At 41.8% G+C, this 130,473-nt stretch overlaps 1 protein-coding gene, 1 long non-coding RNA gene and 1 pseudogene across 2 annotated transcripts; all 3 read right to left on the bottom strand.

The window, feature by feature from the left end:
• Positions 1-20,881: 20,881 nt before the first annotated feature.
• LOC137641404 (G patch domain-containing protein 1-like) lies at positions 20,882-112,312 on the bottom strand. Its single transcript, XM_068373926.1, has 15 exons — positions 111,936-112,312; positions 95,331-95,400; positions 94,742-94,892; positions 77,401-77,549; positions 74,405-74,541; positions 73,206-73,441; positions 72,868-72,996; positions 62,443-62,573; positions 56,767-56,869; positions 45,974-46,181; positions 33,973-34,090; positions 31,296-31,365; positions 28,492-28,664; positions 28,084-28,285; positions 20,882-21,865 (listed from the first exon to the last, which is right to left on the bottom strand). The coding sequence occupies exons 1-15, from the start codon at positions 111,994-111,996 to the stop codon at positions 20,924-20,926; spliced, it is 2,880 nt and encodes a 959-aa protein (XP_068230027.1). The 5' UTR covers positions 111,997-112,312; the 3' UTR covers positions 20,882-20,923.
• Positions 112,313-112,858: 546 nt separating this feature from the next.
• Positions 112,859-116,491, bottom strand: LOC137640510 (uncharacterized). The gene is made up of 3 exons (XR_011044375.1): positions 116,098-116,491; positions 113,378-113,519; positions 112,859-113,101 (listed from the first exon to the last, which is right to left on the bottom strand). It is a non-coding gene; the product is annotated as an uncharacterized lncRNA (long non-coding RNA).
• Positions 116,492-128,000: 11,509 nt separating this feature from the next.
• LOC137641083 (uncharacterized) overlaps positions 128,001-130,473 on the bottom strand; it is an 11,278-nt pseudogene continuing 8,805 nt past the window's right edge.

The following is a 130,473-nucleotide window of genomic DNA, read 5'->3' as shown; positions in this document are numbered from 1 at the left end:
TTGTGTGTATTTACAGTCAAATCTACAAACAAGACTTACGTGTTTCATGTGTGCTCTATTTTATCACGTGTGTTTTCATAGAGGTAAACAGAGATGCGTGCATGTTTTATGATAGTTGATATGAGGATTGTGATATTTGTATGTACGCATGCGTTTTCTGCATGCATATTATTTATTTATATATATATATATATATATATATATATATATATATATATATATATATATATATATATATATATATATATATATATATATATATATATATATAGAGAGAGAGAGAGAGAGAGAGAGGAGAGAGAGAGAGAGAGAGAGAGAGAGAGAGAGAGGAGAGAGAGAGAGAGAGACGTGTTTTTTATATGCTAATTTGTGTATGATAATGGGCAATTCAAAGATACCCTTATAAATACTTCCATGTATTTATTGTATGTACTCTTTTAAATACACTTGAACTTTTGTTTTTAAATAGCCGCATATTTTTATAAATGCACAGTCAAAAAGAATGAGCTTGTGTACGACATATACAGTAAATGTGTTGTAATGTGTGATTAATGACAATATTTATAAGCAACATGTTGTTTGTACATTCTGGATGCATGCATGATTAGCCTACAATCACAAGCACGTGTATCTTATACGCATGCGCATGACTCAATAACTCATGTTTAAAACTAATTAACGCCTTCGAGCCTAATTCAAGAATAACTAACGTTGAACTGGACACCTCGTTTAATATTATGGAGATATTTAAATATTGAAAATAATCTTTTTAATTAATAATTAGATTTCTAAATATTAAAAATAACTTTTTTAATTAATAATGAAATTACGTTGGGTCTGAAAAATAACTTTTGAAAATAAAATTTTTGATTAATAATGAAATTACGTTGGGTATGAAAAATAATTTTTATAGAGACCTTTTCATCCATACTTCAAAGGTATAACAGTCAGGTTCTCTCTCTCTCTCTCTCTCTCTCTCTCTCTCTCTCTCTCTCTCTCTCTCTCTCTCTCTCTCTCTCTCTCTCTCTCTCTCTCTCTCTCATTTATACCCTACCAAGATGACTGAATAACGGATTTTAAGCGAAGCGAAAAATCTATTTTTGGGTGAGATGGCCATGTCGTCCTGATGGAAGTTCCTAAAGGGTAGCTTTCTTGGGTATATATAACTACGGCGATATTCCCAGAGAATTTATCTTAAGGTACCCAGAATTCTAACTCCTTGAGCGAATATCCCTAATAAAAGAACCAGGGATATCGTGAAATATCAGAGGACGTATTCTTGACACGCTACATAGCAATCTGCACCCCGAACAGAGTTAACACTTCGAAGGGGTCAATTGGCAAGAAAACGAAAAACGAGAAAGAAAGGAGAGCCGCTCGCAAGGTATCTCTCCTCTCCCGTTTCGTAAGTGTGCATTGCGCCTCTCGCGGCGCCATCCGTATTCCTTGTAGCGATACACGAGGTGCTACAGATACTGTATGTAGGGAGGGAACCTACAGCCCTTTTTAGAAGAAAAGGGAAGGGCGGGGGTCCATCAGGACGACATGGCCATCTCACCCAAAAATAGATTTTTCGCTTCGCTCAAAATCCGTTTTATTGGTTATCCTCCTCTTATATATGTATAATTGTTGTTTAACCGGTTTTATTTTATTGATTGTTAATAAACTAGTTCTTGTGAACCTTGCGTCTCCTTCGCCTGTGTCATTTTACTTGAAATGATTTAGCATTACGTTTACTATGTATATTTATCTGGGATAATTCTAATAGATTGTTCCTTTATGCAAGCATTTTTGCATTGGTTTATGCTTTCCCCTAGCGGGAGGACTCCATGCCCTAAGGGGACGGTGGCGGATATGCAAGTTTTCCTCCTACCCGGATATAAACCTTTGTCCAATCCAGTAATGAACGGGGAACTGGTCGATATTTCATATTGACTCAGTGGTTCTTTACAAACTATGCTTTACATGATATAGGGTGAGACCACTATATTGGCTTGTCTGTTATTCATACATAGGTATATGTACTCTTCGAGACTTTTCCAGAGTCTAGTATGACTCTTCCCTGTTGGGGGCAGGAAGCACTAACATGGTCTATGGTTAGATGAAAAGATGTATGACGGTAACATCTTGGGTCTCTAGGTCTAGTTGGCCAGGAAATACCTTCGGGGAGTACGGCATGTTTTGAGAATCCACAGATACAGTAATGCTCTGGTATACTTCCATCAAGACGACATGGCTTGCGCCCAAAAATAAGCATAAGCATGATAGTAAACAGAAAACTTGTTTATCTGAAAGAAAACATTAGCGCCACTTTTAACATACCGAGGTATCAAAATCATAAAAGTCTGTATTACTAATCAGTTACATTAGCGTTGGAAACGCTTGGCACACGTCTGCAATTATGCTAGGTTCACCTTTGAATATGGAACAGTCAATGTGGGCACCCTAGTGCCCTAACACTTAGTTTGTAGAACAGTTCGGAACTACACACTCACCCCGGAATTAATCGTCCCAATTAAATCCACTGTTCCTCACAGAGTTAAACAGTAGGTTTAACGATACTACCCACTGCTACCACGGACCTCTTCAGTTGCTCCACTTGCTTCGCATAGTTACGAAAGAAAACTCTGGAAGACTTCCAGCCAGTGTATGAGCGAAGATGTTCGAAATCCACACTATTAAAGAAATTTAAGGATGAGGCAACTTTCCTCGGATTGTGACCTCTGGGTGTACTGTCTGGATCCGCTCTGCAAATAAAATAGGTGATTTTTGCCCTAAGTTGTTTCAGCGATAAATTTGAGCTTGATGTTTCTCCCCTGAATAGTTGTCCACCCCTGAAGTCTGAAGTTCTACGAAGATAGACCTTTAGGCATTCCACTGGACATAGAGATGCATCTTCTTTCAGAGGGCAGATTCTCCAGGGACCCCACCTGTTGGTGGGTAACTCGTTCTTGGCGAGAAACGTAGGATCCGGAAACAAGTTCAGTTCTCCCCCATCCAAGAACTGAACACGACCTTCCTCTCTCGAGAGGGCTACAATTTCACTAACCCTGGCCCCCGACGCGAGTGCAAACAGGAAAATAACTTTTTGGGTCAAATCCTTTAAAGCACACTCCTCATTGTTCAACAGCGAAGCGAAATGAAGAACTTTATCTAGAGACCATGAAATGGGCTTTGTCTGAGCCTAGCACAGGCTTCCGGAATTTTATTAAAAATATCGTTAGAGAGGTCAACCTGGAAGGCATATAAAATGGGTCTTGTCAAAACAGATTTACACGTTGATATTGTGTTGGCTGCTAACCCTTGACCATGGAGGTGGATGAAGAAAGATAAGCAGAAGTCCGTCGAGATCTTTTGCGGATTCTTCGCCTTAACAAAGGCCACCCATTTTCTCCATGATGACTCATATTGCCTTCTAGTGGATTTGCACTTATATTCCTCTAGGAAGTCTATACTGTCTTTCGAAATCCCGAAACGTTTGCTCACCGCTAGGGAGAGAAAATCATGAGCTGCAGGTTCCGGGTTTTCTGTGATGAAGCGCAGACAGTCGACTTCTGAACTCGCTGGGTCAGAACTGGATCTGGTAACGGTAGACACTTCAGCCGTAGTTCCAATGCCAGAGGGAACCACACGCTGTTAGGCCACTTGTGAGCCACTATTGCCGCTACTCCCTTGAAAGATCTCAGTTTGTTGAGGACCCTCAATAGAAGGTTGTGAGGAGGGAACAGGTAAATCCTGGACCATCTGTTCCAGTCGAGGGACATCGCGTCCACTGCTTCCGCCAAGGGATCCTCGTACGGGGACACGTAAAGGGGTAACTTCTTGTTGTCTTTCGTCGCAGAGGTCTATCTGCAGTTCTGGGACTTGACTCAAGATGAAGGAGAATGATCCTGCATCTAGGGACCATTCCGACTCTATCGGTGTGAACCTGGATAGAGCGTCCGCTGTCACATTGCGGACTCCTTGAAGGTGAACTGCCGACAGGTACCACTTCTTCTTTTCCGCCAGTCAAAAGATGGCCAACATCACCTGGTTGAGTGGTGGTGACCTCGATCCTTGTCGATTCAAGCATCTCACAATCACCTCGCTGTCCATTACCAACCTTATGTGGATCGAGCGACGAGGGGAGACTTTCTTCAAGGTAAGGAGTACTGCCAGAGCTTCCAGAAAGTTTATGTGAAATGTCTTGAATATATTGGACCAAGTTCCTTGGGCCTTCTTCCGATGAGAATGACCTCCCCACCCCTCCTTCGAGGCGTCTGTGTGAATAGTCAACGAGGGGGGAGGTGGCTGAAGAAGCACCGAATTCTTTAGTTGCCTGACTTGGGACCAAGGCCTGAGAAGCGTACGTAGACGAAGCAGTACTGGTCTTATCAGATCTCTTCACGCGTTTTATGCATAACTTCTCCAAACTCCGGTTGCATCCTTTAGCTGTGCTCTTAGCACTGGGTCTGTTACTGAGGCAAACTGGAGAGAACCCAGCACTCTCTCCTGATCGCATCTTGATATTCTTTCGGAATCCAAAAGTCTCTTGACAGAACCAGCTATCTCCTTCCTCTTCTTCGCCGGGATGGAGAGTTGGCGTGACACTAGGTCCCAGTGGATTCCCAACCACTGGAACTTTTGAGATGGAGAAAGTCGAGACTTTTTTCTGTTGATCTTGAAGCCTAGATGCTCTGGGAACTGGATCACCTGTAGGGAAGCTTGCAAACATTGTCTTGGATACTGCCCACACCAGCCAGTCGTCCAGGTAGGCTACCACCTGGATTCCCTTTAGGCGTAATTGTTTGAGAGCTACGCTCGCAAGCTTCGTGAAGATCCTTGGGGCTATGTTTAGCCCGAATGGCATGGCTCTGAAGGCGTAGAGTCTTCGATGTAGCTTGAACCCTAGGTAGGGGGAGAGTTGGCGATTGATTGGAACGTGCCAATAGGCGTCTGACAAATCTATGGAGACGCAATATGCCCTTTTGGGCAGTAAGGTCCTTATGTGTTGTAGTGTTAGCATCTTGAACTTGCAGTTCACTATGAACTTGTTGAGTGGCGACAAGTCCAGAATGACTCTGAGTTTTTCTGAGTCCTTCATGGGAACACAAAACAGCCTCCCTTGGAATTTGATGGACTTTACCCTTCAGATTACTCTTTTCTCCAACAGTTCTTGAATGTACTCCTCCAGAACGGGGGTGGAATGTTGGAAAAATCGAGGGCACGTGGGTGGAGTGCTGTACCAGCTCCAACCCAGTCCATTCTTGAGTAGGCTGTGGGCCCAGGGATCGAAGGTCCACCGATCCCGAAAATTCTGAAGTCTCCCTCCTACCGGTATCATCTCACTTTGGCTGCTGTTGCCCTGAGGTCTTGTCTCCTTAACCGCAACCACCCTTGAATCCCCTCCCCCTTGAGGGGCGTCTAGACGAACCTCTGGCTGCTCCTCTAGGCTTCGCTCAAAAGGTAGTTGACTGCCCCTCGAACGCTGGGTTAAATGCTGGAGACTGCGTCGACACGGCTTGGGGTACCCACTGGTACGTGGTCGGGGTTTGTGCCACCATCTGGGGCACTGTAGGCATAGGAAGTTGTTGCTGCTGCTGTCTGAATGGCTTGGCTGGCCGAGAGGGTAGCCTAGTCTTATTAGTCTTCCTCTTTGGTTGGGGACCCTCATCCGGGGAAGACTTTCTCTTGAGAGATAGGCCCTACTTCTGGAGAAGGTTTCTATTCTCCGTGGCGGCCTTATCTACAACCTCCTTGACCGCTTCACTAGGGAAGAGGTCTTTGCCTCAAATGCTGGAGGAGATTAGCTTCCTTGGCTCGTGCCTCACCGCAGCCGAGGCGAACACGAACTCTCTACAAGCCCTCCTAGCTTTGACAAAGGTATAAAGGTCCTTCGTCACTGTGGCTAGGTGTGTTTTAGCCACTACCATAAACATTTCATGGACCTTGGGGTCACTTACCATTGTCTCCAGAGTCGTTTGATGAGACATTGTGGCAGCAAATCTTTCTTTTGTCTCAAGCTCCCTGCGCAAAAGAAAGTCAGACAGCTTGGGGAGGTTCTCACCGAACTGATGTCCGGCAATATCAGCCTCCAACTTCCCGACTGAGAAGGTAAGATGGACGTCCTTCCAGTCCTTGTGGTCCATGGGTAGGGCCAAAGACAGAGGTTTACACTCCTCCAAGGAGGGGCATGGCTTACCTGCCTCGATTGCTTTCAGCACAGCTGAAAACCCTTTCTGCATAAAGGGGAAGGCTCTAGAAGGAGAGGACACAAAGGAAGGGTGCTTCTTACTCAAGGCAGTTACTTTTGAGTTTATGAAGCCCCTCTCTTTCATCGAGCTTGACAGTAAAGCTTGAGCCTTAGCGTGGTCCAAAACTATGACCTCCTTCGGCTCCATTTCTTCCTTTGAGGCTGGTTCCTTCCTTAGACGGACATAACAGTCCAAATACGACTCCTTGCTGGGCCAGAATTCCACCTCCTCAAGGGGGACTGAGCCCAACTTCTCCGAAGTGACGATTTTTCCCGTCGTCATAGGCATGTGCTCGGCATACCTCCAAGGGTTGGCATCTGAGCACAAGGGAAGGTCTTTCACGCTGAGCTTCTTCTGGGGCCCACGTGATGCTGCAAGTCTCCGTATCTCCAGCTTCATTGCAGCAGCCTTCTCATTATTTTCCCTCTGCATCTGTTGGATCATTCCAACGATGGAGGAAAGGGTCTTTCCCAGCTCATCTGGGAGAGAGGACGATGTTGAGGGAATAGGTTCAGGGGCCTGAACCGGAGTAGCCGACACCTCGTCGAACTCTTCCTCTTCATTGTCTGGAGCCTGCTCTTCTTCCTGGTCTTCTGCCAGAAGGTCTTTTTCCAAACACTCGGACACCTCCGACATCCTATCGTCCAATTGGATGTCCTGCAGGGCATCCGCGACTTCAGCATCCACCGGGATCTGAACCAACGGTATCTCCGCTTGAGGCTGGGGAATCACTGCCTCAGCTGACGCCTTGGGGAAAAGGCAAGCCCTCACCTTCTCACTTGGAAGATAGGGGCCAGAAGTGTTCTTCTGAAAGCCCCTTACCCAGGTACGAAGCTTCTCCCTTGCTGCGTCCCTTGACTCCGCCGTCTTAGGGGAATCAAAAGCCTCAGTAATCAGGTTTGTGCATACGGTACATACCTGCGGGTCCCAATACCAGAGATCACCTTTGGAGACTGCACATGCTGCGTGCCTCCTTCACAAGTCATGTCCGCAGAAGTTCTTGCTGCGGACTTGCAGAAAACGCTTCCACACTTCGGATGGTCCTCCTGTAAAGAGAAGAAAATTCCATGAGTATCAAGTGAACTACGTATCACTGGATATACATAGCTTAGAATAACTAAACTAGAAAGGAAAGACACACACTTGTATTTCCCGCACAGTCAATTGCTGCAACCTTCCAGATAATAAAATCGTATGGTTAATCTATTCTAGAGCGACCAATAAATAATTTCCAGAGGAAACAGGTGTAGCTCACACCCAAATAAGTGATTTTAAAATGCTGGATAGTAGATAAGAAATAACTCACTTTCTTTATCTGTATGGTCACACCAAAGGGCTGTGCAAGACAACACAAAAGTGTTAGAAAAACTTAGTGTTGTAACATATACTATACTATAGTTTTCTCCCTACAGTATATACTATACTGAAAAATACTGACTACAGTATAGAAGGTAATGTGCCGGCCGGCACACACCTTAACTAGTTCCAAAGTATACTACTTATAGACTATAAGGTGGAAGAACTCTGGTTCAAATGCGTGTGCCGGCCGGCAGTCACGCTGGCAGTGACTGCCAGCCGGCAACTACACAAGATAGCACACGGCAGAACCTCGGTGTGTTTCTACTGCCGGCCGGCAGCTAAACAACAACAACACCCGGCTGCCGGCCAGTAATCGTAGCGGCCGGCAGAACAATGGTGTGATATTATAGCCGGCTGGCAAAGGTATACAACCAATGCCGGCTGGCAGCAAAAGAACCAGAGAACTCCGACTGCCCGGACTTAGGCCGGCAGCCGGGCTAGGGTACAACCACTAGAAGAAAAACAGAATGGATGCCGGGATAAGAGACTGTACTGCCTCGTAGCCTGGCAACCCGAAAGAGTGCACATAAGGAAGGGGAGAATATAACTTCAGGCTTCCTGACCAATGCCATCTGGCTCTACAGACAAACATGGATGAGAGACCAAGGGAGGTCCGGGTAGCACTCAAAGCAGAAGTGCGTGCCGGCAAGGGACTTAGTCAACCCCACATCCTAACCTATGCTAGGTACAGATGTAGAATGATGGACAGGGATGCAATGGCTAGGCCATCACCAAGGAAAGAGGGGGAAAGGGGGAAGAGGGTCCTGCCAACCTTGCTCTAATAATGAATCACCCGCAGCCAATAGACTCATCTTAGCCTAGGGGAGATCGGAGGAGGGAGGCCAGCAATACTTGCCAACTCCCTCGGAACCAAAGCAAGGAAGGCGTTGTTATTCACATAAAAAGAGGATCTCATCCTCCACACCGAGAGCAACAACACTGGACTAGTCTGTTAGAACACAAAAAGAAGGAATCATCTCGTACAGAAACCTTCGAAAGTGAACTAAGGAGGCTAAGCCTCCTATGTCTGCTGTCAGTCTAGCCAGGGAATCTCAACCACAAAGCTAGACAGAAACAGACTCAGACTAAGAACTCTGATGTCCTACCCCCTTCCTGAAGCCAGACTTACTGGAAACAGGAAAGAACAGAAACACCCTAATATAGTTGTATCTAAAGTCAATTCAGATAAACCATTAGGGTTAAGCCCAAGGCTAAAGCAGAGGGAAAGGGATTGCACACATTCTCCGAAGAGAAGAAAGCAACCGGGAAGTGTGAGAAAGTATACTATGGCCCCATAGACAACTAGCCTAGGCGCGAAGAGAATCGATTACCTAAATCACCGAAACTCACTCATATACTATCTTGGAAGAAAATCAATATAGTCTTAAATGTATAAAACTGCCTAAAGCTTCAATAAAATTTTAAAACACTCGGAAATATGATTATCATGCAGGAAAGTACTAGGGCCAAACGACTAAGCTACAAGGTCTAGCGTAGGCCAGAATCGGAAAATCCTTCGCCAAAACGGAAATACTAAAAGCATCATATAAAGAAATCCTATGTAACGCTGAATAGCTAAAATTATCAAAGCGAAACAGCTGGGAACGTCGCTCTGGCTAACTAAATAACTCATACATAGCGAGCGACAGCGTCCAGAACGCCTCCGGTAGGCAACAGCTCTTGTAACAACGATATCACTATCAAATTATTTTAAAATTACCAAGAGCTTACATTTATATATAAAAGAAATAATACTCAACTTATCAGAAGCAGAAGAAGTTGGAGAAAGCATTATAAAGTTGAAATAATCCAAGAATTGCGAGATAACACAGGGAAAAACACCAAGTTGTTGAGCTACGCAAAAAGAAATACAATGCACGCTTACGAAACTGGAAAGGAGAGATACCTTGCGAGCGGCTCTCCTTTCTTTCTCGTTTTTCGTTTTCTTGCCAATTGACCCCTTCGAAGTGTTAACTCTGTTCGGGGTGCAGATTGCTATGTGGCGTGTCAAGAATACGTCCTCTGATATTTCGCGATATCCCTGGTTCTTTTATTAGGGATATTCGCTCCAGGAGTTAGAATTCTGGGTACCTTAAGGTAAATTCTCTGGGAATATCGCCGTAGTTATATATACCCAAGGAAGCTACCCTTTAGGAACTTCCATCAGGACGACATGGCTTGAGCCCAAAAAAGTTTTTTCTTTGTGAATTTTCCCTTTTATCATTAATAAAATGCTTTGAAAAGCAATGCATATTTTGACCAGTTCCTTACATGTGTTCAATCATTTAATGATAATCATAATATAAATTCGCTTAACAAAGGAATTTTTTATAGGTTATGTTGTGACGCTTATTTAACTTTTACCTTTTTATAAAAAGTTCTTGAGAATTTCTAGTACTTCTAGAAATAGAATTATATAGAAACTGCAAGTTTTTAATAGAGCATTTGTCTCAAAGCCATTTTGATTTTTTTTTTTCATTTCGAATGACAGGAATTTTTCAACATCTCAGAGTAGCCTAGGCTTGATAATTTGGAGAACGGAATCTAGGGTAAATAAATCTACATAATGATTGTCTATTTTCGAAAGAAGAAAAGATAGATATACATTACAAAATCCAAGAAGAGGATAAACAACATAGGTGACAACACATCGCCTTGGAGTACTCCACTATTCACTTAATTGGTTGAAGGATCTATTGGCATCAATTTTAGCCTTCTGATACTAATATGTAATTTAAAAAATACGAGGTCACCTAGCCTTTTGGCTAGTACAGGAGTAACTTGTTCGCCTAGCATTCACATGGCAGCAGATCGATCCCAGCCCGTGACCGTGAGTTTAAGCTGTTTACTGGGTAGGCCACTGCTGTGGTTGGGCACCACAGTGGGGGTGTTGGGCTTGCCTGGCTGATGTTCTGGTGACTATCAATTCTGTTGAAATGGGAAATGACACCAACCTTTAACCTTTACCCATGACCTGGTGGCCTTTTGCGATCTGTCTCCGTTTTGAGAATCGTTCACGTTTGCGTTAATTTGTTGCGTTTTATTCCAAATATCGAGCTACTATTTATCAGCTACATTAATTTATTAACTGAAAGGTTAATGATAAATGTGTTTTAAAGAGCTTCACAAAGAGCATATACAAATCTATAAACTAAAAAGTAAATTACATCAATCATACTCTAAAAGATTTATGTACACCTAGATATATAAACATTAATTGCTATATTGCAAGGATTTAGTGCATTGGTAAATGTGATAGGTACACACATCGAAAGGTATACTGTATATATTTTCACACTTAAAGAAATATATTTGAATAGTTTTATGTCTTATGAATTTATAAAATCTTGTTTTTCTTCCTTTTATTTTTTTTTTCAAGTTTTTGTGGTTTGTTTATGAAAGGTCTAATTTAGTTATGTTGCTGTTATTAGAGTATTCTGTTTTGGATGTTCATTGCTTCGCTTGTGGTTTATTTGTTTCCTTGTTCCCTTTCCTCACTGGGCTATTTTAAACTGTTGGAGCCCTTGGACTTATAGCATCCCTCTTCCAACTAGGGTTGTAGGTAAGCGTGTAATTATAATAATAATGATGATAATAATTTGATGTATGATTTTGTGTCTACATGTTTTATATCAGTTTAATTTTTTATCAACTTTTAGGTAATTCTTGTTGAAATTTTGTATTCCATAATAGTATTTTACAATGAACAAAACAAAATATGATACCTTTTATAATTCTTAGTACTGCTTTGCCAGGTTTTAATTGTTTACCCCATAGCAACATTCAAATATTGTAGTTTTACAAACAATTTTATATTCGTTCTGAATGTATTCATGCACATACAGTAAGTACATTATATATGTTTACGCATTATATAAATATATTTTTCAATATTAATCTTACCCGATAATCATGTAGCTGTCAACTCCGTTGCCCGACAGAATTCTACGGAAGGGATACGCCAGCGATCGCTATACAAGAGGGGGGTGTACTCACAAGCGCCACCTGTGGCCAGGTACTGCAGTACTTCTTGTTGACACCACCTCAATTTTTCCTCTGTCGTGCTTCCGGCAAGACGTTCATGGATACGCTTATAATTTTGGAGTTTTTTGCTCACGATTTGGTGATGTATTTGCTCTAGAGTTTAGCTTTCGCTATTCAGGAAGTTTTATCATTAGCTTAGCTAGCTTTTGGAATTAATTTGATTAATTATGGTGACGAAGAGAGTATGAACTCTCTTTCACTTTTTAATGGCCGACCCTTCCCTTAGACGGAAGTGTTGGTGTCTAAGAGAGTATAGACTCTCTTTCTTAATTTTGCTTAACAAAAGTTTTAGATTTATTTTATATCTCTCCGCCTTTTATAGGCCTCTTCGATTAACTTCCTTTTATTATAAACTTATTAAAATTAATTTTTATATTTGTTTATATTCGACCTTTCCTAATAGTAGGCGGTCTTTTCTTGGTATCGAAGTTAATTAACATTGAGCCCGTCATTTCGGTTTTACCTGTTAACATATTATGCTATTTTAATGTTTTTGAAAGAATTTCTTTGATAGTCATCTTGCGCTCTATCGTTACGATAGAGAGAGAATTTTCACGGTGTCACGTTGCAGTAAGAGTAACCGTTTCTAGCGTTTTGTTCATTCTTTCTTAGATTAATGGTTTTAATTCTAATAAAGGAACTTTTTATTTGGGAAATTTTTCAGTTTTTTTTTCCTTTAACAATAATATGTTTTAACGATATATATGATTGGGCTCTTCTCTCAGGTTCTAAGTCTAGAGAGAGAGAGAGAGAGAGATAGAGACAGAGGGAGAGAGAGCTGGATAAACGTTTCGTTCAAGCGAGTAACGTGGTTATCGTTTTTGCTCTTCTCCCTAGTCTCTTTAGGGGAAGAAGGTAAACGTTTCTAGAGTTTTATTCTTGTTCTCAAGCTTTATGCGGTGAGAGATTTTAAACGTTGTTTATTTGATCTAATGTTTAGTCTCTTTCCAGCCACTGAATTATTTATCTTTCATTAGATTTTTCTGTTACATTGTAATTCTGTTTTCGCAATTACTAACTTTTAAGGAAGGATAGAATTGCGTGTTTCAGGTACAAACCACTTAAAAGTTTCGAGTTCAGTGAAATAAGTGCAAACAGAAAATCAAAAGTGATAAGTGATTAGCGCAAAGTGTGTCAGTGTTGTGCGTGAGGGTACTTCTGTGCGTGCCAGTCGTCCTCCCAGTCCGGGACCTCTTGCAAGCTCCCAAGCCCAGGGGAGAAGCAATGTCGAAGGGCAAAAGGGTTCGGCAGGCCTTGATCGGCGCACAGAAGTATCCTCGGTGGTTGCGGGCGTGTCTTACAGAGACCGTCACTCCCACCCGCAGACGATTGAGCCCTTATTTTGCTCGTCTGCAGAAGAAATTTCGGGGAGAAAACGCTGGACTCAGGTCTCAAGACCTCTTAAACGTAAAGTCCAGACCTCTAGAGTTCAACAACCCGGATGCAGTCATTGGGTTAGCTCTGACTCTCCGCAGTCATCAGGTGACTGCACACCTCCTAAGAGAGGTAAGGCGATGCCTCAACAGACCTCATCTTCTGTTAAGGCTTTGCCTCAACAGACCTTATCGTCTGTTGATCCCAAGATGACTTTGCTGCAGTCCATGCAGTCGCAGCTTGCGGTCTTAATGCGTGAGTTTCAGGCTGAGAAGGTTACACCTTCTCCTGCGAGCGCTCCGCCTCACCGCAGTCCAGTCTGCCAGGCGTACGAAGTTGAGGTTCCTCAAGCTACCTTACCACGTTCGGAGTTGCCAATTACCAGCGTTGTGCAGCAACCTCAACCTTCCTTAAGGCAACCTCAACAATGGGAGCAGGAGTCTTATGCCTTGAGGTAAGATTTTCTTGCAGTTAGACCATCTTCGAGGCAACAACCTCTTGAGGTACGACAACCTCTACCATCCTTGAGGCAGCCACCTCAGCTCTCGCAGCTGCTACCTCAACTTTCCTCAAGGCGAGAGCCTCAACTCTTAAGGCTAGCTCCTCAGGAACCTCAACTCGTGAGACAGGAACTGCGTTCTGCGCAGCCGCTACCTCAACTCTCGCAGCTCACACCTCAAGAACCTCAACTCGTGAGTCAAGAGCCTCTCTCTGCGCAGCCACCTCAACCCTTGAGGCAAGCGCAACTCTTGAGACAGGAACCTCATGCTATGAGTCAGCCACCTCAACGCATGCATCTGCCACTTTCTCCTCAACTTGAGCCTCTTCCCATTCAACCTTGAAATAACAAATGACAATAATAACACCTCATTACTTTCATAACTTGCATTTGTAATCATATACATGTATGCCTACACAAACATTATGATAATGGAGGTTATTCGTATTACTTAAATAAAAAAATATATATGTTTTCCTTGCAATATATTTTTAACAAAATCGCAAAATATGGCAAAAATATCTTCAAAACAAAAATGAATCATGAGTTATGAATGTAATGTAAATTTTATGTTGATATTAAAACCCCATGCAAGCATGCATGAAGTAATGCAGTGTTGCCAACAGGGCGAGTTTCCCTTTCCTGAGGTGAAGTAGATTATAGTACGTATATTTAGTGCAGCTTAATTCTACGATTAGCCGGCTATCAAATTCATCAACAAAACAGTCTAAATCAATTCCCTCGGCACGTGCACTTTCAATAGACAGTAACGCGATATTACTCAATCTAGCACTGGTCATGGAATTTCTGAGAAATGTTACACGCCATGCAACATGCTCTGCTTACCTTACATCATGCTCTACATACAGCATGCTCTGCATACAGCATGCTCTGCATACAGCATGCTCTGCATACAGCATGCTCTGCATACCTTACCGCATGCTTCTCAGTCACACATCTTTGGTTGTTGCCAACTCACTAGACTGTCAAGCAGTTTCATAACGTTGCCTTCTAGTCTGCTGCTTTTGCACCAGTGAAACCCTCACTGAGAGAACTTAGCTTTTCTCGGATATGGTCCCTGTAGATGAGAAAGTGCTTTTCTCCCTCCTTCTGATATTCCCTTGAGGACTCTGTCATTTGGAGAGGAGCCTTTAGCTGCGTAGCCCCCTATGGACTTTTATTTAAGCATAACATGCTTCCAGGGAAGGTAATGGTTCCACTTCAGTCGCTAACCCCGTCTGTTACCACACCTGCTCCCATAGACCTTGATCTGTGTTGCAAGACATGCAGTCCAAGCTTAGTCCTTGTTAGAGGATTTTTTGTTTACGGAGTCAGTGTGTCACTGGGAAGACGTTCAACAACCAGCAGAAGTGACTTGTTGTGACGCAGTGCGACAACCTCAGCAACCCGATAAGGAGTTGTCTGTACGACCCAGACAGTCTAGACAGCTTCGGGTTGTCACTGTACTTCCTCGCTTCCCCATGGTTGACAGTTCACAGACTGCGCAGCAGTACCATGATCTTGTGTCCGGCTCCGTCAGACGACTGGCTTTTAAGAGCTCCCACAAGTCGTCTCTGTCTGGAGATTCTCAGATGGACTATGGATCTGACCAAGGAACTGGGCCTCCTGGTCAATTTTGAGGAGTCTCAGCTCGTCCCATCCCAGACCATTGTCTACCTGGGTATGGATCTTCAGAGTCGAGCTTTTCGGGCTTTTCCGTCGGCCCCAAGGATCTTCCAAGCCCTAGAATGCATCCAGAGCATGCTGAGAAGGAACCGATGCTCAGTCAGGTAGTGGATGAGTCCAACAGGGACACTTTCATCGCTGGCCCTGTTCATCGTGTTAGGGAGACTCCACCTCCCCCCCCTTCAGTATCATCTAGCTGCTCACTGGATAAAGGACATGACGCTAGAGACGGTCTCAGTTCCTGTTTCCGAAGAGAGGAGGTCTTCTCTCGCGTGGTGTAAGAACAGCTTTCTTCTCAAGGAAGTCTACCTCTGGCTGTTCAGAAACCCGACCGCCGTCTCCTCTCGGACGCATCAGACACGGGCTGGGGTGCGACTTTGGACGGACAGGAATGCTCGGGAACATGGAATCAGGAGCAAAGGACACTTCACATCAATTGCAAGGAGTTGTTGGCGGTTCTTCTGGCCTTGATAAACTTCAAGTCCCTCCAGCTTAACAAGGTGGTGGAGGTGGACGCTGACAACACCACAGCCCTGGCTTACATCTTCAAGCAGGAAGGGATTCTTTCGTGGAAGTTGTTCTAGATCGCAAGGGACCTCATCTGGTCAAAAGATCGAAAGCTCACGCTGGTAACAAGGTTCATTCAGGGCGGTATGAATGTCATGGCAGATCACCTCAGCCGGAAGGGTCAGGTCATCCCCACAGAGTGGACCCTTCACAAGAATGTTTGCAGCAGACTTTGGGCCCTGTGGGGTCAGCCAACCATAGATCTGTTCGCTACCTCGATAACCTAGAGACTCCTGTTGTATTGTTCTCCGATTCCAGACCCAGCAGCAGTTCACGTGGATGCTTTTCTGCTGGATTGGTCCCATCTCGACCTGTATGCATTCCCGCCGTTCAAGATTGTCAACAGGGTACTTCAGAAGTTCTCCTCTCGCAAAGGGACACGGCTGACGTTGGTTGGCTCCGCTCTGGCCCGCGAGAGAATGGTTCATAGAGGTACTGCAATGGCTGGTCGACATTCCCAGGACTCTTCCTCTAGGAGTGAACCTTCTACGTCAACCTCACGTAAAGAAGGTACACCCAAACCTCCACGCTCTTCGTCTGACTGCCTTCAGACTTTCGAAAGACTCTCAAGAGCTAGGGGCTTTTCGAAGGAGGCAGCCAGAGCGATTGCCAGAGCAAGGAGAACATCCACTCTCAGAATCTATCAGTCTCAAGGGGAAGTCTTCCGTAGCTGGTACAAGACCAATGCAGTTTCCTCAACCAGTACCACTGTAACCCAGATTGCTGACTTCCTGTTACATCTAAGGAAAGTAAGATCCCTTTCAGCTCCTACTCTCAAGGGTTACAGAAGTATGTTGGCAGCGGTTTTCCGCCACAGAGGCTTGGATCTTTCCACCAACAAAGATCTACAGGACCTCCCTAGGTCTTTTGAGACCTCAAAGGAACGTCGGTTGTCCACTCCAAGCTGGAATCTAGACGTGGTCCTAAGGTTCCTTATGTCATCAAGATTTGAACCTCTCCAATCAGCCTCTTTTTAGGACCTCACATTAAAAACTCTTTTCCTCGTGTGCTTGACAACAGCTAAAAGAGTAAGTGAGATCCACGCCTTCAGCAGGATCATTGTTTTCACATCTGAAACGGCTACATGTTCCTTGCAGCTCGGTTTTTGCTAAACGAGCTTCCTTCACGTCCTTGGCCTAAGTCGTTCGAGATCCCAAGCCTGTCCAACTTGGTGGGGAATGAACTGGAGAGAGTACTTTGCCCAGTTAGAGCTCTTAGGTACTATCTTAAAAGGTCTTAACCTTTACGAGGACAATCAGAAGCCTTATGGTGTGCTTTCAAGAAACCTTCTTTTCCAAGGTCTAAGAACTCAGTTTCTTACTATTCAGGCTTCTGATTAGGGAAGCACATTCTCATCTGAAGGAAGAAGACCTTGCTTTGCTGAAGGTAAGGACACATGAAGTGGGAGCTGTGGCTACTTCAGTGGCCTTCAAACAGAACCGTTCTCTGCAGAGTGTTATGGATGCAACCTATTGGAGAAGCAAGTCAGTGTTCGCATCATTCTATCTCAAAGATGTCCAGTCTCTTTACGAGTACTGCTACACCCTGGGACCATTCGTAGCAACGAATGCAGTAGTAGGCGAGGGCTCAGCCACTACATTCCCATAATCCCATAACCTTTTAACCTTTCTCTTGAATACTTTTTATGGGTTGTACGGTCGGCTAAGAAGCCTTCCACATCCTTGTTGATTTGGCGGGTGGTCAATTCTTTCTTGAGAAGTGCCGAGGTTAAAGGTTGTGATGAGGTCCTTTAGTATGGGTTGCAGCCCTTGATACTTCAGCACCTTAGAGTTGTTCAGCCTCCTAAGAGGAATGCTGCGCTCAGTAAGGAAGACGAACTTATTTAAGGCAGAGTAATGGCTCAAGTCGACTTCCTTACCAGGTACTTATAATTTCATTGTTATTTTGAATAACTGATAATATGAAATACGGGATACTTAGCTTCTTGATATACATGTACACTGGTTTTCACCCACCTCCCTGGGTGTGAATCAGCTACATGATTATCGGGTAAGATTAATATTGAAAAATGTTATTTTCATTAGTAAAATAAATTTTTGAATATACTTACCCGATAATCATGATTTAATTGACCCACCCTTCCTCCCCATAGAACCAGTGGACCGAGGAAAAATTGAGGTGGTGTCAACAAGAAGTACTGCAGTACCTGGCCACAGGTGGCGCTTGTGAGTACACCCCCCTCTTGTATAGCGATCGCTGGCGTATCCCTTCCGTAGAATTCTGTCGGGCAATGGAGTTGACAGCTACATGATTATCGGGTAAGTATATTCAAAAATTTATTTTACTAATGAAAATAACATTTCAAGGCGTTTCGTTATTTCTATTGGCAAAGTTATATAGTATATCACTATTGTATAGCTTGCAATAGAAATCCTTTACAATTTTTATCACTCCATCTCTTTTGTTGATGATATTTCCATTTTCAGCCTTTAAGAGAAACATCTGTTGGCACCCTGTCCCAATTCTGTAATAGCTCACCAAAATGTGCTCAACATATAGATGGCTATCTCAGTAGGCTTACTCTGGTGTACTGTCTCCTTCCAAATTTAAACATTAACAAATAGCTTGATGCCACAAGGTGAGAACTAAAGGGTGTAGGTTTTATCTCACGATATCGCGCAAGAATCGTGTGATAAGTGGTAGGGTGTTAAGATAAATATTTTATGGTGCTGCTTTAGCGTGAGGTCTACTGCCATATGTAGCCTACCCACGTGAAACCTGAGGTCTACCGCGTGACCTGTCGCTCCCGCTCTCCCCGCTCATATAAAAGAATACCGCTAGGTTAAGATTAAACAGCGGTAGCCATCATCGTTAGTGCTCACGTGAGGTAGACCTCACACTAAAGTGCGATAGACCTCACGCTAAAGTAGCACCTATTTTATTGGTCCTTGTAAGGTTAAGAAACTCATACTTTATAGTGTTCCAAAAAAAGGAAATTTTTTGGATCAAACTGTTCCTCTGTACCATGGTCTTCCACTGTCTTGGGTTAGTGATCTCTTTCTTGAGGGCACACTCAGGCACACTATTCTATCTTGTTTATCTTCTTGTTATTTTAATGTTCTTATTGTTCTTAAACTTCTTTTCTAGTTTTTCCTTATTTCCTTTCCTCACTGGGCTATTTTCCCTGTTGGAGCCCTTAGGCTTATAGCATCCTGCTTTTCCAACTAGGTTTGTAGCTTAGCAAATAATAATAATAATAATATAATGTTTCAGAGCTATTTACGATGCAATATATTAGTTCATGATAATGTTTCTGCTGTCAACTGTCTTACCAACCTGTTTCTGGAAGATATTTTGATTAGTGTAGTAACGTGACCTACGGGTAAGTCATCAGAGTAATGGACTAATTTAGTATGCCAATCCTATAATTCACAAATTCAAACCTTCTCTTCAGGTTATAGACAAATTCCTAGAATCCTATGTATCCTAGAATATTCTTATATATTTCCTTATAGATGTTAATGTGATGACCATCTCTGTTGCTATCTTTTTGGTATTAGGTTTTATTCCCCTTCCCAGGTCAGAGAATGAGACATTTTTCAATTTCAGGTTTGCACCTTAGGCCTTCCTGTTAACGAGACCATTTCCATGTATTTCTGTATAGGTAGGAGTTAAAAATTAGAAAATTGCTCTTGACAGAGATGAAAAAAGTCACCCACTGGGCTTTTTGATAAGAGGAGGTAAAGTTTTAAACTTCTTCAATGATTCTGAGAAACTTCTCAAGTCACTATAAATAACAGTAGATTTAATTAATTTCTTTTGTACAGGTTTCAGAGCAACTTATGTCACCCCATCACATGATACAGTACTAGACATCCAACTACATATTGTGATTTTGATTCATTAGTCAACATTTTCTTTTCACTATCCTTTATATTGTTTTACAGAAATCTATTTTAGTTCTTCCTCTGGCTGTTTTTATTGCATATGCTTACCTTTTAAATAAACCATGGAGGTATAATTGATTGACCTACATCAAGGATTTTCTGTTTTTATAATTGAATGGTTTGTCTGATTTGGTAAGGTTTAGATTTATGAATTTTGTCCATAAGACCAGGTACTGGGGCCTTAGAGACTATTCAGCACCCATGAGAAACTGGGGGAAGAACCCTGCATGTGTACTGTGAGATGAAAGTTAAAAGGTTGTACAGCATGATGAAAGAAAGGAACCATGAATGGAATTTAGTAGAAGACTGAAAAGGAAGTGCAACTAAAGAGATGCTTGCAATCGCCCCAAAGTAATGTCTACAGTACACAGTGCACTGATGGCGCCACCGCCCCCACAAGGCATGGAAAGGTTCAGAGACCTTGCTCTAAAGCTTTTTTAATTATATTTTTGGCTTTCTAATTCTTGGTGTATCATAAGTTGCATCATGTGGTGCCCAGCCACACCAATAGTGGTTTCCTTTTTCCAATGGTTAATTAGGATTTAGACCAGCTTTGGATGGTGTCCTGTTAGGTCATCTTGCACATCTTTTTCAACAGGGACTTCTGTGCCTTTAATATCAGTGCTTAACATTGACTCCAATGAGCATTAGCATCCACATACTGTTGAGTTGCCTTTCCACCTTTGAGAATATCTCCTCTTCACAACTATCCTTTAATGGTACCCCAGGTGTGAGTTTTAATCCATTTAGAATGGCCTACTTCCTCTACTGGCAGCTGCTAAAAATTGTCATAATTAGCAGGGGTTTTATGTTGTGCAAGAGAATATTCCCCTTAGAGCTTTCCTTGTGTAAAGGTAATGTTATCCTCTACATGGCTAATTTGAAAAGTGTTTTCTTTTAATTCCAATTATTAAAAAACACAAATCCTACCAGTGAGATACCAGCCTGACATGCAAAATGTTTAGCACCCCTCGGCCAAAATAACCAGTTTCATTCTATGTATCAAAGGGCTGAAAGTGGTACTCTAATTCTTCATGAGCAAGAGCCGAACAAAATCAGAAGACTATGTCCTGTTAAGCTGAAAGGTACCAATAAGTCAAGCATGATATTAGGCTTGAACATAAGAACAACACTGTACTGATTATTCAAGAAATTAGTTACTCTACATATACCAAACCTTTCTTCATTTGGTAATGTAAATGAAAGACAGATTAAAAAGTAGATTTATAATCGATAACAATATTTACAATATCTCAATTATCAGATGAATCCGAAGAACTACTGCTGGTCTTTCTTCTGTGTTTTTTTGATGACTTCCTTTTATGCTTTTGTTCTTTATGCTTTTTCTTTTTCTTTTCTTTTCTCCTCTTGTGCTTATCTTCATGTCGATGCTTCTTGTGGTTCTTTTTATCTTTCTTTACAACCCAACGAGATTCTTTCTCAGAGGAAGAATCCTGACTTGTCTTTAGTTTACTTACTGAATACGGAGTGGACCTGATCACTTGTTGTCTATTCTTGAGATGTACAGGTATAGCTGGTCCATACTCGTCTTCGGAATCAACAGAAGAATCGCTACTGTGCTTCTGGTTATCGTCACCCTTTTCATCATTTTGTGTTTTTATTTCAAAACTCTTATTGGGATTTTCACTACTCTTCTCACTAGGAACTGAATTTCTATAACTATTAAGCATGTCAAAATCTATATTGGCAAATATACCTTTAGCAGGTACTTCCGATGACGGTTGGGTGTTTTTTCTAGGCATAAAAACTGGTTTGGGAATGTTTTCTATTATGCTTCTGGACTCTTCTCTCTCTGGCTCAAATCTACTGACCCTCTTTTTCTCTTGAGTTCTACCAGACAATGGCTCTGTATTGCTTATTTTACCCCTCCTCATATCGGATAAGAAATTATCTAAAGAATTTTTAATGCTAATCTGATCATCTTCACTGGACACAGGAGATTTTCCATTATCTCTTGATAAGACTTCCTCATTCTTAAGGGATGAGCTTGCCTTAGATCTTCCATTATCTTTTGATATGACTTCTTCATTCTTAAGGGATGAGCTTGCCAAGGGAGGGTTTTCCTTTTCTTTTTCTTTGTCTTCAGAGTTCTCTTCTTCACTTTCTGAATCTGTATCTGAATCCTGGAATATTGCTTTGAAGAGGTCCATCGTTGGTGGTCCATCTACAGGAACCTGCAAAGTAAAAAAAAAAAAAAAAAAAAAAAAAAAAAAAAAAAAAAAAACAATGTAAATTATATTTTTCCTAATTATACAGACATGAGTTCTTTAATAGAAGGATGATTTCAGAGAAGCTGAAACTTGGCTATTGAAATTTATAACATGATGGTGGTAGTTACTGTTGTGGCATGTAAGCCCCAGCCCTCTGACAGTCCACTAAGAAGCAACTTTGACCCTAACCTAGAACTTAGAGGAAATACTACAGCGGGTCTTTGTTTTTTTTTGTTTTTTGTTTTTTTTTAATGATTTTCTTTTAAGGACTACGGTTTGTGATGTTAAGAAAAATACAAGTTACTTTAATTTGTGATTTGTTCCCACACGAATACAAACCATCATTCTTTGATAGGAGACTTATCCTTAAGAAGAAAATAAGTTCTTATAACCAAAGTGGCTGGTTTAAATTCCAGGATGTCAAAGCACTTGGAGCTGTGATATGCCAAAGTAATGATTCCTGTCTACCCCATAACAACATTGGTAAAGGATGTCCCAGTGATAGGCTAGGATTTTGCATAATCTTGAAAGACATTGAATAACCTATAATCAACAAAGGATATGGTGCCTGAAATGTATATTAATTAAAAGCATTGGTTTTGTATACGTCTTTAAACATCCTCCCCATCGTCAGGAGAATGGGAGAGGTACTTCTATACTTAGAATGTACCAAAAAGTAGTTCGGTTCGTATTCTTTCCTACATCAAATATCAATTCCAGAAAATAATGGCAAGACTGCTACACCCCAAGAAAAGCAAAAGGGCCAGACCTCTCATCCTAGACTTACATTGCAACCGCTTTCTTTGACGGTGTGCTTTTTGACTTGCTTCACAGTCTGAGTGACTAGTAAAAGTATCCAGAGACTTATGGGTACACTCAATGGCAGTGGGCTATGAAGATTGTCAAGTGTTCCCAGACTCAAGCCTTCAAGAATTGCTAAAATGACAGGTTCTTCCAATGATGACAGATATACTTATCTGAAAATTTCCCAAAGCCAGGAGATGGTACTCCAGATTTTCATTTTCACCCTTCCTGTGCTAAGGAAATCCCTCATATTCAGGTGGCAACGTAGAACTCTTACAGGACCGAGAAGCAAATCATCCTAATCACTGCTCGCTTCTTTTAAGAAGGAAAAAGTTCTGAAACTTCAAGTCACAGACTGAGGGGTTCTTAGTCTTGGCTACATCCTCGGGAATGAAGGTAAAGGAGACTTTCTTCCATCCCTTGGTATAACTAGTAACATACAAAATGCCATGTAGTTCGCCTACTCACTTTTCCAATACCAAGGCTTTCTTGACGGTCAGATCTCTGTCCAAACTTAGGTGATGTCCCACACTGGCAGTTTGTTCCCTTGGAGGACAAGACTGCTGGAAACTCTTCATAAGCATCGACAATTCCCACAAAGAGGAATGGTCTAACTTCAGTCTCTAGACTTGGCTTAAGGTCAAGCGATAATCTTTCACCACCGAGACTGAGAGGAGTTTCTGACGAAGGTAGATGAGAAAATCAGCTATTAGTTGGTCCAGAAAAGTATTCCTTCTATGACACCAATTACAAAAGATGGCCCCCTTTCACTGGTAAACACCTGCAGAGGATCTTCGCAAATATCCAGACATTTAACGTGTAGTGCCTTACAAAATGCCTTCTGCTCAGAGGAGATGCTGGATAGTTTTCACCCCTGCATTGACAAGGTGATACTCCTACCTTTCCTAAAAGGGGTTTCCTCTCTTCTTCTGTTTTCATCTGGAGGACCTAGTACTAGAGGAAGCCGAAGAAAGCACAGTGGTTCGAGTACCAGAGGGCGAAAAGGGGCTGAAGAGCTTCTTTGGGATCATACTCAGACAACTGAAAAGGAGGCCACAATCTACATTTATTACATGAGGATGACTGCGAGCAGTCATGACCCCTACCCAAAAAACAACAGATGGGGATCCACAGCAGTAACAGCAAACACTTTTGAAATGATGAAGCAGGAAAAAATTAAATCCGCCCTAAAGTCAACATGGCTGTTCATTGGACCATGACCATCAGGGAGGGACGAAGCTTACAGTAACTACCATCACCTCATTATAAATTTTAATAGCCGAGTTCCAGCTTTGCTGAAATCATACTCTTATTAAAGGACAATAGATTGTATTCATGTGGGGGAACAAATTCTTTTTTTAAATACTAATTTAAAAGATACAAATAGGTAATCAAAATTAGAGCTATAAGGTTACCGTGAACACCTCTTTTCATGGAAAAAATTATTCATGTATAGGTCTAGTGTTGATTGACAAATGTAAAACCTTGACATATTCAAAAAGTATTTACTGAAAGAAGAGATAACAGATGGCAATACTATAAAGGTAAACTGATGGCATTTGGCATTTCTGATCTTCATGTGCAAGATATGTGTTGGTGAGACGATGCATGTATTTATATGCTAAGTTAGTTATTGAGACTACGTAGTAATCATTACTAAAACTTATATAAAAATGAAGACTTATTAAACTAATCCAGAGCATTTGAAGAAGTAAAAGTTTTCATATTGACTTTTATAACACTAACCAATCAGTCACACACAGTAATTCATTTGCATTTTATTCAGTTCATGAATCAGTTTAATTTCAATTAAAAGCTTTTTTTCTAATAATCATTTTAGCTCTCATACCAAGAAATAAGTCTTATTTCCAAAATAATTTAGACCTAAAACCTATTAACATTATACTCGTATTTTGTTTTCAGGATTTTAGAGCCTATGGACAAAGATGCTCCACAAGGCAAATGCCATTGGTAAGAAACAAAGCATTTAATTTGCTTTATTTGTACCTATTAGGCTATGGCAAGTTAAAAAATAGTTGCTGTGCTGTTTACTGATAGATAAAAAAGTTACAATAATGAAAACTTCACTCTTTGGCTATGAGCAGTTGTCATATCTATTTTGCCCTTCAGTTTTACATTAAAAAATAGTACATTTTCTTTAACAATTCAATTGGTAATTTTTTAATTCTATATTCAATATTCTGTTCTTACTTAAAAGGTATAAATGGAAATAGAACTTGCTCATATATTTTTTCTACTTTACCAATCAAAACTGCTACAGTAGGGTCCCGAATTACACGTGTTCTAATTACGCGATTCCTCAATTACGCGATCGATAGTTTTTAAAAATTAAATTTCCTGTATCTGCGAGGAGCATTCTAAATCCGTGAGTCAAGCACCGCGAAGCCTAGGAAATCTATTGTTTTCTTAATTGTATTGGGGGGGGATGGTTTCCCGATGTCTGAGAAGGGGGGGGGGATGTGAGAGAAAGATTTCTGTTCAAACATTTTAAGACTAGTTTTGGATGAAAAAATGTTAAGGTTTGCCCATCTGTTGTGTGAACTTGTCGCTAGGCTAGCCTAACTGTCCAACACCTATATGTATAATATTCCATATTTATACTAATTAATTTTTATACTTCCGTTGTGATTATGGTGAAAAATCCTTATTCATTAAACTTTAAATTAAAAACCATCAAAATCAACAGTGCCATTTGAAATATTGAAAAGTTTCCAAAAAAAAAATCAACAGAACAGCATCGTCATGGGAACACCTTTGTTGCTTTCGTGTGCAAGACTACCGCTATCGCAGTAGTAGTGCGTTGTGCTCCGTTTCATCTAAATTGTTTTAAATTCTTTTATATAGTACTTTTGAAACCAAAAATTAAATTAAATAAAGACTATTTTATATCATGCTACTGCCAAACATGTCACTACAACCAAACCCATTACTTTGTTTAGTACGTTCCATCGGCGATCATAACGAACTCGCTAAACAATTTTAACATCTGTCTATAGGTTAACTTTTGCGGCAAAAGATATCTTACCAGGTACTATGTAATAATAATGTTATAATTAATGTTGTTTTATTTATCCTTAGAAAATCAAAATAAATTAAATATGAGCAATTTTGTTTCGTGTTTTTTTTTCCTAAAAAAAACGCCTCCTTAAAAGGAAAACGTTTTTTTTACGTTTCATCGTCGATCATAAACGCATTTACTTCTGAAAGTGATATTGAAGAGCTTTTACTAAAGATGTTATTATAAATAAAGATTATAAATAGGTGGTAAAATATCTACTGTATAATTAAAGTGTAGCAGCATCAAGAAATGTTGGGGTTCGCCCTTTACATAAGAATGTACTGTACATTGGATTAGACAGAACATAGAAAAAATCAATTAGGGAAAAATCAGTATTTGATATCCTCTTCATCAGCATCGTCAATCGGGCTTTTTATTTTTTTTATTCTCAGTCGCTAACTAGTTATCGCACTGTCAAGATCTGCACACATTCCGATAATTCACATTTGAAGGTTTTCTGGGAGAGGATGGATAGAGAAAATACCGAACTATATAAAATGTTTTTTTAACCTGTTAAGCGTCATCCACGTGATAAACCGTTCACCACGATCTACTCGGTACCGCCTTCAACTGTATTCCGTTCATGACTTTAATTGCCTTTTACAAGCCGTCAGTCTCGTGATATTACGTTTACTCGTATAGTAAGTATAGGATCATCACTTGGCAACACTCTCAGCATATGGGGACTGTGAATAGAAACTTATATGATATCTGGCAACTATTTTTCTGAAGGTAGCTTGATGTTAGAAACTGGTTTCCTATCAGTGCGCTCGGGCATTCATGCATAAGTGGTTATTTGTTGTTCCTTTTGTAATGAACGGTCTAAAGAGGAAGGTTATTTCTTTAGATGAAATAAATGATATTCTTGTTGAGGAATTTGATAATGATAACCTGTTTGATAATGAGAGCCCAAGTTCTGAATCCTCCAGTGATGTGTATATTGAAGAAACAAAGTTTTCTTTCGATGCCGAAAGCGAAAATGACTTCTCATTACCGAATGACTGGACAACGAAATTTCACAAAACTATAAAGGGAAAGGAAACGCCGAGAGAGAGAGAGAGAGAGAGAGAGAGAGAGAGAGAGAGAGAGAGAGAGAGAGAGAGAGAGAGATAAAGTGGATAAATAATGTACAAATGTATGACGAACATATTTGAAAACTATACAGGAAACGATATGAAGAGAGAGAGAGAGAGAGAGACTTATCCCTTTCCTTTTGTTGCTTATCCAGGCGTAAGATTTACGATTGAAGATAAAAAGAACCCATTAGAATATGCAGTATTATGTAGCCATTTGAAATGAAATTATAGTAGTATTAATTGTTTTTTTACTCAACCATTTAATTAATATCCCTACTTTTAACTATAATTACGAATTATAAGCATAAAGAAATGATATTAACTTTTGAAAAATTATCATTAGTGAAATGACCGCTCAGGGCAAAAAAAGCGTGACGGTACGTTAGCAGAAACCTGGTTCAGGGGGGACGCTTAGATGTTTTCTGGCAGAAAATTACGGTAGATTATCGTACAGCAGCCTAGTGCACACTTGCGCCTAGTGGCCGTGTTTACGTGTGGGAGTGTCATCATGGATATACAGTACTATACTGTAATTTTTAACTATTGCTAGATACTGTATCAAACCTTGAAAACCCTTTTTTGTTTTTTTATCTATAGGAAATAATTCTACATTATTCTTAAAATACTGAAAACAGTAAGCTATGCATAGTACAGTAGTAAATACTAGTCATAGAAAATTATCAAAACCTTAACAACTTTTTATTGTTTTATTTCTCCATAAAAGAAATTTTGTACAGTATTTTATAAAAAAATCTATAAGAAGGATTTCTTACAGTATTGTTAAGTTAAAAACTACAGTATATATATATATATATATATATATATATATATATATATATATATATATATATATATATATATATATATATATATATATATATATACATACACACACACAGAGTATATACAGTATATATATAGCTAGAAAGCTAGAAATGGAGTGAAAAAAAAATTGACGGGTAGGTTGCTGTTTGCCACCATGATGTGTTTCGAAATACACGAATTTCCAATTACACGAGGCCTTTCATCGACCAAATTCTCGCATAATTCGGGACCCTACTGTACTTTGTACAGTATAGCAAAATCTCATTAATCGATATTTTAAAATATTACTATACCATGTAAACAATTCTCTCAATTGTCAAGTATTCACTAATAATTACCGAATAACTAAAACTAGTAAAGATATAAAAGAACGACTATGAAAGTTGCACAAGAAATACCTTTAGTCCGTATGTTTCAGGAGTTTCCTCAAGGTTTTCATCCGAAAGACTTTTCTCCGTAGACTCTTCTCGTTTTGGCGAATCCGGTGGTGGTTGAGAAGATTTATTCTGCCGATTCCAGGCACTCTCCGAAGGTGCCTCCATAAAGGAAAAAAGGGAGAACTTGTCTCTCTTGGTTTTCCTCACACCAACAAAATTGGAACTGAAACCATTACAACAAAAGTTAAATCACAAATCTGTTGATGGGATGAGTTGTTTCCAATTTTGAATTAAAGTACATTATTAGAAGACTTAAATAGTTTTGAATTACTTAATTAGAAGACTTGAACATAATAAACTAAAGTACTTCAGAAATGGCTAATACATTACTTCAAAGCAAGCAAATTGAAAGAATGGTACACAACTTACTCTGGATAAGGCGATGGAACATTAAACCTCCTGCACAAAAGACGATCTGGATGCCAGTCGACAACAGTTTGTGTAAGTTTGCCAAACATACTCATTCGGGCAGCTTTGACACGATCATCCGCCACATCATGACCAAATGCATCCGTTCCTGATATCGAAGATTCCTCCGGAAGCTACACAATACAAAAATGCATAAAAATGGGTAACCTAATATCACGATATTTGTGCTTGACACACTTATCTTAAGTAATAAAACAAATTTTAAAAGTAATTTGTATTTTTCCCAGCTATTCATACCAGAGTCCTTTAAAATAAGGAATGTCTTTAGTCGAACTGGAACAGCTTTTGAAATCATTTAACGATGGGGTTAACGGCAGGTGATGAGCTCAGGCGAGTAGTCCCATACATTCTCCTATTAAAGACTTCACTTTTGACCTTTGGCTCACAACCGAGAGGAGTGGTTGAGGTGCTGAATTTAACTTTAAAGAACTCAGTTTTATATAGCTAGAAAAAGTACAAATTACAGTTCACTACTGTACTATAAATATTTTTTATTTGCTCCTACGTGTACACAAACCCGTCTTTTAAAATGGGGGAACTTATTTATTGATGAATAGGAAGTCCCTGTAGAACTGAACTAGTTACAGATGTCTGGTTTTAGTTCCAGTATCATCGGGAGATAGGAGGATAGATGTGAGAGAGGCATGAGAGCGTGCTAGAAATAGGAATGAATGGCGAGCGATTGTGACGCAGTTCCGGTAGGCCCTGCTGTTTCCTCCTGTTGCCTTGGATGACTGCGGAGGTAGCAGCAGTAGGGGATTCAGTGTTATGAAGCTTCATCTGTGGTGGATAATGGGGAAGGGTGAGCTTTGGTACCCTAGCAGTACCAGCCAAACTCAGTTGAGTCCCTCGTCGGGCTGGAACGTACAGAGGAAAGGTCCCCTTTTTTCATTTGTTTGATATCAGCTACCCCCCAAAATTGGGGGAAGTTCCTTGGTATATGTATGTAATCATCAGAAGAGACACACACCAATATGTCAGCTGGGCAAGCACCCTCTGTGGTGCCCAACCACAGCAATAACCAGCTCAATAAACAGCTTAAACTTACTATCCCAAGCTGAGAGCAATCTGCTACCAAGCAAATGCAAGACAAAAGTGTTACCACTGTACTAGCCTGGAGGCTAGTAAGATGGTCAACCTAACCCAGTAAAGCAGAAAGAGAGATGACTCAAGCAACCTATCAGCCCATCATAGGGATAAGTAGGCTGACAGCACCTGGTTAGCACTTATGTACCTGGTATTCAAGTCAATAAAGGAATCTTTCTCCCTCTGAAGGGGAGAGAGAGTCTGGAATTAAGTACCTTGCACATGATCGCCTATGGATTGGTATTCATTCCACAATCCTACTCCTCATTAAGGGAGAAAGGGGGAGAAATAGTACTTGCAAATCTAGTTTAATAAAAATGGTGCTCAGAAATGTAGCATATCAATATCAGATCTAGTGTATATCATAACTGCTTCATCCCCAAGTAAGGGAAAGAAAAGAATGAGCAGAAGAGCCAGTCATTCTACCTTTTATGCACACTTATATGGAACATATTACCATAGGCAAGATGCCTTCTGTCCTGTGTTGTAGCTGAGCTAGCTACACAAATAATTGTGCACCACAGAGCTGAATATGTTGAAGGACTTGTGGTTATACTCCCTTGAATAGAAGGCTGAGAAGGTTGTTTGGTACTTTTAAAATCCTTCATCACTTGTTTGATGACAAGATTCTTTAGAAGACTGAAATAGGCACAACACCCTGAGTTTGTGAGCTCTAGTTCAAGCTATTACCTCAGTGGTGGAAGCAAATGCTCTTTGATTACCTTACGTAACTAGAAAGAGCTGTTCTCGATTTGGTCAGTGCTAAGGAAGAGTCACTGACACTCAAATCTGAGATGTCAAGTCCTCTTCTCAAAGCACTCCAGAGCTCTCACAGGATATCAAAAGTACCTTCTCTCAATTACCACCTCACACTTCATGAAGCGAGAGGATGGAGAAGGTCTTGAACATGGATCATGTGCTGATGATTTCTTGGTTTTGGCCATGAATTCAGGCACAAAACTAAATAGGCCTCCTTCCAACCTTCTTTGTGGGTTAATACCAGTGTGACTGCAACTTGCCAGCTCTCTTCACTGATGCTACAGCTAGAAAAAAGACAGATACTTCAATTCCTGCTTAGAAGTGACATTCAACTTCTAATTTATCACGATCCCCAAAAATAATAAAAGGTAAGAAAGCATTATCAATTCTGTAGCAACTTCCTCTGAGGAAGCTAGGATCAACCCAATGTCGAGATGTACCAAAAACGTATTTGGTAAGAGTGGGACCAAAGTTCAATAGTTCAAAACGGGATTTTTAATTGGTACAACACTCCGTTGAGGATGTATTTCCTAGAGGACTAATGAATGGGTACTTATTAGCACTCATCTTTCATATTCAGTGGAAGCACAACATCTCCTATGATGGAATTCAATAAAGTTTGTACCATTTTCATCCTGAACATGATTGCTGTACTAACTGGTTCAGGGGAGAGATGTCGATGACTGGTCTAATTACTGTTCCAGTTCTGCTGAAGACACTACCTATTTTAAAGGATGGAAGGTTTATACAGCATACACGTAGGAACTATTGATTTTCAACATACTTGTAACACTGGACGTATTTATACTAGTATATAATATGATTCTGTTAGCATAGTATTTCAAAACCATTTTATAAAGTTTGACATAATGTTTAGTATAATAAATGCTAAATTTTACCTTGGGAATCTCTTCATTTAGCCCATCTTTAAGCACTGGCCCTTTTTCTTCTACTACAGCTGATATAAACCTGAATTACAAAGTACATTTTACATTAGTAGAAAGAAACAACAACACTGAAATTCCTACGTTAATATGACAGCCTAATTCATGAAGCAAATTTTGAGGTTGAATTATACAGTACTTGTAAAAACCAAAAAACATTTAAAAATCAGTAAATCATATAACAATAAACTTCTACTAACATAAGAAACGGCAAGTCTTCAAGGATGATTAAATTAAAAGCAACGAGAAATTTTTCGGTAATATCTTGCATATTCTAGGTTATTTTGATCTCAGACTAAACTGCAATATCTCACTACATTTTCTCTTCCTCCCCTCAACCAAATCTTTAGTTGAACATGTTCAGATGTTCCTCTTTTTATGAACTTTCAATTTAAAGTTTGTCAAGTTTATGATACGAATTCGGTACTGGTATCTTATAAAAGTGTATAAATTCCCAATTCTTAATTTGATATGCAATCCAGTTTTCCTTGCCTTTAAAATCAGGAGTCTTGCAGTGGGGGTGGAGGAGGGGACTTTTCTTTGGCTCAGGGAGACTGGATAATAATACTAATCTCGAGAAATCTGTTTCTTTCTTTAATATTGCTAACTTTATTTTTTACCAACCATTTTTGGAGAGGGACCATGTAATGAATGAGTGAATTTCTTATTATAATTTTCTAAACTGGTACCAAACAGTATACTGTACCAAGTATATGCAAATCTGCGTATAAGGAGGTAGGACTGCATAAGGAAATAATGTTATATCAAAATGAAACATTTCATAGTGAAGCACAAAGAATCAAACACTGAGAAAGTTACAAAGTACTATTTTCTCTCACTACAAAGTGGAAAAACCTATAAGCAGAATAAATATGCTACACACAGTGAGACTGACATAAAAAAATGATGAAAATTGAATAAAGTCCAAAACTATTTGTAACTGGATAGAACTGTAAGCTGTAGTAAAAAGAAGAATCTTGAAATGAGATAATTTTTCATGTGAGCTTGTCTTCTAAATTCTCAGTGTCTTATCTCTGCACAGATGCCTTTATAATGTAAAATTAAAGTAATTAATTTGTTATGAAACTGCAATTAAGTACAGTAGCATGAAAATTCAACAACTTGAACTGCAAATATACTGCCCGGGGAAGACAATGAAAAAAAGTCACTGAACAAACAGCAGACTCCCTGCGAGCATAGGAATGCTCTGAAACCAGCTTGGAGCTCTGGTGACGATCTGTTATCTCAAGTGCAATCTTGAATATTTCATTTAGTGTATAACATACTGATAACAATGTTGAAGTACAAGTACAGTGCTTGATGGTTAAAAATAGTAGTTTGTGAACAACAATCTTAGCAAAATGTAAACTTGATCTAAAGCTAATTTTCAAACTGGTGAAAACTTTAAAAATAGTCGTCATATTCTTAAACATTGCCCTTTATTTTAGTACCTACATTGTAGACATAAAGACCCTAAGACACCTAATTCACACTTCTCTCTTTCCAGGTACATCCAGTAGGGATACTGAATGAAACATTACGTCATCTGAATTTTCCATGATTTATCTTTAAAAAACATCCAGACCTAAAGAGATGTCCACCAATAATAGACTCCTTTGTACTGCGTGAACATTAACAGATTTCCCTTTGCTTTTGTTCATGTTTATGTATCTACACAATTTGTTGGGTTGTGCTGTTAGCTTCTTTGCAAATAAATCAATATAATGTAGGGCAGACATATTGGGATAAAACACAACCATGGAACATACTCCTCCAAGTATCTAGATGGTACAGTTGACCTCATTAGTTCTGATACACGTTACGGGAAGCTTGGGAGACATCTGATATCCGTATATTGTAGCAGGTAACGTTATGTTTAACCAAAGAGAAACTGTTGGCACGACTTCCTATAAAGGAGTCGCTGAGCTTGTCAACACTGGATTAAAAACATTTATATTATGTTTAAGAAATGTGCAAACAGTAATATTTCTTATTACATCACTTTGCAAAATAATTAAAGATGTTTTTGATTACGTATTCTAAGCTCAGCAACTTTGTTTTACAGGCAGCGACGCCAACAGTTTCTCTTTTGCTAATCAGCGTTACCTACTACCAAGTTCAGATATCAGACTTCTCCTAAGCTTCCCATTAAAGTGTACCAGAATTAATGAAGCCAACTGTACCATAATAGTGTAATCAATCAACCTCATAACCTTCAATGATTCCATCAGATCTACTGGTGATTATTTGTATATTCAGAAATGATAGCAAGCAAACTACAGTAGTACTTCCTTTGCTCAAAATCTGATAAAACTGTTACTAATACTTTCTCCAAGCAAAACTGCAAATAATTAACTCGCCCATAATCAAATAAAGATATCAAAAGTATAATTCATTTTATATTCCTCAACTCGGGTAATTTTTTTGACTACACTCACATGAATATAATAGATTTATATGTTGGATTGCTTTCCAATTATGGGAATTTTCCTTTTAATAATAACAATTCAATACAACAATAGGAGTAACATTTAATTTTGTGGCTACAGAAATGATTCCCTAAACTTGAAAGAAAAACAAAGTATTGTAAGAAAAGATGACAGTATACAAATGAATGCAAATGACACCTTACCTAGAAGCCATTACTGAAGTTAAAGGCTGAAAAAGTTTTGCTGCTCTATCAAATTCTTGTAATTCTCTAGCTTTCTCCCATTCAGTCATGGTTTTTGGCTGGGCTAAATAATAACGGTCTGAAATAGATAACTTAATTAGCATAAACAATTCATTTGAAAAAAAAAAAAAATTTGAATGATTCAATCAAACAACTCTTGAATAAAATTTTGATAACATTTGAAAAGTATGTTGAATATGCTTCGGTTTCTGTATTCATCTTTCCTCTACCTGGATTTTCAGCTAAAAGTCATAAAACCAAGAACTGTAATAGAATGGTAACTGATTAAATGGACCTAATTCTTCACTGTTTAGGAGTCTACCATGGTCCTTGCATTTAGTAAGCTGGAAAGAACAGAATTTGGATAAAAATATATATATATTATTCAAATATTTACAGTACTGTACAATACCTGGTAGTCATCGTACTTTAACAATCAAAGACAATGGCTATCTGACCTCTAACAAAATAGTTATTACCCCACTCCCCTATCTCCCCCTTCCCTGTGATGTGTAGATCAGACAGGTGGCACCAAGGGGGAACACAGCCACAGGTTGATTAATATCTAGAACTTTATATGATCGGAGTCATTATAAAACTGTATGTATCTGAAAATCTCTCGACATCACTAAAATTAGGGAGGGAATTAGATGACTCCCAGATATGTATTTAAATAATAGATATTATTGAAATTCCATTCACTTAAACTAATAAAACCATTTAAATTCAAAAGATTATTAAACCGGAACTGTAAAGCACAATTCTACCAAACCAACCACTTGAATCCATTATCATATTATACCCCAGTAACCTCTATAGGGTCCAAAAGCAAAAACATCGTCCCACGTAAACCAGGACTCCTTTAGATGATGTTTAGAAAAGGGATTTTGACGAAGGAAAAATCTATTTCTGGGGAGAGACCTGTGGCGCCCGGCGAAAAGTCCTTCTTGTATACCTTTTCTGATAAAAACCTTCCAATTATACCAGAGAAAGATAAAAGCATGGAATGCTGAGGTTACAACCCTCGCGCGAGCACCTTTTGGGTGTCGTGTATAAAGCAAAGGCGCGTGAAATCCACTATTCACAGGTTGTCTTCCATTTAGTTAATTCCTTCGCCAAAGGGATGGGCCGATACAGAGGCCCTAGACACATCCCCATCGCCGCACCACCCACGCCACGACGCGAGCGCCATCTGAACAACATCCTTCTGTATTGACCATGATGGCTTGGAAAGGAAAGGGTGGGATCGTGTAAAATAAGGGGAAGGGTTTCGCCGGGCGCCACAGGTCTCTCCCCAGAAATAGATTTTTCCTTCGTCAAAATCCCTTTTCTGGGTCGAACCTGTGGCGCCGGGCGAAAATGTACCAGAGAATGCCTTCCAAGCCCAACAATAACTACTAATTTAATAAGGGGAGAGAAACAACACCATGTAAAGAAAATCATATATAATTCAGGTAAGTAGGCATAAAATATAAACTAGCCACAGGGCATAATGAGAGTAAGGATAAACAAACATTATAACAAGGAAACCTCTGAGTATCAGAGGAAAACATGCAACAAAACTGACATGGCTAAGAATATCCCAACTTAATAACAAGGGAAAACAATAATAGTTACAATCATATTAACCTAATATGTAATACACTTAGGGCTAACGAACCACCAAGGAAGCGGCGTCGTGGTGCGAGTGGCGGGTAGGAGGGAGAAGAGAAGAGATGGATGAAAGGAAGAACAAAAGATCAATGGGGAGAGATAAGGCTCCCAGCTGCAACCGTTGGATATTTAAGAGCCTGTAAGTTCTTTAGATAGTGGCGTTTGAAGACCATAGGAGATTTCCAACCCGTGTACTTCTTAAGGTTATCAAAGTCCATATTCTGGAAATAGTTGATGGAGGTAGCTATCGATCGGATATCATGAGCATGGGGAAATGATCCCGGATTGGCTTGTTTAATGAAGTATAGGATCTGTTGCCTAATGCCACGTATGGAAATGGTACCTCCTTGTTCTCTGATAAACAAGGGGCCAGACGATCGGGTAGCAGTCCTGGCTAAAAAGGCCCTGAGAGTGGTGACCGGACATAGAGAAGTATCTTGGAGAAGAGGAATAATCTTCCAAGGGGACCACCTATTTTGGGGGTCCTCGTTCTTAGCTAGGAACGCCCTGTCTGGTGAAAGAAGTACCTCACCTGAAGGGAGGAAATCCATGTTCTCTGAGTTTCGTGAGAGAGCTGCTAGTTCTGAGATTCTGGAACCCGAGGCCAAAGCTGTTAGAAATAAAGCCTTCCTAAGAAGAGTGATATAAGAGCAGGATTCGTTGTCCGTGTCGGAGGCCAGTTTGAGGACATCATTTAGAGACCAAGAGACCTTTTGAGGACGGACCGAAGGTCGAAGCCTAGCACATGCTTTTGGAATAGATGAGAAATAAGACTCCGCCAGGTTAATGTTAAACCCAACCAGGAAGACTTTCCTCAGAGCTGACTTAATGGTGGTTATAGTGCTAGCTGCTAGGCCTTTGTCAAAAATGGACCTAAAGAAGGAGATGGCTAAATTAGGAGTCATAACCGAATGGTCTGAAGTCCTTAAGAAATCCGCTAGTTTCTTAACCGCCGAATCATATTGGCGAATCGTTGAGTCCCTTTTGTCTGATTCTATAAAGAGGACATTATCTGGGTCGATGTTTGCGTCCCTACGTGCCGCAAACTTCATGAAATCCACAAAGTTAGGGTTTTGGCTATCCTTGAGGAATCTGACACAGTCCGTGTTTGGACCACCTGGGTCAGTTTGGGGAATGGGATCCGGAAGGGACGGAGTTTCAACTCGAGGAGGAGAGGAAACCAACTGCTCTTTGGCCAGTGAGGTGCCACTAAAGCTACTACCCCGTTGAAGGAGCGGAGTTTGTGCAAGACTTTCAGTAGAAGATTCACTGGAGGGAATAAGAAGATCTTCTGCCAATGGTTCCAATCCAGGGTTAATGCGTCCATGGCATAAGCCTGAGGGTCCAGGTTCGGTGTCACATAACACGGGAGTTTGTGATTGAGTCAGGTCGCGAATAGATCTACCTGGAGACCTGGAACCAGCCTGAGTATCCACCGGAAGGAGTGCATGTCCAGGGACCATTCCGATTCCAGTGGGCTCGTCCTGGATAATGCGTCTGCTATCACATTCTGGACTCCTGCTAGGTGAGTTGCTGACAGGAACCAGTCTTTGTCGGCTGCCAAGGTGAAGATAGTGACCAGGATCTGATTCAGGTTGGGTGATTTGGACCCCCCTCTGTTGAGGCAGTGGACTACGGCCGTGCTGTCTGAGACTACTCTGATGTGGGTCGACCTCGGAGGGGAGATTCTCTTCAGGGTCAAGAACATCGCCATGGCTTCGAGAACATTGATATGGAACTGTCTCATGGCGGGTGACCAAGAGCCCTGACACATCTGATGTTGGGAGTAACCTCCCCAACCACTCAGAGACGCGTCGGTATGAATTGTCACTTGTGGAGAGGGGAACTGTAGAGGAACCGACTTGGAGAGGTTCCTCCGATCGGACCATGGTTGTAGTCTCATTTTCAAGACAGAGGGGATCTTCGAGGTCTTGTCTCTTAAAGGTATTGACGCCCTCTTTCTCCAAACTCGATTGATGTCTTTGAGTTTGGCTTTTAATAGGAGATCGGTCAGTGAGGCAAACTGGAGTAGGCCGAGGACTCGTTCTAAAGCTCTTCTGGACACCTGTTTGTGTTTGAGAAAGTTCCTGACCTTGGAAGCTATCTCCCTCACCTTCTTGGGAGGAAGGGAGAGCTTGTGCTTTGAGAGGTCCCAACGGATGCCTAACCATTCGAAGAGGCTTGATGGTTGTAGGCGGGACTTCCGGAGGTTGACTTGGAAGCCCAGTTTGGCGAGAAAATGGAGTACCTTCGACGTAGCTCTTTTGCATTCCTGGTGCGACTGGGCCCAAATGAGCCAATCGTCCAGATAGGCGACGATTTGTATCCCTTGGTGTCTGAGTTGCTCGAGCACCGTCTCCCCCAGTTTCGTGAATACCCTGGGGGCAATGCTGAGACCGAAGGGCATGACTTTGAATGCGAAGGCTCTCTTGCCGAGACGGAAGCCTAGATAAGGAGAGAAGTTTCGAGCTACTGGGACATGATAATAGGCGTCGGTAAGATCGATAGAGGTGGTGACGGCCCCACGGGGAAGTAAGGTCCGTACCTGAGAGATAGTCAGCATACGGAACTTGTCGCAAAGGATGTAAGAGTTGAGCTTCGACAAGTCCAGAACTACCCTCAACGCCGACGAGTCTTTCTTCGGGACTGTAAACAGGCGGCCTTGGAACTTCAGGGATCGAACCCGCTTGATTGCTCTCTTCTTGAGTAACTCCGCAGTGTACTCTTCCAGGATGGGAGTGGGTCTCTGGAAGAAGGTCACCGGTGGAGGAGGGGATCCCTGTGACCATTTCCAACCCAAGCCCCTTGATATTATGCTGTGAGCCCATGGACTGAAGGTCCAATGATCCCGGAAGTGATAAAGTCTCCCTCCTACCGGCATCACATCATTGGGAGGGAGTGAACTTAGGGCCCCTCCCTCCACGGGAACCCCTTGCTCTGGGCCCGCCGCGTTGGCGGAACTGTCCTCTACCTCTGGAACTCCCTCTTTGGTATCCACGAAAGGAACCGGAGGGTTCGTAGGCAGGGTTGTATGCAGGTGAGGGCATCCAAGAGGGGTTGGGCTGTGTACCAGGGGGAGCAGCGAGGTAGACTACCTGCTGAGGAGGCGCCTGTTGTCGAGAAGTCGAGGCCGCGGAAGGCTGTGGGGACGAGGTACCCCGGGCCGCTTTGTAAGGACTAAACCTCAGCTTCTTCTTGAAGAATGTGTGTCTCTGGGGTTCGAACCTCTTTTTGGCTGAGAGACCCCACCTTACCTGCAAATTCTGGTTTGCCCTCGCTGCGTCCTGAAGAACCTTATCCACCTCGGTCTGAGGGAAGAGGGTCTTACCCCAGCAGGAGGAAGCTATCAGTCTGTTCGGTTCATGCCTGATGGTGGCCTCCGACAGAACGAACTTCCTGCAACTAACCCGTGCTGACCAGAAGTCATGGAGATCTATTTGGTAGGATAGCAGCTGGTTCTTTGTGGCGACTCTGAACAGCGTTTCCTCTGGGTAAAGAGATGCAAGGGACTCCATGGAGGTGATGGATCGGAGGGACCTAGCAAGTCTAGTACGGGTCTCGAACTCAGTTTTGAGAAGACTCTCTATTAATCTGGGAAGCTTCTCAGAGAAAAGAGTAGAGGCACAGTCCGGGTCTAGTTTCCCCACCGTGAAGGTAGAGGCCGCAGCATCCCAGGCTGCCGAGGAACCCGGAATAAGCAAAGAGGTGGGGTCCGTCTCCTTGAGAGCCGGCATGGAAGAGCCTTCTTTGATGGCCTGTATAGTCAGCTCTGTGACTTTGTCTATGAGCGGCAAAGAGATGGAGGCCGCTGTCGTAAAAATAGTGTAGGAACCCTTGTGAGGGGTGAGCTTAGAGTTAATACACCCCCACTCTGATAGTGTTCTGGCCCAGATAGCCTGGGCCTGCTCTTTTGGAAATATGACCGTTTCCTTCGGTACCTTGTCCATACGGACCAATGCATGTTCCTTTAACCGTACAAAACCATTGAACGGGAATGCTAGGCCCGGGGGATAGAACTCCAGGTCCTCTAGAGGGCGGGTGCCCATGCCCTCCAGAGTTAGGGAGCCATCTACGAATGGAGCATGCAAAGCAAACCGCCAAGGATTGTTTTTATCGAAGGGCGGCAGCTTCGATGCGTCTGGGGCAGAAGGAGGAGGGAACTGAGTTCCGGCGCGGATCAGAGTAGCCATCATATCCTTAATCTCTGTTATTGCACCAGAGTGATGTTGAACTTGATCCCTGACCAATCCTTTGATCAGTTGGATGGGGAGGAGATCAGCCCAGGGTACCTGAAAGTCACCCGTTGGTTTTTTCTTGGATTTGGTAGACTTAGACTTCTTAGGAGTAGTGGTTTTACGAGGAGCAATATGAATATCAGGAGCTGTCGAGGGTCCGGGGACCGGTGACGTTGATACTGGCAAAGCTGAAGTCTTATAAGTTCGAAGTGGCTTCACCTTGGGTCGTACGGAGGCAGAGGGATCCCGAGGAGAAGCCTTAGAGTTATCAAAACCTAGAAAGGAAGAGGTAGAAGAGGGAGTAGGAGAGAAAAGGGTTTCCACCAACTCGGCACCACTTACCTGCTCGTCCCTGGGTTCTACGTCTATATCCAGACCAGCCATGTCCATCGGTACGAGGGTTTCGTCCTCCACGGAAATGGTAGCCCTGACTTCTTCAATTAAAGGGGCAGCAAGGTCAGGAGAGACTGCAGCAGTAGTCGAGCCTGGGAAGAGACGGGAGGCCATATCCCCATCGAGGAGATAGGGTGCGCCAGACGGGGCATTCCTGCCAAAGCCCGACACCCACGGCCGAAGAGTAGCCCTTGCTGACCGAAGAGAGACATCATCGGCCTGTAAGATTTGCAGTGATTAGTGATGGAGGAGGGGGTTTGCCCTCCTAAATATACTGTGTATATCATATTCATGTCTATATTAGTGTCTGCCAACGAGAAATAAGGAACAAAGGGAAAACCCACTTACATCATCATTCAGCAGAACTGACGACAACTCGTAACAGAACGAGCACAAATCCGGGAACCACACTGGGTATTGGGCCTGTCCCAGTTCCTGGATAAAGGGAATGGAGCAGTGAGCATGAGACCGGCAGAGGTCATGCCCAACGGGGTCGCTGAACGAGGCAGAGCATCCTTCAGCAGTACAACGGGCCTTCTGTAAAAGAAAGGAGACATGAGTCTGGTGATGCTTGAAACTCTGATAAGGGATAAAAACCTATTATTTTAGAGTTCTGGCACTCACTGAATTACCTAAGCACCCATATTGCATTGACCAAACAACTAACTATTAACTTTAAGTTGATACTGCCCTATACCATTGTTGGCACTTTAAAATTCAATTGTCTGTATATTTGTAATGCACCCAATGTCTGTTAATGACATAAGGATAATAAGCTTAAAGTAATCCGCCGACCTCCAAGGGTCGGGGAAGCAGTGACATGCCCTTAAAATAAATACAAACACCAGCCTTAGCTAAAGGCAAGGCAAATATAAGTGTGAAGTGTATGGGCGACCTCCGGTGAAGCCGGAGCTCCGGTGAGGCCGGACCGTAATGAAATGTCCTGAATAAAGGAGCCTTAGCTAATTAGCTAAGGCAACTTTAAGTGTTAAGTGTTTGGGCGACCTCCGGTGACGCCGGAGGATAATGAGATGCCCTGAATAATTCAATTGTGGCTAATAATTCAATTGTGAAAGATAAAAAGCTAAGTCGTAGCTAAAGACTAAAGCTTAGATTATAGTAAAGCGTATTTACGATCTCCGGTGAGGCCGGAGGGAGAAGAAAGGTCCTGAATAATTATTGTGAATAACAACACAGTTGTAATAACAAAGGCTATTGTGGATATGGCCGTGGCCTGAGACCGAAGTAAGGGCCACCGGAGGGTCGTATCTAAACAATATGAAGCCCGTCCCATGTAGTAAACAATATCAATATAACAATAGAACGAAAGTTATTGAGAATCCCTCGTGTCGGAGTATAACTCAAGGCGGAGTGGAAAACGTTCATAACTACTCCCGAGCCGTAACGGGGAGAGGACGAAACACGGACCAAAATAACGCTAACAATTGAAAAGTCACGAAAAATAAATAACTCGTAAGTTATCATCCACCCAGAGGGGGAGAGGTGAGGGAGGGAGAACCCGCTGAACGCACAAAACGGAAAACGGGAAATCCGCTCCCCCACTGGAGCTAAGAAAGAAAACGAGAGAAAGGGGTAACTCGTGACTGCGAACAGAAAACGGGGACCCCAATCTCTCGCTCTCTTGGACACAAAAACAGGACTAAAAATCACAAAACACTATTATAAACGTATAAAATAAAAATGTACATCCATATAACACTACGATCGAAGAATAGCATCCGTTAAAACTTAAAATAAATAGCACAGTCGAGTGACGAACGCCTCGGGCGGTTACTAAACAAAAACAAAGCTAAATCGCTATCTCGATCGTAGGCTGGACTTACTAGCAAAAAGTACCATGAGCATAAATACACAAAAAAAAAAAAATAAAAATAATAACGGTTCTAAAGGCATAAGGCCAGGGACTTAACCAAGAACCTAAGTGACAGAGTACTAAACGGGCAGATAAAGATGAATTCCCAAACAAGTGAACAAACAATGGCCGCCATGAAAGGCCAGACGGGAAATAATAAAACAGACTATACTGGATATAAAACACAAGCCCGGTACAATAAAATACTGTCAAAACAAACTATGGTACTTAACATTGGAATGTGTGAAGATGGAGCTTCGGACATGACAAAATAAATCCACGATAGATAAAAAAGACCGAGAGCACAACGAAACAATTCAACACATTGAATTCCAAAAAGAAGGATGTTGTTCAGATGGCGCTCGCGTCGTGGCGTGGGTGGTGCGGCGATGGGGATGTGTCTAGGGCCTCTGTATCGGCCCATCCCTTTGGCGAAGGAATTAACTAAATGGAAGACAACCTGTGAATAGTGGATTTCACGCGCCTTTGCTTTATACACGACACCCAAAAGGTGCTCGCGCGAGGGTTGTAACCTCAGCATTCCATGCTTTTATCTTTCTCTGGTATAATTGGAAGGTTTTTATCAGAAAAGGTATACAAGAAGGACTTTTCGCCCGGCGCCACAGGTTCGACCCAGAAAATGTAGATTTGGAAGGGCATTGAGGTGTTGCCAAACCTCTTTCTAAACAAAAGATTTTCGTAAAAGTTTTGGATATAACTAATTCTCATATCATGAACCCTAATTTTCAAATCTTTCAAATCTGGATCCAATTCTTTTTGAGTTTTGTGACCATATAATATTACTTAATGACATTGCAATGTTGGACAGAGGTCGTGTTCAAAATCTAATAACACAAAATAACTTAGGCACATTATTTCTGTACATGGAATTGTCCAAATAATACTGAATGGCTACTGTATTGTCAATCTAGGAAAACTATCTCCTGAATAAACGACCACCTCTAATATCTGTAGAATCATCCAAATAGAATTGAACGGCTCTTACCAGTTCAGGAAAAACTATTGCCTGAAAAGACAATAACAAATTTTAATAAAGAAGGTTATGAAATTTTTATTTCTATAAATATTTAGCCTCAAATTTAATTTAGCTCCAAAATCATATAAACAGATAAAATCATCTTATGATTACCAAAGACTACCTTAAAAGAAATTTCTTGCACCTTTCCGATTCTTTTTCTGATGCTATCGTTACTTACGATGAATTCACGATAGTAAAGACCAGTAAACAGTCATTTATCTTTTATTTTGTAAGGGAAATATTATGAACATTATGCAATGTGAGATGCGTAGAAAATTATAATTGTAGTATTGAATTATTTTGTAATATAATATTTCTTTTTGTCGAAAGTTCTGTAAGGCAAAATATATCAAATAGTTGCTTGACTCTAAGCAATCGTTAACGAGTTGTTAGTGTTTGTTTTGACGAATACGGGTCGCGCCTGCGTAGATGCTCAGTCGTCTTCGAATAATATAACTCAGAAGGAGTTAGTACCAGCTCACGTACGTGACAGTGAGGGTTATAGTTACTTTACGGTATCTCAACGGGGGAGGGAAGGAATTAACACACCCACGAGAGGAGTTCTTATCATCATGGATTAAAAGCTAAGTCAAGGTTTTATAAGTGTTTTGTTATGTTAGTGATATTGAAGGGCATGCATGCACGTTAGATATCGTTACTGACAGACATTTGTAAAATAGGACTGTACTTCGGGTTGCCGGATAAGAAATGTTACAATGAATAGTTAAGGTTAGTAATAAATGTGAATATTTTTATTCCTGGTCAAATAATGATTTAAACACAACGCAATGTCTCAATTTATTGAATGATAGGAACAGAAAAGAATCCTTGAAAATCTGTTAAAGAACCTGGTAATATGCAAACCAAATTAGGGTAAGTTTAGGTTTCCATATTTATTGAAGATTCTATGTTTACTATTTTGGATTCTTTAGAGTAAATATAGATGCCTGGGTCAACAAAAATCAATTTTAATGAGAAATCTTAAGCAAAAGTTTTTCAAAGGATCAAAACATGAACTCTAATACTGTAACATTATGTCTAAAGTCCAAAAAATATACATGACTGCTGGAAGGCTTTTCCCATATTGAAAGATCTGAAAACATTCACTAGCTTGCCTTATACAAATAAATCTAATCTTGTTATAAAAAGAAATAAGCATATATTTATACTTCAATAGCTGAAATTGTAAAGAAGCACAAGTTAAAATTGTTATTGTACTGTAACTAACCGGTTGTTCTCGTAACTGATAAACTGGTAATAAGGGTCTTTCAATAAGGTTGCTTTAGAACGAAGGGAAATGGCAGACTCAACTCTTAGGTTCTACAAACAGAAACACGGAAATACTTTCAAGGTTCCGATTTGAAATACTGCCAAGAGCAGAAAGATCTCATCTGTATAATCTGACATGAAAGGTTCCCCACTCAACACACTTGTAGGAGGTGAGGGAGATCTAAACATAGCAGGGTAATCAGGGACTGATGGTGCAATAGTGATATTGGATCTAGCTCTGAGAGCACAGCAGCCGTAGCCAAAGGATCCGCTAAAGTACTGATTCAACCTCATACTGTTCATTATCAATGCTGGGTGATAAAACATCAACAAAATATTGATGGCTGTGTCATTCGTGACTGGAGCCTCAGTAGGTTCCTGACACTAAGGACCTGGTTGGGGATAACATTCATCGCAGAGACGAACTTTCATTTCTTGCCACTGCTAGCAAAAGACGAAGAAGGAAAACGATCTTGCTTAGATCGTTTCTTGCGACGAGAACAATATCTATCCCATATGGAGGACAGCCACTCCCTACAATACTCCCATGGTGATTCCACAGAACACCTCTTATCAAGGAAAGTGGGACAAACCGGGTGCAGATCAACTTTAACCCGACTCACAAAGGTACTGCAGGGACGTTCATAACAGCCGAGGCATGAACTAAGCACTATAAGGGTATTCGAGAGCGAATGCGGAAGTCTGATCACAAAGAGGGAGTGAGGTACTTCCTCTTAACTTTACGATCAGGAGTGTTGCGGATACCGTAATGTGCAGGCATCTTACGCCACATGCGCATTGGTTGCTTAACAACTATAAAAATGATGCAATCAACCTTTTTACTTTGATCATCTTGTCGTATAGAAAACGAGACTAGGAGTAACCCATATAAATGACTCGGAAGTTTGTATCAGCGCAGGAATAAACTACAATTGGAACACAGCTCCCTACTGTATGCAGCTAATGAGCAAAATTAACATGATTTTGAATAATTCAACCTAGTGTCTATAAAAAATTTAAAACACTTTAAAGTACTGTACAGTGTTTTAACAAGACTAGTCACAATTCTATTCTCTTATAGGATGTAACAAGTTAAAAACATCTAGAATATGTAGTGGGAAGACATAAAACAACAAATGTAAAATAAAGACAGAGAACAATGCAGCCAGGGCAGAAACTGCACGGCACAAAAACCTCTGTACAAACTTCAGCTGTGTTCTATCAGGAGGTATCTCAAGAAATTTACTTATACCCAAAAGTTTTCTCATTATAGGATCACCTTAACTCTTGATTTTCTGCCTATAACCAGCCAATTTAAGTTACTACTGTACTTGATAAGATAAACAGTTTCACATTTCCTTTCCTTCTACTGTGTTACTGACAGTATAACAGTACACTGTACCTTGAATATCTATACCTTATAATAGTTAATGTATTTGACCTCCATGCTTTATTTATAGATATATGTTTCCATCCTTCTACAATATTCAACATCCATACCTTTCTGCCCTCTGTCTTTCATCTTAAGAAAAAGCTCATATCTTCGCTGCTTCTCATCATTCTTGGCAAAAGGTTTGAAATCGGATCTGAGGCTTCCACCAGAATTCTTAAACTCTTCAAATAACTGATCAACTTCTGAATTATCCTCAGTCTTCGTCTTAGATTTCTTAGGCGTGTCCCAAGAATGCCCTTTTACGCCAGATCTGATCTAAAATCAAACAAAGTATAATCAAAACTATATACATTCAAGAAAAAATTCATTAAAGTGAAAATTCTGTAACCATTTCATGATTATAATGCAAACTAAGTAATGAAAATATAACAAATTTTGAAAGTAATTTTTATTTTTCAAAGCTATACAAACCTGCATCCTCTAAAATAGGCGGAGTCATCAACGGAGCTGGAGCAGCCGTTAAAATCATTAAGAAGGTAGTTAAAAAGAAGTGGTGAGCAAGGAAAAGTAGCCACGCCCACCTACCTATCAAAAGATTTTTAACTTTGACCTGTGGCTCAGGACTGGGAGAGGTGGTTAAGGTGAAAAGTTTAACTTTGATGGGCTCTGGTTTGTATAGCTAGTAAAAATACAAATTGCTTCTCAAATTTGTTATATGTTCCTACATGTAAATAAACCTTGTCCTTTTAAATTAAGGAGACACTTATTGTTGGGAAGAAATTCCCCATAGCACAAAATTAATTGTTCTTTTTCTTCCCTGAAAAATTCCATTCTCCCTGATCTCATACACCAGCAAAAGAGATGACTCCATTAACTTCCTATCAGCCCATCATAGGGATGAGTAAGCTGATAGGGCCTGGCCAGTACTTGGTTGATGAAGGACTCTTTCTCCCCCAGAGAGGAGAATGAGTCTGGAAATAAATGCCTATTGCAGGATGGCCAAGGGGTAGGTATTCATTCCTCTATTCTCACCCTCGTAAAGAGAGGATGGGAAAGAACTACGTGCAGATACAGTTTAATAATAGTAGTACTCAGAAATGAAGCTTGCCAGCATCTTCAAATACAGCATGTAATTGATTGATTAATTTGGACTTTTCTGGCATCCTGACATCTCAGGATATTGATGCCGATATTATTTGTTATAGATAAAGAAAAAAAGGAAATTGCAGCATGTAACAGCATAAAAGCTTCATCCCTAATTAAGGAGAAGTAAAGACAATGCCAAAAAACCAGTTATTCTACTTTACTTCCAGACTTAAATAGAATACATTACCATAGACAAGAGGCTTCCTCTCCCATAAGGGAGCGGGGCTGGCTACATAACTACTAGAGCCACCACCACATGACCAAGAACAAGTGTTGAAGGGCATATGAGTATACTCCCTTAGGAAGGTTGAAGGTTGTTTGGCACATCCAAACTCCATCACCTGTCTGACTGCAGATTCTTTGGAATCTAAGTGGGAATAATACCTATCTTGAAGAATTCTACATCAAGCTGATACCTCGACCCCCTAAAAGGTCACAGCATATGCTCTTAAAAGTCTCACAAAGTTAGAAAGAAACCGTGTTCTGCAACACCTTTTCTTGGATGTACCAGTGCTAAGGAAAAGACATTAACACTAGAGTATGAGATGTCAGGTCCTCTTCCGAAGCTTTGACCAGAAAAGTGCCACATCTACGATAGACAACTACCGAAGAACAAAGTAATCCAGAAATCTCCTTTGCAGATGTTGCAAAAGCTTTTTCTTTGGAGGAGAAACTGCATAATCTCCAACCGGGACTTGCAAGAAACATCAAGGAATGGTGATAACTCTGTAAGTGTGGATGACAGGGAATAGAGGTACTATACTGTACCTCTTAAGGTATGGATGGCAGGGGAGGGTGATTCAAGGGTAGTTCTCTAGAAGTGCTAACAGATCAGGAACTATTCAGCATGTGGCCATCTGGGAGCAACCAGGGTTATCCTGAGGCATGGCATGATCAACACTCAGTTGATAAGCTGGCAAAAGAGACTGAAATGAGGAAATGTGGGCATCCAAGTGATTCCATGGATGTCAGAAGATGACTTCAAACACTGCCCATTGGTGTGGATGGAAGAAAAAACACTGAGAACTTGCTTAGCCATGTACCAAACAGGATGGCTCCCAGATATAGGCCAAGAAGCCTCTATGCTACACAAGGATGTAAGAACCACTCAAACTTGAGGAAGAGCAAGCCTTCCCTTCGTCAAACTCGTCGTTAACAGTCTGTATAGACAAAGCAGAAGATCCTTCAACCTCTGCAGGAGGCCAGTGAACACTCGTAGTTCCCAGTGCACCACCACGCCCCTCACACCTGGCGCCACTAGAGCCACAGGATCACAAACCTGCACAGGGATACTGGGAGATAGGTAGCCTTGACTACCACCTCCCTCAACACAGTCATGGAGGGCCTACCTGAAAGACCTAAGAATCTAACGAAACCCAAGCCTTCCTTAGGTCAAACTCATCGTTAATAGCCTGCACGGACAAAGCGAAAGAACCCTCAACCTTTGCACAGGAGGCTGGCAAATGCTTGGAGTTCCCAGTGCACCAGTAAAGCCTGTAAAGGAAGCCTGAACCCTATGAGATACTCCCTGGGGACCAATCCTGGGGTGTAAGTATAGGGGCGACAGTTGCAGACACACCTCCCAAGGAGACAGCTGCGACAGCAGCCATCGCCAGTGTCTTCTTGGATGTTGCCTAGTCCTACTTCAACGAACACCCTCGTGCACTTCTTCGCCTTCAGGGCACAAGCCTACCACGACACCAGAGGCTAGGATCGACACTTGGCACAAGGGAATACCTGCAAACAGACATGCCCCCAACATGAAGCACAGAAGTGCTGATTTACAAGCATTTTCGCCATGGAGCAATTGCAGCATCTGCCCTTCCCCCGGAATACACAAATTTCCTGATTCCATTCCATCACAACCAACCACTGTAGGAAATAGAATCCACAGATAGGAGACCACTGTCAGTATGTCTGCAAAGCACAGCAGTCTGAGTAAAATTAATAGAGAACTGGCTGAGAGGGAAGCGGGCCTTTTCGCTGCACCCTTTCCAGCCAGATAACTGCTCGTTATCCACTGCAACGGCCAATTCTAGCTTTTACCAAAGTAATCTCCTTAAAACAAACAGCAAAAAAAACTCCAGTGTTTAGATACTTTATATAAAATACTGATGCAAACTTAAATTAATGAAAGAAATTTCATATAAAATTCTAAAATTTCAATACCACCAAAGAGATTAATTATATCTTTTATCATCATCAACATCATCAACCGTGAGGTTACCTTCTAGGCTAAGATGTTATCAATCATCATCAACAAAATTATCTTCTCGGGTACAATTTCAATTTGTTTAATATTTGTATCCAAAAGCAATACTTTATTTTTATGTTTTCTACTTCCTACTTCAACATGATCACGAGACTATATTAAAAAGAATATGATAAATGAAATTTATCTTTATGTTTTCTCGTGTGACTTGCCTTTAATAACACTGTATTGAACTTGACCATTCAATGAGTCAGTAGTTGTACCAGATGAATTTTATGTATGATTCATTATTGTACTAGATGAATTTTATGTCCACTATTGTACCAGATGAATTTTATGTATGATTCACCAAATATGAGACCGAATTGTTAGTTACATTTTGGTTTCATTTCACTTGGAAAATTTGTAAGCTATTTCCAACAGGGTAATTTTCAGAAAAGTTATTTTGTTTAGTGAATGGTTTCCTTGTGTCCTTCTGAGTTACAGTATAAACTTTTATTCCTAGTGGCCTACTCATCTGCCTACATTATAATAACAAGCTTTAATATTATTTCAATTAAGCCTAAAATTTTATCAAATCCTGTGTAATTTCGGTCTCAACAGTTTTTCAACTTTAAAAAAAAATGATATTTTAATTATAAAATAAATTTTTGAATATACTTACCCGGTGAATATATAATAGCTGCAACTCTGCGGCTCGACAGAAAACACACTTAAAAACTCGCGAGCGATCGCTATGAAGGTTGCGGGTGTGCCCACCAGCGCCACTATCGGCCAGATACCACTCTTGCATGTAAACAAACCCTTCAATTCTTCTCGTCCCGCTGCGTCTCTATTGGAGAGGAAGGGAGGGCCTTTAATTTATATATTCACCGGGTAAGTATATTCAAAAATTTATTTTATAATTAAAATATCATTTTTAAATATTTAACTTAGCCGGTGAATATATAATAGCTGATTCACACCCAAGGAGGTGGGTAGAGACCAGAGTTAATTAAGTTTACAGCGTATAAGCTAAGAGTTTTTGACAGTTATCAATATAACAAAACCAAAATATATAGGTACCTGGTAAGGAAGTTGACTTAGACGATTACTCTGCCTTATAAGTCTGTCTTCCTCACGAAGCCCAGCGATCCTCTTAGGATGCTGAAAGACTCCCAGGAGCTGAAGTATTAAGGGCTGCAACCCATACAACAGGACCTCATCAAACCCTTAATCTGGGCGCTCTCAAGAAATGACTTTAACCACCCGCCAAATCAATCAGGATGCGAAAGGCTTTTTAGCCTTCCGTACAACCCAAAAAAACAATATTAAAAACATTTCAAGAGACAGATTAAAAAGGATATTGGAATTAGGGTAATGTAGTGGTAGAACCCTCACCCACTACTGCACTCGCTGCAACGAATGGACCCAGTGTGTAGCAGTCCTCGTAAAGAGTCTGGACATCTTTTAAATAAAATGACGCGAACACTGACTTGCTTCTCCAAAAAGTCGCGTCCATAATACTTTGCAGAGATTTATTTTGCTTGAAGGCCACGGAGGTTGCTATATCTCTAACTTCGTGCGTCTTAACCTTAAGCAAACATCGGTCTTTCTCATTCAAGTGAGAATGAGCTTCTCGTATTAAAAAAATCTGATAAAATATGACAAAGCATTCTTTGACATAGGCAATGAAGGTTTCTTAACTGAGCACCATAATGCCTCAGATTTACCTCGTAATGACTTAGTACGAGCTAAATCGAACTTAAGAGCTCTAACAGGACATAATACTCTTTCCAGTTCGTTGCCTACGATCTCTGATAAGCAAGGAATATCAAAAGATTTAGGCCAAGGACGAGAAGGCAGTTCATTTTTGGCCAGGAAACCAAGTTGAAGTGAACAAGTGGCTTTTTTCTGTAGAAAAGCCAATGTTCTTACTGAAGGCATGAAGTTCACTGACCCTTTTAGCCAAAGCCAAGCACACTAGGAAAAGTGTCTTGAGGGTGAGATCCTTCAGGGAGGCTGAATGTAATGGCTCAAACCTGTCTGACATGAGGAACCTTAAGACCACGTCTAAGTTCCATCCAGGAGTTGCCAAACGACGTTCCTTAGAGGTCTCGAAAGACTTGAGGAGATCTTGGAGATCTTTATTGTTGGAAAGATCTAAGCCTCTATGTCGAAAGACCGAAGCCAACATGCTCCTGTAGCCCTTAATCGTGGGAGCTGAAAGGGAGTGAACCTTTCTCAGATGTAAAAGAAAATCTGCGATTTGGGCTACAGAGGTACTGGACGAGGACACAGATGCTGACTTGCACCAGTCTCAAAAGACTTCCCACTTCGACTGGTATATTCTAATGGTAGAAGCTCTCCTAGCTCTTGCAATCGCACTGGCTGCCTCCTTCGAAAAGCCTCTAGCTCTTGAGAGTCTTTCGATAGTCTGAAGGAAGTCAGACGAAGAGCGGGGAGGCTTTGATGGACATTCTTTACGTGGGGCTGACGTAACAGATCTACCGTTAGAGGAAGACTTCTTGGAAAGTCTACCAGCCATTGAAGTACCTCGGTGCACCACTCTCTCGCTGGCCAGAGGGTAGCAACCAACGTCAACCTTGTCCCTTCGTGAGAGGCAAACTTCTGCAGTACCTTGTTGACTATCTTGAATGGTGGGAATGCATATAAGTCCAGAAAAGACCAATCCAGTAGAAACGCGTCTATGTAGATTGCTTCTGTATCTAGGACTGGAGAGCAATAGATTGGTAACCTTTTGGTCAACGAGGAGGCAAAGAGGTCTATGGTGGGTTGACCCCAAGTAGCCCAAAGACTCTTGCCCACGTCCTTGTGGAGGGTCCATTCCGTGGGTATCACCTGACCCCTCCGACTGAGACAGTCTGCCAAGACGTTCAAGTCCCCCTGGATGAATCTCGTCAACAGGGAGATGCCTCGAATTCTTGACCATAAGAGAAGGTCCCTTGCGATCTCGAGCAGCGTGAAGGAGTGTGTGCCTCCTTGCTTGGAGATGTACGCCAAAGTTGTGGTGTTGTCTGAGTTGACCTCTACCACTTTGTTTCGAAGAAGCTTTCTAATATCATCAAGGCCAAGTGGACTGCTAATAGCTCCTTGCCGTTGATGTGCATGCTCTTCTGACTTGAGGTCCACAGACCCGAGCATTCCCGACCGTCCAGGGTCGCACCCCAACCCAAATCCGACGCGTCTGAGGACAACACGTGGTTTGGGTTCTTGACTGCTAGGGATAGTCCCTCTCTCAGACTGATATTGCTGTCCCACCATTTCAGGCATGCCTTTACTGGTTCGGAGACTGGGAATGATACCGTCTCTAATGTCTTGTCCTAGTTCCAGTGAGAGGCTAGATGGAACCGGAGAGGCAGAAGGTGTAGTCTCCCTAGTGAGACAAACTGCTCCAGGGATGAGAGAGTCCCTACGAGACTGTTCCAACTCCTGACTGAATAAACGTTTCGTTTCAGCATTAGTTGGACTTCGAGCAGGGCTTGACTGCGAATCTCCATCCCCAAATATAGAATAATCTGGGATGGGATCAGTTGGGACTTTTAGGTTGACCAAAAGTCCCAACTCCCTGGCCAGACTCAACGTCCAATGTAGATCCTGCAGACAGCGTAGACTGGACGATGCTCTGAGAAGCCAGTCGTCCAAGTACAGGGAGGCTCGGATCCCCGATAGATGGAGGGATTTTGCCACATTCCTCATGAGTCTCGTAAACACGAGAGGCGCAGGACTGAGGCCAAAGCACAGGGCTCGAAACTGGTACCCCACATTCCTGTAAACAAACCTCAGAAACGGTTGGGAATCCGGGTGTATAGGAATGTGGAAGTATGCCTCCTGAAGGTCGTGAGAGACCATCCAGTCGCCTTCCATAAATGCTATCAAGACAGCCTGGTAGACTTCATCGTGAAGTTTGTCTTGATAATGAACACATTGAGCGCACTTGCCTCTTACGTACTCCTGCAGTGAACATGGCTGCCAAATCATTGGAGCCATCCCTGAGGGACTTGTTCCTGCAGAGAACGTGGCTGTCAGATCATTGGAGCCATCCCTGAAAGCCTTGTTTATGCATGACATAATTGTACAGCAAAACTTCAAAGGCTCGACAATAGCTCTGAAGTCGACCTGTAAAATCTTGGAGCGTCTCATGGCCAGGCGCCAGGGAGAGTCTATGAGGTTTGAGATGTCTATCTGGGCAGAGGCAGGAACTCCCAAGCCGAGAACTTCTCTCGTGTCATATCAGACTCTCGCTCTATAAGCCAGCTTAAAAGAAGGGAAAGCAAAGGCTGTCTCCCCCAAACTCCTCCTGGTGATAAACCAGTCGCCTAGCAAACGTAAAGCTTTCTTAGAAGAGCGACAGAGCACTAGCTTATAAAACAACGGCTTCGAAGTAGCTAGGCCTAGTGTAAGCTCTGACGTTTAGGCGAACGAGGAGCAGCAGTTACAAAAAGATCCGGACAAAGATCCTTAAAAATCAGCATGATTTATTTAAAGTCCATAGAGGGCTAAGCAGCTTTAGGCTCCTCTCCGTCTGACAGAGTCCTCAAGGGAATATCAGTAGGAGGGGGAACAGCAACTTCCTCATCTGAAGGAACCTTGTCCGACAATAGCCGAGTCTCAAGCAAGGGAGAGACCTACCGTGGTGGCAATGCTTTACAAGCAGAGTCCACATGCACTGGTGCATTAGTAGCGGACCAGGACGCAACGTCATGTAACTGCTTGACAGTCTGTGAACTGTCAACAACAACAGGTGCGTGAGGACGCACAGCGTCCATTCGAGACTGCTTTGACTGCCTAGACTGAGCAGTCAAAACAACTCTAGAATGCGGAGGTTGACGCTCAGCGTCAAAACAAGTCAACTCCGATTGTTGGCGAACGTCCTGAACGTCAACAGGAGCATCAGCAAGTGGCCTAACGTCCAAATGTGGCTGAAAATCCACACGAGACCGCATCGAGTGTGGTTCTAAACAACCTGACTGACGTGACTTGGCTACGCCAACGTCAACAGGACGCACAAAGGAACGTTAGGGTGGCTGAAGGCCAGGATCTCGATGAGATAAACGGCTAGACTCAACGGACTTATCGGCAGAATAGTCTTCCATAAGGGAGGCAAGCTTATTCTGCATGTCTTGCCGAACAACCCATTTAGGATCAACGGGAATGGTTGCGGTAAGAGACGAGGGTAACGTCTGTGACTGCAAAACCTTGCCTACAAAAAGACTTTCGGAGTCTGTGTTACGCTTTTGTTTAGGCGGCGAGCAGTCTTCCGATGACTGCATAGGGTCAGAGCTGTCCTAATAGTTAAAACCAGGACGCTGGACCTGTCCTGAAAGGACTGACTTTCGCTCAAAGGGCCTCGAAACCTTGTTCCACGGTTTCATATGCGAAAAGCCTTCGGATGACGAGGAGAAAATCGTCTCTCTCGCCTTATGGTAGGGGTGATCTTGGTAAGATACACCTGATACCATAGAGGGAACGTCTGTTCGCTGATCAAGGCCTCTCGAACCCATAAGTCGTACGACATTACTTCTCCCCTGGGCTTGGGAGCTTGCAAGAGGTCCCGGACTAGGCAAACGACAGGCACGAACAGACGAACCCTCGGTCGCAACACTGATAACACTTTGCTCAATATCACTTTATCACTACGATTTTCTGTTTTGCACTTATTTCACTGAAATCGAATTTTTTAATAATTCACATTAGGTATGAATAAAACTGATTTCTACCTGAAGCACGTAATTCTACCCTCATCAAAAGGTTGTAATTGCGAAATCAGTCGTATAATGTAAGCACATTAATACCAGCAAAAAACAGTAAACATATTTTAAGATAAAAAAATCAGTGGCTGGGGAAGAGACTAAACACTAGTTCATTCAAAACTACGTTTTCAATCTCTCACCGTACAGTGCCTTGGGACGAGAATAAAAACTAAAAACGTTTTATCCTTTCTCCCCGTACAGAGACTAGGGACGAGAGTAACTCGAGAACGTTACTCGCTTTGGACGAGATAAAGATCGGAACGTTCTCTCTCCTCTCTCTCTCTCCGTCTCTATCTCTCTCTCTCTCTCTCTCTCTCTCTCTCTCTCTCTCTCTCTCTCTCTCTCTCTTGATTTCGCACCGAAGAGAAGAGCCCACTTACCTTTCGTCAATAAACATATTATTTGACCAAAGGAAAAAAACTGAAAGGTTTTTCAATTAAAAGTTCCTTTAAAATACTCTTTAAAACATTTAAGCTTTGAAAGAAAAAAAAAAAGAACAAAACGTCAGAATCGATTTACTCTTTCTGCAAAGTGAAACCGTGATACTCTCTCTCTCTATCGTAACGATAGAGCGCAAACTGCGTAGAATAAATAAACTAAACGTTGGTTCATCTTTGAAACAGTACGAAGACTATTCAAAGAAAAAAACTATCATAAAATATTTACTAAAAATATTTCATTTAATAAGTTTTAAATCATTAGCTCTGTAAAAGTTATTTACGATTGAAAAGGGCTCAACGTTGTTTAACTTCGGTTTCCAAGTTAGGACCGCCAACTCTCAGGAAAGGTCGCATATAAACAAATCATTAAAATTTATTTTGATGTTTATTATAAATGGAAAGCTAATCGAAGAGGCCTAATAAAGGCGGTTGAGATATAAAATATATAGAGGAAAATCTATAATTAATTTATAACGTGATAAGATAATTGCTAAAAGCCTAAAACACACTTCCGTCTAAGGGAAGGGTCGGCCATTTAAAAGTCAAAGAAAGTCCATACTCTCTCTCTTGTCATCAAAAATTAAATCTATCCAAAAACGAGTTCAAGATTTAAGATGAAGATAAAACACCTGCACTGCGAAAGCTCAAACCAAAATGAAGTACAGTACTGTACTTCACCAAATATGTTGAGAAAACTCCAGGTTCTACAGCGAGTATTGATACGTCTTGTCGTCAACGTCGACAGAGAAGAATTGAAGGGTTTGTTTACATGCAAGAGTGGTATCTGGCCGATAGTGGCGCTGGTGGGCACACCCGCAACCTTCATAGCGATCGCTCGCGAGTTTTTGAGTGTGTTTTCTGTCGAGCCGCAGAGTTGCAGCTATTATATATTCACCGGCTAAGTTAAATATTTAAAAATCTGCCTATTCAAAGCATAATTTTGTGGAAACAGGAAAGTGTTCTTGAGAAAAACAAGCAGTTTTAAAAGTTTACCAATTCTGCAACCACATTCACACATGCAACATAATATTACACATAATTATTCAGTAAAAACAGTATATAAAAAAAGAGCAAATATAGTTTTCAAGATAATACAGCATTCTTTATCTTTTTTTTCTGCCATATATTGTTCATAAAAAAATTCACAATGCTACTTATTTAGATACAGTAGCTGTTTCAAGTCATCACAGCTACTTTCAAAAGTACTTTAACTGCTTATATCTTTCTAAAAAAATTTCAAGTTACCGTTATTACTTTCAAAAGTACTGTAACTGCTTATATGTTCTAAAAAGACAAAGTAATAGTTTTTATCAATTTAAAAAAAAAAATACGGACACATTTTAGAATACCTCAACAGTAGTTTGAGATGTTTCACCAATAATTCTACCTCGCTGCTCTGCAGACAATTCGTGCCTTCCAAGTCCTTGTTTTTCACTGTCTTTAAGCTCAAATCTGTTGCAAGAAAAATATAGTAAGAACAAATAGAAAATATAATGCACATAGGCTGTAAGTGCCAAGTACTATAAATAGGTTACAGGTAGGTAAATATCACATATTTACAAAGAAATTTTTATTGCTCTTAGCAAACAAACCTGAGTCTTTGAAATAGGAATAAGATTTTAGAGCAAGTTGAAATTGTCATTGAATGGTTAACAAGGTAGTTATAATTACTAATGGGTAATGCAGAGGTATAATTCTAATTGCCTCTACAATGGCTGAAATGCAGGAAATGCTTAGTAAGCTATTGCTGGAGTGAAGAAAGGCTGGATTGGTGATCAACCAGAAAAAGACTAAGGTTATGCAGATTCAGAGTGGTGATCAAATGAACTGCTTTATCAGAGAAGTAATATTACCCAACTCAAACTCTTTCAAATATTTAGGAACCATCATTATCAGCAATGGATCACTAGTTGAAGAATTCAAGCAGAGAATAGGGAGGGCAGAACAAGCAATGGGCATGCTAAAAACAATTTGAGGGTTAAATCAAATATTAGTTCACAGAAAAATCAAAATACTGTACTGTATGCATTTTACTAGTAAGATCGAAAATTTACGGGCACCAGTCCTGGTGTAGCACTGTAATAACTGATGCAAAATTTCTTGCCTTTGAGAATAAAACATTGAGAAGGATTTTAGGAGTCAACTGACAGCAACATACAGTATAACAAGTGCGGCAATTCACAGCGTGCCCAATGTGAACAATATAGATTATTAAAATGGAGATGGATGATGCATATTTCAAGAAGGGAAAATGAGTCAGTCCAGGATGTACCTGAATGAAAGCTGCTGGGCAGGAGAGGACGCGGTATATCAAGGGAAACGTGGCTGATGACAATACAAAGGAAGTTAGGATCTGAGAATTGGGTTCAGCTCACACAGATGGCACAGGAAAGAGACATATGGCATGAATTTATTGAGACCAGTTGTAAGTTAACAATTGCAAGCCGCAATCTCCTCAGGTAGTATAGTCACTGCCGTCATCAATCTGCATTGCTACAGGCAATCTTTCAACAAGAGGAAAAAGTGACACTGCCACTCCTCCCAATGAACACTGCGAGTGAGAGCCGATGTCTCTTCTCCAACATGAGTATTTCCCAATGACCAGGCCAAGGAAGAATCCGCACCAGACAAAGAGCTAGGTTCTTCCAGGAAATATAAAGAGCTATAGAGCTTTTTCTGGCATCAACTTTGGAGTTTTGAAAGCTGACTGCTAAGAATCATTATTCACTATTAACCCTTTTCTTCTTATTAAGCGTTTCCCAACCAAGAAGAGGTAATAAATAGCACTCGCTGTAGGGAGACAACCACTGCAAAACGAGCACAAATGATGAGGATCAATGGCTTGCTTTGACATAAACTTTCCATATCACATCTCTCCCTTGTCATGGCACAATCTCCTGTTGCAAGTTTCCATTGATGACACGTACACACGTTGAAAAATGAAAAACATTAATAAAGCCCGAATTTGAGAGGCAGCTAGGGTGCATGCGTACTGCTTGTGAACGTAGTCAAAAGTGACATGTCTAGCTGACTAACAGGTGTGCGGAACTTTCACACACCACCTGTCAGTGGTTATAACTACCTTCACCAGCCGCCCGTTGAAATACTACCGCCAGAGAGTTATGGGGTCCTTTGACTGGCCAGACAGTACTACGTTGGATCCTTCTCTTTGGTTACGGTTCTTTCTCTTTGCCTACACATACGCCGAATAGTCTGGCCTATTCTTAACAGATTCTCCTCTGTCCTCACACACCTGACAACACTGAGGTTACTAAACAATTCTTCTTTGCTCAAGGGGTTAACTACTGCACTGTATTTGTTCTGTGGCTACTTTCCTCTTAGTAAGGGTAGAAGAGACTCTTTAGCTATGGTAAGCAGCTCTTCTAGGAGAAGGACACTCCAAAATCAAACCATTGTTCTCTAGTCTTGGGTAGTGCCATAGCCTCTGTACCATGGTCTTCCACTGTCTTGGGTTAGAGTTCTCTTGCTTGAGGGTACAATCAGGCACACTATTCTATTTAATTTCTCTTCCTCTTGTTTTGTTAAAGTTTTCATAGTTTATATAGGAAATATTTATTTTAATGTTACTCTTCTTAAAATATTTTATTTTTCCTTCTTTCCTTTCCTTACTGGGCTATTTTCCCTGTTGGGGCCCCTGGGCTTATAGCATTTTGCTTTTCCAGCTAGGGTTGTAGCTTAGCAAATAATAATAATAATAATAATAATAATGATTCAATCGCCGTTCAAAGCTTGCTCTGAAGTTGTATTCCTATTTATAGGATTTAAAAGCTTGTAATTGCATAACCATAACAACAATTAATCACTTTTATTATTACTATAAATTACTTTAATACATACATACATACATATACCAAGGCACTTCCCCCAATTTTGGGGGTAGCCAACATCAAACAAATGAAACAAAAAAGGGGAAGTCTCCTCTTTATGTTCCTCCCAGCCTGATAAGGGACTCAACCGAGTTCGGCTGGTACTGCTAGGGTGCCACAGCCCACCCTCCCACATTATCCACCACAGCCTAAACTTTTTAAATCTTGAAGGAGAGGTGCAGATTAAAGCAAGGTATAGTAATATAGACTAAATAGTTAATTATAAGAACAAATGACAAGTGAACAACAGAAAGTATTACAACTGGAGGCCAATGACAGATCACAGAAAACTTTCAGTACAGTATTTTTTACAGTGTAAAACATAAAGCACACTTCAGATGATAATCAGTAGAATATTCAATTTATTAAATAAATGAGTCCCATTTAATGATGCACAAATAATACTAAGGGATCAATACATCTTGCTAATTATGTAACTGCTAATTATGTAACTAGAAAAAAATGGAAATTTTAAACCACAATATGACTTGATCATCACCCATATAAGGTAATACATTTGGTATTATGAACTTGGGCTTCCTGACCCAACACTGGAGGAAAACCTAGCAGTCTCAGAATGAAGAAAAGGTTAGAGGTTTGGACAGTATGATAAAAGAATGAAGAGGTACAGATAACATTGTATTTTACAGACAACCTTTAAAGACAATGAGCTTGCCGAGGGGGAAAAAAATGCTTAAGGAACCTTCTTAGTGTCATTGAAAACAACAGATCACAAAAGTACTGAAAGATACTGTCAAGCTTTGCAAAAAGAAACATTAAGTTAGGTAAAGATAAAACCTAGTTCCATCATTTGAATTATAATTTCTCAATATCTCAATTGAAGAGTATGTTTTCTTTATTCAAACTCTGCTGCCTAATGTATTTTCCATAACTAAAAAGTATAACGGGGGAGGGTGGGCTGTGACACCCAAGCAATACCAGCCGAACTTGGTTGAGTCCCTTGTCAGGCTGGGAGGAACGTAGGGAGGAAAGGTCCCATTTTTTCATTTGTTTTGATGTCGGATACCCACCAAAATTGGGGGAAGTGCCTTGGTATATGTATGTATGTAAAAAGTATGAAACCGTAATTGTGAGGAAAAAGAAAGATTAGAACATTCTAATTTTATTAGAAATTCATTAAATTATGTGCACTAGAGGATAATGTGAGCATTATAATTCTTGACAAAGCCACTGCATCATTACGATAACAATAAAATTGTATAAGAAAAAATAAGCTGCTGAAAACTTGAGAGCAATGAGCTGTATCAAAATGAAAAGTAAAGCACAAGAAAATATCAATATAAAGAAATACCCATCCATATACCAAAGGCACTTCCCCCAATTTTGGGGGGTAGCCGACATCAACAAGAAACAAAACAAAAAAGGGGACCTCTACTCTCTACATTCCTCCAGCCTAACCAGGGACCCAGCCGAGTTCAGCTGGTACTGCTAAGGTGCCACAGCCCAACCTCCCACATTTCCACCACAGATGAAGCTTCATACTGCTGAGTCCCCTACTGCTGCTACCTCCGCGGTCATCTAAGGCACGGGAGGAAGCAGCAGGGCCTACCGGAACTGCGTCACAATTGCTCGCCATTCATTCCTATTTCTAGCACGCTCTCTTGCCTCTCTCACATCTATCCTCCTATCACCCAGAGCTTTCTTCACACCATCCATCCACCCAAACCTTGGCCTTCCTCTTGTACTTCTCCCATCAACTCTTGCATTCATCACCTTCTTTAGCAGACAGCCATTTTCCATTCTCTCAACATGGCCAAACCACCTCAACACATTCATATCCACTCTAGCCGCTAACTCATTTCTTACACCCGTTCTCACCCTCACCACTTCGTTCCTAACCCTATCTACTCGAGATACACCAGCCATACTCCTCAGACACTTCATCTCAAACACATTCAATTTCTGTCTCTCCATCACTTTCATTCCCCACAACTCCGATCCATACATCACAGTTGGTACAATCACTTTCTCATACAGAACTCTCTTTACATTCATGCCCAACCCTCTATTTTTTACTACTCCATTAACTGCCCCCAACACTTTGCAACCTTCATTCACTCTCTGACGTACATCTGCTTCCACTCCACCATTTGCTGCAACAACAGACCCCAAGTACTTAAACTGATCCACCTTCTCAAGTAACTCTCCATTCAACATGACATTCAACCTTGCACCACCTTCCCTTCTCGTACATCTCATAACCTTACTCTTACCCACATTAACTCTCAACTTCCTTCTCTCACACACCCTTCCAAATTCTGTCACTAGTTGGTCAAGCTTCTCTTCTGTGTCTGCTACCAGTACAGTATCATCCGCAAACAACAACTGATTCACCTCCCATTCATGATCATTCTCGCCTACCAGTTTTAATCCTCGTCCAAGCACTCGAGCATTCACCTTTCTCACCACTCTATCAACATACAAGTTAAACAACCACGGCAACATCACACATCCCTGTCTCAGCCCCACTCTCACCGGAAACCAATCGCTCACTTCATTTCCTATTCTAACACATGCTTTACTACCTTTGTAGAAACTTTTCACTGCTTGCAACAACCTTCCACCAACTCCATATAACCTCATCACATTCCACATTGCTTCCCTATCAACTCTATCATATGCTTTCTCCAGATCCATAAACGCAACATACACCTCCTTACCTTTTGCTAAATATTTCTCGCATATCTGCCTAACTGTAAAAATCTGATTCATACAACCCCTTGACAAATATTTCATCAGTAAGATAATCGCAAATACAAAAAGTCAACAAAGCCTAAAATCCATCAAACAAGAGTAAGAGAGACAAAGGAGACAAGGGGAAGATAAAGGAAACCAGAAGAGCCTCAAAAGGAATCTTTAGAGGTAAAGTGACTATCCCGGATAACTTTTTTCTTCTTAGTTTTCTACTGACCTAAGTAGATATTATTATATACATCAACTGCAGTATCATATGATACTGTAGTAGTCTAGTACTACGAAAAATTATTAGAAGCATAAATCTAACACAATCAAAAGTTACATTAAAATTTTTCTTTCAATTGCTTACAGGATTTCACTTAACAGTAATAAAAAGAATAAATTTTTATGTTAACTGTTTGAACTTCTTTAAATCCTTACCTTCGTCTCCTGGATTTATGTTGTGGTACAAAATCCTTGGGTAAAGTGGGTTTCGGATAAATCTTTGGATTGTGTTGACGACTGCTACACAGAGAAAACCCATCAAGCATATCCTCCAGTCCCATCAGACTCTTATGATATAAAAGAAAAAAGAAAGAATGCAATACAAAATATGACTTTCAAAGATTAACAGCTTCCAATAACAATTTTACCCTGTCTTAATTTTAGTTCTTCAATACCAATTTTACACTATGTGCCTTGATTTTAGTTTTGCCTAATCATCACCATCATCATAATAATAACAACAAAACAACAACAACAACAATAATAATAATAATAATAATAATAATAATAATAATAATAATAATAATAATAACAATAATAATAATAATATTCAATGAGACACCCAAGTCACACTTTTAGATTCTCAATGAGCTCACTAAAGGAAATGATGTTCATGGGAAGGCACTCCCAAGAACCTTGAGAACCATCTAGTGTGTGCTGCACCAATCATATTATAGATGGTAACCAAGGCAACCCCTTGCAGGGTGCCTTAGGTCATGCACAGTTCATACTACTGTATTTAGCAGAGCCCTCTTGGCCCAAAGATGCATTGCATTACATTTTATTTTTCATCCAATCTTTCCTTTTCACCCATCTGACTATGCAATTTCTTCTATTTTTTTTGTCCTAATTTCATCTCATATCCTTAACTAACAAATGCAACTAAATAAATTACCTCAATAGACTAACCTCAATTCAAAAATTTGCTTTACATAGGAAATAAAATGTGATTTAATCATGCCTTTTAAATCTAAAATATATATCTGGCATAAAAGACCAATGAAAACTATAAAATTTACATAGGAAAAGTGGAAAAATTAAATTTTTTAAAAATAATTTGTATTTTTCCTAGCTTTACAAAACTGAATAATTTAAAAGGGGGTATATTCTGGTGCAAGCTACTACAGACCGCCAATGAAGAACTATCAAGGATCTGGCAGCCAATATGGCAACCTATTTCCACCATTGCATTGGGTGGACAGATCTGACTCACACTGGGCAAGCCATTCTATCTCCAGCTGGGACTTGTGGGGTGGATGCAGCAAGAAGTAGAATTTACATGACTCAGATTTGTATAGCTAGGAAAAATACAAATTATTCCTAACACTTGTGATTTGTTTCTACACGAAAAAACCTTTATCATTTAAAAGGGGAGTCTTCCTTAGGTGGGAGAGAGTCGCATTGGCCATCTAGCTGGCAACAACACACGACAAAGATGCATAGTCCGTTAAGAGGAGGAACAGTGCATCTAGTCCTAGCATCCCGTGACCCAAATTGATAAGGTATAATGGGTCAAGGCCTACATGTTAAATGTCACTATCATGATATCAGAGTCTATGAAAGACCATGCAAAGGCTAGTGTATGATTTTAGGATTTGCATCAAAATACATGTCCCCCTTGAAAGAAATGTGAGGATTACACTTCTAAGTTCAGTAAAAAAAACTGTGGCGTTCTTTCCCAGCATAGTTTGATCCTCATCTTGTAAAAGGTCTTTGCCAGACCCTATTGAGCACAATGATCTGTTCGTCGAAGAACGAGTGAGAGGAGGGTGGCAGTTCGTGAATGGAACATTATACCTGGAGGTAAGGATCTCTACCATCCAAGGATCTACCCCATAACACTGTCCCCTTAGCCAACGACTTGCCAGGCACCCCTCCACACGTAGTTTCATGAGGAGATTGCCTCCTCTAACATGGACCTCACTGACCTTGGGTTGTCCACAGCAATGAAACAAATGGGACAAGTTGCCTTATCTCTTATAATAAAGATGGTCGACCTCCAGAAGAAGCCTGCTATGTTGCTGAGACTGTTTAGGAGGGGAGAACTTGGATTTGGTGTATGCTGGAGGAGCTAGTTTAGAGGAAGCAGCCCGTCAGAAAAAGGTGGCTTTGCTCGCCTTCTCCCACTATTCTACTATTGCTGTGACTTCTTCAGGAGGGAACTAGGTTGGGCATTGCATCAACGGGGTGTTGCATAAAGCCAATGCATCCCGAGATAGCATCTCACAAACGACTTGTTTATTACTGCATCCCGACACTTGAGGATGCAATTACTCCACAGGAAGGAACACTGGTGAAAAAAAAATTTCAAGCACCTTAGCCCCTGAAGATACAAGTTCTTCATACTATTTCTATTTCTTGGAATCTGAGGGGTTCTACAAAACAGCAAAGAAGCATGCTATGCCCAACCAGTGGTCAAACCATGAACAAGCTTGCAATGCAGACATAACCGCAGTTTCAAAGTTTAAAGTCTCAGCTGCAGAGAATATGATTGACTGCTGAGCCAACTTCTCATTGAACACACCCAGGGTGAAGGTAGCCACGTCCAGATCAAGAAGCAACAGGTTGGGATGAGCTTCTTTTGTGACAAAGTTTGCAGTGTTTTGAGAGGGCTAGAGGAATCAATTTGGATAATATGATATTTTGATTATAAAATAAATTTTTGAATATACTTACCCGGTGAATATATAATAGCTGACGTCTCGGACGGCTCGACAGAAACACAAAAACTCGCGAGCGATCGCCATGAAGGTTGCGGGTGTGCCCACCAGCGCCGACTATCGGCCAGATACCGCATATACATGTAAACAGCTCCAGTTCTTCTCATTCCGCTGGGTCTCTATCGGGGAGGAAGGGAGGGCCTTTAATTTATATATTCACCGGGTAAGTATATTCAAAAATTTATTTTATAATCAAAATATCATTTTTAAATATTAAACTTAGCCGGTGAATATATAATAGCTGATTCACACCCATGGTGGTGGGTAGAGACCAGTATTAATACAGTTTACGGCGTATATGCTTAGAGTTTTTGACAGTTATATCATAACAAAACCCAAATAAATATAGGTACCTGGTAAGGAAGCTGACTCTGACGATTACTCTGCCTTGTTAGTCAGCTTTCCTCACGAAGCCCAGCCATCCTCTCAGGATGCTGAAAGACTCCCAGGAGCTGAAGTATCCAGGGTGACAACCCATACAACAGGACCTCATCAAAACCCTTAATCTCGGCGCTCTCAAGAAATGACATTTGACCACCCGCCAAATCAACCAGGATGCGAAAGGCTTCTTAGCCTTCCGTACAACCCAAAACAAGATTAAAAACATTTCAAGAGACAGATTAAAAGGATATTGGAATTAAGGGAATGTAGTGGTAGAACCCTCACCCACTACTGCACTCGCTGCAACGAATGGAACCAGTGTGTAGCAGTCCTCATAAAGAGTCTGGACATCTTTTAAGTAAAATGACGCAAATACCGACTTGCTTCTCCAAAAGGTCGTGTCCATAATACTTCGCAGAGATCTGTTTTGCTTAAAGGCCACGGAAGTTGCTATGGCTCTTACTTCGTGCGTCTTAACCTTAAGCAAGCAACGGTCTTTTTCACTCAAGTGAGAATGAGCCTCTCGGATTAAAAATCTAATAAAATACGACAAAGCATTCTTTGACATAGGCAATGATGGCTTCTTAAATTAGCACCACAGGGCTTCAGATCCACCTCGTAAGGATTTGGTACGAGCTAAATAAAACTTAAGAGATCTAACTGGACACAGTACTCTTTCAAGCTCGTTGCCTACGATCTCTGACAGACAAGGTATATCAAATGACTTAGGCCAAGGACGAGAAGGCAGTTCATTTTTGGCCAAGAAACCAAGCTGAAGTGAACATGTGGCTTTATTTGTGGAAAAGCCGATGTTCCTACTGAAGGCATGGATCTCACTGACCCTTTTAGCCGAAGCCAAGCACACTAAGAAAATTGTCTTGAGGGTGAGATCCTTCAGGGAGGCTGAATGTAATGGCTCAAACCTGTCGGACATTAGGAACCTTAGGACCACGTCTAAGTTCCATCCAGGAGTTACCATACGACGCTCCTTAGAGGTCTTGAAAGACTTAAGGAGATCTTGGAGATCTTTATTATTGGAAAGATCTAAGCCTCTATGTCTGAATACAGATGCCAACATGCTCCTGTAGCCCTTAATAGTGGGTGCTGAGAGGGAGCGAACATTTCTCAGATGTAGGAGAAAGTCTGCGATTTGGGCTACAGAGGTACTGGAAGAGGAAATAGATGCTGACTTGCACCAGTCTCTAAAGACTTCCCACTTCGACTGGTATACTTTGATGGTAGAAGCTCTCCTAGCTCTCGCAATCGCTCTGGCTGCCTCCTTCGAAAAGCCTCGAGCTCTTGAGAGTCTTTCGATAGTCTGAAGGCAGTCAGATGAAGCGCGGGGAGGCTTTGATGAAGATCCCTTACGTGGGGCTGCCGTAAGAGATCCATCCTTAGAGGAAGACTCCTTGGAACGTCTACCAGCCATTGAAGTACCTCTGTGAACCACTCTCTCGCGGGCCAGAGGGGAGCAACCAACGTCAACCTTGTCCCTTCGTGAGAGGCGAACTTCTGCAGTACCTTGTTGACGATCTTGAACGGTGGGAATGCGTACACGTCCAGGTGAGACCAGTCCAGTAGAAAAGCCTCTACGTGGGTCGCCTCTGGATCTGGGACTGGTGAGCAATAGGTCGGGAGCCTTTTGGTCAACGAGGTGGCAAAGAGGTCTATGGAGGGTTGACCCCAAGTCACCCAAAGACTCTTGCACACGTCCTTGTGGAGGGTCCATTCCGTGGGGATCACCTGACCTCTCCAACTGAGACAGTCTGCCAAGACGTTCAAGTCCCCCTGGATGAATCTTGTCAACAGGGAGATGCCTCGATTTTTTTACCAGAAGAGGAGGTCCCTTGCGATGACGAACAGTGTGTGGGAGTGAGCGCCTCCTTGCTTGGAGATGTACGCCACTGCTGTGGTGTTGTCTGAATTGACCTCTACCACTTTGTTTCGAAGAATGCTCTCGAAACTCATCAAGGCCAAGTGAACCGCTAATAGCTCCTTGCCGTTGATGTGCATGCTCTTCTGAACCGAAGTCCAAAGACCCGAACATTCCCGACCGTCCAGAGTCGCTCCCCAACCCAAATCCGACGCGTCTGAGAACAACACATGGTTTGGGTTCTTGACTGCCAGGGACAGACCCTCTCTCAGACTTATGTTGCTGTCCCACCAGTTCAGGCATGCTTTTACTGGCTCGGAGACCAGGATTGATACAGCTTCTAAAGTCTTGCTCTTGTTCCAGTGTGAATCTAGATGGAACTGGAGAGGGCGAAGGTGAAGTCTCCCTAGCGAGACAAACTGCTCCAGGGATGACAGAGTCCCTAGGAGGCTCATCCAACTTCTTACTGAACAACGGTCTTTTTTCAGCATGATTCGGACTTTGAGCAGGGCTTGCTCTATCCTGGTGGCAGACGGAAAAGCCCGAAAAACTAGACTGCGAATCTCCATCCCCAAATAGAGAATCGTCTGGGATGGAATCAGTTGAGACTTTTCTAAGTTTACCAACAGTCCCAACTCCTTTGCCAGACCCAACGTCCTGCAGACAGCGATGACGGGACGATGCTCTGAGAAGCCAGTCGTCCAAGTACAGGGAGGCTCGAATTCCCGATAAAGGAAGGAACTTTGCCACATTCCTCATGAGCCTCGTAAACACGAGAGGAGCAGGGCTGAGGCCGAAGCACAGTGCTCGAAACTGGTACACCACATTCCTGTAAACAAACCTCAGATACAGTTGAGAATCCGGGTGTATAGGAATGTGGAAGTACGCATCCTGCAGGTCGAGAGAGACCATCCAGTCTCCCTCTCTGACCGCTGCTAGGACGGACTTCGTGGTCTCCATCGTAAATTTTGTTTTCGTAACAAAAACGTTGAGCGCACTGACGTCCAGCATTGGCCTCCAACCTCCCGTATGCTTTGGGACTAGGAAAAGACGGTTGTAAAATCCCGGTGATTGAAGGTCCGAGACTTTCACCACCGCTCCCTTCTCTAGCAACAGAGACACCTGGTGATGTAGAGCTTGTCTCCTTGATTCCTCTCGATACCTGGGAGAGAGGTCTAGAGGAACTGTTACTAGAGGAGGTCTGCGTACAAAAGGTATTTTGTACCCCTCCTTGAGCAACAACACAGACTCTTGGTCTGCACCCCTCTTCTCCCAGGCCTGCCAGAAGTTGTTCAGTCTGGCCCCTACCGCTGTCTGAGGACGTGGGCAGTCAGACTCTGCCACGGGAGGACTTGGATCCTCTCCACTTGCCTCTCTTTCCGTCGGCAAGAGCGCCTCCCCTGCTGGGAGCTCTGCCACGAAAGGGCGGGATAAACCTAGACGCAGGAGTATCGATTCTGGGTCTCACAACAAAGGATGAAGAAGGAGCTCCCTTGCGAGCAGAAGAAGCCATCAGGTCATGTGTATCCTTCTGTACAAGCGAAGCAGCAATGTCCTTAATCAGCTGTTGAGGAAACAAGGCAGCCGATAAGGGAGCAAAGAGAAGCTCCGATCTTTGACAGGGAGTAACTCCTGCTGAAAGGAAAGAGCAAAGGGTTTCCCTCTTCTTCAGGACACCAGACGTAAAGGTGGAGGCAAGCTCATTGGAGCCATCGCGGATGGCTTTGTCCATACAAGACATAATAAGCAAGGAAACATCCTGGTCGGCAGACGAGACCTTCCTGCTTAATGCTCCTAGAGACTAATCTAAAAAGTTAAAAACTTCGAAGGCCCTGTAAACCCCTTTAAGGAGATGGTCAAGGTCCGAGGAGGACCATCAAATTTTAGAGCGTCTCATGGCCAGGCGACGGGGAGAGTCTACGAGGCTTGAGAAGTCACCATGGGCAGAGGCAGGGACTCCCAAGCCGAGAACTTCTCCCGTGTCATACCAGACGCTCGCTTTAGAAGCTAGTTTAAAAGGAGGGAAAGCAAAGGCCGTCTTCCCCAAACTCCTCCTGGTAACCAACCAGTCGCCTAGTAGACGTAAAGCCCTCTTAGAAGAGCGAGAGAGCACTAGCTTAGTAAAGGAAGGCTTGGCAGCAGCTAAGCCTAGAGCAAACTCAGACGGCGGCGAACGAGGAGCAGCAGTCACAAAATGATCTGGGAAAAGATCCTTAAAAACCATCATGATTTTCTTAAAATCCATAGAAGGTTGCGCAGCCTTAGGCTCTTCCACGTCTGATAAAACATCCAAAGGATTATCAGTAGGCGGAGGATCAGCAACATCCTCATCTGAAGGAACCTCATCCGACAATTGATGAGTCTCAAGCAAGGGAGAGACCTGCCGTGGTGGCAATGCTTGACAAGCAAAGTCCACACGCAAAGGAGCATCAGTAGCAGTCAAGGACGCTACGTCATGTAACTGCTTAAAGGACTGACCAGCAACAACAACAGGAGCGTGAGGACACTCGACGTCAAGTCGAGACTGCCTTGACTGCCTAGATTGAGCAGTCAAAACAACCCTTGACTGCGGTGCTTGACGCTCAACGTCAAAACAAGGCAACTGAGCTGGTTGGCGAACGTCCTGAACGTCAACACGAGCATGCGGCAGCGGCTGAACGTCAACACGAGACTGCGGCAGCGGCTGAAAGTCAACACGGGACTGCATCGAGTGAGGCTCCAAGTCACGTGACTGACGTGACTTTGTAACGTCAACAGGACGAGTAAAGGCTCGTTTGGGCGGCTGAAGGCCAGAATCTCGATCAGCGTAACGGCGAGGATCATCGTGAACCTGCTCAATGGTATACTCCTCCATAAGGGAGGCAAGCTTATTCTGCATATCCTGCAGGACAACCCATTTAGGATCAACGGGAGTCGGTACGGGCCGAGACGATGGTAACGTCTGTGACGGCAAAACATTGCCTTTACTGAGACTCTCGGAGCCCGTGTTACGCTTTCGTTTGAGCGGCGAGCAGTCTTCTGATGACTGCACAGGGTCAGAGCTGTCCCAATGGCTACAGCCAGGACGCTGGACCTGTCCTGAAGGGACTGACTTCCGCTTTAAGGGTCTAGAAACTTTGCTCCAAGGTTTCTTTCGCGAGAAGCCTTCGGAAGACGAGGAGAAAACCGCCTCGCTCGTCTTATGGTAGGGGCGGTCTTGACGAGACACGCCCGAAACCATAGGGGGAACGTCTGTTTGTTGGTTAGAGCCTCTCGTCCCCATAAGTCCTACGACATTACTTCTCCCTGGTGCATGGGAGCTTGAAAGAGGTCTCGGACTAGGAGAACGACAAGCACGAACAGACGAACCCTCGGTCGCAACACTAAAAACACTTTGCGCACTAATCACTTTATCCCCACGATTTTCTAATGTGGCACTCTGACACTTTAACACATTCACATCCGCCATGAGTTGGTTACGGTCCGCTGCCAAAGACTCAACTCTCTCGCCCCACGCTTGAATGGCAAGCAACATATCCCGCATGGATGGTTCATGAGTGCTAGTAGAAGGTTCAGGAACAACTACTACAGGGGAAGGATTAGGTTCAGGGGCATGGGAGGAGGAAAAATCTAATGATCTAGAGGAGCTTCTCCTCACCCTATCTCTCTCAAGCTTACGAGAATACTTATCAAACTCTAGCCAGTCGAATTCCGAAAGTACCACGCACTCATCACACCGATCTCCTAATTGGCAGGCTTTACCCCGGCAATTAGAACACACGGTATGTGGGTCGAGAGAGGCCTTTGGAAGACGTTTGTTACAATCCCTAGCATTACATTTACGAAATTTAGGAATCGGAGAAGGGTCAGCCATTTTGAAAAGTCAAAGAAAATCCAAAAACAATCCAAAGTCATCAACAATAAACGCTATCAAAAAAAGGGTTCAAGAGTTTTAATTGAAGAGAAAAACACCTGCACTGCGAAAGCTCAAAACCAAAAAGAAGTACTTCACCAAGAATGACGAAAAACTCCAGGTCAACAGCGAGTAACGGAATCAACTTGTCGACAAGACCGACAGAGAAGAACTGGAGCTGTTTACATGTATATGCGGTATCTGGCCGATAGTCGGCGCTGGTGGGCACACCCGCAACCTTCATGGCGATCGCTCGCGAGTTATTGTGTTTCTGTCGAGCCGTCCGAGACGTCAGCTATTATATATTCACCGGCTAAGTTTAATATTTAAAACTTGCAGCTTTAAGAGAGTCCTCAGGTGCTGACACTTGCTGCTCTATCATCTGGATAGTATCCACAGTCTTTTGAGACCACCCCAGTTACATCTCATGCCTAGAGATATGAGGCTGCAGAAAGAAAGCATCAATCGATGTCTTTCTCCCTACAAACGGAGCTCTAGGCCTATCACCCAAGTTATTCAATTTCCGAATGACCCCCAAAACTCTCGGGAAAGACAACTCTCCGGATTTCAAAGCCGAGGCCTCTAAGGGATGTATTCCCATTGAATCTAACGAATCACATCCAGTGGGCTGCTCAATGGGAGTTGTCAGGAGATGCTACTCAAGTGCATTTACTTGTTGACGGAGCAGCAATGCCTTATAACTTCACTAAAGGTCGACGATTCTAGCACGTTCTGGGACGATTTCCTCTCTCTCCGGACCTTTGGAACAGGAACAAGAGGAGGATGCTGAGACATGGGGTCATCCTGCAGAGCTAGGTCATCAGAGGAGGTCTGATCAGGATATTGGGATGTGGATCTATGGAATGACTTCATATCCTCCACAGCCAAGCTGTTGTCCAAATTAATGGAAACAAGCCAATATCCCTGCCTGACGCAAAAACTATGTTGAACTAAAGTACCAAAATGGACCTTTCATCAGCAGATAAGAAGGGGAAACATTTGTGCTTCTAACTGAACTTGGGGACTAGGATGCTTATTAGGCTTGCTGCTAAACTCTGAGGTTGGGGAACTACCTTTGGAAATGGAGGAAAGGCACTGTTTCAGGACAACAACTTTCAAGTCCGGAGGGACAACTACATCCACAGACTAGGATCAAAATGGTGAAGTCCAGTCACGAACAGGTAACACATCATCAACCTCCACAAATCTACAAGAGGAGAAGTGTCCTGATGGAAAGAAGAATGCTCTTCTGGAACAGGGAGAGACACGCAAGCGTGATTCTCGGGCACAAACCTTAACGGAAAGCAGCGCAATCACACTCTAAACTGAGGATTGGCAGACGCACTTCTTAATCCTCTGAACTACAGATTGGCAGATGTACTTTTTGTTGCTTATACATTCATAAATTTAATGTAATTTTGTTCTTGTAGAGACAAAAATCATTAATTTTCAAATTAAGCGTACTGTACTAAAATTAAGCTGAAAACTGAAAACATTCTTAAGAAGAAACATTTCTTTAGAATTAAATTCCCACAGACACTTCTTGGAGACTCAAGGCTTCAAAAGTCTAACTATTAACCTGTCTTTCATACTCAAACTAAACTGTAGAACTTTTTCCCTTCTTGAATTTTTTTAGCCTTATAAATGGCTTACGAGTCTTATAATGTCAAGGTAGTATTATTCCAGTTTACCCAACAAATAAAAGAGTCCCTTACCATGTGTGACTGTGCTTGTTGCTGTTTAATTTTGTCTCCTGTTTTTTCTTCACCAAAATCATAATTACTCATATCATCTGTTGCATAAATATCCTCATCTTCATCTTCAAAAGCACCAACACCAAATGCCTGGAAATTCAGTAATTTATGTTATTATATATAAGTCTAACAAGATTTCTTCATCATACATTATACTGTACATCAAACAGTAATTGTTCATCTACACAGCCTCTTGTGGAATAAATTCAACACTAAATACATGATTAAAAACATGTTACTTCCATTTACAATTCAATTACAAAACTTCATAATTACAAACAATGTGTTCTTTACTGTACCTGACCCTTAATGAGGAGCTTTTTCTTTTTTTCTTTCATAGAAAGAGGCGAGGGATCAAACAAGTTTATATGGCCACCGAGTACAGGCGTTCTATCCAAGGGTTTGTACCCAAGACCAAACTGATTTGACTTTGGATTTGTAAGATAAGTTGTCACGACATCATCAGGAGCAAATGTTACATCTGGGTTACAATCTTCTTCGTCCATTTCTTCATCATCACTTTTCCCTGTCATATCTTAAAAAAAGATAGATATTGTAAACATATGAATATTATACAGAATTTTAGAGGTAGTAGTTATAAATATAACGAATTTTGAAAACATGATAAAGCTGAATTTTAATAGTAAAATTCATTATTTTGATACTTACTTCCATGTCCCAGTGCTTCCATCTAAGAAGGAAAATGAGCTTTCACTGTTTAAAAAGATGAAAAATTCTTTATATACCCTCTCCTCCAGGGTCACCCATTAAAGAACCCCAACAGAAAAGAGTACAGTATCCCCTGAATGGAGCTGCCACAATCCCACCCCCATCTCTTGGTCCTCATAATTTAAAGTCAGAGGGGAACTATATTATCACATAAAAAAATTGAAGTGGGGAGGAGGAAGGGTAATGACATAACTTGGAATATATTTATCATACCCTTAAAATTTAAACCCATCCCATCACCGATGATATATATTTACAAAAATTTATTTTCAGATCTAACACTACGCATTTCATTACCTAGGACTTAATTGATGTAAAAATTAGACTAAAGCAGAACAAAACATTATTTCACTTGATGCACATCTCATATTATGATTAATGCAGCTTTATAGAATGTCTATAACACCAATAACTACAAAAAAATCTTAAGACATTGTAATGGGTCAATATACAAAACCTTGTACATAAATTCAGAATTATGAAGAAATATGAAGTACAGTACTTTACATACATTTGAAACCACCTAATATATGGTGTTACAACAGTCTAGTTTTTAATGACTTAGCAATACATATTGTACAGCTACCATTCAATAATTGAATATAATCGTAAAACATGGAATGCAAAATCATATGATACTGTTTAGATGAAAATCAATACTCAATCCATCCCTAGAAATTAAGGTGCTGAAATAATCTTGAAAATTACTGTACAGAGCAACAAAAATCACCAGATTCTGATAGCCACTGACATAAATAAAGTTCCTTACCTTGGGGAAGCTGGCAACCATAAATTCTCTTCGTCTCTTCCAGTGCTAATTTCTTCTGAGTAAGTTTAACTCTTGGGCCAATGCCTTGACCTGGCTTCCAACCAAGTTTACGCAGCAACTTCATACCCATCGTTTCTCTAAAAGAAATTTTTTTGTAACATTGAGAACCATGTATGGTATACCTTACACAATGACAGCTATATGGATAAAAACATAAGTACAAAGAGACAAGTTAATACCAGTCTGGTCAGGTATTCATGTACTCTGCACCCTTTTCTTGAATGCCGGGCCTCTTTGTCCTACCACTTCCACATTTAATATATTTCTGGCTAATTCTCTAACTAACTGTTCGTCATTGCTTCTCATTATATGCTTAAACCATTTCAATCTTTATTAAGATTTCAGACTACTGCAATTCGCAACCACTGCACATCACACCTACAATTTTCTCACCAGTTATTACTAACTTCCAACTGCATTTTGACCATGAATCTTAGAAATCAACAGACATCTCAAAATCATTTCTTTGCTAGTGGTCTGTCTCTGCTCCATAGAGTAGTACAATATATGCTTCATATATGGCCAAAAGAGGAAAGGTCTAAGACGCTCAGCCTGAAGACTTGGCTAAAGGCTGAGTGATAGCCTTATACTCATAGAGCTGAGACTGAGAACAGCTTCTCTCAGCTATTTAAGATAAAAGGATCAGCAAGTACTTGCAGAGAGGCTCCGATCAGAGAATAATCCTTTCTACAATACCAACAGAGGATGACCCACTTCACATGGTAGAAAGCTGCAGAGGACCTTTGTAGGTATTCAGACATCTCCTGTGCTAATGCCAAGTAAAAAGCCTTCCGCTTGGAGGTAATGCTGGATAGTCTCCATTCGTGAAGTGCAAGACTCCACCAAGAAGAGTGGGCCATCAGGGTAGTTCTCTCGGCACTTCGATAAGCAGCATCAACAGATCTGGATATCATTTAGCATGCAACCACCTGGGATTCACCAGGGTCACTCTCAGACTTATGTCCTCAACATTCTGTTGATGACAACTGTAAATCAAGCATAAGAAAGGAAAGGCATTACCAAGGGTATTAAAATGTATCCTTAAATGACATCCAAAGATCTAGGATAGGAGAGTAGAACACCAGGAGTTTCCTTTTTAGCTACAGTATATGGCAAACAAATCTATGTGGCAAAGAATCCTTTCCTCAAAGGGAAGATGTAGAGACCACTCCGACCCTACAACCAGCCCCTAGCGATTAAGCATCTCTGGAATTTGGAATTGAGTGAAACTCTCCTGGTGAAGCTTATGTTGTTCAGCCGTCAGGAAAGATCATCCCATACCTCCTGCTCCACTGGAACAAAATAAGATGGGAGATCATTGGATGCTGAAGAGACACACTTGGAACACCAATGAAGTAATTGCTGGTGGAGATACCCATGTGCAAGGAGTTTCTCTGAGGAAAGATCTTCCAGAAGACATCGTCCCAGCCAAGCCAGGAGTTCTCGCTTAAACAAGAACAGTAGTGATGGTCTCAAGGAAAGACACTCCCTGATGCTATGTCTATAAGCATACCCAGGTACTTCATCCTTTGCTTGAGCATGAGACTTGACTTTTGCAAATTTATCAATCCCCAGATTGTGACTAGAGAAGAGTAGTCCATCTCAATCCTGAAGCAACTGCCACTCGAAAGAGGCCAGGAGCAGTCCATCATCAAAACACATCATGAGACATATCCCATTCAAGTTAGCCCAAGTTGAGACCAGTGAACACTTGGGGAATGGTGGACAGTCTAAAGCATAAGGCTTTGAACTGGTACACTACTCTATAGAGAACTAGGCAAAGGTACTTTCTGTTGGACTGATGGACGTGTATCTGAAGTTATGCATCTTTCAGATCCAACAAAAGCCTGAAGTCTTTCTCTCTGATGGCAGCATACGTTATTTGCCGTCTCCATGCTGAAAGAAGTTTGAGGTAAACGACTGGTCTCCAGTCACCAGTCGAATTCTCCACCAAGAAGAGCCAACTGTAGAACAACGGAGAACCAACTCAAATGACTTTGAGCACATTCTTTTCCTCTGAGCTGATACAGAAGTATCACACTACCTTTTACATGTTCTATTTGCATGTAGTCACCCATAAGCATTTTGATGTGTTTTAATTAGGTCACTTGCTGTGAAGGGACATATGCTGTCTACAGAAAGGGAGACTTAGTTCTCTTCCTGTGTCATCATCATGATCACCTTCCCTCATCTTATTTGTACATTTAACGCATGGCTGTGTATATCGTTTTATGCCTCATGTTACGAGCGGGTGTTTACCCTTCTTTCTTCATCCTTCCAAGGAGTACAAATTGCTATTTTACATTCTAAGGAATACAAAATTCTATTTACCAATAGGATTTTGCTCTTTTTATGGAGAGCTAACTTCTAATTCTATTGTCTTCTTTCCCTTTTGATCTTATGAAATCAATGCTTTGCCTTTTACCATCAGCCTTCCTAAATATTAATTCTGATAATAACAGATTAATGGGATTCCAATGAACAACCAATGTTGTTATAACCTAAAACATTTTTTTCATACACACATTATATTAATAGTCTGAGTATACTCTATCCTTCTTCCTATTCTTTTCAGTCACCAGGTGAATTGAATTAAATTGAATATATAATTTAGGCCTTAATCCAAGCACTGGGGTATCAAAGACCATTCATTGTTGTATAAAGCAAATTAATCAACCATACCCACTCTCTCACATTTTGTATCTTTTTAACTTCTAAAACTAATCACACAACATTCATACAATAATATCTAAATACAAAATAAAGAGGGATTAAAAGTATTAAAAAAAATAAATTAATAAAATTATTTAAATCTCAATATAAACCAATACTCTGTAGCAAAGAAAATGATAGCTGTTGGATTTACATGAATACCATGTCTGTATTATAAAAGCATTGTTTTTTTAGAAAACAATTTCTTACTAGATTGTACGTACTTATTAGGTCTCAAGATTTCTTCTAAAACCGGTATGCCTGGAATTGGTCCATACGGGTCAACAACTCTCTTTCTCTTCCTCTGTTCACTGTCATCAAAACTAGATGTTGCTTGGATCCCTTCAGGTGCTATACCATGAGAAGCTAAATCCTGAAAAAATGGAAAGTTTAAAATATGTAAATCTGTCTACATTAAAATCAGTGAGAAATTTATAATGATCTAAAAGATATACATTACAATAAAAGTATTTGTTCTTTGTTCAATTTTTAATAATCCCTTTTCTATCATAATTTATAAGTGCATATAATTTTTTTTTTACATTACCCGCATCTAAAGAATGATAAAGAATATCAATAGAGTACTATAATCTAATAAACTACAACTAATGTATTAAGTTTTAAAATGCCACTAAAATCAGCTCTGTACTATTTTAAGAAAATTAAATCAAGCAACTGAAGAAAAATATCTAAGAGACCATAATTTGTGAGAAAGCAGGTGATCCGGGAGGGGGGGATATGATTTGACAGGGGTACAAAGTCTCATAGGGTTAAGAAGCTTCATTGTTAAACTGGTAGACATAGTGGTGATTTAACAAAGGGATGATAAGAAGAACTAGTATACTTTTGTTGGGTATTTCACATAGATGAACCTAACAATATAAAGACCAAGTTTAACATATGAAAAGACAACTGCTCCCAGATCAATTATTAGAAATTTGTTGAGACTTGCTGAGAAATAATAAAGTAATTATGTTGGAAAAAAAATTAATTTTACCTCCCTCTAGCAAAGTCTGGATTTCAAAAGATACCACAGATTTGTCTGTATTGTTCAGATAAAATAGGAGGGGAAACATAAAGAATCAAAGAGGAGGAAGTGATAATTGAGGCAGCTGATATCCCTCAAAAATGACAGTGAGAACCCAAGGTACCACATACAGAAGTTCCCAACTTTTTACAAACCAAGTAAACTTGCCTCCAAATAAAAATGAATGATTGATAATTATCTGGCATCATATCTTCAATGCCACTGATGCATATTTCAGTAAAACTGATGGAAAACTATCAACTAAAAAAAAATAATAAATAAACAAACTATAAATAAATATCTGATATATGAAATTCTTAAAATGTTCCGCTTCTGATATAAACCTAAAAATGCAATTACATGTAGTATCAAATAAAACATCTCCAAGATTCTGGCGAGAATGTACCTGCCATCCCCACCACAAGCATCAGAGAGGAATCAATTTTCAGAGATCCCCAAGACTGGGATATTCAATCAAAATCTAACAGTCAAAGGGACTACACAATTGTTACAGGATGGATGTTATCCGCCTTTCATTAAGAACTTGTGTGTTAAACAAGTGAGCTCAATACACAGTTGACCACCATTGAAAGAAAAGTGGTGTCACAGGGAGCTCTATCCCTGTACTATTGCTGGCCTTACTGGACTTCTTTGACATCTTTCTCTTATTCTTTTTCATCTTAGAAGGAGAATCAGAATAAGAATTGGAGGACAAAGAGAAGGAGAAATAATAGCCTGCATGCTTCTTCCTCTTCCTGGCTGTCGCTCCTGGTTCTGCAAGCAGAGCAGTAAAGGTCTGAGTGACTATCAATGACAATGGGCCTAGCAGGGGAAGAAACCACAAAGGTTGCTCCAAAAGGAGCTACAAAACTGAGGCATAATGTCACAGGGGAAGGGGTAGGCACACTCGCAAAGCTCAGCAACCCCGACACTAGCGGGACCAGAGGCACAACCACAGCCACAGAGGCTGAAGCAGCCTCGGACATTCTGGCAAAAGGGTAAAAGTGAAGAACACAGGGGAAGGGGTGGGAATAACTGGGGCTAGATTAGGGATTAGGGTATCCCTGGACACAGGGGTAACACTTACCTCATCTTTAGGTTCAGGTTTAAAATATGACAGGTTATTTCAGAATTGCTGCCTTAATTTGAAGACTCCTTGGCCTTCTGAGATTTCACACAAAAAAGCTAAATGAATTAGGAGCTTTGAAACTCATCCATATTAAAGCTTAATTCATTAAGTGCTTAGTCTTCTCTGGATTTACCCTTGATCTAAAAGCAAGTTCCTTTGTGCCTCAAACTTTAATTTGGCAGCAACAACAGAAACATAGTCTTCCATGAGAAGAAAAGTGAGGCCTTCACACTCCTCACAATGGTTATTTAAATCACAATATTGTCCCTGACATGAGACAAAGGGAATGGAGATCATGTTTGTCCATATATAAATCCATATACCAATATACATAGTAGTTACTTACAAATTCAGATGTATGCATCTCTAAATGCAATAAAAACCATAAATCAAAATAATCTGGAGGTATAAGGTGTCAACAAAGTCAAAACAAGACTAAAACGACAAAGGATCTGTGGCTTAGTAAGCCCTTGGTCATTGCCATTAACTGTTAGATTGTCTCATTACTTTAATAGAAGCATATTGTAATTCAACAGTATTATAAAGAAAGAAAATAGGAAACTTTTGGTTTTACGGATGAATGTTAATAAAACCAAGCTTCCAGAGAGAAGCAATACGAACAACAGGAGAGATTCAAAGAAATGATACACTGTGTATCAATATAACAACCTTGAAAAAATGACAAATTCGAAGATAATTTGTATTTTTCCTAACCATACAAACCTTAGCTATTTACAGAGGGTTACCTTTTAGCGCAGCTGAAATGGCAAGCCATTAGAATTTAACGAGGGTGTATTACCCCCGCGCTAGTTAGCGGGGGGGTAGGGGAGTGGTAGCTAGCTACCCCTCCCCCCCCTCACACAGAGATGAATGCTCACTTTCACTTAGAAGTAGGACTTGTCTTGGGGGACAGGGCTGGCGGGCACATATGTGTAAATAGCTAAGGTTTGTATGGTTAGGAAAAATACAAATGATCTTCGAATTTGTCATTTGTTCCGTAACCGAAATACAAACCATGCTATTTACAGAGGGTGACTTACCCCTTAGGTAGGGTGGAAAGTCCCCAGCCATACTGGCTTTGGCTTTACCCGGGGACTCAGAATCCGAGTGAGTCGCACTCGAGAAAAGGAGTCCCTGCACCTCACAAGTTCCTTGCTCCGCAAGGAACCATGTGGCCTACGTAAGCTTGTGTGTGAAGGAAGAAGTGTGACCCGTCCTAGCCAGTTGACCTGGAGTTCCAGAAGGAACTCTGGGTTAGGACGTTCCCAATACCACCTCGTCAGGGTATGGGGGACGCGACAGTATTGACTCAATACTCGGAACACAAGGAAGCATGGTTTACCTGCAGAGGTTCGAGGTCAGCTATGCAGAGACCAGGATGCTGCTTCCACGTAGAGGGGATAATGAAGAAAGAAGTAAGGGCCAGACATACTTCTTTCGTTCATGCAGACTAAACCCTGATAACAATGCCCTCAACCTTCTGCTACCTGTCCAAAAAGGAGCCTGAGGTTAGACCAGCTGTTGTGTAGCCACCACAGAGCGATAGAAAACGTATCGAGACTCCTGTGGGTCATGCCCTGCAGGAAGCGGGCTGCGAAGGTCATTAGACGCTTCCAGACTCCAGCTTGTAGCACCTGCGTCACAGAGTAGTATTACTCGAAGGCGAGGGACGTTGCGATGTATCCAACATCGTGCTGTAGGGCGACGTGACGGGGGAGGGTCTGGAGACAGGTCGAGATGAATGTCCTTGAGTCCGGGCTGAAGAGGTATACTGGTGACTCTCCCCCATGTCCTCCTTGTGCTCCCAAATCGGCTGCAACTGAGGACAAACTGCAGCTGTTCCCAGCGCTAACCTCTCGATTCCTTTACTGGCAAGAAAGAGAAGGTCTTGGGACATCAGATACAGAATGGAGACTCGAAATCTTGAATGAATCGGACCGAAGGGCCGGGACCCCAGATTCTGAGTCTAGCCAACAACTCAGGAGCGAGCCTGAATGTTGCCTTCCCCTCTTCCTTAGAAAGGGGGGAGTCGTAAGAGACCAAGAAGATTGCTTACACACTGGCCATGGCCAGAGTGAGCAGGAGACCCAAGGCGGAATACAATCCGAGGCCTGTCGTAAAGGGTCTTGAGAAGATCTCTTAAAGGACTAAAAGTCCGAGCCATGCTCCAAGTTGGAGGTCTTCCTCCGACTAGGGCAGAGACGATCGTAGCTTCGCATGAGCGAGGATAGATCCAGCGGGCAGGAAAAAGTTATTCCTTTAAGCCTGAAGGTCAGGGAAAGGCTGAGCGACAGGCTTCATTGCCGAGAGCGGAAAGGAGTTTCCTCCCGCCGAAAGGCAATAAGACCATTATTGCTGGAGAAGAGGCCTCAAGGGAAGAGGTATATCTCCCACGGCACCAACCACCTTAGACTCTTCACTTTGCCTGGGAGACCCCTGGGGATGACTATCGCAGATGACGCGACCTCCGTACCGCGACTGTAGCGGGTTGTCTCTTCTTGAGGAGGAGGCGTAGTGTGTCCAGGCATGAAGCCGAAGCGACGCCCCGGTTCGGGAGAGATGTCGTAGTGTGGTTGCTTGAGTAGTCTGCGCCGTGGGAGAAGCTCTCCCAAGAGTTCCGTCAGGGGAAGCAGAGGGTCCAGAAACCGTTCTGCGCATAGTCCCAGTGGAGCTCTCCCATTGAAAGGTTGACAGACAACCTGGTCTTGTTGAGACCCATTGTCCACAGACAAAAAGGAGGGAAGACGCAGGCGTCGAAGTTGTCCCACCATCACCGGAATGCATCTTGCCAGAGTCTCGGGGTCTGAGACTGGGGGGAAGAATAGCGGAAGCTTGAGGTTCCAAGCTGTCGCGATCAGGTCCCCCACACCAGTACTTGCTGGTTACCCAAGGTCAAAGACCCCCAGGTATACTCTCTCTACGAGGCTCTGCTCGGATAGTCTGAGAGAACATTCCCCTGCCTGGAATGAGAGAGCCGATGGTGGTATTGAGAGAATCTCAATCATCCCGGTATCTCTACTGCAAGATGTGAAGGTGTGAAAATGCGTCCCCTGCTGGTTAGAATACGCCAGAATCATGAAGTCGACGCGCACGGGGCGACTCGGCAGGAGCTGTAGGATCTGTAGACGGGCCAGACTAAGGCCCCTAAGCCTGCCTGAATGATGGAGAGGTATCCTTCAGGTCTTGACCATAGGACTGGACCGGAACATGCCCCCCCCCCCCCCCCCCTTTCCTTTGACGAGTCCGAGAACAGCATCAAGAATGTGGGGAAAGGACGAGAATATCCACTACCATCAAGAGGCTCCATAGGTCACCACCCATTGCAGGTCTAATAGTTCCGCTGGTCCCATAGGGGCCAGGAAGTCCGGTTAAACATTGCCTGAATCCACCAGAACTTGGATCGCCCCACATGGAACTTATCCTGAGGCGACCGTTCGGACTATAGACGGGTCAATGAGGAAAGGAGAACTAGGAAACGTTCCAAGGTAGGCTGAAAGCTCTGCTTGACTGAGAACAGGTACTGCGACTCTCCTCAGTCTTGCCACAGTCAACCGAAAGGAAGGCTCGGAGGATGTGGTAACAGAATCTGGCGTCCCCAGGTGGTCACCCATCCAAGTACCGACGTTGCTTAACCTCGCTGGACGGACGAGAAGCGGGGTTTCCAGCGTGGTAAGGCCGTTGACTCAATATCATGGCCAGATACTCCAGATGTTGAGGCAGAGGAAGAGAAGGCTCCAAGCAAAATACCATGAGCCCACACTCATGGTAAGCATCCGGAAGCTTGTCCCGGCGCTGAAGAAGGTCGAACCCGAGCCTACCGGAGTTGACCAGCCCTCCAAACAGCAGAGGAGGCGGAAGCCTGCACCTGAGCGGCCAAGAGGAAGGCAGGGAGAGTTCTCTGGGGAAAACGAACCTGCTATGCAACGGCGGGATAGCCACACTGCATCATAAGCAGGAATACTTGCAGTCTAGGCTGAATTCGACGAGCACCCTGGAAGATGGATGGAATGGAAACTGAAAGTACACGTCCTTCCGATCCAGGGTTTAAGGAGTCCTGTCGCTTCGTTACCAGTCTGATCGATTCTGCTGGTCTACGCTGGCCGAAGTTTGTTCAACAAACTTGACCAGGGTTGAGAGGTCGACTACGGACATCCCCTCTCAGATCCTTCCTTACAAGAAAGGATCGACTGAGGAGGCCGGGGGTGAAGCCGTCGATGATCCTAAGGAAGACCTTCGCCTAAGGTATGGATCATTCTGCCCAACCGGGCAACTCTGCTGACGCTATGGCATAGAGGGTCAGAGACACTGAATTCGCTGACAGAGACGGCAGGCGCGATATCCTTGGCTGATCACAGAGATTGTGCGGGAATGGGCATCGGGAAGCTGTCATTCGGATGAGTAACCTTAACCATCCTCCCAGCGAAAAACCTGCAATCCTAGAGTTCGTGAACTCCTTTTAGGACTGTGCCCCCCCGGGGGAGTCTCCCGTGCCATCTGTTCCTGACAGGAGGAAACTGCAATTGGACACCTTGTCCCAGTTGTCGTAGCCGATAACTTAGGCCGACATGGTTGAAAGAAAAGGGCGCTGGAGCCCTGCAGAGTCTGGAAGAAAGCGCCTTGGAGGAGTGAAAACGAAAGTCGATTTCCTCCGCACAGCCGCTGTCTAAGTCTCTGTCCTTGGGCACAAACAAACTCTTCTCAAGGATGGAAGGGTGTCTGAGGTCGTCGACCTCCACAGATGAGACACCCGAAGGAAGCCCTCAGTCAGCGCGTCCAGATGGTACAACATCGAGCTTGTCCGCAAGTTAGATACTTAACGACGAAAGGCCAAGGTGCCTGAGCTCGAGAGGAGGAAAGTACCCATGATCTTCCTGTAGCTTCCTTGAACCAAACCTCGGGCCGTAACCGAGGAGGGAAAGAACCTGGTAAGCTCCCAGAGGAAGGGGTAAGCAGTCACCCCTTGTCCGATGGAGAAATCTCGAACGGAAAGCCCCCCCGCCAAAAATCCTTCCAGGGAATGACGGGGAAGGGCTAACCCAGGTTCAGGAAAGAGGAGTGTTGCTCAGATCTCCCTTAAGTTTCTCCTATTCTTGCAAGTGCCATGCTCTGCGTTTACGGGGTGAGGCCGTGTTCTGGAAATACGCTCCAGAACAACTCGCCAGGCTGGCCATGCTGCGAAAACCCCATTGGGAATCGTGGTCGCAATCGCCCTGGAGCTCGCGCGACGGTAATTCAAAGATTTTCGCGTGGGCGAACGTGGAAGCGCCCATGCGCGGTAACGCAAACGAAGGTGAGCGAAGGAGCGCAAAAGGAGGGCGAGCGTGGTAGGAAGGGCGAGAGCTGGTGGTCGGCGAGCGATAACCCATAGACGAGCAATGGATACTGCAAGAAATAAGCCGACGTTTGTGCGAAGAAACACTGTAGGTTCGCGCGACGGAACACCATCCGTCCGCGCGATGGAAAACCGTTGGTTCGCGCGTTGGCGAACATTGGAGAGCATGGGCGCGGACGCGCATGAGCGTAGACGTGCAGGCACGTGGGCGTGTGGGCGCGCAGGCGCACAGGCAAGCGGTCGAGCAGGCGAGCGGTAGTGCGGGCGAACGGTCGTGCGGGCGCGCAGGCGAGCGGTCGTGAGGGTGGGCAGGTGGATGAGCGCGAGTCCGAGGCGGCGAACGCAAGCGTTAGCGCAATGGCGAGGAAACGCGCTGCCGCGTGGGCGAGGAAGACCGCTGGCGATATGGATCAACAAGCGATCGGTGGTGAGCTGGTGAGCGCTAATGCGCAGGTTGGCAATGGAGCGTTGTGTTATGCCGACGCGATGGTCGAGCAGCATGCGCAGGTGAGCGATCGTAACTTGGCGAGCAGTATGCGAAGGTGAGCGATCGCGAGCAGCATGTGCAGGAGGGCGATCGCGCGATGGTGATCAGCATGCGCAGGGTCGCGCGATGGTGATCAGTATGCGCAGGGTCGCGCGATGGTGATCAGCATGCCAGGGTCGCGCGATGGTGATCAGCATGCCAGGGTCGCGCGATGGCGATCAGCATGTGCAGGTGGGCGGTCGCGCGATGGCGAGCAGCCTCTGCAGGTGGGCGATCGCGCGATGGCGAGCAGCATCCGCAGGGTAGACGATACCGCAATGGTGATCAGCATGCGCAGGGTTGCGCGATGGTGATCAGCATCCGCAGGTGTGCAGTCGCGCGATGGCGATCAGCATCCGCAGTTGAGGGTCGCGCGATGGCGATCAGCATCCGCAGTTGAGGGTGCGCGATGGCGATCAGCATCCGCAGCTGAGGGTCGCGCGATGGCGATCAGCATCCGCAGTTTAGGGTCGCGCGATGGCGATCAGCATCCGCAGTTGAGGGTCGCGCGATGGCGATCAGCATCCGCAGTTGAGGGTCGCGCGATGGCGATCAGCATGCGCAGGTGAGCTAGTAGCTGGCGAACCATGTTCCTTCAGAAGTGTTGGAGAACGTTGGCGTGCCGGCTGTAACACACGCGGGCGATCTGGAGATCGCCGAGAGACAGGTGATCACTGGCGAGCTGATGATCGCTGACGAGCAGAAGGCTACGCGTGGAAGCCTGCGTATAGAAGAAGAGTCCTTGACCCCGACCTGAACCGAAGTTCTAGATCGCGAGGGCGAACGTGGGCGCACAGGGCACGTAACAGGAACCAACAGGAACAGCAGGGATGATCATCCTGAAAGCGCTGACGAACAGGAGAGCGCTGATGAGCAGAAGAGCACCTGTGCGCTAACACTGAGCAGGAGCAGGAGAGAACACAGCAGAAGGGCGCGCAGGGAAACCCTGACACGCAAGGGATGAACCCCCGTGGGAGGCAACCCTTTGCCCCGAAGGGATCGTTGTCCGCCGGGAGACTGATGTCCGTCGGAAGACCGCTGTCCGTCGGGAAGACCGTTGCCCGTCGGAAGACGAGATCAGACTGCTGTCCATCTGCACTAAGGCGGAAGATCGAGAAAAAGGAGTTGTAGGCTGCAAACGGAGATTCAAAAAGGCGCCTCAAGCACCCTTATAGGGAGATGAGAGGCCCTTACGACGAGGCGGACGGTGGGCCTTGAGGCGAGGGAGGCCAACAGCAACAGAAGAAACCTCCGAAGAGGAGTCTCTATGAGTGTACTCTCTCGCGAACGAAAGAGAAACACTTCGTAGAAGAGACTGGTCAGCCAGTGACCTAAAAGGAGCAATCCTCCGAAGAGGAGCTCCTGCAGTTGCCCAGCCCCTTGAGCGAAACTGCAGGTGTGACCGCTCAGCACCAAGAGCATAGTCGCACGAAAAAAAGGCAAGAGAAGAACCCCCCAAAAGGAGAAAAACTCAAGCCTGGACAGGAAAAACTTCCCTCGGAAGGAAAGTTACCCGCCCAAGGAGGCAAGCCTCCTGAGAGTTCTAAAATGAACTGGAGAGCTGTCCGTCGTCACGGGAGTACTTCCAGTAGAAGGAGACATGCCCCTGACGAAAATACAAGGGGGGAGGCAGCAACAGCCGAATCCCCAGAACTCAACAAGACAGCTCACACCGTTGCCATATTACAGAAACGAACTAGATCGGTAACTGTAAAAAAATAAAACAAATAATATTAGTACACATTCATTCCCCCGGGAAGGCTCCGAAGAGGAATCCCGAGAGAAAGGAAACAAGAATTACACAACAGGCACGTGCCCTCACAACCACTTACACTCACGGAAGGAGAGCTGTAACCAAAACAGAATTATAACAATTATAATTATGTAACTATGTAATTATGTAATCTAAAAATGAATGAACACTAAAGAAAGAACGAAAACCCCGAAAGGAAACGTTCTACAAGCTGAAAAACAAAAAACAACTACAATTAGATTCATAACTAATTGAGACAAACGTACGGCGTAGTAACCCCCCCCCCACATGGAAAGGAAGCTACAAGGGCGTAGTAACACGTAGTAAAAGGGTGAACCACCTCAAGAGAGAGAGAGAAAAAGACATAAGTCAAACTCGATCGCCACCCATAAAATTACGCCGTGGTGGACTAACTGCCGAGGACTCCACGTAGATATCATACACTGAAAAGGAAACATGTTATTTTCATTAGTAAAATAAATTTTTGAATATACTTACCCGATAATCATGTAGCTGTCAACTCCGTTGCCCGACAGAATTCTACGGAAGGGATACGCCAGCGATCGCTATACAAGAGGGGGGTGTACTCACAAGCGCCACCTGTGGCCAGGTACTGCAGTACTTCTTGTTGACACCACCTCAATTTTTCCTCGGTCCACTGGTTCTATGGGGAGGAAGGGTGGGTCAATTAAATCATGATTATCGGGTAAGTATATTCAAAAATTTATTTTACTAATGAAAATAACATTTTTCAATATTAATCTTACCCGATAATCATGTAGCTGATTCACACCCAGGGAGGTGGGTGAAAACCAGTGTACATGTATATCAAGAAGCTAAGTATCCCGTATTTCATATTATCAGTTATTCAAAATAACAATGAAATTATAAGTACCTGGTAAGGAAGTCGACTTGAGCCATTACTCTGCCTTAAATAAGTTCGTCTTCCTTACTGAGCGCAGCGTTCCTCTTAGGAGGCTGAACAACTCTAAGGTGCTGAAGTATCAAGGGCTGCAACCCATACTTAAGGACCTCATCACAACCTTTAACCTCGGCGCTTCTCAAGAAAGAATTGACCACCCGCCAAATCAACAAGGATGTGGAAGGCTTCTTAGCCGACCGTACAACCCATAAAAAGTATTCAAGAGAAAGGTTAAAAGGTTATGGGATTATGGGAATGTAGTGGCTGAGCCCCCGCCTACTACTGCATTCGTTGCTACGAATGGTCCCAGGGTGTAGCAGTACTCGTAAAGAGACTGGACATCTTTGAGATAGAATGATGCGAACACTGACTTGCTTCTCCAATAGGTTGCATCCATAACACTCTGCAGAGAACGGTTCTGTTTGAAGGCCACTGAAGTAGCCACAGCTCTCACTTCATGTGTCCTTACCTTCAGCAAAGCAAGGTCTTCTTCCTTCAGATGAGAATGTGCTTCCCTAATCAGAAGCCTGAATAGTAAGAAACTGAGTTCTTAGACCTTGGAAAAGAAGGCTTCTTGATAGCACACCATAAGGCTTCTGATTGTCCTCGTAAAGGTTAAGACCTTTTTAGATAGTACCTAAGAGCTCTAACTGGGCAAAGTACTCTCTCCAGTTCATTCCCCACCAAGTTGGACAGGCTTGGGATCTCGAACGACTTAGGCCAAGGACGTGAAGGAAGCTCGTTTAGCAAAAACCGAGCTGCAAGGAACATGTAGCCGTTTCAGATGTGAAAACTATGATCCTGCTGAAGGCGTGGATCTCACTTACTCTTTTAGCTGTTGTCAAGCACACGAGGGAAAGAGTTTTTAATGTGAGGTCCTAAAAAGAGGCTGATTGGAGAGGTTCAAATCTTGATGACATAAGGAACCTTAGGACCACGTCTAGATTCCAGCCTGGAGTGGACAACCGACGTTCCTTTGAGGTCTCACAAAGACCTAGGGAGGTCCTGTAGATCTTTGTTGGTGGAAAGATCCAAGCCTCTGTGGTGGAAAACCGCTGCCAACATACTTCTGTAACCCTTGATCGTAGGAGCTGAAAGGGATCTTACTTTCCTTAGATGTAACAGGAAGTCAGCAATCTGGGTTACAGTGGTACTGGTTGAGGAAACTGCATCGGTCTTGTACCAGCTTCGGAAGACTTCCCCTTGAGACTGATAGACTCTGAGAGTGGATGTTCTCCTTGCTCTGGCAATCGCTCTGGCTGCCTCCTTCGAAAAGCCCCTAGCTCTTGAGAGTCTTTCGAAAGTCTGAAGGCAGTCAGACGAAGAGCGTGGAGGTTTGGGTGTACCTACTTTACGTGAGGTTGACGTAGAAGGTTCACTCCTAGAGGAAGAGTCCTGGGAATGTCGACCAGCCATTGCAGTACCTCTATGAACCATTCTCTCGCGGGCCAAAGCGGAGCCAACCAACGTCAGCCGTGTCCCTTTGCGAGAGGAGAACTTCTGAAGTACCCTGTTGACAATCTTGAACGGCGGGAATGCATACAGGTCGGGATGGGACCAGTCCAGCAGAAAAGCATCCACGTGAACTGCTGCTGGGTCTGGAATCGGAGAACAATACAACAGGAGTCTCTAGGTTATCGAGGTAGCGAACAGATCTATGGTTGGCTGACCCCACAGGGCCCAAAGTCTGCTGCAAACATTCTTGTGAAGGGTCCACTCTGTGGGGATGACCTGACCCTTCCGGCTGAGGCGATCTGCCATGACATTCATACCGCCCTGAATGAACCTCGTTACCAGCGTGAGCTTTCGATCTTTTGACCAGATGAGGAGGTCCCTTGCGATCTAGAACAACTTCCACGAAAGAGTCCCTCCCTGCTTGGAGATGTAAGCCAGGGCTGTGGTGTTGTCAGAGTCCACCTCCACCACCTTGTTAAGCTGGAGGGACTTGAAGTTTATCAAGGCCAGAAGAACCGCCAACAACTCCTTGCAATTGATGTGAAGTGTCCTTTGCTCCTGATTCCATGTTCCCGAGCATTCCTGTCCGTCCAAAGTCGCACCCCAGCCCGTGTCTGATGCGTCCGAGAGGAGACGGCGGTCGGGTTTCTGAACAGCCAAAGGTAGACTTCCTTGAGAAGAAAGCTGTTCTTACACCACGCGAGAGTAGACCTCCTCTCTTCGGAAACAGGAACTGAGACCGTCTCTAGCGTCATGTCCTTTATCCAGTGAGCAGCTAGATGATACTGAAGGGGGCGGAGGTGGAGTCTCCCTAACACGATGAACAGGGCCAGCGATGAAAGTGTCCCTGTTAGACTCATCCACTACCTGACTGAGCATCGGTTCCTTCTCAGCATGCTCTGGATGCATTCTAGGGCTTGGAAGATCCTTGGGGCCGACGGAAAAGCCCGAAAAGCTCGACTCTGAAGATCCATACCCAGGTAGACAATGGTCTGGGATGGGACGAGCTGGGACTCCTCAAAATTGACCAGGAGGCCCAGTTCCTTGGTCAGATCCATAGTCCATCTGAGAATCTCCAGACAGCGACGACTTGTGGGAGCTCTTAAAAGCCAGTCGTCTGACGGAGCCGGACACAAGATCATGGTACTGCTGCACAGTCTGTGAACTGTCAACCATGGGGAAGCGAGGAAGTACAGTGACAACCCGAAGCTGTCTAGACTGTCTGGGTCGTACAGACAACTCCTTATCGGGTTGCTGAGGTTGCCGCACTGCGTCACAACAAGTCACTTCTGCTGGTTGTTGAACGTCTTCCCAGTGACACACTGACTCCGTAAACAAAAAATCCTCTAACAAGGACTAAGCTTGGACCATGTCTTGCAACACAGCTCAAGGTCTATGGGAGCAGGTGTGGTAACAGACGGGGTTAGCGACTGAAGTGGAACCATTACCTTCCCTGGAAGCATGTTATGCTTAAATAAAAGTCCATAGGAGGCTACGCAGCTAAAGGCTCCTCTCCAAATGACAGAGTCCTCAAGGGAATATCAGAAGGAGGGAGAAAAGCACTTTCTCATCTACAGGGACCATATCCGAGAAAAGCTAAGTTCTCTCAGTGAGGGTTTCACTGGTGCAAAAGCAGCAGACTAGAAGGCAACGTTATGAAACTGCTTGACAGTCTAGTGAGTTGGCAACAACCAAAGATGTGTGACTGAGAAGCATGCGGAAAGGTATGCAGAGCATGCTGTATGCAGAGCATGCTGTATGCAGAGCATGCTGTATGCAGAGCATGCTGTATGCAGAGCATGCTGTATGCAGAGCATGCTGTAAGGTAAGCAGAGCAAGTTGCATGGCGGGTAACATTTCTCAGAAATTCCATGACCAGTGCTAGATTGAGTAATATCGCATTACTGTCCATTGAAAGTGCACGAGCCGAGGGAATTGATTTAGACTGTTTTGTTGATGAATTTGATAGCCGGCATGATAATCGTAGAATTAAGCTGCACTAAATATACGTACTATAATCTACTTCACCTCAGGAAAGGGAAACTCGCCCTGTTGGCAACACTGCATTACTTCATGCATGCTTGCATGGGGTTTTAATATCAACATAATATTTACATTATATTCATAACTCATGATTCATTTTTGTTTTGAAGATATTTTTGCCATATTTTGCGATTTTGTTAAAAATATATTGCAAGGAATACATATATATATATATATATATATATATATATATATATATATATATTTTTTTTTTTTTTTTTTTTTTTTTTTTTTTTTTTTTTTTTTTTAAGTAATACGAATAACCTCCATTATCATAATGTTTATGTAGGCATACATGTATATGTTTTACAAATGCAAGTTATGAAAGTAATGAGGTGTTATTATTGTCATTTGTTATTTCAAAGTTGAATGGGAAGAGGCTCAAGCTGAGGAGAAAGTGGCAGATGCATGCGTTGAGGTGGCTGACTCATAGCATGAGGTTCCTGCCTCAAGAGTTGCGCTTGCCTCAAGGGTTGAGGTGGATGCGCAGTAGCAGGTTCCTGTCTCACGAGTTGAGGTTCTTGAGGTGTGAGCTGCGAGAGTTGAGGTAGCGGCTGCGCAGAACGCAGTTCCTGTCTCACGAGTTGAGGTTCTTGAGGTGCTAGCCTCAAGAGTTGAGGCTCTCGCCTTGAGGAAAGTTGAGGTAGCAGCTGCGAGAGCTGAGGTGGCTGCCTCAAGGATGGTAGAGGTTGTCGTACCTCAAGAGGTTGTTGCCTCGAAGATGGTCTAACTGCAAGAAACTCTTGCCTCAAAGGAAGAGGAGGATGTAAGGCATAAGACTCCTGTTCCCATTGTTGAGGTTGCCTTAAGGAAGGTGGAGGTTGCTGCACAACGCTGGTAACTGGCAACTCCCAACGCGGCAGCTCACGCATGGAGGAAGCCTGAGGAACCTCAACCTCATACGTCTGGCAGATTGTACTGCGCAGAGGAGGAGGAGCGTTCGCAGGAGGAGGTGTATTAACCACCTCTGCCTGAAACTCCTGCATCAACACCGCAAGCTGAGACTGCATTGACTGCAGCAAAGACCACTAGAGTTTAAGAAAGACAACAACAAATGGAGCTACTGTCCGTTGAGACTGAGGGTCTAAAACAGCTGGTGCGGCAACAGACGGAGCTATTGCCTGTTGCGAAACCACCTTGCCTCTCTGGGAGGTGTGCAGTTGTCGTACTGCAGCAAGTCCGAACTGACCCAGTGCTAATGGCTACACCTAGGAGTTGGACTTGTGCGGAAGGGACCGACTTGCACTTAAAAGCTGCAAGATTGGTCCATGGTTTCTGCGAGAAACCTCTACCGCAGACGAGGAAAGAAAGGGCTCTCTCGTCTTTGTGTGGGTGGGGTGATCACGTCGGCAACGTGTGTAGATACACCCGAAACCACGGAGGGAAAAACGTCTGTTCGTCGATCAAGGCCTGCTGAACCCATAAGTCCTTCGACATTACTTCTCCCCTGGGCTTGGGAGCTTGTAAGAGGTCCCAGACTAGGCGAACAACTGGCACGAACAGACGAACCCTCGAACGCAACACTGTAACACTTTGCGCTTATCACTTATCACTTTTGATTTTCTGTTTGCACTTATTTCACTGAACTCGAAACTTTAAGTGGTTTGTACCTGAAACACGCAATTCTATCCTTCCTTAAAAGTTAATAATTGCGAAAACAGAATTACAATGTAACAGAAAAATCTAATGAAAGATAAATAATTCAGTGGCTGGAAAGAGACTAAACAATAGATCAAATAAACTACGTTTAAAATCTCTCACCGCTTAAAGCTTGAGAACAAGAATAAAACTCTAGAAACGTTTACCTTCTTCCCCTAAAGAGACTAGGGAAAAGAGCAAAAACGATAACAACGTTACTCGCTTGAACGAAACGTTTATCCTCCTCTCTCTCCCTCCGTCTCTATCTCTCTCTCTCTCTCTCTCTTGACTTAGAACCTGAGAGAAGAGCCCAATCATATATATCGTTAAAACATATTATTGTTAAAGGAAAAAAACTGAAAGATTTCCCAAATAAAAAGTTCCTTTATTAGAATTAAAACCATTAAGCTAAGAAAGAATGAACAAAACGCTAGAAACGGTTTACTCTTACTGCAACGTGACACCGTGAAAATTCTCTCTCTATCGTAACGATAGAGCGCAAGTTGAACGTTCTGAACGTCAACAACTGCAGAGACAAAACAAAACGTTAGTTCCACTTTGAAACAGTACGAGACTATCAAAGAAATTCTTTCAAAAACATTAAAATAGCATAATATGTTAACAGGTAAAACCGAAATGACGGGCTCAATGTTAATTAACTTCGGTACAAGAAAAGACCGCCTACTATTAGGAAAGGTCGAATATAAACAAATATAAAAATTAATTTTAATAAGTTTATAAAAAAGGAAGTTAATCGAAGAGGCCTATAAAAGGCGGAGAGATATAAAATAAATCTATAACTTTTGTTAAGCAAAATTAAGAAAGAGAGTCTATACTCTCTTAGACACCAACACTTCCGTCTAAGGGAAGGGTCGGCCATTTAAAGGTGAAAGAGAGTTCATACTCTCTTCGTCACCATAATTAATCAAATTAATTCCAAAAGCTAGCTAAGCTAATAATAAAACTTCCTGAATAGCGAAAGCTAAAATCTAGAGCAAATACATCACCAAATCGTGAGCAAAAACTCCAGAATCAACAGCGTATCCATGTAGGTCTAGCCGGAGGCACGACAGAGGAAAAATTGAGGTGGTGTCAACAAGAAGTAGTGCAGTACCTGGCCACAGGTGGCGCTTGTGAGTACACCCCCCTCTTGTATAGCGATCGCTGGCGTATCCCTTCCGTAGAATTCTGTCGGGCAACGGAGTTGACAGCTACATGATTATCGGGTAAGATTAATATTGAAAATTACTTATTTCTATACTCAAATATATATACAAACATGAAAACATGTTTACATATATATTGAGTAAATGAAAAGTAAGCGATTAACTAAAGACAAAACAAACAATGGCTGCCAAGAGAGGACCAAGACAGAGACGTCTGTCACAGTCCGAGCCAAAAGTGAAAGTGAGCATTCATCTGTGTGTGAAGAGGGGGAGGGGTAGCTAGCTACCACTCCCTTACACCCCCCCCCCCCCCGCTAACTAGCGCGGGGGTAATACACCCTCGTTAAATTCTAATGGCTCGCCATTTCAGCTGCGCTAAAAGGTAACCCTCTGTAAATAGCGTGGTTTGTATTTCGGTTACGGAACAAACAGCCTTTTTAATCATTTGAAGACTTAATTTTATAAACAAAAAGATTCATAGAGTATCAAAATTTTCACAAACCTGCAGATATTTTTTTCTTTTTATGAACATACAGTAGTAACAACTAGAGATATAAAAAAAACAAATATTAACCTCATCATCCATGAAATCTTGAGGTCGTGAGTTTTTTGCTTCTGCTCGCTGCACCCTGGAGGATACAAATGTTGAGGGAGCCCATCCTTCTTTGGTTCCAACTGAGTTGAAGTACCCAGCTGAAAAGCCACCAGTAAAAGCTCCATGGAACCTGGATTATGGGAAAGAAAGTTTAGATTTAAAAAATCACAAAAAGCTATTCAAGTACCGTATTCAAACCATTCTCCTGTATTCATTGAAGTATTATAAGTGACCTTAAATTCATTAACCCAGTCAACATTTTCTACAGAAATTATCTGAAGTTTATTACAAAGGCTTAAAAAAATCAAAAGCCTTTCAAGAAATTCTAACATTTGTACCCCATAATTTTGAATTGCAAATAATGTAATACAGTATAAGATATAGGAAGAAGAATAACTCTTCAAACTTATACTGTTGTATAATGAAAACATAGAAGGGATCTATTATATCCAAATACAGTACTCTATTTTCTGAGGTAAGCTTACTGACTAGTTCTGAAACTGTGATGAAATTATACATGACATCTTCATTGAATCCTAAAATCTATGCTAAACATAAAATAACCTACCTCCTTCTTCCTTGTTGGTCACAAACAACCTGATCTTCAATTCGAGGAGCTTTTGCCTGACGAACATTATCTGCAAATTAACAATCAAATATATCATTGTTTGTACATATGAAGCTTTGAATGAATATCAATATTCTGTAACATGTACTTCATCAAAATAACACATTTATAACAATTTTAAACTAATTTGAAATATATAACATATTCATTTGTGTAATTCCAATGATTACTGTACAATACAGATGTCAACATGCACGTGACGCATGTTTTAAACTATTTTCTCTTATTGAGTGATGTATTACCCAAAACGAGTGACCCAGTTGCCTCAATGACTGATAAGAGGTTGCTATTCTTTTGTACAATTGTTGTCTAAACCCAATCATCAAATTCTAATGCTTTACAGTTTGATGCCATTTCCAAAGTGGCAGACAGAATCTATCATTCATCAGATGCCTTCCACCTTCAAACATCTGAGTTACAGTCTTAAAAATCTTTCAGTATGTCATCAGTAGACTATTTGGATTACCATCAGTCTAAAAGGAAACAAGACAATTCTAAAACGGAGAATTTGTGCAATGATAATCTCGACAGGTAAATATCATCCTTAGATTGACAATCCCATGCGAATGGCAAACTGTCATTAGCTATGACCTTCTGCTAATATACACAGCTTTAAAAAGCGATCTGCATAATATGAAAGAACCTGAGGTCACTACATGTATTCCATGACTTGCTGGTTGGTAATAAAGGAGTAGTTTTACCAAAAAACCATGTCCTAAGTTCACTTCCCATCATCAAATATGGGACTATTATCAACGATAACCTTCGAGACTTGGGGCAATCGGCATCTGGATTTTAGGGTGCAATTTGGTTCGCTTAAAGAATGCTTGAAGGAGCCGAAGCTCTACTGAAAGAAAACCATGCTATTGACGGTCTCCAATTAGTTACCATTGATAGAATCCAAGGGACCCCTAGCGTCAGCTAAGAAGCCGAGGATATTTGACCAAAGATCAACCGTAGTCTGTCAAAAAGAATCGATCGTCATGATCCCATGTTCAAGTTATCTTCAGAGAGTAATGGATTGAGAACACGATCCTAGTCTATGCCTGAGTATTTATCGTGCATAAAGCCTCCTATGGTTCACTGACCAGGGAATACGCAACGATATTGTCTACGGTCACAGTCTGAATCATCATTCGTGTTGCCAGCGCAATTCCTCTAGAAAACCGTTCCTTGTTAGTGCCGAGAGGGGGGGTAAAAAGTTGAAATGCCTTTCACACTATTCCCTGAAGAGGAAAGAGTTATCATTGAATACTCTGAAGGGCCACCGCAAATTCCATCGACTTCAAAGCCTCAAGAAGGGCACCTAGGAGAAGACTCTCCCTTCAAAGCCTCCAAAGTAGACTAATAATTACACAGCTTCTCCAAGGACACCAGAGGCATCTGTAAGAAGGACTTAAAGTTCCACCACAATCTACATGAGAGATGCCTACCCCCTCTGAAAAGGAAGAATCTGATAAGGTTGTAGTAACCATGTGACCACACTCCAAAGACCTAATGCTTTGAAGGAAACCTCCAAAAGGGCAAGGCCTTGGAACCAAAGCTGAAGAAGACATACGCAGTTGCCAGTAGCTTCTCGCAAGGGAGAGATCCTCTGAAGAGGAGACAAGTTTCCCCTGAAGGTCCCTGGACAATACAAGGGAGGAAGAGGATAGCCTCGAAGCATAAATGGCTTATCTAGAAAGGACTGCTCCTGCGAAGGGGGGCTCCATGGAAACATCTGCCTCGAAGTCCTAGGGGCTCCAAAATCAATCTGAAATAAAGAACCCCCTCAGGAGGATGACTCTCCCATTTTCTAAGGAAAAGTGGAAGGTCCCCCTACCTCGAGAATTGTCAAGGTAAAGGTATCCATCCCTCTTGGCCAAACAGTCCAACGAGAGAGGAAAGAAGGGATATATCAGTGTTGAAGTGAGAGGTCAAAGCTTAAGCAACCTCAAGAATGACCCCAAAAAGCAAAGCGAATTTGTCTGTCACTGAAGACTGCTTCCCCAAGGATGACCAACCAAACTTGAGAAGGGACTTGAGGTCCAGTCCCCCCAATCACCAGGAAGGGACGAAACCAAATGGTTAAGAACACACACTTATCAAAAGAACCCCTTGGTTGCAGTTGAATCCTTTACAGGAGAGACAAAGGGGAAGAAATGCATCTCACACTTGAAAAGGCACTGAACATTCATCAAAAAATCCCTTCAAAATACAGTCGGCTGATATCATAATAGTTTTTCTGTTTGCCAGCAGGGACAAGGTTGCCTCCCCACTACCAGTAGGTAACTATTGGTTAGTTGACACCTCATCATAAATTTTAAGTGATGTATTCCAGCTTCGCTGTTATCTATCTTATATATAAAGGACGATGATTTGTATTTGTATTTGTGTAGGATCAAAACATGTTTGAATGGGTACATACATGAGCATACAAGTAAACGAATAAGATTTTAGGTGTGCGTTTAGGAAGAGTTACTTGCCTTTCTTTATTGTAGTGTATGCATCTGGGATTGTATCACACTTGAGATTAAATTAATCATTCATCATTTCTTGGTAATACACATCATCTATGATATTCTTACACTATTTTTATTATCTACATAGCACCAATTGGGATTAAGCTTTAAATTAATAAAATTTTCATATAGGCATGATCATGCATAAAATCATACCCACAACTAGTACACTATGCACTCACACAAACTTATATGGCAGCACATATATCTAAGTACAGCAGGCATACACACTTGCATATTGTAAGCAGATACTCACACAAATACTGCACACAAAGGAACTTATACAATATACACTCATACAATTACTTACTATGCTTGCCTACAAACAAGCATGAAGAAAAGTCAAGACCATTCAAGGAAAATTCATAAGGAGTTCAGGTCAGTAACAAAAGTCAATGAATTTACCAATAGAAAATTTTTGCATCTTCATACTGTAATGCCTCTGCATACCTTACAACATTACTTCCTTTGGAAGTTCCTATATCTGCCACTATATTATTATTTTTCATTGCTATTTAGTTGTATTTACCTTGCATCTAGTTATCTTATCACAATGGCTTACAAAGATCACATGTTTTTAATAATAGTAAGGATATTTTACAAACAACGGTGACTCATAGATAAAAATTAGTGGGTGTGCTGCTACAGAAAATTTTTAGACTTTGTTTTAATAGTGTAAAAGGAAAAAAAAGAGGTGTAAGAAAATTTATTCTGTAAAATAAAAGAACTTGAAAAAATGAATCAAATAGAATAGCTGGAAGTAGGAAAATAATCTAATTTTACACTTCATCAAATTCAAGAACATGATATGAGGTTTTCAAGCACAACACAAGAAGAATAAAATAAAAACACTACCTTTCACCAGCACGCCAAGGGCGGCACTGTGGAAACAAGTGCTCTCTTTCCCTTACAGCTACTGTGAAAAGCAAAGTACCATATTTTTTCATAAACTGAGGGATGGCTACTGACATTAACCTTAAGGATTATATATTGTACAAGCATAAAGAAAGAAGTAAATAAAATATCATTATACAGAATGTTATTGATATCAAGTGAAAATAGGTGCTGCAGTTCCAGTATCTATACGTAAGCCATCACTGCTTACAAATGCTTTAGAGAGGAACAGAATATTAAGTAGGTTTGGCAACACGGGAAAAAACATGTCATTTCTTAGATTTTATGAACAAAATTTAGGGGACTAAAGTGTATCGCTACTGTATTTTAAATATACAGTACAGTACTCTAAATGATTGTTAGCTATGGTAAGCAGCTTTTCTAGGAGAAGGACCCTCCAAAATCAAACCATTCTTCTCTAGTTTTGGGTAGTGCCAAAGTCTCTAAACCATGTGCTTTCACTGTCTTCAGGGTACACTTTGGCATGCTATTCTATACATTCCTTATTTTCGTTCCTCACTGTGCTATTTTCCCTGTCGGAGCCCTTGGGCTTATATGCACCCTGCTCTTCCAATTAGGGTGGTAGCTTAGCTAGTAATAATGGTACAATACTGTACTTTAATAATTACACTGTACGACCTTTTCACTTTGAATAACCTAAATGCAGCCCATGCATTCAATAGAACAAGGATATGTTTCGCAAAATATGAATTCCTTAATCCATCAGCAGATATATCAAAATTGTTAATGGAGTATAGACTAGCAAGCACTGATGAACCACTGAGAACCATAGTGTTAGACTTCCCAAGCTTAACCCTTTTACCCCCAGGCTCTTTGGAAATTTCCAACCCTTAACCCCCAAGGGGTTATTTTTTCCCCAGCACATTTTGCAGTATATTTTTATTTAAATTGCTCTAACAGCCTTAATTTTTGTCATAGAGAGGTCAGGTTGGTCTCATTCTCTTGGAAAATGCCTGAATTTTCTAAAAAAAAAAAAAAATTATCAAAAATATGAAAAGTTACAAATTCGAAGATAATTTGTATTTTTCCTAACCATACAAACCTTAGCTATTTACACAGGGTTTACCTTTTAGCGCAGCTGAAATGGCGAGCCATTAGAATTTAACGAGGGTGTATTACTCCCGCGCTAGTTAGCGAGGGGGGGTAGGGGAGTGGTAGCTAGCTACCCCTCCCCCCTCACACACCGGTGAACTGCTTCACTTTCACTTAGAGGTCGGACTTGTCTTGGGGGACAGGGCTGGTGGGCAAATGTGTGTAAATAGCTAAGGTTTGTATGGTTAGGAAAAATACAAATTATCTTCGAATTTGTCATTTGTTCCGTAACCGAAATACAAACCACGCTATTTACACAGGGTGACTTACCCCTTAGGTAGGGTGGAAAGTCCCCAGCCATACTGGCTTTGGCTTTACCCGGGGACTCAGAATCCGAGTGAGTAGCACTCGATAAAAGGAGTCCCTGCACCTCACAAGTTCCTTGCTTCGCAAGAAACCATGTGGCCTACGTAAGCTTGTGTGTGAAGGAAGAAGTGTGACCCGTCCTAGGCAGTTGACCTGGAGTTCCAGAAGGAACTCTGGGTTAGGACGTTCCCAATACCACCTCGTCAGGGAATGGGGGACGCGACAGTATTGACTCAATACTCGGAACACAAGGAAGCATGGTTTACCTGCAGAGGTTCGAGGTCAGCTATGCAGAGACCAGGATGCTGCTTCCCCGTAGAGGGGATGATGAAGAAAGAAGTAAGGGCCAGACATACTTCTTTCATTCATGCAGACTAAAACCTGATAACAATGCCCTCAACCTTCTGCTACCTGTCCAAAAAGGAGCCTGAGGTAAGACCAGCTGTTGTGTAGCCACCACAGAGCGATAGAAAACGTATCGAGACTCCTGTGGGTCACGCCCTGCAGGAAGCGGGCTGCGAAGGTCATTAGACGCTTCCAGACTCCAGCTTGTAGCACCTGCGTCACAGAGTAGTATTACTCGAAGGCGAGGGACGTTGCGATGTATCCAACATCGTGCTGTAGGGCGACGTGACGGGGGAGGGTCTGAAGACAGATCGAGATGAATGTCCTTGAGTCCGGGCTGAAGAGGTATACTGGTGACTCTCCCCCCATGTCCTCCTTGTGCTCCCAAATCGGCTGCAACTGAGGACAAACTGCAGCTGTTCCCAGCGCTAACCTCTCGATTCCTTTACTGGCAAGAAAGAGAAGGTCTTGGGACATCAGATACAGATTGGAGACTCGAAATCTTGAAAGAATCGGACCGAAGGGCCGGGACCCCCAGATTCTGAGTCTAGCCAGCAACTCAGGAGCGAGCCTGAATGTTGCCTTCCCCTCTTCCTTAGAAAGGGGGGAGTCGTAAGAGACCAAGAAGATTGCTTACACACTGGCCATGGCCAGAGTGAGCAGAAGACCCAAGGCGGAATACAATCCGAGGCCTGTCGTAAAGGGTCTTGAGAAGATCTCTTAAAGGACTAAAAGTCCGAGCCATACTCCAAGTTGGAGGTCTTCCACCGACTAGGGCAGGGACGATCGTAGCTTCGCATGAGCGAGGATAGATCCAGCGGTCAGGAAAAAGTTATTCCTTTAAGCCTGAAGGTCAGTGAAAGGCTGAGCGACAGGCTTCATTGCCGAGAGCGGAAAGGAGTTTCCTCCCGCCGAAAGGCAATAAGACCGTTATTGCTGGAGAAGAGGCCTCAAGGGAAGAGGTATATCTCCCACGGCACCAACCACCTAGACTCTTCACTTTGCCTGGAAGACCCCTGTGGATGACTATTGCAGATGACACGACCTCCGTACCGCGACTGTAGCGGGTTGTCTCTTCTTGAGTAGGAGGCGTAGTGTCTCCAGGCATGAAGCCGAAGCGATGCTCCGGTTCGGGAGAGATGTCGCAGTGTGGTTGCTTGAGTAGTCTGCGCCGTGGGAGAAGCTCTCCCGGGAGTTCCGTCAGGGGAAGCAGAGGGTCCAGAAACCGTTCTGCGCATAGTCCCAGTGGAGCTCTCCCATTGAAAGGTTGACAGACAACCTGGTCTTGTTGAGACCCATTGTCCACAGACAAAAGGGAGGGAAGACGCTGGCGTCGAAGTTGTCCCACCATCACCGGAATGCATCTTGCCAGAGTCTCGGGGTCTGAGACTGGGGGGAAGAATAGCAGAAGCTTGAGGTTCCAAGCTGTCGCGATCAGGTCCCCCAGACCAGTACTTGCTGGTTACCCAAGGTCAAAGACCCCTAGGTACACTCTCTCTACGAGGCTCTGCTCGGATAGTCTGAGAGAACATTCCCCTGCCTGGAATGAGAGAGCCGATGGTGGTATTGAGAGAATCTCAATCATCCCGGTATCTCTACTGCAAGATGTGAAGGTGTGAAAATGCGTCCCCTGCTGGTAGAATACGCCAGAATCATGAAGTCGACGCGCACGGGGCGACTCGGCAGGAGCTGTAGGATCTGGAGAGGGGCCAGACTAAGGCCCCTAAGCCTGCCTGAATGATGGAGAGGTATCTTTCAGGTCTTGACCATAGGACTGGACCGGAACATGCCCCCCCCCCCCCCCTTTCCTTTGACGAGTCCGAGAACAGCATCCAGAATGTGGGGAAAGGACGAGAATATCCACTACCATCAAGAGGCTCCATAGGTCAACACCCATTGCAGGTCTAATAGTTCCGCTGGTCCCATAGGGGCCAGGAAGTCCGGTTAAACATTGCCTGAAGCCACCGGAACTTGGATCGCCCCACATGGAACTTATCCTGAGGCGACCGTTCGGACTATAGACGGGTCAATGAGGAAAGGAGAACTAGGAAACGTTCCAAGGTAGGGCTGAAAGCTCTGCTTGACTGAGAACAGGTACTGCGACTCTCCTCAGTCTTGCCACAGCCAACCGAAAGGAAGGCTCGGAGGATGTGGTAACAGAATCTGGCGTCCCCAGGTGGTCACCCATCCAAGTACCGACGTTGCTTAACCTCGCTGGACGGACGAGAAGCGGGGTTTCCAACGTGGTAAGGCCGTTGACTCAATATCATGGCCAGATACTCCAGATGTTGAGGCAGAGGAAGAGAAGGCTCCAAGCAAAATACCATGAGCCCACACTCATGGTAAGCATCCGGAAGCTTGTCCCGGCACTGAAGAAGGTCGAACCCGAGCCTACCGGAGTTGACCAGCCCTCCAAACAGCAGAGGAGGCGGAAGCCTGCACCTGAGCGGCCAAGAGGAAGGCAGGGAGAGTTCTCTGGGGAAACAAACCTGCTATGCCACGGCGGGATAGCCACACTGCATCATAAGCAGGAATACTTGCAGTCTAGGCTGAATTCGACGAGCACCCTGGAAGATGGATGGAATGGAAACTGAAAGTACCCGTCCTTCCGATCCAGGGTTTAAGGAGTCCTGTCGCCTCGTTACCAGTCTGGTCGATTCTGCTGGTCTACGCTGGCCGAAGTTTGTTCGACAAACTTGATCAGGGCTGAGAGGTCGACCAAGGACATCCCCTCTCAGATCCTTTCTTACAAGAAAGGATCGACTGAGGAGGCCGGGGTGAAGCCGTCGATGATCCTAAGGAAGACCTTCGCCTAAGGTATGGATCATTCTGCCCAACCGGGCAACTCTGCTGATGCTATGGCATAGAGGTTCAGAGACACTGAATTCGCTGACAGAGACGGCAGGCGCGATATCCTTGGCTGATCACAGAGATTGTGCGGGAATGGGCATCGGGAAGCTGTCATTCGGATGAGTAACCTTAAGCATCCTCCCAGAGAAAACCTGCAATCCTAGAGTTCGTGAACTCCTTTTAGGACTATGCCCCCCCGGGGGAGTCTCCCGTGCCATCTGTTCCTGACAGGAGGAAACTGCAATTGGACACCTTGTCCCAGTTGTCGTAGCCGATAACTTAGGCCGACGTGATTGAAAGAAAAGGGCACTGGAGCCCTGCAGAGTCTGGAAGAAAGCGCCTTGGATGAGTGAAAACGGAAGTCGATTTCCTCCGCACAGCCGCTGTCTAAGTCTCTGTCCTTGGGCACAAACAAACTCTTCTCAAGGATGGAAGGGTGTCTAAGGTCGTCGACCTCCACAGATGAGACACCCGAAGGAAGCCCTCAGTCAGCGCGACCAGATGGTACAACATCGAGCTTGTCCGCAAGTTAGATACTTAACGACGAAAGGCCAAGGTGCCTGAGCTCGAGAGGAGGAAAGTACCCATGCTCTTCCTGTAGCTTCCTTGAACCCAACCTCGAGCCGTAACTGAGGAGGGAAAGAACCTGGTAAGCTCCCAAAGGAAGGGGTAAGCAGTCACCCCTTGTCCGATGGAGAAATCTCGAACGGAAAGCCCCCCCGCCAAAAATCCTTCCAGGGAATGACGGGGAAGGGCTAACCAGGTTCAGGAAAGAGGAGTGTTGCTCAGATCTCCCTTAAGTTTCTGCTATTCTTGCAAGTGCCATGCTCTGCATTTACGGGGTGAGGCCGTGTTCTGGAAATACGCTCCAGAACAACTCGCCAGGCTGGCCATGCTGCGAAAACCCCATTGGGAATCGTGGTCGCAATCGCCCTGGAGCTCGCGCGACGGTAATTCAAAGATTTTCGCGTGGGCGAACGCGGAAGCGCCCATGCGCGGTAACGCAAACGAAGGTGAGCGAAGGAGCGCAGAAGGATGGCGAGCATGGTAGGAAGGGCGAGAGCTGGTGGTCGGCGAGCGATAACCCATAGACGAGCAATGGATACTACAAGAAATAAGCCGACGTTTGTGTGAAGAAACACTGTAGGTTCGCGCGACGGAACACCAACCGTCCGCGTGATGGAAAACCGTTGGTTCGCGCGTGGGCGTACATTGGAGAGCATGGGCGCGGACGCGCATGAGCATAGACGTGCAGGCACGTGGGCGTGCGGGCGCGCAGGCGAATGGTCGCGCGGGCGCACAGGAGAGCGGTCGCGCGGGCGAGCGGTCGCGCGGGCGAGCGGTCGCGCAGGCGAGCAGGCGAGCGGGCGAGCAGGCGAGCGGGCGAGCAGGCGAGCGGGCGAGCAGGCGAGCGGGCGAGCAGGCGAGCGGGCGAGCGGTCGCGCGGGCGCGCAGGCGAGCGGTCGCGCGGGCGCGCAGGCGAGCGGTCGCACGGGCGCGCAGGCGAGCGGTCGCACGGGCGCGCAGGCGAGCGGTCGCACGGGCGCGCAGGCGAGCGGTCGCACGGGCGCGCAGGCGAGCGGTCGCACGGGCGCGCAGGCGAGCGGTCGCACGGGGCGCGCAGGCGAGCGGTCGCACGGGCGCGCAGGCGAGCGGTCGCACGGGCGCGCAGGCGAGCGGTCGCACGGGCGCGCAGGCGAGCGGTCGCACGGGCGCGCAGGCGAGCGGTCGCACGGGCGCGCAGGCGAGCGGTCGTGAGGGTGGGCAGGTGGATGAGCGCGAGTCCGAGGCGGCGAACGCAAGCGTTAGCGCGATGGCGAGGAAACGCGCTGCCGCGTGGGTGAGGAAGACCGCTGGCGATATGGATCAACAAGCGATCGGTGGTGAGCTGGTGAGAGCTAACGCGCAGGATGGCGATGGCGCGTTGTGTTATGCCGACGCGATGGTCCAGCAGCATGCGCAGGTGAGCGATCGTGCGTTGGCGAGCAATATGCGAAAGTGAGCGATCGCGAGCAGCATGTGCAGGAGGGCGATCGCGCGATGGTGATCAGCATGCGCAGATGGGCGGTCGCGCGATGGCGAGCAGCCTCTGCAGGTGGGCGATCGCAAGATGGCTATCAGCATGCGCAGGGTCGCGCGATGGCGATCAGCATCCGCAGGTGTGCGGTCGCGCGATGGCGATCAGCATCCGCAGTTGAGGGTCGCGCGATGGCGATCAGCATCCGCAGTTGAGGGTCGCGCGATGGCGATCAGCATCCGCAGTTGAGGGTCGCGCGATGGCGATCAGCATCCGCAGTTGAGGGTGCGCGATGGCGATCAGCATCCGCAGTTGAGGGTCGCGCGATGGCGATCAGCATCCGCAGTTGAGGGTCGCGCGATGGCGATCAGCATCCGCAGTTGAGGGTCGCACGATGGCGATCAGCATCCGCAGTTGAGGGTCGCGCGATGGCGATCAGCATGCGCAGGTGAGCTAGTAGCTGGCGAACCATGTTCCTTCAGAGGAGTTGGAGAACGTTGGCGTGCCGGCTGTAACACACGCGGGCGATCCGGAGATCGCCGAGAGACAGGTGATCGCTCGCGAGCTGATGATCGCTGATGAGCAGAAGGCTACGCGTGGAAGCCTGCGTAGAAGAAGAGTCCTTGACCCCGACCTGAACCGAAGTTCTAGATCGCGAGGGCGAACGTGGGCGCACAGGGCGCGTAACAGGAACCAACAGGAACAGCAGGGATGATCATCATGAAAGCGCTGACGAACAGGAGAGCGCTGATGAGGAGAAGAGCGCCTGTGCGTTAACACTGAGCAGGAGCAGGAGAGAACACAGCAGAAGGGCGCGCAGGGAAAACCTGACACGCAAGGGAAGAACCCCCGTGGGAGGCAACCCTTTGCCCCGAAGGGATCGTTGTCCGCCGGGAGACTGATGTCCGTCGGAAGACCGCTGTCCGTCGGGAAGACCGTTGTCCGTCGGGAAGACCGTTGCCCGTCGGAAGACGAGATCAGACTGCTGTCCATTTGCACCAAGGCGGAAGATCGAGAAAAAGGAGTTGTAGGCTGCAAACGGAGATTCAAAAAGGCGCCTCAAGCACCCTTATAGGGAGATGAGAGGCCCTTACGACGAGGCGGACGTTGGGCCTTACGGCGAGGGAGGCCAACAGCAACAGCAACAGAAGAAACCTCCGAAGAGGAGTCTCTATGAGTGTACTCTCTCGCGAACGAAAGAGAAACACTTCGTAGAAGAGACAGGTCAGCAGTGACCTAAAAGGAGCAATCCTCCAAAGAGGAGCTCCTGCAGTAGCCCAGCCCCTTGAGCGAAACTGCAGGTGTGACCGCTCAGCACCAAGAGCATAGTCGCACGAAAAAAAGGCAAGAGGAGAACCCTCCATAAGGGGAAAAACTCAAGCCTGGACAGGAAAAACTTCCCTCGGAAGGAAAGTTACCTGGCCAAGGAGGCAACCCTCCTGAGAGTTCTAAAATGAACTGGAGAGCTGTCCGTCGTCACGGGAGTACTTCCAGTAGAAGGAGACACGCCCCTGACGAAAACACAAGGGGGGAGGCAGCAACAGCCGAATCCCCAGGACTCAACAAGACAGCTCACACTGTTGCCATATTACAGAAACGAACTAGATCAGTAACTGTAAAAAAATAAAAAAAAAAAATAAAAACATTAGTACACATTCATTCCCCCGGGAAGGCTCCGAAGACGAATCCCGAGGGAAAGGAAACAAGAATTACACAACAGGCATGTGCCCTCACAACCACTTACACTCACGGAAGGAGAGCTGTAACCAAAACAGAATTATAACAATTATAATTATGTAACTATATAATTATGTAACTATGAAATTATGTAATTTAAAAATGAATGAACACTAAAGAAAGAACGAAAACCCCGAAAGGAATCGTTCACAAAGCTGAAAAATCAACAAATACAATTAGGTTCATAAACTAATTGAGACAAACGTACGGCGTAGCAACCCCCCCACACGGAAAGGAAGCTACAAGGGCGTAGTAACACGTAGTAAAAGGGTGAACGACCTCAAGAGAGAGAGAGAGAGAGAGAGAGAAAGACATAAGTCAAACTCGATCGCCACCCATAACGCCGTGGCGGCCAACTGCCGAGAACACCACGTAGATAAGTACACTACACACACAAATCTGAAAAGGAAACTTACTGATTTCTATACTCAAAATATGTATACAAACATGAAAACATGTTTACATATATATTGAGTAAATGAAAAGTAAGCGATTAAGTAAAGACACAACAAACAATGGCTGCCAAGAGAGGACCAAGACAGAGACGTCTGTCACAGTCCGAGCCAAAAGTGAAAGTGAAGCAGTTCACCGGTGTGTGAGGGGGGAGGGGTAGCTAGCTACCACTCCCCTACCCCCCCGCTAACTAGCGCGGGGGTAAGACACCCTCGTTAAATTCTAATGGCTCGCCATTTCAGCTGCGCTAAAAGGTAAACCCTGTGTAAATAGCGTGGTTTGTATTTCGGTTACGGAACAAAAATATTTTTATAGCATGTTTTTGCAAGGACGTACCGGTACGTCCATGGGGGTAAAGGGATGAGTTTTGTGAAACGTACCAGTACGTCCTTTGGGGGTAAAAGGGTTAAGTTACACTATAAAGTAAAAGTTAGAAGAAGTTGGACAGCATGATGGATGAGGAAGTGGGAACAGTGGTAAAGAATAGAACAAGGATATACAGCAAGCAAAGTTAGGACCTGAAGGAAGGCTGCACTTACCCTTAAGTACTGCCTACAAGACACCATATGAGGTGTACTGATGACTCTAGCCCTCAACAGGATAAGTGTATACAAAGTACCGAGTAGTCTTAGCGGACAAAACCTTTTTGTTCAGGTAAGATGCTACACCCTAGTCTAGGTTAGGTTAGGATGGAAGGTAAGTATCCAATAACTGGCATGGTTACATTAGGGATCCATGCTGAAATCATTTTACCATGATTTTTTTTTTCTCTGTCAATTTCATCTGCTTCTCTTGTTTACACAAAACTGTATAAGCTATTTTATTATGTTTTTTTTTTCTTTTTATGACAAGCACTATTTCAGATTATAAACTAAAAAAATTTAATTTTCAACTAGTCACCCCAATCAAGTCATTGCTTTTAAAATTTTACTGCAATTTGACATCAGAATTCAGCATGGCTGTATCAGAATTCACCAATAGACATGACTCCCCAACAGAATTACAATAGAAGAAAAAAATTTAACTGCCACTGGTACAAGAAAAATGCTGTTTCTTAGCAAGGTTCCTCTTAATTTGATGGATATATGATTATGAAATATTATTAGTTATTAGACATCCAAAAGACCGAAGACATTAACGCTTTCAAGAAGAAACTGAGCACTTTCTTGTTTTCCGAGTGCTTCGATAATGTGGATTTGACAATTAACACGGAATATGCTGTGTGATACCGATACAGGTACTCTAAATACCTAAGAATGTATACTAAATACAGATCTTATGGGTTTTGTAGGGCACAGGATTCTTATGTGTGATAGGATCAGGAAAACAGCCCCTAAAGTAAAGTATTTGAAACTTGAGCAGACTGAAAAAGTTAAAACCTCAAAGTAAGGAGGCACTAGTTTCATAATCAAAACCAGGCCACGCCCCATATATAACTGTTGAGCGTAAGCTAGTGTTTCCAGTCGAAAACACAAAAAACAAATGGGGTATATGTATGATAGCAGCCACCTGTATGTATGTTACGGGCGATTAAGAATACGGCAATGTAAGGGGGGGGGTCGCAGGGGGATATTAACCCCCATGCTAATTAAGTAGGTAAGAATATGTCTTTTAGGTTAGGTTAGGGGGAAAGTTTAGATTAGATGGTGTTCTTGTGTGAATAACTGGTCGCTGATATACAAAGGCTCCAAAATGAATAATTTGCCAACAAATGAAACTACCAATGAAAGTAGTAAATGCATCGTATACAAGAAGAGAAGTTGGATAGAAATATAATCCGCAGCTATTTATGGAAATTCGCTACCATTAAGGCTACTATTGGCATTGATTCTCAACCTGTCAACAGCAGCCTTCATAATAAATTACAAATTTAGGTAAATTTTTAGTTTCAGCCAAATTTGGAAAAATGCAATAAAAATATATTTGTTGCATCAGAAATAGTGTGGTTTCAATGAATTTAACGTTTATTTTGACTGCAAACCAACCGATTTAGAGATTTACTATGTATACCCCTAGTTCATCCCACCAATTATGGGGGACACCCTTTGGGAACCGGGGTTTTGGGTGGGGGAAGGGGGGGGAGGGTGTTGGGGCATTGAATGATATTTGCAATAAATGAATAATTAATGTTCCAGCACCCCTCCCCCATACCCCTAACTAGGCCTACCGGGGGGAGGGGGGTAGGGCCCCCCAGCGACCCCCCCTTAAAGCCACAGTAATTTTCAGGGCACCACAGAACCTAACAAACCCACCTAACCTAACCTAGGGGCCCTGTACCCCTACCGGGGGGGGGCTTCGCCCCCCCTGCGACCCCCCCTTATGGCCAAAGTAATTTTCAAGGCACCACAGAACCTAACAAACCCACCTAACCTAACCTAGGGGCCCTGTACCCCTACCAGGGGGGGGGCTTCGCCCCCCCCTGCGACCCCCCCCTTAAGGCCACAGTAATTTTCAGGGCACCACAGAACCTAACAAACCCACCTAACCTAACCTAGGGGCCCTGTACCCCTACCGGGGGGGGGGCTTCGCCCCCCCTGCGACCCCCCCCTTATGGCCACAGTAATTTTCAAGGCACCACAGAACCTAACAAACCCACCTAACCTAACCTAGGGGCCCTGTACCCCTACCGGGGGGGGCTTCGCCCCCCCCTGCGACCCCCCCTTAAGGCCACAGTAATTTTCAGGGCACCACAGAACCTAACAAACCCACCTAACCTAACCTAGGGGCCCTGTACCCCTACCGGGGGGGGGGGGGGGGGGGGGGGGGGGGGGCTACGCCCCCCCTGCGACCCCCCCCTTTAACCAGGGGTAAATTTGAATATATATATTTTGTTAAATCACTTCTTACCTTAAACGGAAGATGACGATGAAGATGTGGAAGGTTGTGGTTGACCCTCTTCTGAATCATCAAGTACTGGAATACGTTCAGATTTGGTACAATACCACACATGTCTATCCTCACGAAAATGTAAAGGCGAATCACATTTACCACACTGGACACTTAAAGGTAATCTGGAATGCTCCCTTAGAAAACGATTCACTACTTCAGGAGTTCCATTATAATTCCCATGAAATCGGCCGATCACATCAAAATAGGAATAACGACATATTTCACACAACCGTACCGGAGGATCCATGACAGTAAAATGACGTGTGATGAAAATATAGAAACCGGAACTTTTGAAAACCGAAAACAAACGACAATCACGGGTTTCTCCCATAATGAAATAGGGAAAAAAACAAAAGAGTATCGTTTACAATGTTATATTGCACGAAAAACAGATAATTGAAACAAGACTGAGAGACCAATGAATCGTCCAATAATAACCCTTGAAAAGAACCCAGTAGTATTTTGATTGGAGGAGCGACATTAGTGGGAGGAGCAAATGCGCCTTCAAGTAAATATTGTCACATTACGCAATGGGGCGGAGCCAAGTAAGATGAAAACAGACATACAAACGAACAAGAGCTACCTTGCGTGCCCATGGAAAGATAAACACTAAACTTAGAAAAAGTCAAGACCTTCAATTCCTGAAATATTTTTTTTCTCTGTAAGTATGCATTAGCGACAATAATGTATTGAGAAGAAGTGTTTTGTTATCACGTGCTTTACTAGGAAAATATATTAATATAATACATTTCCCAATTTGGTTGAATCCAAAACTTTACCCAAATTTATTTTGCCTAAGGCTGTTCAGTCTATATCGGAATGGATTGACGGTTGTATGACACTTGAACCCAAATCCCTGGCGGAGGCTTTGTATATCAGGGGCCAGTTCCTTTTGCATGCATGGTAAATGAACACCACCTAAAATAAACTTCCCTGAGCCTGTGTATATTAGCGGCCAGTTCCTCTTTCAGTGTGCATAAAATATGGACACCAACTAACCTAAACTCTCCTACCTAACCTGACCTACAAGCCATGTCTTTGCCTACTAACCTAAAGGGGTGGCTAACGGGCCCATGCGACCCCTTTACGTTGGCGTATTCTTTGTCAGCCATCGTCATACATACAGATAGCCAACTTTCCAACCCTAACCTAACCTGTAAGCCGTGATATTACCTAATTGCCTAATGGGGGGTAACGGCCCCTACCACCCCCCTAAACTGCCGTATTCTTAGTCAACCGTCATTGTATATCCAAGCGGCCGCTATCATACATACACCCCTACCTGGCACTGTGACCTAGATGGCCATTCATTGCCATATGCCCAAAATATATTGAACTATTCAAAAATCAGGAACTAAACCTGAACCTTAATTGTTCAGCCTTTACTAATTTAGCCTTATTCTATAGGGACAAGCTGTATTTAAAGTCTCAATATATCACCTTCATCTAGTTCTTCCAGGGGCGTTCCATAATAACACAGGTCATCGTCACTGTCGTCCATGACAAGGAATTATCTTGAAAATTAATTGGAGAGAGTTTAACTTCAAAACGTATTGTTTACATTTGTGCACATTATCCAAGATGACATCGGTATGGGCCAAGTTAAATGTTTCCTGAGCTCATGTTGCAAAAAAAAAAATAACTTCCATGTATTATCTTTTTTTTAATAACTCCTTTCATTATATTTTAGATTTCTTTCAAGACATATATAATTAGACCATTTTAAAATGTTATTTAGAGTACACAAATACGTAAATGTTTAGCAAAAAACTAATAAATTAGGTCGTTTCAAGAAATGTTTCTCTTGGTGACTAGTTCATCTCCGATGACTTGAATCCTCTTCGTACAGTTTGTAATAAGATTACTGATCACGAAATTTAATCTTACATGCAAAACATGATTCATTTAATGTCTGTCCTAAGTACGTATATTCAATAACATCTCTAGAGGCTTGTCGATAACGCTTAATCTCTCTCTCTCTCTCTCTCTCTCTCTCTCTCTCTCTCTCTCTCTCTCTCTCTCCTCTCTCTCTCTCTCTCTCTCTCTCTCTCTCTCCCCCATTTTCATTGAACATTATCTCAGTTTTGCTCATATTCATTTTCAGTTCTACATGTGTGCTTTTTCTTTTTAATTATTCTATCAAATTTTGCAATTTCCTTCCATGATTTACTAAAAAGAACTATCTCATCTCTATCAGCTCTATCAGTTACAATCCTGTTATTTTATCAATAGCTGCAAATATTTGTTTTATAATTACCTCTCCGCGCTCAAGCCAGGAGAAATAAAATCATGACTTCAATGCGTAGGAAATTTATTGTAGGATTGCTATTTGCAACAGTACATAAATCAACCCTGATAAAAAAAATCCAGGCAGCAATGTCTTATTTGGCGTTCTACTCAGCCAGTGACCTCATTATGAGTAGGCCTATCGTGGCTGGTTTTGGTACCGGTTCAGAGGTCCCCAGGTAAACAAAAAAATGATAATCGTAGAAGGTTGGGAAAGTTACTTTCTCCTGTGTGGGGGATCAGAAAAAGGAACCACTGGCACTCTTCATACTGACGGCGACCCAGATTAAACCAGAAGAATGAACATGGGGTTATCGTTTCTGTAATAAAGAATGAATCCCCATAACTAAAGAATAGAAAAAAAAATTGCCTTACAGTTTTGCGTGAAATGTAATGTATGATAATGAACTCCAGTGTAATTCTCGGAAGCCTTTCAACACTCAAATCACTCTTCGATATAATAACAAAAGTTTCTGGCAATTGACATTTCCATCTTTTTTTATAATTACGATTACATTTAATTATTAAAAACTAATTTTATTAATATTAGTATTCGAATGGAAATGCATTTATTTGCTATTTACTTCCGAATTTACCTTAATTATCAAATCTTCGACCAGGTAAGATTATTTCTCCAACCAGAATTGATAGAGAGAGGACAATGCCACCGGCCAACAGATAAAACGATCCCTGCAGATGATCCATTGAAAGAGGCAGTAGATCTGATGTGAGCTTTTCCTGAAAGAGGGAATGAGAGATTAAGACGTGATTGTTATATCAAATGCTCTCTCTCTCTCTCTCTCTCTCTCTCTCTCTCTCTCTCTCTCTCTCTTTGTGAAAGAAACGATACTAATTTCTGAAGCTGAATTGCACTAAGTTTTTCGATCAAGGACAAAATATAAATATGTTAAAAAAAACTGATATAACAGATTATAAATAAACAATTATTCCAAAAGTTTCAAATGACCAAGAACAATAATGTCCTTGAGCCAAGATTTTCCTCATGAATAAGCAATGGGAAAGTCTTCTTTTTTCGAAATCTCATCACCATTATCGTGATGATAATGTTAATATGGTCAACTAAAGTGAAAGTGTTAGTTTATGGCCAGACTCCATCACTGGATGGGTTTTCAATTACTATTTTTGTTTAATTTATTAAATAAATATGTTCTTAAACATGTGTATTTTTTATCTGATGACTCTACTCAAACTCTATAGGATGAGGTGAAATTAATTTTTGTTATTAAAGCCTCTGTGGTGGTTAGTGGGTAACTTCTATGTGAAATGGACTGCGCCTAAAAAAAATATAGTTGAAAAAATCGTTATTTTTGTTAAATGGGTAATTTCCCTTACATCTTAGAATTCGCATAAGCTATTCAATTAGAATTAACTGATTACTGCAGTACTGAAAAAAACATGCAAACCTGTCAACTTATTCAATTGCAACACTAAAAGAAGAAAAAAAAACATGTAAAGCTGTCAACCACGTATACACAGTCTTTGAAGTGTTGACTGCATAAACATATGTAATTTTTCTCTTTAATCTTCCAGAAATACGCAATTAAAGTGAAATAAGAATATAAATGGGACTATATTGCAGGGGTATGCCTTCTTCAGAAAGAGTTAAAGATAGATTTTATATATTTTTGGGGCTATAACACCATGAATTATATTGTTTTGACAAAGGTCTTTTGTTTTACTACTGTCTGTAGGATATCCGTCAATACGTTATAATATATAATATTGTCTTTGACAACAGATTTGTTTTCTAGCAATACTCAAAACTTAAGTAACTAGCGCCATACAAAAAAAGTTATGCATAAGGTTTTTTCATGAAAGTTTCTTCAGCTAGGCCAAGGTCTATATATACCTGGACCGTGAGTTAGGCCTACCTACGGGCCAACCAAGGGAAAGGCCCGTGCCAACAACAAGTGTTGGCTTTAATACCCCAAGAAGAAGAAGAAGAAGAAGTTAGGCCTACTACCCTTTCGACGCTGACGAAATAAGTTGACTCAAACATGTACTTTCTCCTCATAAAAACTTCGCGGATATAAAACTTTCTCTTCTCCTGACGGTCAACAATAGGCCTATGGAGGCTTGGGAGTCAACATTTCCTTTTTTTTATATCAATACCTTCGTAAAGGGTTAAAAGCTTACTGGAATGAGTCTATGCTGGTCCAAGATCAGCTAATCTATCTTTAATACCTTCGTATATGGCACTTACTTGAATGAGTCTATGCTGGTACAAGATCGGTTTATCATAAAAAAAAAAAAAAAAAAATCCGTAGTTTCGATACCAATGCTATATGCTTAGAGTCTTTCTATGCCGTTGTCTGAATATTGTTCCCTCGTCTGTATGCTAGCAGCATTCCTGTATCTTTAGCAGCTACGAATGGTTGATGAAGCATGACTGTTCTTATCATTATTATTATTATTATTATTATTATTATTATTATTATTATTATTATTATTATTATTATTATTATTAGTATTATTAGTATTAGTATTATTATTATTATTACAAGCCGAGCTATAAACCTAGTTGGAAAATCAAGATGCTATAAGCCCAAGGGCTCCAATAGGGAAAAATAGCAAACTGAAGGAAACCAAACCAGGAAGTAAATAAACTACAAGAGAAGTAATAAATAATCAAAATTAAATACTTTAAGGACAGTAACAGCATTAAATTAGATCCTTCATATAAGCTAGTATCATGACATTCATATTTTGACTGTTTCCATAAGCTCTAAAGAATGTCCATATCACCGTTTGTAATTAACTTGTCTTCTCGGGTTAGTGCATGCTACTCGTTTCCAATACCACCGGAATCCTAATTCACATATTAAGGTACCAAGATGTCATATAACTCAATTTCATAGCCAATTATATATTGTTAATCTGAAGTTCATGTGAAACTATATCCTATAGATTTGATTTGAGAACGAAGCCCTCAGAAGAATATTGGGAGTTAAATGGCAGAACGGGATTTAACAATAAACTATAAGAGAGATTACTCAAGTGCCATTTGTGGCTGAGGTCATAGTGAGGGGTAGATGGAGATGGAGATTAGTTCACCAAACTTTCAACTTGGCTCCAAAAGGCACTAGAAAAGTTGAAAGGCCCCAGCCCTACATGACCGAGGACTATGAGGCGTGAAGTGGGAGATGATGAATGGAGAAGTATTGATTTAAAAGCTCAATATAGAAACTTGTGAAATCTAACCGAGGCTCTGTGCGTCAATAGGCCTAAGAGATGATGATGATGATGATATAATTTATATTTTCACATATTAAGAAAACAAGTTCTTGGTTCTTACTTGATCGAAAGTGACAATATGGCTGTCCATAGCATCGCGATACCACTTTTTCACGAGGCCAGCTTCGGTCATCCTTTGCATGGCTTGGGCGATCTTATAACTCCACGCCGAGTGCTTATGAACTAGGATGAACAGATAGCTGGGGTATAACTGTTCACTCAAGGTGTAAATGGTTGAACTTTGGCCAAAGGCGTTGTAAAATACTTTCAGGAACGAATAGGAATCGATGTGAGCGTGAGTCCCGTTCAGAACCAGTTCCAAACAGGTCTCTTCGCCGTCGTATTCCAAAGCGAAATTTATCGGCACAAGATCCAACTTTCGGCCTAATGTAGAAAGGACTGGCTGCTTTGATACATTTAACGCGGTCGGTACTAATTCATCGTAATACAGCATGCATAATCTGAAATGAAGACATAGACCTACAGTTACATTGAGCAAAGCACAATTTCGTTCAAGACTAATTTTTTAAGAAAAAAATAATCTCATATGACGTATAGTATGATTGTAGTATTGCATAAACACCTATAAAATTTATATGATAGTTGCGGTTGCTTTTATTGTGAAATCATGCTCCTAAAATCATATGGTACCTTAAACACACACATATATATATATATATATATATATATATATATGTATATCCATATATATATATATATATATATATATATATATATATACATGTGATTTTAGTACTAAAGATTACACAAATTCATTAAGAAATTAAATGTGGATTAAATAAAAAATTTTGAGTTCTTTAGAAATCTAGAGATTTATTGTTATTATAAATTTTTTGATCCTTCAAGAAAGAATAATTAATAATTAATACCGCTATTAAATTTTGAGCTTTATTCAAATGCAGTGATTTAAATCTACTCTTATGTCATTCATATCAACATTAAAAAAATCTACCAAAGACTTTCGATATACCAAGCAAGGAGGAAGGACACTAGTGACGGGTGGTACAAACACATGAACATACGCTACAGGGGGCTAGACTAGAGCGATGTCAGGCAGGGCAGCCGATCAGGAATACGGTCTACACCAAATGCCAAAGCAAGTCATTCAAAAGATCTACTGTTTCTCAATTGCTCTTGATATTTTGAGGCGGAACTAAATTCCATTTTGATCACTGAGATTGAAGACAAACTGAATATACTTTTTGTCATCAGATGACGTGATAAACGTTGCGATTTCAGTTTTCCAAATCATAGCATTCCTTTCCATATGGGTACCTCCCATAGATATCGTACTATGTGTACATCTCACAGATACAATGTAGTGGACAATGTTGCCTCATATTTTTTTTTTTAATCTGCATATATACTGAAAAAATCTGTATATTGTAAAATTAATCTGTATAGGAAATCTGAGCAATTGGTAGGTTATATTTTAGCGTATGTTACTGGAAATAGCACGTAATTTAGGGTAGGCCTATATATCAAAATTAAAATACATGTTTTAATGGAAGATTTCAACTTAGGCTCTTTCTAACTGGCTTTCAATAGAAATGCATTGAAAAGAATCGATTTCTGTTCCCGCTGACATTACAAAATAGTTTTAGAAAGAAAACAGTTTTATGTTTAGCCTTGAGCGATATAATTGGTACAATTGTGACGATTTCTTTGCCTCGAGTTTTCCCTCTATCGAAGTAACGTGTTAATTTCATTTTCAATTATTTTTGTCTTTAATGGGAGCCGATTGAAATAACGGAATTCAGTTCCGACTCAGAGTTCTTTATAACGAAAACATAATAATTGTTACGCAGATGTACTTTTGTATGCAAGAGATTGCTGGCCTTATAACATCCCGGCCGCTTTGGACGTTTAAGTCTCACGCGAAGAGAAAATTAGAAATGCCAATGTTTACACACCCATTAATAAGAATTTAGGATGATTTTATGAATGAATTTATTATGGTTTGAAGGATAAAAAACTCTTTATTTACAATGTACATAATTTTTTAATTTCAAATGTTATATATAAAAAATCTTTCATAGATTTTAGTAATATATATATTTTAAGAAAAATATTTTATGGATAGTCAAGTGTTTGACCGTAACAGCACCGAGCCTCCTGCTACAGTCAAAGATAATCTCTTTTTAACGGTGATTTATTCACTTATAAAAAACGTGAAAAGTATGATGGTGCACACTCATTAGTTGTAAGGCCAACACAGTGTTGACTTATGCTTTTATAAAAATCCGCATAATTACCGTTGCATGCAGTGTTGCCTCATATTTCTTTTATAAATCTGCATATATACTGAAAAAATCTGTATATTGTAAAATTAATCTGTATAGGAAATCTGAGCAATTGGTAGGTTATATTTTAGCGTATGTAACTAGAAATAACATGTAATTTAGGGTAAATTAATTGGCTGAAGGAAAAATATGAGATTTCCTGTTTATTGATGAAAACATTTTCACCATACCTCTTGACTCCTGAGTACATAAAGTAAACAACAAATTGTTCTAATGATGGACTTGGAATTGGCCAGTTCATAGTGTTGGTAATATGATATATAAATGATTGGAAATTAAAAGAATCACTAGAAAATAACTCTATGATTACCATTACACCTTTTGAAATTTAGAACATAAAGAAATATTTACAAATCTTATATTCTACTTATGTCTACTTTTGATGATGTATATATTTGTCACTGATTTCCTTGTTCTGGCTAAGAGTTCTTTGGAGACAATAAATTCATAACATGATTTATCTTTAAGCAGTTCATTTGTATGGAGCAAACCTGTAATTGTTTCAGTAGATAGCATATTTCTTGTTTTTGTTTTCCTCCTGTTTATTGAAGAAAATATTCTTTCTACATTTGCACTCGAGTGCGGTAAACATAGTAATGTTTGCATAAAGTTAGACAAATTTGAAAACATTAACACATTGTTCATTTGCCTAGCTGAAGCTACTGTACTCCAAAATATCGCTGGCTTCATCTCTGAATTCACATTAATAATATCTAAAGAATTTCTTAGTAGCCTCCATTCTGTGTCAATGCTTTGAATATCAGACTGTTGCATGACCAAAGGACATCAGATCATTTAGAGATGGCAATTCTCTATCCATAACTACTTTTGGACTTAATGATTTCAAAGAATAAATAGCATCTGAATATTTTTTTTTTCAATGTCAAAAGAATTGAAATTTGGATTATTTTTAGGGAAAATGTATTGTCTCTTAAAAATCTATATATTTTGCTTATTCTATAAGAAAAATCTGAAAATCTTAATCATGTTGAAAAACCTGTATATTTCAGATTAATCTGTGTATTTGGCAACACTGGTCGTGGAATACAGTGTTTGTTCATCATAATCATCTCCTCCTACCCCTATTGACGCAAAGGGCCTCGGTTAGATTTCGCCAGTCGTCTCTATCTTGAGCTTTTATTTGTTATTGGACACGAATTTCTCGTAAGGAAACTTAAAATTTCAAGATTTTTTTTGCTGTGATAAATTATATTTCTATCATAGTTAAGCGGGGTGCTATTATGTAGGGTCTATGTTAATTTGTGTTTAGGCCTGATACCAGACATAAAGTAGTTCCGTTAGATTTGATCAAATTGAATACAATAGCATTTCTCGAAGATAATTTACCAAGTCAGGAACTAAGCATCTTAGTATGTATACAGAATAGATTACGGCGTTAATGGTTGAGGCGAATACTTTAAGCATTCTTTCTGTTATGATAACTAAAGTAACGCCGTGAAACAACTGGTTTCCACCAGATTCCCACAGCCATCTCTGCTGTTTGCAGACTTGATCTTCTGCTGTTTGCAAACTTGATCTTCTAGGAAGATCAAGTCTGCTGGAAGATCGTGGCGTTCGTTACACATCTTTTATAGTTCGTATTTGAAAATAATACAAATTTATATTCACTTTTCCTTGCAACTTGGTTTGAAAGAACGTTACCAAAGCCATCCCTGTCTCCTGATCTTTCAGGAAGAGCGTAGCGTTCGTTACACATATTTTTATAGTTCGTATTTAGAAATAATGCAAATTTATATTCTGTTATTCGTACAATTTGATTTGGAAGAACATTACCAATCAGTACAACCCTAAACACAACTGACTTACCTATAGTTACTGTCGGCGAGTTCTTGGGCTGTCTGAATCCAATTCGGAAAGACAGGAACTGTCAAAACAGCGGTCAGGTTGCAGGTGTAGGACATTTGCAAGACCCAGGACATTAGCCACCAGAGCAGAAGGAATGTGCGAATTCGCCACTGCTTAGGCACGAAGACCAAACCCTTTGATAGGAAGCCCTGAAAAATGGAGATGAGTAAAACTTAGATAATGTTCAATGAAAATGCAGAGAATCAACAAATAAGGGTTATGGACGAACATCTAGAGATTTTTCGTGAATATACGTAGGCCTACCTAGGAAAGACAGTAAGTGTTTCCTAAGGACATGAAACTGATAAACTTAGGATGAAGACCTTTTGGTAAACAAGATGAAATAAGGAAATCTATAACGCCACTCTCTAAAAAGAAAAGTATTTAATGAGATGGTCCTACCCAGTATTAACTTATTTATCGGGAACTTGGAGCCTTACTAAAGCCTTAAAACACAAACTAGTTACAACAGAAAGAGCTCGGGAAAGAATAATGGTGGAAATATTAATAAGTGACATGGATACGAGAGCAAACTAAAGCAGAGGATATTCTAACCCTATGTAAGTAAAGAAATGGACGTGGACAGGACATATAATGAGAAGGACAGATAATAGATGGACATTAAGAATAATAGAATGGGTCCCTAGAGACTACAAATGAAGCAGGAGAAGTAAGAGACTATAGATTGACAAACTGAAAAAAAAATTACGGACACAGACAGGTATAGAGAGGCCATAAACAGACGGGAGTGGAAGGACACGTCTGAGACTTTTGCCATGCAGTAGACTAGTTATGGCTGATGATAATGATTATATATATATATATATATATATATATATATATATATATATATATATGTATGTATATATATATATATATATATATATATATATATATATATATATATATATATCGTGTTTGTGAAGGAGTGAAGTAGTAGTTCTAGTGGGACAAACAACAAACAACAAACAACCGATTTGCAATACCTGTACAATCACCAGGCTGTTGGTGGCGAACGACTTTTCAGTGTTGGGGCAGATGATGTGGTATGAGATCGCGGTGAAGACCAGAGAGACGATGATGGCTGGCCAGACGGACCAAGCAAACGGATAAGTGATGTTCTTCCACCGAGGCAGTGGCGGGGGAACCAGCAAATTCAAACTGTACCTGGAGTTAGGTTGCGTTTTGTTAATAAGTTAAGGATGGAGAAACCGTAAGCTAAACTAGAAACCTGGAGTAAGGATGCGTTTTGTTAATAAGTTAAAGATGGAAAAACCATAAGCTAAACTAGAAACCTGGAGTAAGGTTGCGTTTTGTTAATCAGTTGAGAACGGGAAACCGTATGCTAAACTAAAAACCTGGAGTTAGGTTGCGTTTTGTTAATCAGTTGAGGACGGGGAAACCGTAAGCTAAACTAAAAACCTGGAGTTAGGTTTGTTAAGCAGTTGAGGACGGGGAAACCGTAAGCTAAACTAAAAGCCTGGAGTAAGGATGCGCTTTGTTAATCAATTGAGGACGGGGAAACCGTAAGCTCAACTAAAAGCCTGGAGTAAGGATGCGTTTTGTTAATCAGTTGAGGACGGGGAAACCGTAAGCTCAACTAAAAGCCTGGAGTAAGGATGAGTATTGTTAATCAGTTGAGGACGGGGAAACCGTAAGCTAAACTAAAAGCCTGGAGTAAGGATGCGTTTTGTTAATCAGTTGAGGACGGGGAAACCGTAAGCTAAACTAAAAGCCTGGAGTAAGGATGCGTTTTGTTAATCAGTTGAGGACGGGGAAACCGTAAGCTAAACTAAAAGCCTGGAGTAAGGATGAGTTTTGTTAATCAGTTGAGGACGGGGAAACCGTAAGCTAAACTAAAAGCCTGGAGTAAGGATGAGTTTTGTTAATCAGTTGAGGACGGGGAAACCGTAAGCTAAACTAAAAACCTGGAGTAAGGATGCGTTTTGTTAATCAGTTGAGGACAGGGAAACCGTAAGCTAAACTAAAAACCTGGAGTTAGGTTTGTTAAGCAGTTGAGGAAGCTAAAATAGAAACCAAATTCTTATTTTTGTTATTTTTTTAACTTCTATTAATAGATTTTAGCTTTATAATACTCTGTTTTGAATGTACAGTTCATTCATAATGGACACTTTACTTTTACTTTACTTTACTTTATTATTGTTATTATTATTATTATTATTATTATTATTATTATTATTATTATTATTATTATTATTATTATTATTTTCTAAGCTACATCCCCAGTTGGAAAAGCAGGATGCTCTAAGCCCATTTGCCCCAACAGGGAAAATAGCCCAGCGAGGAAAGGAAACAAATATTCTAAGAACAGTAACAACATTCAAATAAGTATTTCCTATATAAACTATAAAAACTTTAACAAACAAGAAGAGAAATTAAGGCTGCTTTTCCGGTCCTATACAGCAGGGGAACCCTACTCTCTACAGGACCTCCACAGTCATTTTATCATGTTCGTTCTAAAGCATTTAACATTTCACATCGCATATTGCTGTATATTGTCATATACACATATGACATATCATAACTCTGACCATCCTTTACATTCAGATCTCCCTGGACAATGCTATCCTGTTCGTAATACTAGGCAGGCAGTTAATTCTAATAGCCAGGCTTTCTCCATCATGAGGCTCAATACTACACAGTACTCTAGAAGTTTTATTCCAGCTGTTACCAAGTTGTGGAATGATCTCCCTAATCGGGTAGTTGAATCAGTAGAACTTCAAAAGTTCAAAGTTGGAGCAAATGTTTTTATGTTGACCAGGCTGACATGAGTCTTTTTATAGTTTATGTATGACATATCTGTTTTTGACGTTGTTAATAGTTTATATAGGACATATCTGTTTTGACGTTGTTACTGTTTTTAGAATTATTAATTATTAATTTATTCTCATCATTTATTTATTTCCTTATTACCTTTCCTCACTGGGCTATTTTTCCCTATTGGAGCCCTTGGTCTTATAGCATCTTGTTTTTCCAACTAGGGTTGTAGCTTGGCTAGTAATAATAATAATAATAATAGTAATAATAATAATAATAATAATAATAATAATAATAATAATAATATCAGAAAGTATTCAATTTCCTCTTGAAAGTCTTAATATCTTCAATCTTTCGGATGTCTCGAATCCACTTTAATTGACACGTTAAAAGGTCCAGATGTGTAAATACCATATTTCATTGAGAATTAGTTATAATAAATAAATAATTTACTGAAATATAGAATTAATAGACTTCATGTACGTCCTCTTGATGAAATAAAACATATGTTGGTAGATACTGTATTATTATTATTATTATTATTATTATTATTATTATTATTATTATTGATAATAATAATTGTAATAATAATAAAAATAATAATATTTTTATATTATTATTATTATTATTATTATTATTATTATTATCATTATTATTATTATTATTATTATTATTATTATTGGTCGAAATCTATAAAATTATTGTGGAACAAGCGATATTTTTTTTAAAGAAGAGGAAACCAGGCTTCACTCGCCGAAGAGAAATGAAACCTAGTCAAATCATAACAAAAAATAGCTACAGACTACAAACAAAATTATATGTAGATATGTTTACTCGAACAAACAATAATTAAGTAACAAGTCATTCGCCGTATGACTCTCTAACTTACCCTTCCTGATGGTAAGGTACAAGAATTTCGTAGTCGGCGTATCTCTCTGGCGTCAATGGTGCGTAATTGATAAACATGTCTGTTTTACCTGACTTGACACTGTCCAGTATTACTGGCCAGGCTAGGTTGTCTGGAAAAAAAAATAAATGCATAATAATTTCACCTGTGTTCCACAAGGCACTAGAAGAGTTGGAAGACCCAGGCCTACTGAGGAATATGAAACGTTCAGTAGGAGATGATGACTGGAGAAAGTAATTTTCAACTGGTCTCCACAAGGCACTAGAAGAGTTGGAAGACCCAGGCCTATATGATTGAGTACTGAAACGTGAAATAGGAGAGGATGAGTGGAGAAGTATTAATTTAAAAGCTGAAGGTAGAGACGATTGGAGAAATCTAACAGAGGCTCTTTGCGTCAATAGGAGTAGATCATAATGATGATGAGTAATTTTAACAAAGCAATACATTCACTAGTATTTCATTAGCACTGATAGTTTTAGTTAAAATAATAATATAAATTAAATTATGATTTTTTAAAGTTTGGTATTGATAACATTATACTATTGCCATTAATATTAATAGCATAGACACTTTCGATTATCTTTTAAATGATAATTCTTTTCTTGTAGCAGAGACAATACAGTATAATTTCTTTCTTGTATTCATGGCTATGGATTAAATAAAAATTACATTAAAAAGGTAAAATGTCCATTAATTCCATATGCAAAAACAAGATATTCTGGGTTAGCATTTGGACTGAAACCAGACAATAATCAATGTTCATAAAACTCAGGAAAATAATTATTCTACCTTTTTATAACAGCCATTGGAATTTTTCCAAGCTGCTACAACATATGGTTCCTAACAAAAAAAAAAAAAAAAAAAAAAAAAAAAAAAAAAATATATATATATATATATATATATATATATATATATACTAAACCGATTTAGAGCGAAGATAACAAAATCGGCTATGAAATTGGTGACCTTGATATGACTCCTTTGCGTGAATATATCCGTTTTTAAAATGGCGAATGTCTGGCGACATTTATTCCAGGATCTTTACCATTCTTTACGTAAATTTAACAGTGTATATAAGAACCACATAACATATAAGTTAAGTACACAAGGGGTAGTTTTACGTAAGCAATGCCGTGGCAAATTATTGGCTCAATAAATGTCATACGATTTTGGTCAAAAGCTGACCCAGTAATTCATCTTAATTCACTTGGAGAAATGAACAAGAAGCAGTACTAATAAGATCTGCAAAAGAACGCAATTTTGATTTAAACTCTTGGACCTCCATATTAATTAGGTTTACAATAGAACGCAGTTTTGATTTAAACTCTGGTTAGATCTTCTTACTAATTATGTTTTCAAAAGAACGCTAATTTTGATTTAAACTCTGATTAGAGGTCCATACCAATTAGGTTTGCAAAAGAACGCAATTTTGATTTAAACTCTGATTAGATCTTCATACTAATTAGGTTTGCAAAAGAACGTAATTTGAATTTAAACTTTGATTAGACCTCCATACTACTTAGGTTTACAAAAGAACGCAATTTTGATTTAAACTGATTAGATCTCCATTTGATTGTTTATTGCCCTCTTTTCTTAAATCCAATTTGTCTATGGTCAGCAACAAACTGAACCCAGAAGGATATACGGTGCACTGTTTGGAATGCTCGCAAATATACTATATGTCTTACCATCTGCAGTCACGTTGAGTCTAAAACGAAGAACCGAGGAGCAGGCCTCCATTATCGTGTAGGTAACTCCAGTGAAACCTCCTCCGGGGGCATCGTAGAAGAGCGGGATATCCTCCTGATTCCCTAATATGGAGATAGTCTTCCGACTCATGTCTGAAAATCTATCGACAAAGAGATCATCCCACGTCCTGAACACATCCGAGTTCCACGCTCCAAGCTCCATGGCGCGAAGCCCAGCCCCGTAGGGCTTCCAGCTCCTTAACTCGAAAACGCCCTCTTCCGTCAGGTCGCCGTGTTTTTTCCTGGGGCAAATGAGGGAGGCGTGGGGCGTTCTGGAAACGAGGGGCGTCTGGAAAATGTCCATGCTGCTGCAAGGTAATTCCAGGGAAAGGAGAACAACGGCCCTCAGTCTCCATTTCTCTGGAGGACTTTGGATGAATTGGTTGAGAGTTGCTTCCGACCACACAATCAGGATTAGAGTTCCTGCAAAGGGATTTTTGATGATGTATGACAGTTTATTATAAAGTATATACAAATATGCAGTCTTACACACACACATACAGTATATATATATATATATATATATATATATATATATATATATATATATATATATATATATATATATATATATATATATATATATATATATATATGTATATATACTACTGTATATCTTTTTTGTTACAATTATTTTTTTTCAATTTTTATTAAATACTAAACTACTAATATCATCAATTAATTTAAGACAACACTCTTCTAGTTTTCTTTATCTTTTCTTGTTTCCAAGGATACATTTTTTGAAGGAAAAGACGGAATTTATTATTGTACTGTTCCATTTCTTCAACTTAGGCTTACAGCTGTGTCATCCAATGACTTATGGCTATCATCAGGCCGTTCTTGGAAACAAATTACAATACTAATATAATGGCAGCGTGTTCATCCAAACGGAAATTAGAATAGATCTATATACAAGATTGTTAGAATAAATCTATATAAAACAAATGTGAACATTTAGACTTTTTTTTGCGCAGAAATTCTCGACAATATTACTAAAGACGTTTGGACCTTCCATGAAGCCTTTAAGCAGAAGTTCCAAAATCTTGTAATGAAGAAAAATCTTGAATCTTCAATGAAGTGATAAATTGCACCTTTACTTTAAAATTCTATCCTTGAAGAAAAGAAAAGATACAGAAAACGAATTATATATATATATATATATATATATATATATATATATATATATATATATATATATATATATATATATATATATATAGTACATATATATATATATATATATATATATATATATATATATATATATATATATATATATATATATATATATATATATATATATACAGTATATACATATACATACTTCCTGTGGATCAGAAACCAAACTGTATTCTCAACTTAAATTCAGGATAAAAGATGGGATATAATACAGTATATCAAACAAGTTTATTTTCTTTTAATTATGAAATTCAGTTGTATATCTTCTAATATAACGAAAACCTAAAATAATAGGAGAAAGTAAGGGGTTGAAAAGAACAGGGTCATGGAGAAAGTTAACTGAAATTTAGACTTATATTACTACCAAATACTTTCTTTTTTTTAGAGATATTACCCGTTTTATTGAGAACAACTATCGAACTACAAAATTTACTCACTTGGATCGAAGCTGAAAAATTCGCTGATTTCCCCCGACTGTAATTCAGTGTCATTGTGGCCTTCGTTCTGGTCAAATTTTGGAACCCCTTGGCTTATGCGCAGAAGAACCAAAGGATCACGAATACCCAGGAGGATCAGTCTCTCCGAGCAAAGACTCCTTCCATCCATACCTGCCTCCATGACAAGAGTGACCTCCACATCCTTCAAGGGACCTGCCGTAATCTCGTTAATGATCGCCGCGTAGCTCGAACGTTGATCATCAGCTGACGTGCATTCATCTAACTCCTTCAAATGTTGTAGAGGGATATGCACTTCTGAAGAGATTCTCATTACCGTTGTATTAATCAGAAGGCAGATGATTAAGGATTTCCCATCCATGACCTAACCACGCCAGGACTCCTCGCTGCTGGGAGAAAGGACGCTGGTGACTAGTAAAACGACTCCTCGCTGCTGGGAAGAAGGACGTTGGTGACTGGTACAACGCAGGAACTTACGCTACCGGGGTCTAAGCGATGTCAGGCAGGGCAGCCAATTAGGACTACTACGGTCTACCCCAAAGCTGTTCGTTCGTTTTAGACTGCCTTGCCTATGGCAAGACACGGGCTCTTGCGCTGGCAGTCCGTGAAACCCCAAAGTCAAAGCAAAGTCCAAAGAAAGGCAACGTGCTAACCCCATACAAATGGGTAAAAAGCACCTTAATACAAGAAGTGAGGTCTTGGTGAATTCAACTTGGCTTCCTACCAGCAGTGTGTCTCACAGAAGAATGAGGCATGTGCGTAGAGGCAATTATAGCTTCACCATGTACTGCCAAATATTGATTACTTTGAATCGACATCATTTGCTGCGATTGGTGGTGTGACTCAATCATTGAAGTCATTTGAATGGGTTTTCTAATAAGAGATTCAGAAGATTTTTCCAAGACTTGATTCGTCTTGATTTGAGATGGATAAGAATCTCGTTTCGGTGAGTGTTTAGTTTTGCACGAAACACCGTTGTCTTGGTCAATATTTTGTTAGGAACTTATTTTTTTCTATTCAGTACCCCCTGGCAATTAGTTATCATAGACATTTTACATGTCTATTTTTCAACTAACTTGGAAATGTGAAAACATGTTTTGACGTCTAGTCTATTCTAAAATTCTATGATGGAAACTATTCTAAGTTATTCATTTAAGACAAAACTTACTTTCCTTCATAATTCAACTTGTTCTATACCATTGACTGGCTATCAGATATAGAATTTTTTTTTTTTCATCTTGGACATTATCTTCAAGCAGTAGTTTAAAAATGCGTTTTAAATTTTAATATATTTGGTAGGTCTCAATTGGAACCACAGATTAAGGATCCTTGAGATACATGAATCATTCTCTTTGACTCATCAAATCATGTGGATAAATCACTCTTTTATGAAATTAAAACGAATGTTTAGATTATTTCTAAAAGATATTAAGGCTTTCGAGTTAAAGCTGAAGATTTTCTTGTTCCCTAAGTGCTTCGATAGCGTGGATTCGACAATAAACGAGCCATATTATTATTATTATTATTATTATTATTATTATTATTATTATTATTATTATTATTATTATTATTATTATTACTTGCTAAGCCACAACCCCAGTTGGAAAAGCAGGATGCTACAAGCCCAGGGGGATCCAACAGGGAAAACAGAGAGTAGGGTTCCCCTGCTGTATAATATTATTTTTTATTACTATTATCTAACTACAACCCTAGTTGGAAAAGCAAGATGCTTTAAGCCCAAAGGCTCCAACAGGGAAAATGGCCCAGTGAGGAAAGGAAATAGATAAACGATATAAGAAGAAATGAAAATTAAAATGAAACATTAACAACATTAAAACAGGTATTTGATATATAAACTATAAAAGGAGTTATGTAAGCCTGTTCAACATAAAAACATTTGCTGCGAGTTTGAACTTTCGTAGTTCTACTGATTCAACTACCCGATTAGGAAGATCATTCCATAATTTGGTCACAGCGGGAATAAAACTTCTAGAATACTGGGCAGTATTGAGCCTCATGATGGAGAAGGCCTGACAATAGATCCAGAAAAGCAGCTCTTAAATTAAAGTAAGTTGAATAAAAGTACAGATCCTTCTTTTAAGGTAGCCAATAAGCCTTAAAACTAAAATCCAAACCGAAAACTGGGGTTCTCTTTAAATAATCTTTAAATTAACACTTAAGGGGGATTCTCAAAAGATATTTCTAATGGCATCTGTCTTATGTGAGGTAATTTTGATTTTTCGAGAATTTATTATTCCTCTCAACTCTGCATGATTGCGTTTTAATGAGTTACAAATCATTTAATGAAAATTTTGAATGATGATAATAATAATAATAATAATAATAATAATAATAATAATAATAATAATAATAATAATAATGATGATGATGATAATAATAATAATAATTATTATGATGGTAATGATAACAACAACAACAACAACAACAACAACAATAATAATAATAATAATAATAATAATAATAATAATAGTCTGGGTTAAAGCTTAGTAAGATGTTCTCTTGTGTTCAAAATCATTAAGAGAACACCTAATTTTGAAGAGCTAGAAAGATAATATTTATGACGATATTTACAAGAATAAAAAAATTCCAAGCAAATAAAAAATGAAAAAAAGGCAAAACACCAAGGTTAACCCCTTACTGTTTTTTAGGGCCAATTTTATTTTTCTCTTGAAATTCGGCCATATTGTGCGGAATCCATTGCTAAGGAACAAAGAACATAGGAAATGGCCATATATTGGGCGTGTGCTCCCCTTTGGGATTTGGAATTCTCTTCCATCTTTCCTATTCCTCAGTTCCTTAAACTTCCCTCTTTGAAGAGTAATCCTGTTTCCCTTTCTTGGGGTGAGCGCCCCCACCCCCAACCCGTCTTTTTTCACCTACCTTTTTCTTAGTATCTAAAGGAAATTTTATAATTTTCGTGTTCATGGCAAGTTTTTAAGTTCTGGTTTATTTTTTTCAATTGACTTGAAGAATCAATAGCCTACAAGTGAAAGCAATTTGGACATATTTTCATAAACTTTGCTAACAAAGTTATAACAAATGGTTCAGCATTTGACTATACTAGTCATGGTCTTAATAGAATGTATCAAAATGGCTTACCTAGTTTTTCATGCCACTTAGTCCTTCTATCGCTTCTTGTTTAAAGCGATAAGCTCTTCA

Source organism: Palaemon carinicauda, chromosome 5 (assembly GCF_036898095.1).
Source record: "Palaemon carinicauda isolate YSFRI2023 chromosome 5, ASM3689809v2, whole genome shotgun sequence".
NCBI classification, from domain to species: Eukaryota; Metazoa; Arthropoda; class Malacostraca; order Decapoda; family Palaemonidae; genus Palaemon; species Palaemon carinicauda.
This window is presented reverse-complemented; position numbering and strand designations above follow the sequence as displayed.

Excerpts from the sequence above, each read along its gene's own strand:
- LOC137641404 (XM_068373926.1), bottom strand. The coding sequence starts at position 111,996 with ATGGACGACAGTGACGATGACCTGTGTTATTATGGAACGCCCCTGGAA. Across the intron at positions 31,366-33,972 it reads ACTTCAGTAATGGCTTCTAG|GTTTATATCAGCTGTAGTAG; the intron begins GTAAGGTGTCAT and ends TTTGTAATTCAG. Across the intron at positions 28,665-31,295 it reads TAAATGAAGAGATTCCCAAG|CTTCCGGAGGAATCTTCGAT; the intron begins GTAAAATTTAGC and ends TGTATTGTGTAG.